Genomic DNA, 144,179 nt, shown 5'->3' with positions numbered 1-144,179 from the left:
TTCTTGGCAATTACCCATACTCTGGTGACCATATTGTAAGTCACCAAGGTTCATTTGTTTAGTTTTTAAATTTCCAAATGAAGAAAAAAGAAATTCAGAAATCCATCATATCTTTTGCAAATGAAAGTGGGCTAAAATACTTTTATTTCTCTTCATTAATCCCCATCTCCTTCATTTTGCTAGAGATTTGGGAGTTTTACAAGTAAGTAACCAGAGGCAATAGCTGCCTTTTTCGCCCTTAGGAATCCCTCAGAATAAGTGAGATATCATAATATTGTTTGGTTCTGAGAGATGGGGGATGGAAATTTAAATTGTGGTTGCAAAGCAATAAGAGGTAAGCCAGCAGGCATTTCATGGTGCCACCTATTCCCCCAATCCTTCCTCGCATTGGCTGACAATTGCCAACTTCAGCCCCACAGAGCCCCTCAAAAGAAGCCAAGGGATAGCCTAACATGTTCTGGAAGAACAAACTCTTGAGCTTGCCTAGAAGAATTTTTAGCCAGGTTCCTCCTACCTCCTACCACCTCATGTAAAACCATCTCTCTAGCAGTAGTTTATGGCCTGACACAGAAAAGCAAAAAGTAAATACATAAATAAGTAAGCAGATAACTGCGTAATAAGCAGGCAGCTAGGCACTCAGCCATCCCCTTTCTTCCTAGAATCAATTAATAGCCCAGAATGCCCAGCTCTAACATTTTAGATCCCAATCTAGTAAACATCCATCAGATTTATTGCTTAACTTCAGTTGACTATGAGGGTTTTTTTCCTTTTTCCCCCTGCCCCCACTTCTTTGCGGGAAGCATGCCCAAGATTTTATTTCTTTATTTATCTATTTGCCAATGTTTATATGCCACCACAGTTATATATCTCTAGGCAGTTGTACCTTTCTATTAGATAGATAAACAGGCCTTCCATGTTTCAATTAGTGCCATGTGGGGCAGGTCGGGGGGAGATCCAAAGGAGAAAATTATATATGGGCAATTTAAGGCCACATATTTCTGGTTCATTTTCCCATGCTTTTTCAGTGTAAAGGAGAGGGGGCTTGTCTCTTGTGTGTGGTGGGCAATCTGCACCTATTGATGCTACTTTTCATTAATGTGAGAACCAGCTCTTGTACTTATCTCCCCCTTCAAGTCCCATTCCTTCTCCCTCTGTGTCCTGCTTCACTTTCGCCTAGCAAAGGCCACCAGATGATCAAGATGTCTTTTCAGTGGTACCCAAGGAGGAGAGAGAGAAATTTCTCTTTCAGGAAGGTATCAACCTCAACGTAGCTGAAAATCTCAAGTTGTGAGAACCACGTGGATTTCAGAAAGTCATGGGTAAAAACATAATCTTGAAAACTGTAAGAGTAAATTCCCAGGCACACTCATAGCACATCAATTAAGACAGCATCTCCTTGGAACATTTCCTTCCCAGGAACCCATCTCTGGGCTGGGCAGCCACTTCTCACACCAACTGAACTCTTCCTCCCTTGCCTCCTGCTATCAGTAGCTGACAGTTTCAAGTTGTGAGAACCACATGCAGAACCACAACCTCTCATACTGAGGAGTTTCTGACAGTCCAATGTCCTAGCCAGATGGTTCTTCCAAGTCTGGGCCCCTCCTCACAGGGCTCAGTGTGGTGGAGGGAGAGTTTCCATGTCCGTTCTAGAATCAGTGGAAAGAATGTCCATTTCAGGTTCAACGTCATGCAGCCCCATGCAAATGACTAAGCATGGGCCTGAACTCTTAACTGATCAACAACTAAGCAGTGTCTCACAGTGGAAGCCCTACAAGGGATCAAGTGAACTACTTCCAAAAATAGATCTAGGACTACTGTACCAGTATAGTGCCCAGATCCTTAAACATGACAGGACTAAATTCAGGGGCACTTGTAGAAGAGGGTCAGAAAAGTTAAGCCTGTAGCTTTTGTTGTTGTTGTTGATTCGTTTAGTCGCTTCCGACTCTTCGTGACTTCATGGACCAGCCCACTTCCCCCCTCTTTTACTTGTGTCATATATGCAATGCATATAAAAAAGGACAGGGCTTTGGTAAATTGAGGAAATTGCTACTCTAGACCAGGGTTTCTCAGACAGGGTTCCCACCTTCTTCGACAAAGGTATCATTTCTTACAGAGGGAGTGAATATATTTTAAAACAGGGTTTCCCAAGCAGGATTCTGTGGCACTCTCAGGTTCCACAAGAGATCACTGGGGGTTCCCTGTGAGATCATGATTTATTAAAAAAATATATTTCAAATTCAGGCAACTTCCCATGAAAGAGGTAAGTTTCATTCTTTATTTTCAGCTTAAGAACACTGTTAATGCATATATACAGGCCTACCCATGAAACAAATATAATAATTTGGTAACTTCTGGTCTATATTTGAGCCTGAATGTGCAGGGGTTCCCTGAGGCCTGAAAAATATTTGAAGGGTTCCTCCAGGGTCAAAAGGTTGAGAAAGGCTGCTCTAGACCATCAAGAGGCTTCCAGATAGACATCTTCTTGTGCTTACATTCTCATGGAGAATGTCTGAATTTTAAGCATCTGCCTCATAATAGAGACCCAGAGACACTACTGGAGATTGGTAAGCTGATATTTACTAAGGCCTACAACACCCAGGCCATACACCATTCTTCCTTTTCTCAAAGGAAAAAACAATTCAAACATACACAAAGTAATTTTCATTTGGTATACCTAATTTCTTCTAAAGCTCACAAATTTGTTTTTTTACCTCATAAGTGCTTGGGAAAACGAACCATCCTGCAATTAATGTCTCTAACATCATCACATTTTTTTTTAAGTGGGTTGATGTCACTGTGCCTCCAGCCTCTTGACATCAACTACAATTGTCTGTCAGGTCATCTTGAATATTTCTTTTAATCCATGTCTTTCAAGCTTCATATGCTAACCATCTGTCTTTTAACTCACCAGAAGAGTTCTTTTGGTTTTATATTTTTAAAAGACCAATGATTTTTCTATCAGATGGGTCTTGCTAATCACTAACATCAAGAAAACGAAGAAACAAATTTAGCCTCAGGCATTACGCTACCTAGCAACGTTCATATTGGCCCTAGCAGAGTAGGTATGCTGACACCCAAAGTGCAATGTGTCCCAGGAAAGAGGACTAGTAAACGATTCAGCTCACAAAGTCAGGCAGCAATTTTTGTGCAAAGAATCAAGAAGGGGGTGGTGGTGACTCTGTTGAATTTGGGACATTATGGGGTAGGAATTACCAGTTTTTTACTTAATATGATGCTCTGAGGTAAATATGGAGATCTTGGGTTCTAGACAGGGATATCTTGCAAAAGGAAAAAAATGACATTATAGGAGGAATGGTGAAATATCTTGCACATTACTTATCATTTCCTTCTCTCAATATTTGACTATATTATGGATTATATTAACCATGTTAATTCCTATGTAACATCTGATCTATTTTTTCTAAAGAATTCTTGATTTGGTTTTGGTTTGGTGTTTCAGGCATATCTTTGAAAAATGGCTCCTTTTGGTGTTTTCATAATGACTTATGCTGTTCTTCAAACGATCCTGGACTGTCCAGCATAAAATAGTTTTCTAGCACTTATGTTCCACAATTGGCCATTACCACTTTGTGAAATGATAGCCATCGGCATGGCAATATAGCTATGTAGCAGACTTTATGAGCGTTACTCCTTGAACAAGGAGCTGATTTGTTTATTTATTGCTTCGTGATGGTTGCTAGATTGTCATATGAACATACAACAAAATGTTCTATAGATGGTCATGACAGAGCATGGTGACCAACTGACCAGGTGTCAGGATACAATCTCTGGCATTATCTTGGCATTCTAAAGCTGATTCCAGACAATGCTGGGGGCAATTGTGCAAAATACATGATTGACGAGAATAGTGTGAAAAGAGCAAGTGACAACACTTATTTAAGCTATTGGGTAATCTGAGAAAAGCCTGCAAGACAACTATTTTTAAAACATGCTGGAATACACACAGACACACACAATTTCCATGGAGAAATAAAAAATAAAAGGACATCAATACCAAAATCCTGACACAATGTTGCAGTGTTTTCTCATTCCAAAGTTGAAGACTTGGCTATGGTCACACAGTGAGACACACCTAATCTCAGATTTTCCACCTTCTTCCAGAGCTACTCCAGAAACTGCAATATCAGAATGGCCCAAAGAGGAGCAGGGTCAAGGTTGGACACAGAGCGTGTAGGAAGCAACTAGATCTGAAGGATCTAAATCTATTCTGTTCTCAGCATACATTCAAACCCAGTAATGGGAAATTAGGGGGAAACATGCAGGAAGGGCAATGAATTATTACTATTATTACTATTATTACTATTATTACTATTATTACTATTATTACTATTATTACTATTATTATTATTATATTTTGGAGTGTTTTTTATAGAGGTGAAAGCTGTGTTCCATATCTGGGCAGGAAGTGCCATCCCCAGATGCACATCCAAACTCATCTTTTAGCACAGAAATGCAAAAGGAGAGAAATATTAGAATTATAACATTTCAGATTTAGATGGGACTTGGACTCTTATCTAGTTCAATCCTCTGCTCAATACAGACTCCCCCATTATATGCCCTAGTGTCACTATGGTCTCTGCCAAGGAAAGAAGAACCACAAGGCAGCCACACAGAGACTCTTGGATGAGATATTTTAGCAAAACAAATTGTGATTGGAAATGCTTGTTGTGGTTCACTCTAATTGTTGGAGCTGGACACACAAAGGGAAGAATGTCTATCTCTTCAAATAAAATATGGGGAACTGCCCAGTGAAGCAAAGTGAGCAGGATGCTTCTAGTGCCACCTTCTTTGCCTTGAAAACTTGTTTAGCACTTTGATCCTTAGACCCTAGAAATAATTTGAACATAGTGTTGGAGGGTCAGGAAAAAGATGGGGGAGACCTGGAAAAGAGTAAGAGATGAGAAAAAAGGGAGAGCAAGCCATAAAGACAGGAAAAGCAATCATCTGCTGCTTGGAGAACTGGGAATGGGCTTGAGAGGTTTGGAAGTGGCTAGTCAATGTATCTGCTGCAGTTTTCTTTTACATTAAGAAAAGGATTTGCCAGCAAGAATATTCTTCATTGATTCCTTCCTTTCTCTGACTTTGAAAAAAACTATTTTAGAGGTTCAAGGGACCTCTGGGATAAGTTGAATGCTATTCATTTGCCACTGGTGTATTCCATAGTGGTCTCAGAGCCCAGGTTAACATGTGTAAGGTGTAGTTAACGACTGTGAAGTTTCATAGGAAAACATTGCTGATAGATCAGCAACAGCACTTCACAAACATAACCCTGTGTTTTTTTGCGTATCTTGTCTATGCATTTATCTCCTCACCGAGTTAAATGGAAGGTGGTGTTTTGCAAAGCTTCTCCTACTGCTGTAATTTGTTGTTGTCACCACTGACAAAAAAACGTAGCTCACTCTAGCCTTTATGGAATAGCTTTTGGCATAGCTTAATAAGCATAACTCAGTTTACCACTCTGGGCAAAGTACTTGATGTGGCAACTCAATCTCTTTGGAAAACAGTTTGCATTTTAATGCCCAATGTCTTTCAGCACTGATAAAATGACATTTCAAACAATTCAGTCATCTGCTGACTTGTTAAATACGGTGTATTTTGTTATTCCTTTTTATTAATGTCAGCTGCTAAGCCTTAATAATGAGCCCATTTAGTCAGGAGCAAATGATAATTTTGCAGTGGGATGCAGCCACCATTCTGTTCCTCAGCATTTATTATTGAAGCATCACTTTTATGAAGGCAAAGGAAGAGAAACCTTGTCATAAAAATTCTCAGCTTCCTCTGACCTCAATTTCCTGTTCCCAAAAGTGGAATTTGTACTGAGTCTCTAACGGACATTCCTGAGATATAAGATTTACAGGGTTTTTATTCCAAAAAAACAATGGATTGGAAAAATCACTCACTGCATCACCGTACGCTTTTCATGACAGCTGTAGGATTTACATGTTTAAAACTAGCCCTGCCAAGATCATAATATAAAGGAGGAAGGGCGCCATCTCCATTGTGCTGAAGAGAATATAGGTGAATGGCCAAGAAATTGTCTGCGGCTTAATTTTCCCCCCCATGTGGGATTCTTTTATTGTTGAGGTGAAAAACCAGAGGTGTACAAACAGAGAACTGGTAAAATCAACTGCCAGATAGGTGGTGGTGAGCAACTGATTGACAAGGCATCTGTTGCCTACTTCAGTTTCAGCTTTGCTCTGAAGGTATTAGCTGCACAGCTAGCAAAACATCCATGCATATTCATTGTCCTGGAAGTCATTTCATCAATCTGATACTACTTGTTTAATATCCATGCTTTACTTCTTATCTGCGAGGTATATCTGGCGATGCAATAATACCATTCGGAAGGAGGCCTGTTTTTAAATTTTTATTTTCAGGAAGGTTTTTGGGGAGGACCTTGAAGCTGCAAAATTTGGTGTGTTAAGCTCAATGCATGCCATTTTGACCTCTTTGGGAAAACAACTGCCTGAGCACATATTGACATTTTTCCCACTGGAATTTGGCAGCAGAATTGGGTGCTATGGGGTCTGCAAAATAGGAACTAGAGGAAAGCTACATGATAAGAGAGGCTGCTCACTCATATCTTATCCCATACTCTATGCTACAGTTTTCCAACTGTGGCGGTTTCCAGGGAGGTAGACTTCAAATCCCAGATTCCACAGCCAGCATGAGAATTCTGGGAGTTGGAGGCCACAGTTGGGAAATATTGTTCTGTGCAATCTCTTCTTAAAGCCTGGATTATCTCAGAGTTTAGGGAGAACAATTCTAAACAGAAGTCACTGGAATTAAACTTTTTGAAGCCAGGATAAGACCAATATTATACTTTTTACGGTCTTTTTTTTTTGTCTCAGGCCAATAAGACAATATTCTGCTTTGGTCCTTATAACAGCTGCTTCTGTTTCTGCTAGGGATTAAGAATCCTTCTCAGCCCCACATAAGAGAGTGAAAGTTTTTTAAAAATAAAAAATAGTGGTGGCAATTGGCCAGTGTGGTGTTTGAAAATATATTCAACTTTGTTTGAAAATGTGCTCAGACTCTAGCTGAGAGTACCCTGGGGACTGAACAAAAAAAAAATGTTTTCTGGAAAATAGTGTTATGTGACTGTCTGCATCAACCATGGCAACTATTTTGTGCGTAGGAAAACCCATAAAGGTTGTCTATAAAGGTTTTCTACCCCTGAGATAGATCTCAGAAGAGAAAAGAAAACTGCAGTTTGAGCATGGTGGCTTGTCCTAAAATTCTGGGCATGACTTTAAATGCCTGGATTTCTGATTCTTGCTCACAAAAGCAGGCAAGATGGAAGGTGTGTGTCAAATGGCACCTTTCGTTTTGTTTTCTCCCTGCTACCTAACATAATAATAGCAGTTTTTTCTAGGCTAAGGCCCCCATTCAGGTCAGATTCCTGTGCCATCATTTTTAGCCAGATTCACAGTTGGGTGTTGTAATCCAAGGCTGCATTAAGCCCCATGTTCAGAGTCCGTCTAATTCTGAATTCCAGATGTAGCAAAATAATATTAGAAAAATTATATTGGTCATGGCCTGCTGGTGAGCTTTCCTAACATATCTGGTTGGCTGTCACCATGATCCAACTGCTGTCCTAGAAAGTCTTCAATCTTTGCCATTCTTGCATTCTCCTTTGCTGTCTTTGCCTGTCTTTGTCCCACTGCTGTTTCTATCTTGCACTGCTATTGTAAGCTCTCCCCATTTTTATTATATAATGCTGTATATGAATGATCAGCTCCAGGTAGCATTGTCTAGTAACTCACCTCCAGCTACCTCTTACCTGTACCCTTCTCAGAATCTTTTCCATGGATCAAAATTTCCAGGAAGACTATCTAATGAAAAGAGGGTCAGTACAAACTTGTTTATTTTCATACCTGCCCATCTTGATGTGCTGTGTATGTTTATTCAATACTTATTTGCTCTGGCATCATTTAGCTCTAATATGTCACATTGCCCCTTTACTGCAGGCATTATTTCGTCTGTATGTCTACTTTGGAGATCTGCCTTAGAGTTCAATGAAAGAACTAGTGAATTTAAAATATTAATTTAAAAAAATAAGGACAATGGAATTCGCCTTTGTTGAGAAGTTGGAGAGACCACTCTGGGGTGCCTGCAGAATGTGGTCAAAAAAGTTCAATATGCATAATAAATAGGCAGACCTTCAATACATCAGCTTGGCTTCCATGTTTACTTAGTTGACCATACTCTGTGAACACTTCTGATCTATGATATGGGAATCCATAGAAATGATATTAATTCTACATGGTCTTTCTAGTTTATACTCAGAGGTTTTGATCAGTAGATAGTTTTCAAAGGTCCTAGCTTTGACATGTTCCATACTGTAATGTATGTATGTATATTTCATTTATTATTTCATGTGTGTGTGTGTGTTATATTAATTTGTTAAATTAAATATATATAGACAGCTATATCAAATTTCCACTGGGCTCCACTCGCACTTTAATCCCCTGTGGAACCTCCCCTTCCCCTCCTCCATATCCATAACTCTGTATGGTAGATAATTTTGGAAAGTGTTCTTGGGCACACAATGAGTTCAAACAAGCTCAAACAATGCACGAATTGATCCAACCTCTATACTCTTGTTATCCTCTGCAAATTGTGCGTGCTTAGCTACCATTGCACCTAGTAGTAAAAAGGGTTCAGGTTAGTGTTAGTGTTAACGTTAGCATTAGAGTTAGATCTAAATAGAGGCAAAACATCAAGAAAGAATATTGGCATGCAGAGATAGGCAAGTATTATTGTATTATTATTATATCCATCTTCCTGGCCATTTTAGTGACAATATTGCCAAACATGAAATACATCTGATTATCTCCTCTTACCATAGTGCTTCATTATTAGGATTTTTATTAAAAGCTCTTATAGTTAAGAGGAAGGCTATCTTCAAATTAGTCCCTGTTATTCTTCTGTTTTTATTCAAGGTCCAGATAGAAAAGACTTGGCTCTGTACACAATACCAGTATAGCCTTGGATTCTGAAATGAAACATGCAGTGAGGCAAAAGCTCAGAACTAAAGACTGAAGTTGATGGGTCCTTCATAAAAATGTTCTGCAAAGCTTATTTTATTGCCAAAAATATAGAAAAAAGTAGTGCTGCATTAAGAAACCATTTCCCCTGTGTTGTTTCCATTTTTTTTAATTCAGCAAACCAAAATTGCAGCTAAGATGTAACCCAGCTGAAGCATCAGAGATTCACCAAGATTACACTCCTACTCATCCAAATGGCTTGGGGAGCATCCAACCTGTTAGGCTAATCAAGAGATTGAATAAACAGGAGTGTTTGTTCATTCAAGGTTATGATGACATGGGTGCCCAGGCAGACATGTCATCCTTCAGCAGTGCCAAAAATCTCTGCAACTTTAAAAAAGTACACACTGAGAGGTGTGTGAAAGGGGACAAATGCCATACAGATCATTAATAGATGTATATATGTATATAGATCATTCTGTGATGGATCTCGGAGCTGAGGGAGGAGAGAGCACATTCCAGGGAGATAAACGTTCTCACGGTGTTGAGAGGATTGGAAGGCTGACAGAGAAAGTTAGGCTGGCCCCGTCTTAGAGTCCCAGGAGTATTTTAACCTTAGATCAGTTAAGGTACCTTTAGTCTGGCAAGATTCTGTATACAGTAGGAACAATAAAGAAAGAAGAATGCAACTTTGGCTCAGTGTGGTTCTTGCCAGTTCTCCTGACAATTCTAAGATGTATATATGCAAGGTAAATGATGTTAGTTAAATGCACATTTGGAAATAATTATTATCATTATCAATTGTGGCTGTAATTGTAGACCCACCAGGAAGAGACCAATCCACTTCCTCCTCTTTCTTTGCCTCCCAAGTAAGTCTTGGAAGAAACAGTGATGGTGAGGTACTTTTTCAAATTTTATTTTGAAATCTGTGAAAAGCCTTGAAAGTTTACAGGTGAACCAGAAGACAATCCATCGTCCCTTACTGAGAATCCTGGCATGTTCTGATCCTTATTTACTATGTTTTTCTATTGCCACACTCCCTAAAGACTCATGGCAGTGTATAATCAAACAATAATCAACAACACAAGAAATCAGCAACATAATACCAATATAATACATTCGTTAAAATTATCAATTCAATAATGACGACTCAGTTATAACATGTTGCTATTAATATTTTTGTTATAGCTAATATTGTTAGGCATTGATTGGTTAGATCTTAATCCTCAAATGCGCTTCCTTCCTTTTTCAATGTATATATTTATTTATTTATTTTTAATTAAGTAAATACAAAAAAACAAAGAAAAAGTATAGACATAAAAAAATAAGAAGAAGAAAACTGAAAAAAGGGGAGCAGAAACCTACAAAATGTTTATTTGCAGACATACATATATTGATAAATTGAAGCCATGATTCATTAAAGTCATCCATGGTTGTTCTATATTAATTAATTCTCCAAACCGTTAAACAGTTGGACCCATATATTTGTGTTTCGATTGCTGGACAATAAGTCTTTTGATTGTGTATTCATTTTATCTGTCCAAAAGTTGATTTCCATGTGATTGAGATAAATTTCAGGTTTAGTTAGTTAATACATGTAATTGCTTCTTACCAAAATAGAACAATATATTTAAATAAAGTGTTAGTTCCACTGCATCTCCAACAATATAAATGTAGTATGTTCATTTCTGAAATATTGTTCCTTGTTAAAATGGATGCAATCTAAAAATTTATTGGTTTTTTAAAATCTCTCTTCTTTTTTTATTGGTTAAATAAAAAATGAGAGCCAATTTGATGTAATGGTTAAGGCGCCAAGTTGGAAATGGGGAGACCAGGAGTTCTAATCCCACCTTGTGCACAAAACCAGCTGGGTGACCTTGGGCCAGTCACTCTCTCTCAGCCCTAGTAAGGACACAATGGCAAGCCACTTCTGAAATCTTGCCAAGAAAACTGCAGGAACTTGTCCAGGCAGTCTCCAGGAGTCACAACATTGACTTGAAGGCATGCCTCACCCCACAAAATATTCAAGCAAAAATTAAAAAGTAAAATAAAAAAGATACATACAACACACACAAACACACACACCCTTTAAGAAATTGAAGGGAAAAAATTAAAAAAAGCAAAGCAAACAAAATTAAAAATTAAAAAGTGGGGGAGAGAAAGAAAGAGATGGGGGGGGGGGGGCTACCATAATGCCCTTCCTTTCTGAAGCTGAGGAGCAATGGTGGGAGGCTGTTCTACAGGTTAGTTGCCACTACTGAAAATACAACAAACAAATGGAGACATGGTCTGGCTGCAATAAAAATTATCGTTTAAGCTAAAACAAAATTGAAAGTTACACAAATACTATAAAATCAGTATATTTTATTTTATATAATTTATTTATATCTTATTTATATAAGTATATCTTATTTATGTTTTTAAAGTGTGATTGAAGCTTAGATGTTTTTATTATTGCTTTTACTGTAAACCGCCCAGAGTCCCCCATCGGGTAAGATGGGCAGTAATATAAATTTAAATAAAATAAATAAATAAATAAATAAGCTATACAGTACTTGATATACTTGAATGCATCATGATATACTTATGATCATCAGAAAACTAATACTTATGCAAGTATAAAATCCTACATCCATAACCTGACACTTTGCTATCTGACTTTATTAATAAGATTTACAACAAAATAGCCTTACCATCTAATTTTATTGACTGCTGTTCTCAATATCTACTCACAACCATTCTACCAATCAGACTCAATTATTAAATACATTATTAAATATCAAATCTCTCTTAAATGCATCCAAAGATGTGTGGGACTAGAGTAGAAAATGAAGAGAATTCCATAACTGGGATCCAGTGCCTGAATCAGATGAAAACAGGATGGAGCAACATGGAAGGAAGCCCATTGTGTTCCATAAACAAGATTGTACCAAAACAGGAGCTAGGAGAGGCTGTGGGAAATGGCTACCTGCAGGGTCCTAAACACATCATGTGTCATGTTCACTGTTTCAATGTGCACTGTACATCGTAACGTTTCACATGCCATGGCGCTGATGCGCGTTTCTGTTTGGGAGGGAGCTGCTGTGAAACCTTGTACCAAGCTCTGTATCTATGTTCATTACAATGGAATGTGTTTGGGTTATGTGCTCTGCTCAAGGACTTTTCCCGCAGACCATCAGAAGCTGTTAGGAGCACCTGGGATTGTGAACTTGGGAAGATTCTACGGGGGGAGGGATCTCATTTGCACTGAGGGTTTTTAGTTTGCATTTGGCGCGCTGTTATCATTCTCAGCTTTCTTTGTGATCCTGCATACTATTCTTTAATAAATCAGATATCTTTGAATTCCTGCTCATGAGTTTGGTAGTGTTTTAGAATAGGCATTCATTACATAAAGCTGAGAATCACCAAAGTTGTACTGTTAACTCCTACCAAGATCAGTTTCTTGAGAGGGAAAATAGTTAACAATGGCCGAGTCCGAGCTCACAACCGGGGGATTTGAGGAGCCGGCTAGCTTGATGCCCGAGTCGACTGTCAAGAGCGGAGAACTGAGTCTCACCCCAAAACCTTCAGATTTCCGGCAGGATTCGACTTCCAGCCCTGAGGTGGAGGAATCTAATGATGGGGGAGAACCAGAGCAACCGGCACCCAGCGAATCGCCCGCAGAGTTGATCACCTGGGATGAAATGGGAGAACCCCAGCCAGGGACATCCCAGGCGTCCTGGAAGTATCGGTTCCCGCTGACCCCAGACGTAGAATCTACCACGGTATCAACGGAGAGACAGCCTACCACACGAGGGGGGGAGGAATCTCAAACCCCTGAAAGGCTTAGAGTGGTGGAGCCCAAAATAGATCATATACTTATGATCCTCCTTACTAGGGCTCGAGCTTAAATTCATCTCGAGCCCTAGTAAGGAGCTACTAATAAGTATAATGGGGGAAAGACAAATGGGAAAAAATAAGGGACTTGCTCATAGACTGTTGCAGTAGTCTATGGGACCTCAACTAATAAATGTACAGTGGCAGTGGACAATAGCTAGGGCCAGGTTATTTGCAGGACCACCTTTCCCCAGTCACATCCACCCGGCTCACCAGAGCAGGAAGGCAGGGCATGCTGCGGGTCCCTTCAGTTAGGGAGGTACATCTAGTGGGACCAAGGAAAAGGGCCTGCTCTGTAGTGGCTCCCTCCCTTTGGAATATCATTCCCCCAGAGATAAGATTGGCCCCCTCCTTGCTCCTGTTCCAGAAGGCCCTGAAGATGTGGTTCTGTCAACGGGCCTGGAGACCCCAAGCTGCTTCGGAGCCAATCAAGTGGCTGGTATGAATGTATTTGCTGCCACCGGGAGGTATCTATTGTGTTTTTATGGTTTTCAATTCTGTATGCTGCCTGGAGTCACCGTGTGTGAGTTGGGCGGCCTTATAAATCTGTTAAATAAATAAATAAACTACCCAATTCAAAGGATGGTCAATAAATGAAGATAATATATCTTTGCAGTTGCTAGTATAAAACGCTGAAGAGAAAGTACATCGTCCAACAAGATCCCTGAGATTCTTGGCTACTGACAGCAGAGCCAGCTCACAGTCCAGAAGGAGAAGGGGAGGAAAGCTTAAGGGAAGGAATAATTTGATTGAAATATCAAGATCTCAATCTTACCCATATTCAGTTTTAACTGATGTGCAGTCATCTATGACAAACTGTCTAAAAGGCATATTGATAGAGAGACCATACATTCTCATTTATCTCAGAAAAAAAATCTATCAACCTGCATCTCATCAGCATAAATATGGTATCTAAAACCAAATAGTGAAATCAAATAGTCGAGAGGAAAGATTTAGAAAGAAAAAAAGAATAGGATCTACAACAAAGCCTTGAGAGACACCCACTGAAAGAGGATATACCAGAGAACAACTTGAATTTAAAATAATTGAAAAAAGAGTTATGCCAGAGAGATGATTGAAACCAGGGTAAAGTATTGCCACTGATGTCAGGGACTGTGGCCTTCTCAACAGTATCTGGTGGTCCAGAGGATCAAATGTTGCAGATATATCTAATAGCATTAATAGTAAGAAAAGGTGCTGGTGCTTGGTCCCCAGAATGCAATTCAGTACTTGAGGAAGTGCCATCTCAGTTGAATGACCTTTCTGAAATCCTGACTGAAATGAATCAGCAAGATCATAGTTGGTTAGACGAACAGCAGATTGTGAGAAGGCAACTCTTCAAGGATTTTGGATAATAAAGGGAGGAGTAATAATGAATGAAAATGAGCACAGGGATCCAGGGACAATTTACTCAGCAATGGTTGAACATTTCAACATTTCTGGACAACTGCCCAAAGTTAAAGAATAGTCGACAAGGCGGGTCACACAAGGTAAGAAACGAGGAAGTAGGGAAGAGCAAAAGATATCAAGAATATCAATTGGGCAAGTAATAAAGGAAGGGAATCTGATCACCTTGGCAACTAAGTTCTTGAAAACCCAGGGAAAAACAAAAGGTAAAAGTTGCAAAACAAGAACAGAGGGATCAGGAGGAGAAACAATGGCTGAAAAACCCTCCAGGATGTTGACAGTTTTGGCATGGAAACGAAGGTCAGCATCCTCAGGTGTTATGCCACTGCCTTCCTGAGAAAGTGTTGAATCACTGAGTAAAAGCAAATGAGTAACGACTTGACGGCAACTAACAACAACTATGGTAAAGAGTTTCTTTGAGAAACAGGCCTGAGAAAAAAATAGCAGATTGGAAAAAAATTGCTTTCACTCATTCAGAAGATGATAATGATTAGAAAGCAAGGAAGATCATAAGAAAGTCCTTGCTTCTCCAAGATGCTTCCTCCATTTATGTTCAACTCAATGGACTTTTGACCTTGTTCCCTGAAACTCCCTGGAGAACCAGGGGTAGTGAGGATGAGAATGAATAACCTTTCATACTGATGGAGCAGCGATACTCACAACCCTCTGCATAGATGCTTTCAAAGAGCTATACCATATCGCCCGCTGAGTAATCATCCAGATTTGCTTCCTGCCCTTCTGTAGGAGCAAGTGGTGGGGAATTTTCAGCCAAGGCCTCAGCCAAGGTCACACGAAGAGAAAGTGGTGAAAAGTCTTGAATCATAACTCTCCACTGAGGGGGAGACAGATAAAGACAGAGGGAAAGTGAAAAACGATACAAAATAATGACAGTAACCTGATGGAGTTACAGAAATTAATGCTGACCTGATCTGCCATATGAGTGGAAGGTGTTTCATGACAAGAAAAGTTAGCCACTCTAAAAAAAGGATTGAAAATCTTACCACAGTGCTAGTAGGCTGTAAAGTTATTAAAATCAGCTGCAATAATTATAGAGCACTCACAATCAGATGTCCTATCTGACCAATCCAGCAAGTGCTAGATGAATGTGTTGTTAGTCCCAGGCTGTCTATAAACACATTTTAACTTCCATTTTGGAAGTTAAATTCAACTCCACAAATGTCAACAAGACCTGAATTTCTAGCCAGACTTGAGTCAATGGCTTTCCCCTTCAGAGAAAAATTATAGATCATAATTCTTTCAGACCCTCTAGCCATGTGATGGCATTTAAAACCAGCAGCATCTAGTGCTGCTGAAGCAACGTTTTCTTCATTCCTAAACTATAACTCTGTAATGACCACTGCTTTAGAATTAAAATCAAGCCTATGATTAATCAATACTTCAACCTCACGGACTAAAAAACAGGTATTCCAAATAAGTCACGTAATCAGAGTACCTTTCTAGAGCTCACAGTAGGAAGAATAGAAAGTGATGGGGTCTTGTATGACAGAGCAAAATTGGGCAAGATGTGATATGGGTAAGCAATGAAGGGGGGGAGAGAGAGAGAGAGCATGACAGCGCAAGTGATTGACCTATTCTGATCTAAGCCCATTCTCCACCAGATCTCCTGTAAGGGAGGAATCCTCAATATATCTATTTAGGATGATAGGTAGGATCCACTTGGGGCAGATGTTTTTGCAAGTAGCTTAGTGCCAAGCCTCATAGTGTTTTAGTGGTCAAACAGTGCATAGCTTGTTGTATGGATGGAGCTGGTCATGGTTCATTGTTATTAGCATCAACTTCACCAGAAATGGTGGCAACTGGCTCACTACCTAAAGCTGGGCAAAAGCCCCATAAGCCACAGCTTCCACCTTCTATTCAGTAGTTATTATGTGTCTTCCAAGACTCCAAGTTGCAGACCTGCTTTTTTGGGGGTAATTTTGCTCTAGCTGTAGTCAATACTGGAGTAAATAGAGTGCCCAGAGGTTTCTAGATAAATGGTAGCTCAGCCTTTCTGGGATTCAGTTTCAACCTGTTCCTTCCCTTCCAGATCCTTACTGCCTTCAGACCCTGAATTAGGACTCCCACCTCATCACTGTTCCACCCCAGGGTACAGAAGTACTATATATCTGGGTATCACCACTATAGTGATGATACCTCACCTCAGACCACTGGATAACCTCTCTTAGTGGCTTCATATAAGACAGAAAATCCTGTGACATCCCACACTGTGGCAGTTGAGGGGCCTCTCCTCCCCTACCACTGCCAATTAGAACTGCTCACTCAGGAAGGAGTCGAACCACTGTAGTACAGTGTTCCAATTCCTACCCTTGCAGTTGGCCTACCAGGATACCATGATCTATGGCATGAAATACCATCAAGAGATCTAAAAGGATAAAAAGGGACACACTCCCCTGTCCAAATACCAGTCATCCAACAGTGTGACTGGTGCAGTTTCTGTCCCATGCTCAGGTCTGAACCCTGTCTGGAAAGGAACCAAATAATCTGCTGCATCTAGGGTGCTTTGCAATTAAAGTTCATCATTTTCTCCACAATCTTCCCTGGAAAGGGAAGATTAGAAACTGGACAATAGTTATCTAGCAGGGACTCTTCAGGAAGGGGTGCATCACCACCTTTTTCAAGGCAGGTGACACTATCCCTCCCCAGTGAGATATTGATCAGTCACCACTTCACTTGTCTCCTGAAGGAGTCAATTCAGGCAGGGTCCAGATCATGAGTGGTGGAACTCATAAAGCCCAGCACCGTATCTGCTTCCTCAAGTTCTACGGGATAGAATGAATCCTGAATCACATTACAAGATGCTACTTCTGCCTATGTGGAGTTCAGATTTCAATTCATTGAGTGAGTTTATCATTAGATCTTGACTACTCTCATTCTCCCAAAGTGATAAGTCGCCCCGGACACATTCCACTGATACAGTGTGGTTGGAGAAATATAATTAGCTGCCTTCATCTCCATGGTATAGACTTGAACAAGAGCTTGTACTAATGTTTGGTCAAATGCTTCCTTGGAAATGCAAGTGAAAATTGAAAAACTACATTGAAAAATCAAAAAGCTAATGGACAATTATTAAATTAAATTATTAAAAACAATTATTAAAATGATAAAGGTACATATACATGCACCAAATACATGCATGTATTTATGTGTATACATACACACACACATGCATACATACATCAGCATCCCAATATGCTTTTTCTGCCTGTTAAGTTCTTACTGGCTTTCCTCCCATTCAGGGAGTGGCTCAGAAATTGATGAAGTTACAACATTCTCAGGACACTAAGAGTCCATCTTCAGCTTTAACAGCTAGGCTTGTATGGAACCTCTAAGTTTAAGGAAGAACAAAACAATGTTTAGGAAAAAATGCTGTAAATGGAGGCACCACACAGCCTTTTAAAGATTGATGTGTTCTTTGAAAATTCTGATTCAATGAACGCAGAATGCTGAGCCTTGGGCCAGGAATGGAAAAAGAACAACAGGGAGGGATAAAGCTGCACCCCTCAATATTTTTTACAGCTCCTACTTGCATGAACCCTTCCTTCCATTGTTTTATCCATTTTCATTGTGACCATGATTTTAAACAAGACTGAAAGTGATTTACCTACCTATCATCTATTGCATGCTTTGAAAATAATCTGAAGCACTTCCAGCCTTGTATGAGCCTAGTACCCATCTGCTAGTTAGTATAGCAAGCATGTCTTTTGCCTGGCTTCCAGCCAAATGTGCAAAAATTCAACTACTTAAAGTGTAAGATTAAGGAGGCACTGCTTTAATGAACTGATTCATTAAAGCAGAAGCATTCTTTTTCAGGTTCAAACGGAAGTAAAAAGGTAGGTGGTCTTTTGGTAGCTGAAGATGAGGATGCAAATGATCAGGGTTGTGGTTTCTTAATTCTGTTTTTTTGGTTTGGGTGAACAGTTTTAAGGTCTTTATTTTTTTAGGTTATGTTGCGCCTATGTCTGAACTTACACTACAGTTCTTTGCGCTCCTTGCTTTAAATTGGTAGCTAATTGCAATAGTAATATTTGGCAGTTGTGGTCAAAAAGAATTCAGGAGGCAGCAGAAAATGGTACTGTGGACACATCTGGCTCAGAAGGCACTGGCTATGAGAACCCAGCCAATTATTCAGTAAACCATACTTTCAAAAACATGGGAACATGTATAGCGTGTGAACTAATGTTTCTAAGGTATTATAATACTATTTTTTATCTATATCATGAAGCCTTCACCAGCTGGACTTCTACATTCTGTATTTCTTAAGAACAAGAGTCCTAACATGCATAACAAGGTGGCAAGCCATCATGTTAGCTATGTATGGCTAGGCAAGGTTTCTTTCCAAACTAGAATTGCCTGGAAAAGGCAGGCAGGCAAGCCACTAAGGGCAACAATGAAACAAGAAAAGCAACAATTTTTCCGTTGTGTACAAAATGATATCTAGGCCACGCTAAGTTAATGATGACCCATAAATAGTTTGCTGGTTGGCTGGAACAGCCTTCTGGAAACTGGGATGGTTTCCTGGTTTTGGGATGTGTGTGTGTGTGTGTATGTGTGGTATACCTGACAGCCAGGATGCCAGCTCCAAAACTGGGACTGTGCTGGCAAAACTGGGAGGTCTAATCACCCCATCTTCTGTCCAAGCCAGTGTAAGAAGCATTGCTCACTAGGCCATACATAAGTGACAATAACATAGGCTTACAAGAATAAGGGGCTTTGTAGTGAAAACTTTAAGAAGGGTGATTTATTATTTGAATTGCTATTAAAAGCAATAGAAAGAAAAGAGGAAAAAGAAAGAAAAGGGGCTCGATCCAATCAAAAATCCTCCAGCGTAACATTGTCTGCCCACAACAATTGTAAACCCAATACTGTTAAACTGGACAGAAATGGCAAAAACTGAGCTGTTTTTCAGATCACATCAGATCAACTGGAATTCAGTATGTCTGTGTGTTTGTGTCTCTGTGGGTGTGTATGGGGCATAATAGGTTGCTCTGCAGAGTTTAACCCATTCATTTCAGCCCAACTGCAAAAAGTAATAGGAGACTTTTGTCTCTTCCCATCCTGAAAGCCTTCTAAGCTTATTCTATCAGCGCTTCCTGGGATAATGGCTTGAATATGCTAGCCATGCGTTGAGTGCTATCTTCCTTCTATGTGGGTTCTTCCACCAATCAGCTTTATTTAATTATCCTTTCATATTATGAAAGAGGGTGGAAAATTTATCTCTCTCTGCCTACTTGCTCCATAACTACATCTGCGAATGAGAGGAATGGCCAAGCTAGATACGTATTTGCAATCTCCCTATCTATGAGCCTCCCATTTTATGTTTAAATTTTTAAATGCAGACACTCATTTCTGCATTTTAGTGTCTCCAGCACTGATTGCCTTGATTTTCAGCAATTCAAGTTGCACTAGCTTTACAGTACATGACAAACAGCCCGTTTTTGTTTCTCGTGGGCCTTGAGAATTCATCCTTGCTGCCTCATTTGCTGACCTTGTTGCTGCAAGTAGCAATGATTGGCTCAACTGTGCTGACATTTATGTTTCACTAACGTGGCTTCCTGATTGTCGTATTTAAACTGATAACTTCAGGGTTACGCTGGTAGACACCCCCACACGAGGTTTTCTTAAAAAACACACACACAGACTTCAATGATTTGCTGCAGCATTTGAAATGACATTTACTATTTGCTGGAGCACTTCTATCAGGATATATCTGGAAACACACAGAAATCTTTTCATATAAATACAGAGAGGTTGGGTTCAGGTATCAGGCTAAGCCAGGCTTCCTAACCTGGTCAGCCTTCTTAACAGTGGTCATATTAGTGGGGGAATTTTAGGAGTTGGTCTATGCATTGGGGAAAGGCTGTGATAAGCTTTAATGCTATTTGTTTAGCTTTGGCTTAATGGGTTGTGCGAAGCCAGCCCTTGCAGTTTATAACAGAATGCTGTGGGAACCCAGCCAATGTGTTCAACAAAACATGGTTTAAAAAACTATGACACATAGTTACTAAACACAGTAACTTAGATCATCAAGTTGCTATTCTTCATTATAGAAGGTAGCAATATTGAAGACAAACCTCCTTCAATACATCCATATTTTTTTATAGCAATAGTGCAGAAATGTTTTACTGCTGTGTTGTTCCAGTTTTTTTCATCTTCCCAGGCTAGCTTACAACCCTGGTATTTCTGCTGGCCTCCTATCCAATGCTAACATGCTAAAACACTGTTTAGCTTTTTAAAGATCAGTGAAGGGTGTTCAGATGCTGCCACCTAGCTGGGCAAAGCAATATTAATTTCTTGGCATAAAAGAAGAGTACCTTCCAATCTTACATTTCATCTATCTATATAGTATGTCTATTCTGTAAATAGTCCTTCTGGGTTCAGTGGGCCATCTTCCCAGACATGTAAAGCCCTGCGCTTTAAGGACTAGTGCTTTTGTCAAGGTATCTACAATTTAGGCTGGTATTGGGCTAAGCAATGTTTGTTTTAACCATAATTTGTTGAATAAACTACAATTGCTAGGTTCACATAACATGCTAAGCCAAAGTCAAACAAATCATATTGTTAGTTTGATGGGAGAATCCAGAATCTTGCAAAATAGTCTTCAGGTAACAAAAGCTTAAGACATCACACATTTGCCAGCTTTAAGATTTCCTAGCACTGTCATTTTCAAACCAGGAAAGATATTTAAGCAAAGAAGTACTGTCTAAGTTACTCCAGATTGTTTGTTTGTTTGTCTGTTTTCTATCCCACCTTTATTATTTTTATAAATAACTCAAGGCAGCAAACATACCTAATACTCCTTCCTCCTCCTGTTTTCCCCACAACAACAACTTGGTGAGGTGAGTTGGGCTGAGAGAGAGTGACCGGCCGAAGGTCACCCAGCCAGCTTTCATGCCTAAAGCGGGACTAGAACTCACAGTGTCCTGGTTTCTAGCCTGTAATAATATTTGTTTTGTGGCTATAACCTCTTTAAAAAAAAAAGCAAAGAGAAATATTCTTGTGAAGTCAGTAAGAAGAGTCTTCTGTCAGATTTGGTAGCTCCATCTACATTTGAGCACAAATTGCTGACACTTTTATTAAAGTGAAGCCAGGGATGTCTACACGTTGTAGGCAAAAAAGTCAAGATGGTGCAATTGAAGCTCCACTTGATTTTTGTTTGTGTCCCATGCAAGATGGAAGTGCCTAGCTGAGGTTTGTTAATTTCAAACAGACATTAGGGTCAGTTCTGGTTAGTACTTGAATGGCAGACCAGCAGTCTAAAGTGGGAAATTGAAGAATTATCCTGGATGGAGGCAACAGTGAAACAATTTCATGTTGTTGTCAAGAAAACTACAATTATATATTCATGAAATCATTGGCAGATGAATAAGATTTGGGATTTTTCCTTTACATTTTTACAGAAGTGAATAGTGAAGTTTAGCTGGGCAAGACACCCCCCACCCCCCATATAAACACACCCATACGCAGCATGCATGTGTTTTAATAGATTCAGGGCTAATACTACATTTACAATAATCCTGTGTTCCAACATTTTAAGCCATGATTCAGCACTGAATGCAGGCGGGTCTCTATCTAATGCTGCATTTTGTTACAGTATCCAAGCATTCTCTTTTCAACACTAGTTAACTTATATGCTTTTAAATGTAGTTTGGAAACTTTTTTTTATGTGGGTGTTCTTCTAATATAACAGCTCAGAAAGTAAATTAGTCTCTGTTGTTCTACGAGTTGCTGCCCATTTTTTCTGAATTACTTTAATTCAGGTTATTCCAAACTATCTTGACATGTAGCTTTTTTAATAAATAAAATCCAGACATCCTTTCTCTAAATTTCCTAAAATCCAAGACAGCTGAAGTTTTGCAAAATAATTTATGTTCCTGTTGGCCCAATGAAAGGATCCTATGCTTGTACTACCTATTATCATGATTCTAAGAAAATCCCACTTAACACATGCCTGAGAAAAGAAGGAAAACATCAAGGATTTGTCTCAAGATACTAATTAAAGGTTTAAAGAGAGGATCACACATTGTTTATCCATAAAAAACTGCAGATGTTTTCTTGTGAGAGGGGAAAAAAGTCACAATAGTTATTTAAAACATGGTGCAAATGCACCTGATTTTATTACTAATTTACCCATTAGAGCTATAAACTTTTTAGGACATGCTGTTCCATGTTTTTCATTTTGAAATCACCAGCAAGCCGAAGACTGCTTTCCTTGTAAATTCCTAATGAAAGATGTTTGTTTTATAAATTAATATATAGGAACAAAAGTCTGAGCCTTGGCCACTGAAAAAGTATTGCCTGGGTATGGATGATTCAGGTGCAGCATATGCATCTCAATGCATTTCTCCATCATTATTCTAAAGATAGCAAATTCTTGCTGTAGAATTAACCCTTTTTGTAAGATCCTAGAGTGTTTCAGAAATTCAGGCAAGCCATTACCAAAACTCAGTGGCTTAGTTTTCCACCTCTTTGAGACAAGGAAGGCACAGCAACTGTCATATCAACCCTAAAATGGATTTGGCATGGTTTAAAATACAAAGATGACCTGCTGCCACCCATTGGGATCTAAACTTACCCAGAAGATGGCAACCTGATTTTGCATCACTTTGTGTCATTGACCTCCTTAAGTGTTCCCAGCTTCCAAAAGATTGCACCCATAACATGCATTTCCCATTTCCCTATGATTTTTTCTTTCTTCAGCTCATATAATTTATTGCTGTAAGGAATGAAAGGTTGAGAAAACTTCCCATGAGGCCCAAGATAGTTTGCTGCCTGGGAAAGTCACTGTCCCTTCACCCCATGGATTTCCATATACAGAAGTCAACCAAACTGGCCTTTGCATTTTGACTGGTGAAGAAATGAATGCTGGAAATGCAAAAGACGTTTTTCTACTTTATCCTCAGAGTTGGATTAATGTGGGATAGATAACCTGTAGCACTTCAGATGTTGCTGAACTACAACTGGCCTTTAGTTGTGCCACGGTTGAGGGTTTAAGATAGTCAAGCAAACTAAATTCCAGGTAGCAGTTAAACTTGGGTGCACAAGGTGAGAAATGCTGGAGAATAGATTATCAAGCAACTTTTCATCTGGATGAGATTTTGACTTTGAAAGTTTTACCACTTTCATCGCAGCAGCTGAAGGAGCCAAACAGCCTCTGAACATTTAGAAGATCAAAGGAAACATTTTCTGCCTTTGGGAAAATAAAACCAAGCACTTTTACCATAACAAAGAGGATGGAACAAAGATGATTTTGAAGAACTATCTTTGTCAAGAGGACACCTCAGATCACTTACATTTCTCTTGACCAGCTTAATACAGTAGTAGGGATTGATTTGTTTGTGTGTGTGTGTGTGTGTGTGTGTGTGTGCACATGTGCATATCTATGTGATGAGTTAAGTAAAATGAAATATCATAAGGAGTTCAGCAGAGAAGCTGCTGTTCCATTGCCATCTTAGCTTCACCCCGTGTGATAAGTTCAAATAATTACATTTTGGGGGGAAAAGTTTATTTGACTTAAATATCTGTCTGAAGTTTCTGACTCTGCAGCAGATATTTCAGCCTTGGTGGGCACATAAGGTCCAAACTGTAATAAAATGCCCAGCATCCCTAGCAAGCATGGCCAGGGGTAAGGAATGCTAGGAATTTGAGATACAGTTTTGACTACCACTATCAAAGCTAGGTTTCCTATCTTTGGAGTAAGTGGCCTGTAAGTCCCCCTCCATCTCTGTGATTTAATGTTCTAGGATAGTATAACATCTACTTCAGTTTTCATTCCCCTGTGTCAAAATGATTCTCCATTTTCCAGATTTATTCTCCATTCTAAGGCACTTCATTTCAAAAAATTCATTGTCAAGCCAACACTTTCTCAGTGTTGGCCCAGAGAAACTGACTAGTTGATTCATAGCCTGATAATGCTAAAAGCATGTTTATTTGAAAATGCTTCTATTGTTTTTCTAGAGTTAGAGTAGCACATGATTTGCTCCATTGGTTGATGAATTTTGTGCCATCAAGTCACTGTCAACTATTAGCTACCATGTAGACCAGTGGCTAGCTGGGGAATTCTGGGAGTTGAAGTCCACATGTCTTAAAGTTGCCAAGGTTGAAAAACACAGACATAGACAGAGCTTCTCCTGTCTATGTGATAGCTCCCAACTGGCCCTTCAGGTCTTCCAGAGATGCACCCACTGCTATAATCAAGTCCATCCACCTTGCTTCTCGCTCTGGTTGTCTTCTCTTCTTTCCTCCTATCTTTCCCAGCACTGTGGACTTCTCAGGAGAGCTAGGTCTTCATGTAATGTGTCCACCATATGATAACATAAATCTGTTCATTTCTTCCTCAAATGAGAAGTCTGGATTGATTTGTTCTATACACATTTGGTTATTTTCTTGGCTATCCATGGTATTCTCAGGAGTCTTATCCAACACCAAAGTTCTAAAGCATCAATACTCTTTCTCTTCTTTTCTATCTTTTTTTCCCCAAGTTCATGGATTTCCATTAGTTCTCCCAATTTTCTGTACTTCTAAAAGTACATTCAAATGACTTCCCTCAACTGATTCTGTCCATCAGCAATTATGTCTCTTGTTCCCTGGCCTTTTCTAAAACCAGCTTGAACATCTGGCATTATTCACATTAGACATTTATCGTGGTGACAGATCTAGAGATTAAAAATTCATAGGGCCAGAAAATTATACTGTATTGGAGACAATGTTGCCAGGAGGTATGCCTCCCAGACCTTCCAGAGTCTTGTGTGTATATTATTTCTGAGTATTACAGGCTAATTTTATGAAACCAATAAAGGATTCATTTTTGTTCATGGTGACCATTAATCTGTGCTCAAACATTAGGGAAAGCAATCCCTCAAAAACACATTCCCCTGAGCATAGTGAGGTTGACACCTGTGAGCAATAATTTTCTTCTGCAGTAACAATCAAATGAAGGTTCATATTCATAGAATATTTCATAATGATGCAAAAGATCCTCTCTCTGGAATTTGTACAGCCTGACACTTGAGGAAATGGTAAACAGCATAGTCAACATCTGTGTCTTCCACATCTTAGCACTCTGCCCTTGTATTGGAGTACAGACTGGGCTGGATTAAGGCCCACTTAAGCACAGTCCAACAGTGGTGCCCCTCGACAGAAGGGAAACATGAGATGGAAACAAATGTGATACCTTCAAACCAAACTTTCAAACTTTAGTCACTCACCATGCAAAAGAAAATGTTCTTTTTTTTTTTTAACAAGGCACATTAAAGTTGAACATGGCAGATAAAGGCAATTACAAAAAATTCAATTCAACTAAAGTCTAGTGTGGCAGTGAAAGAGTTAAAGGCATGATAGCTAGGGGGAAACTCTGTGGTGCCTCCTTCCCTTGGTGCCCTAAGCAGGGGCTTATTTTGCTTAATGATTAATCCAGGGCTGATTAACTCAAATTGCTATGATGATGACTCGGGGTGCTTATCCCATGGAGGATGTCCAGTAAAGGAGAATGAAAAATCTTTTGTGGCCATTGCCCAGCACAGAAATGCTTGCCCAGTATGAACCCGATAATACGAACACTGTCAAGCTAGGGGAAGCCAAGTGGCCATGCTAATAGAACATGGTTGGAGTCCTGTAGGATCTTTCTCATTATCTATTATCTCCTCCTCCTCCTCCTCCTCTTCACAGGCCTTTTCATCTTCTCCCCTTTCATTTCCTTCTTTCCTACTTCTTTTTAACCTTATCTTTCTTCATTTCCTAGTCCTCCATCACTGGTGATTGCAGACAGAACCTGCAAACAATAAAACATAAAAGATCATGTACTATAATGGTAGAATATGTGGAGTAGAACGTACTAGTTTTTTATTTGTACAGCATGGGCTTGTCTATGTTTTATCGGTTTTGTAATCTGCTGCTACAGGGCCTTCACCTTCATTTTTATCTATATGCTGTTTTATTGCCATTTTTATTTTATTATTTAGTGATGAACTGGAAGTTTGTCAACAGCAGGAAAGGAACTGAGAATAAAGCTGCCCTTACAGAAATATCCTTATATGGTGAGACCATATTTGGAATGGTTTGTATGTGTCCGGTCAACTCCCCTCAAAAGGATAATGTAGAGTTGACAGACAAAATAATTAGGAGGCTACAGAATGTAGATGGAGGCTAGAGGAAAAACCATGGCGGTTAGGATTTTTTAAATTTGGAGGCAGATAAAGAGAGATAAGGTAGAGGTCTATAACATTATGTATGATGAAAATGTAGGTGTAGGAAAGCTTTTCTCCCATCTCACAATATTAAAACTTTGGATCAACTAAATGCAGAGGAATTGAGGACTGATAGAAGAAAATACTTCTTTACATAAGGCAAATTGTGGAATTCTTTGCCATCTAATATGGCAATGGCTACCCATTTAGACAGTTTTGAAGAGAGACTGGACAAATCCATGGAGAATCAGGCTATTGGGAGATACTAGTTTGATGGTTATTTTCAGCTTCTTGTATTACAGACAGCGTACATCACCAGTTGCTGAAGAGCAGTGATAAAAGAGGTCAATCCTTGTGGGGTTAACAACTGCAATAGATTTATTTATTTATTTATTTATTTATTTATTTATTTATTCAGTCAGTCAGTCAGTCAGTCAGTCAGTCAGTCATTCATTCATTCATTCATTCATTCATTCACTGGAGGCCAATATCTTTCTGGTCAAGCTTGTGAGGTTTCCAGAATGCTGGAGTTGGTGGATATTTGGCCCAAGCTGGCAGAATTTTTTTTTTTAATGTTCTTATCCATTTGTATTTTTAAAAAGATTGTTCTATGTCTGTTTGAGAAGCCAAAGTAGTAATAGGTAACTATGATGGACTACTCTTTTCTGTTTCTGCTACAGTAACTACATCTCACAGTTGGGTTGAAGGAAACGTTTTTATCAGAGATTTTCATCTTGATGATTTATTATCTTGTGAGCATGATACATCTCCTAATATGTATACAAGTCTTAATAAACAAAACACATCTCCTCTACAAAGTCTCAGGATCTTTTCTTAGACGTCAGCAGTACATTTTCATCATTTTTCCTGAAGTTGGACAATGCAGACTTCTGGAACAAAGAAGTTTGCCTAATACATGAGTAGAAAAGTGATTTTCAAAATAAAGGAAAGCTCCCAGAAATGTATAGGGAAAATAAGGACAGAAAGAAGACATTGGACCAGGTGTCAATATTCCCTGGCTGAAGAATGAATTATTGGACGTAATGAAATGTGAAATAAATAAATACTCTTGTTCATATACTTTACAACTGATCATCAAATGTTATGCATTGTGAGAGAAAGAAACTGTGTGTATAAACTACTGTTGCAATTGAAAGGATAGAATTAAAAGTTTAAGGTCGCAGTGGTCCTGGGAAAGTATTCCAGAAAGCATTGGGTATTTTAGAGTTCCCTCTCCAACGTCAGAAAAGTCTGTAGAAGATTTGATTTCAGAACCAACCTCCTGGCATGTATACAATCTTACAAAATCATTTTTCTCTAACCCAGGAGTTCAACAGGAAAAAAAAAAAGCACAGAGGAAGGGCTATAACTTTACTGAACAAAATATTTCCTAGTTTCTTGAACATGGCCCTAACAGATGCAGGATTTTATTAGGCTGGAGTTCATATTGCTCTATATGAACTTAATACTATCTTTAATCTTTAAAGTTACGATCCAGTGGTCTTTATGCATTTGGCTTTATATATATATTAGTTTTGGGAAAACTGAAAAAGGCCAGGAAAGGTAATGTTTCAGCAACATCAGTTCAGTGACTCATAGAGTCAAAGAGCAACTTCCAAAACATGAAGATGAAGCCCAAGATGTTTCTTGCAAAGGTGGATACCATCTGGAGAATCATGGCAACTAATTCACAAGGCAAGACTTACTGTATTCTAAATGACGGTGCTCTGGGTTCCTTCAATTAAACAATGCCATCTATTGATACCCTGGAAGTGTGCCTTCTCTGTAGCAGAGCCTGCCCTCTGGAAATTCAAATTCAGAGCCTGAAATTCGAATGGCTTCCACCCTACTGGTATTTCGAAGGGCCCTGAAGACATGGCTCTTCGCCCAGACCTTTGGCAAGGATGACTGATGCCCCTTTCTTCCTTTTTGTTCCCCTCTGGGTTTCTTTTCTTTGCCATTGCTGTTCTTTCGTTTTGTGCTGGTTTTGTATGTTTTAAATTGTTCTTTGTTTTAAAATGTTTTTAACAATTGTAAACCGCCCAGAGTTGCTGGGAGTCGGGCGGCATGTAAATTTAATATATTATGGTTGGTCACACAGTCAGCCAGATGTTTAGACTGGATTTGGCATTTTTGTCCACCTATCGAGTTCTTCCCAAGGACCTGGGATAGGCAGATGTTGTTGTTTAATAATATTGAAGGTATGATTGAAGGGACGTGGTGGCGCTGCGGGTTAAACCGCTGAGCTGCCGATTGGAAGGTCGGCGGTTTGAAACCGCGCGGCGGGGTGAGCTCCCGTTGCTCGTCCCAGCTCCTGCTCACCTAGCAGTTCGAAAACATGCAAATGTGAGTAGATCAATAGGTACTGCTTTGGCGGGAAGGTAACGGCGTTCCGTGTCGTCATGCTAGCCACATGACCCGGAAGTGTCTACGGACAACGCCGGCTCTAAGGCTTAGAAACAGAGATGAGCACCGCCCCCTAGAGTCGGACACGACTGGACTTTACGTCAAGGGAAACCTTTACCTTTACCTTTATGATTGCAGGATGTAAGCTGTTCCAAGTAAAGCTGCCTTTTGCAATTGACTGATGGTGATTTTGTCAATACTGATGATTTTCAAGTGGTGCTCCAGATGTTTTGGAATTGCACCCAAGGTGCCTATTACTGTTGGTACTATCTTTGCTTTCTTTTGCTACAGTCGTTCTACTTCTATTTGTGGCTCTTTATATTTTGTGATTTTCTCCAGTTCTTTCCCTTCTATTCTACTATCTCCAGGTATTGCAATATCCACTATCCAGTCTTATCAACAATTATCAAGTCTGGGATTTTGTGTGGCAGATGCTTTCTGTTTGAATTCGAAATTATAATAATAATAATAATAGTTCCAAATCCTATTTGTTGTTTATTCGTTTAGTCGCTTCCGACTCTTTGTGACTTCATGGACCAGCCCACGCCAGAGCTTCCTGTCAGTCATCAACACCCGCAGCTCCCCCAGGGACGAGTCCGTCACCTCTAGAATACCATCCATCCACCTTGCCCTTGGTCGACCCCTCTTCCTTTTGCCCTCCACTCTCCCTCGCATCAGCATCTTCTCCAGGGTGTCCTGTCTTCTCATTATGTGGCCAAAGTATTTCAGTTTTGCCTTTCATATCATTTCCCCAAGTGAGCAGTCTGGCTTTATTTCCTGGAGTATGGACTGGTTTGATCTTCTTGCAGTCCAAGGCACTCTCAGAATTTTACTCCAACACCACAGTTCAAAAGCATTGATCTTCCTTCTCTCAGCCTTCCTTATGGTCCAGCTCTCGCAGCCATATGTTACTACGGGGAACACCATTGCTTTAACTATGCGGACCTTTGTTGTCAGTGTGATGTCTCTGCTCTGAACTATTTTATTGAGATTTGTCATTGCTCTTCTCCCAAGGATGAAGTGTCTTCTGATTTCCTGACTGCAGTCAGCATCTGCAGTAATCTTCGCACCTAGAAATACAAAGTCTTTCACTGCTTCTACATTTTGTCCCTCTATTTGCCAGTTATCAATCAAGCTGGTTGCCATAATCTTGGTTTTTTTGAGGTTTAGCTGCAAGCCAGCTTTTGCACTTTCTTCTTTCACCTTCATCATAAGGCCATACAGTGAGCTGCCAAACAGCTGATCACCATGCTAGGCATTGGGGCTCAGTTCTGCTCTCAACCAGCTTGCAAAATTCCTGAAAATTCAACAACTGGCTCTCACCGACTTCAGCACACCACCATATACAAGGGTGCTTGACAAAATGAACTCTAATAACTTTGTATGATTCTTTCATTCCCAATGCTTTTATCTACTCATCCATCTGTGCAAGGAATAGTACTTGATTTCTAAATCCTGTATATGCCCAATAAACAATCTAACAAATAAACTGCAGTGGTTTAAACAAGCTTCTTTGCCTTCATATTTCATAATATGTTGAAAGAGTGTGACACAAATCACTGTCCCAGCCAAGTATTTCAACATACTGGCTACAGTCCATATTGGAGCAGAAAACAATGATCAGCCCTAAAAGTCTAATGGATAAAGTTGAATAAGTAAAGATCAGATTCCCTTCCCTGAGCTTTAGAAATAAAAACATTGAAACAATTCTGTTAGCTTTGAATAAAATGAAAATTCAGCTATTTTGTGTCTCTTTATGAATGTTCAAACAAGTGTGTAGCATTTTCTGGCTACTTTGGTAAGCATTGTTATTAAATACTTCTTGAGCACCTTATGATAGGAAAATATTTTTCAGAATAATTTTCTTGCACCCAACCCCGTGATAGACATTTGGCTTGGCCAATGTTAGAATATATTAAAGGCAACACACCTGAGCTCTGTGAACCATAAGGCACCTTGCTGATCCCAGGGATAATAAAATCACTAAAAATCCAATCTCCTTTATTGACAATTTCTGTAGAGAAGGATTTGCGTCCAACATTTTTCTTTGAGTCTTCTTTTTAAATTATATTTAAGTCTGCAATGTTTTATAACATACTAAGCACCTCTTTGTTATGCAAATGAATGTTCCTGCTTTCAGCATTTAACAGACTTTTTAAAATTAAATCCCTAAGCTCTTAAACAAAACAAAGCAAAACCAGAACTATCAATGTCTGAATTTAACTTTTAGTAATGTCTACTTTTATAAGACACTTTTTAAAAATTAATTTCTGATTGAGGAGACAAAGGTTAATAGACACTGATGTTAGATCTTTCAGAAAAACATGCACATTTGTTCCCAGTGAAACTTACTTTTTTTTTTTTACATTATCCACTGTTCCTTTCCTCCCACTTGTTCAATATTAGTGTGGTGTCTAGTTAGCACGGCTAAAATAATCTCTCTGGGTCTGTTCAATAATCTTCTTATCCCTATGAAACTATATGCATATAAAATTCAATTCTCCTAATCTGCACCACAAACTTTGTCAGAAGATATAATGAGATAGTTGTGCAGGATGTCATTCTTACCATTCGTGTGATAACAGCACAACACACACTTGATGTCATTTGCTCCCTTGCAGAAGCCCATGGTCTGCAACAGAAGATATTCTCCATACCATGAGCCATCTAATACGTTTATAAAAAATTAATACATTCTAATACATAGATCAACCTTTATAACTAGCCTTTTTGAACCTGTCACTTCTCATCTATGTTAGGTCTGCAACAACTAACCTTCACAAAACTGACACCACAAAACCACACTCTACTATACAGAGCTAGATCTATATAATATACTTACACATTAATGACTTAATAACATTAATAATACCTTCCCTGATACCTAGTTTGAGGCTGTTTGGTGTAGTGGTTAAGGTACCAGGCTAGAAACTGGGAGACCGTGAGTTCTAGTCCTATCTTAGGCATGAAGCCAGCTGGGGCACCCTTAGCCAGTCATTCTCTCTCAGCCCTAGGAAGGAGTCAATGGCAAACAACTTCTGAAATCTTGCTAAAAGAACTGTCCAGGCACTTGCCATGTGTCAACACTGTCTCTCCTCTCTCTCTCTCTCTCTCTCTCTCTCTCTCTCTCTCTCTCTCTCTCTCTCACACACACACACACACACACACACACACACACAAAGCCTCATGTAAGCAGCTTCCATGTGCCAGTCAAAAACCGGAACATTCTTATCTCTACACAAAGGCCAACTTTTGAAATAAATCTTAATATGAGTGAGAAAAAACCAAAACAGAATTCTACAAATGTTCACAATTAAGTAAGAGAAATTGTATGGTAAGAGACACTCAATAGCTATTGTGTGAAAGAAGGTTTTTAAAAAAAAAAATCAGATTAGACCCCCAAAATAATAATTTGCACAATATATGTTAGAAAATAGCTGATTTAAAATGCCAGGAATTGCATATAGAGATAAGACCTTTATGAACTGTTAAGTGAATGAATTAATTGAAATAATGAAAGGGTTATTACAGGGTCATTTACATTATATAATGGAGAATGCAAAGACCCAAACAACTTTGTAAATAATCTAGAGAGACCAGAGAACAACAGATTTTTGTTATTTTGATTCTGACATGCAGTGACTTTTGTAGGGTATTTATGCATTAGTAGAAAGCAAATGAATACTTTTTGTCTGAGAGTTATTAGAAATTAAATCTGTGCATCTAAGAGCCAAGGGGACACATGTCCCAGGAAAGTTTGCTCCTAAGTTGTAAACTCATGGCTTAATCAAAACAAAATCACATTAACAGCTTTATTTTGAATATGGAACAAATAGTTCTCCCTTGTTCCTTAATCAGAGTCCAGCTCACTGTCCTTGGAATGTAAATTCCCAGCTCTGATCAGCTCTGGCATTTTCTCTCTCTCATATGCTTCCAAATCAGAGAGATATTATCAATCAAAAGGGAAAAAAATGGAAGATAAGATCAAGAGATCATAAAAGAAGAGCTCACCCTTTTTAAATGATTATGTAACATTCAAAGAAACTCCTTGAACCTAACTGATTTCAACTTCCAAGAAGCCCATTTTCATTTTCAAAACTGACTTACTCAACTAGAAGGTGATGGCTCACTTTGAGGAATTTCTGAATGATGTCAATCCATTTCAGTTCAGCTTCCAACCTTGTTCTGAAATTTAATTTGCTATGTAGCCAATCTCCAGGTGACCCCTAAGTAGCCATCATACTCATTCTTTGATTTCCCCAATTTGATTTCCCCATCACCCAACAGAAGAGGAATAACCAGCAGCCAAGAGACACAATTACAGATTTTAGCTCAAAAAACATTGTCCATGTATATTGTTTTGAAAAAGAAACACTCCTACAAATTAAAAATCTATCACTTAAAGCAAGAAAATATTCAGTAAACATTAGATAAAAAGTTGTTTATATACGTTTCATTCGTGGAAAAGAATGGAATACCACTGTTGTAGATTGCTTTGTTTTCTTTTTCTTCAAAATGGGAACAAATGGTTTAATAACTATCTTGGGAAAGGGCATACACATATATTTGCATATCATAAACCCCAGTTGATGCTATGAACTTCACAATATAATTAACATTCTTCACTCTAATAGAAGAAAGTATAAATATACATAGAACGAACCTCTGGTGAACCATAAGATAAGAAAGGTATTGTTGCTTCTCAAGCCACTGCAGTGTGCAAATTGAAATTCTAACAGCTGTTAGAATCCTCTCAACAATGTCACTTGCTCTCATTGCTTCTGAAACATACAATGTGCTTGAAACTGTTAACCTGATAGTTTGCAACCAAGCCACCTACAATTTTCAAAGCTGCAAATGGCTCCTGCTTTCCAATGGGGGGGCAGGAATCTTTGCATTTCAGCAAGCGTTGCAAACAGTTTGGTTTCATCTGCTAAAGTGTTAGAATTCAGCAGACAGTAATCTATGTGGATAGAAGTTAAATGGTGCTTCACTCATTCTACGATTTGTATAGCCCTGTTTAATATGATTATGGAACATAGCTAGGTTGATGAGCTGGGTAATCTATTTCTGTTGTGGGTGGCTATGTTTTGAATGGGGATCTATTAACGTGGTTGTTCAGATGTTGCTGAATTAAAACCTCTCACAGCTTCACCAGCTGGCTAAGAATGCTGGGTACTGTAGTCCAGCAATCTTTGAAAAAAAACAGTTTCATACCCACGCTATTTGGAGCAAAAAGAGAAAAAGTTACAAAAGAAAAGTAGTGCGATAATTTATTCAGGTGGTAGTACAAACACATATCTATTCAGCAATGAGATTCCCTCTCAATGAAGCAACATCCTTTTTTTCCCATGCCTTTCCATAGGCTAGCTGATTATGGCTTCTATACACCAAACATTCTCTCTCATTTAGTCTAAAGTTCTTTCTCTTCTCCTACACTACCAGCCTTTGGACTCAGTCCAGATAATGTTTGGTCAGGTCTACCTCCCATTCAAATCAATAAAAATTTAGGCAGCTGCAAGTAAATTCCTCTATTGATTTCAGGGGGAGCTCCAATACCGTGAATTTGAAAAAATGGTTCTCAACTAAGAAATCTTTGCAGCAGTTAGTGCTGAATTTCACCCTGCCAGCATGCCATGCATTTTCTAAATCTGGAATTTGTTCTGTGGAATCTGGCAAGGCTTCACTCTTGGCATGCCAACAGGGTCAGATTCTTACGATGGGTAATTCTTATTATGAATAAAAACAGCTAAGTCATTGAAGCAAATTGCAATGGCTAAAGACTACCTACAGTAGCTTTCTTCCCAACTGTGATGCATGATATATCTGTGAGTTCCAGTGGTGGTGGAAAGAGGTAGCAGAATGTCTTTTTAAACCTGCCCTGCATCATTTCATTTCATTTCATTTCATTTCAATTTATTTATTTATTTATTTATTTATTTTCTATCCCGCCTTTATTATTTTTTTATAAATAACTCAAGGTGGTGAACATACCTAATACTCCTTCCCCCTCCTATTTTCCCCACAACAACAACCCTGTGAGGTGAGTTGAGCTGAGAGAGAGGGACTGGCCCAAGGTCACCCAGCTGGCTTTTTCATAACTAGTTCAAATATTCAGTGCCAATACTTGAGAACACCTGTTCAATTTTTCCAGCACTGAAAGACTAGATTAGGTGTGGGAAGCCCAAGAGTCTGCAAACCCCTTCAGCTCATATTTTCTGTGTCCTATGGAGCCTCTCTTACCAGAAAGTGTCCAAGCTGTGGAACACTTCCTGCCCCTGCACACACAATGGTAATGGAAGTCCTAAAACTCCAAACAAAACTAAATGAAGACGAAAAAAACAACTGACCTCAAGAAAGCAGGGAAATATAGAAAATCCAAATCCAGCCTCAATTATGCGATGTCTCTCCCTTTATATCATCACTACATCCAGTGCAGTCCTTGGCCATTCAAACTTTTTTCAGTCTAGCTTTGGCTACTGAAAGATTTTTCATCACAGAACTAAGTCGACGGAAAAGAGTGGAGGAATCTCATTTGATTTTCCACTAAAATCCTACTACTATCAATTTAGAATGTATAGATATTTTTTAGTTTCACTAAAAGATGGCAGTAAAAAATCAAGTATAGGAAAAAAAATATTGTGGGGTGCAGAAGATAGAGAAAACCACATGAATAACTTCAGGGGCTCTCATAATTCATCCTCTGCAGTTAAAAATGGGTTTTCCCTGTTCTTAGATGTCAGCAGAACAATATGTTAAAAGAAGACACGCTTTATTGTACATTATAATTTTGTTGCTCTTTCAAAATTGAGCTGTACAAAAACGCCCACTCTAAAATGCCAGCTGCTCCAGTTTTGGCTCAAGTTAGGTCAATTAGATCATGTTACCTATCTTTTGAAATCTGTCTCTAGGCAGTTTCTCATAAAGATTTGAAGCATACTCCTATTTGTGTCCAAAATCTTCCACTGTATCACTTTAGGGGAAATGCCATTACAGTGGGAGGAATAGAAGCTCTGTGTTGCAATAAAATCACCCAATGAAATAAATCATGCTTAAAAGTGTTTAACTTCGAATGGAGCTTTTTTTAAAAAAAATCTGTTCAGTTGTGTCTGATTCTCAGAGACTGCATGGAAAAGTCCCTGCAGTTTTCTTGAAAGGTTTTTCAGAAGCGGCTTGCCATTACCTCCTTCCTAGGGCTGAGAGAGAGGGACTGGCCCAGGGTCACCCAGCTGGCTTTGTGCCTAAGGCGGGACTAAAATTCCCAGTTTCTAGCCTGATGCCTTAACCACTACACCAAACTGGTTTTGAATGGATTATACTTGTGTATAAAACATGAGGAAGAAACCCAGATTAGGAGCAATATAAAATCAGTAGATGGGATCTCTTTTGTTACCCAATCTGTGCATGTTTACTATGAAATAAACCTCTGTTAGCACACACATGTAGTTTTAAGGCTCTGTTTTTTACAAGGATAGTTTTATACCAGTTTGATAGATGCATGTCCCCCTAAGAACTCTGGGAAATGTAGTTTCATAAGAATATTAAATACTCAGCTGCTTTGCTCATTTCATACATTAAAACACACTTTGTATATTTAGTATATCGGGATAACGTATGTACTTTAATTCACAGAATTCTCCAAATAAGTGTACAATAAAAACCAGAGGTTTTCCTTTTAGTTTTGATGGATAAACAGATTGAAAGAAAACATGGGACCTTGTTTCTATACATGATAACAGCAGCAAGACTTTTATACACACAGAGGTGGAAGGAGTTACAATACCTTCAATGGAAGAAGGGATGGTGAAGTTAGTGGAATTGGCTGAGATGTCAAAATTGACTACTTTGATTTAAAAAAAAAAGACTTTGTCTAGCTATGTTTCTACTTGGAAACCTCTTTGGGACTTTTTGCTTGAAACTGAAAGAAATGAAACTTTAATTTTGGGATTTGATGATTAGAACTGTTTATGATCATAGAAATATTGTCTACTATTGTTAAGTTTAGAGTAATAGATTAATGTATTTTATATGTCTATCTGTACCAAAGGAAGTTGGAAGCTATTCTTTTCCTACTCCTTCCTTTTTTCTTTTCTGCACTCTTAATTTTGCTCTTTTTCTGATCTTTTCTTCTTAACTCCTTTTTTCTGTTTCTTTATATTTTATCTCTTGTTGAAACTTAATAAAGTTTTATGAAAAAGAAGTCATTCTTCACAGGCCTTGTTTTCAAGAGCCTTCGGCCTTTTAATAGCTGTTCTCTGAACTTGCCCTAGTTTGTCACTGTCCTTTTTTAAACTGTGGTTCTCAGAACTGGACACAGTACTTCAATTTGGGTCTGACTAGGACAAAGTAGAGTGAAACTATTACTTCCTGTGATCTGGACCCTATGGTCCTGTTAATGCATTCCAATACAGCATTTGTCTTTTTAGCAGCTGCATCACACTGCTGGCTCATATTTAACTTCTGGCCAGCAAGAACACCATTATCCCTTTCTCATGCACTTCTGCCAAGCCAGATCTCCCCATCCTATACTTGTGCCTTATATTTTTCCTATCCAAATGCAAATTTTTACTTTTTCACCTGTTAAATTCCATCCTATTCATTTCACCCAACTGCCCAAGCCTGTTTAGATCATTTTGAATCTTTGAATCATCTGTAAACCTTATATGTGTACCTTCAAGTTCCTCATCCAAGCCATTGATAAAAAGGTTAACAAAACAATGCCTAGGGCAGACCCTTGTGGAACTTCTCTCAAATAAAGCACCCAAAATAGGTCCAGACACTGTATGCTTCTTTGCATACGTAAAATCCTGCATGCCATTTGACACAGGCCAAAAAAAAAAGATGCACAAAATCACACCCCATTTTGCATTTGTAAAATATATAAAATATGCATACGTAAAATCTCATTTGCCATTTTACACATGGGAAAATTGTGTAAAAACATAAAATACTGATTTTACAGAGGCATAACATCCCATCTGGACTTAACAGACGTTCTGCTTTAACAGATAACCCTTTCCCTCATTAGTCCATTAAATAAAGAGCTTTCTACTTCAATTTTACAAAATAAAGCAAGTGTAAAACTGGGATGGATGTAGATCTGGATTTCCAAATAGCCACATCTCTTGCAAAACAGGAGGCACAGGCTGCGTAAAGTTATGCAGTTATGCATACAAGAGCCGTACTGGAATTGCAAGACCCCTTATAGACTCAAAACTATTCCAGGAGGGAAATCGTACAAAACAGGGCTTTTGATTGCTCTTTGAAATAAGAGGATGATATATTGCCCCCTTGTGGCTTTTCTGGTTCACTTCTTTCCATTGAAACTTCCTTGAGATTTTTTTTTTTTTTTAAAGAAAGAGAACATTGAAAACGTTTCTATCTTATCCGGGTTTTATTCCAGTAACTAAAATGGCCCAAGGGGAATGCAGTATCTTGTCACTAGTAGTGATGCTGAGAGAACTGATTTGGCTACAGCCCAGAATAGATGGTTATTGGGTTGTTAACAATACACAAGACCTGAAGACCTTGTTTGGCATGACAGAACCACTTCACAGGACTGAGCTAATATTGCAAATCTTCAGTTTTATATTTACTAGCTTAGAGTTCCTGTAGGAGTAGAGTTACCAGAAGTTTGGCAAAAGGAGGACATGTCCTTCTTTTTGTCTTCATGTTCTCCATCTGGCCGGCATAGCCTTAACATCAAATATTATCCAGCTTTTGGAGTGTCTTGGTTTCTTTTTTTTTAAATTATGGATTGTTTTCACAATTGTAGTCATTCAAACATTCATGTATTGTGGCCATGTAAATTGTCTCCTTCTTTCCCTTGTCCATCAACAGACTTGATTTACATTATTTATTTCCTGATTCCAGCAATAGGCTTCAGTCCAGCCCCTTTTGTGCTCTGTGATCTCTGAAGTGTGTAGATCACATGATTCATCGTATGTTTCTATGGTGAAATTGAAAAGCGCATTGTTGGCGATTCTACACTATTGCTAGCATATGTTCTTGAAAAGAAATATTTCTTGGAAAAATATTGCCATTGATTTCCTTGGCATCCGCCAAGTCTCTCTGATGCTGGAAAAAGTAATTTTGTATACCTGTACATGTAAGCCTAAGTACTTTTTTTTTTTTTGTAATTTTTCACTGTAATTTTTGTCACGGATGCCAATCAAGTTGAACAGTGTTTCTTCCTTTTCCCGTTTGTCCTCCTTTCCAGCTGTCCATGTCCTCCTTTGCCTGTTCAGATATCTGGTAACCCTATGTAGGATCTATCTTCTCCTTCCTTGCAGTGCTGTTGGGGAAGGAATGGGTGTCCCATTGTCCTTTTGTACCATCCAACAGAATGCCCTTGAGGGACTTAAGCCCTTCATCACATTTTGGACCCTTCCTCTCTCCGTTATGGTAAGCCAGCCTTCCTCAACCTGTCAAGGTAAACACAGACAGAATTTGCTTTGTGATCAACAAGCGTCTCCCAGATGGAGTTCAGCAGCTGTAAGAATTCTGCACAAGCCATAAGATGTAGAAGTGAGGTAAAAATATGCAACTGTAGTCTCCTGGGAGTCAAGAGCAAAGAGTTAGAAGAGTTGGTGCAGGTGAGAAAAAAAACAGTTGAGAGGATTCACTAAGAGGGCTGCCAGACTTAGTCTAGTTAAATGGCATGAGCCTCTACAATGTTGTATCTTAAATTAACAGTTGGCTTACCAAGTTGGCCGCTTGCCCTTTTTGAAGGCTATTTTTTATATCCTGCCGGCATCTAACTGACTTGGAGTGATTTTGCAAAGTAAAACAGGCTCAGACCTGGTTAATACTTGGATGGAAGACCACCAGAAAACCCTAGGGTTGAAGCTGAGTCTGGGAAGTCCAAAAGTATCCTGGAAGAAGGCAGCAATGGCAAAGAAAACTACATGGACATGTGGAACAATATCCATGTTCCACGTGTGGAACAATGGTTGTGTTTGCACAATACTGGTTTAACAAGAGACACGGTCCCCTGACACTAACGTGTGTCTTCCAAACCTTCATCCAACCCACTCACTTCTGTGTCACCCTTTCCAGTGCTACAACATGCTGAGCAAAAGGTCTTAAGAGTCAGTCTCTGGCATTTGCAGATGAGGCTGAGAGAAAGTCTTACTTAAAACATCAGAGGCAATGGGTTGCCTTGGAAGAATGCAACTGTGTTTTAGTTCCAAGAAGAAAGTAGGCCATATACACTTTTAACAGTTATGCTGAAGAGGGCGTATTAACAATCTCTCTCTCTCTCTCTCTCTCTCTCAAGATCCTGCATGATCTGAAGGAATTGCCATGACTGAAAAGGGTGAAACTTCTGTTGCAGAAAACAGACTTTATATGATACAGTTGTTCCTGTTTTTTTGTTTCTGTCTGTAAAAGACCAGATTCCCCTATTTTGCTTTTGGGGGTTGAAGTACATCCTGTAAATAGGACCCAGAGCTAGAATTATCTATAATGAATAGTGTAAACTAGATTTAGATTTCATTTTCTTTTCTCTCTCTCCCTCTCTCCACAAGGTATCATACGATCACAAGCCCTTCCAGGAGTCAGTTTACTAATTTTTATACCAATTTTTAAGCTTTTAATGATCTCTTCCTGCCCTATTTACTTAATTAAGAGTGCCAAGGGTACAGATTCAGCCCAGTCACATTGGAAACCTATTTGCTTGCCTCACGGGTATTCTGGGAACCACTGCTTGACACGTATAGTTTTTTTTGTGGAGCCAAACACATCACATTCCTAGCCATGGTTAATTGAATAAACTGCAATTGTTGCATTCACATAACATCTACAGTGGCTGGGCTGTAAGAAGAACATCTGCAAAACAAACCCAGTTTAGGCTTACTAATAATTTTTTTCCAGCTGGTAAGTATATTTGTATTATAGAACTGAAATGAAATTGGGTGAGCACAGAGACTGGTGGGGACAAGGAACTTGGCACCACATTGGGAACCTAGGTTTTAATGGGATGTATATCAAAGTCCCTGTGACTCTTACCATCACAGGTCTCAACTGACTTATGAAATACCTCACTTTGTCTCCTTTCACCACCTCCTTTATCTTTTCTCTCAGCTTTGTTATGCTATGATAGTTAAGGTTTGATAGGAGAGGAAATGGTTCACTGTTTCTGAATTTTATTTTGGAGCTAAAGTTGATGAGCTTCCAAGTGAAACCTTTGTAGTTTCCTATTAATCCAACCTCAATCCAGAGTTCTCACTTGAGGCACAAATGACCAGGCTCAGATTATCCTACTTCAGACACATTATGCGAAGGCCTAGCTCTCTGGAAAAGGCTCTAATGGTGGGAATGGTGGAAGGAAAAAGAAGAAGAGGACAACCAGCAGCAATGTGGATGGATTCAGTTCCAGTGGCAATGACTGCACCTTTGGAAGACCCAAAAAACCAGGTTAGGGACAGATCATCATGGAGAAAATCTATCTATATGGTCTAAGAGTTGACAAGGACTTGGTGGCACATAATTCATTGGACCCAGGTAAAAATACCCACCTGGGTTTCATTTCTTTCTCTCTTTTCCTTTCTGTGGCATGATCCATCCAGTGCAGTACCGAAACCTGAGGATCTCTATTGCCCTTTGGCTACAGACGATCACACTGAGTACTCTTCACCTGTTTTTGGGTGAACCATATAACTTTATCTTAACAGGCTGGGTCACTATTAGTAACAGTCTGCTGATCCAGTGTTGGTAGCAGAAGAATGTCTAATTCTTTACTCCTTTCTATAAATACTTGTGGCAAAATACACATGCACTGTTTAACTCAACCTCAGGTCCTTCAGTCCTCCCCCTCCTCCCCCTCCTCCCCCCCCCCAATTTTGGCTTAGCAGAAAACATAATCTACCACACACGTCATGCTCTGCAAAGAGATATTGTTGGTCTTGTATTCCTCAAATGTAAGTGTTCAGACACGAGTTTGCCTATACTCGGTCAATACAGAGATAACACAACACTTCAGTACAACATTGAGTTATTTAAAAAAGTATCAGTTCTGATGCCTCTGCCAAGGACTTTGCCCCCACCAGCTTTGCCCCACCATTAAAATACATTGCAGGGTTAAATGCATTTAGAACTCTGTAAGAAAATATCTTTGCAAAAGGTCAGAGCTTAAAATATATAGCCAAATAATCTATCCCCTGCTTACTCTGAATGTGAGTCAAAGAGGATGACTCATACAAATAGAAAACAGCTGGTAGAGATGATGGAGATCAAAATCTATGCCACGGACTAGAACAGAGGGACTTTTCATCAGTTTTCTCTTGCCAGGTTTCCTACCTTCTTTTCAGACTGTTTTGATTTTATTGCAACCTCATTCCAACAGAAATTAAGCTAGTAGAGTTTATTCTGATACACGTATTAATTTGTTTTAATATGACAAATTAGAGTTAGTGGAGAGAACGGGGATATCTAACCCTTTTCTTGCTGGCCTATGGGCCTACATGATTATAAATAAATGGTTTTTACCATTTTTCTAGGTCTATCAGATCTGGTAGCCCTAAGTTACCTTTTGAGGAACCTCAATGATTGAAAGTGGATGCAGGAAACCACATGTTCTTTATCTGACATCTCTAGTTACAAAATACATTCAGAACAATTGTTGACAAAAGATGCTGCTTGAATTCTTGCAGATGGTTGAGTGGACAAACAATCCCACCTGGTATCTGCTTATGAAGATTTGCGAGGAGGAGCTAGGACTGCAAAAGAAATCTGCACACATCTGAATGAAAGCACGTGGACACAATGCCTTGAAGCAGTTTACTCTGAGGAGCGAAAAGGCTCTACTTGCTTTTGCATTCTCCACTCAGATGTTCACACCAAAAGACAAGGATGTGGGAAACTGGCATCCAAAACAGAGCACATATTTGGGGAAGTTGCCTACAAAAATATTAATCAGAAATATTTTTTTAAAAAAACCCTACATACGGGTTATTTGGATGTTTTTAAAAGCAAATATTAGAGGGATTGCATACTGAAGTAAGTATTTTAGTGTAACTGTGGATGACAACAAATGTTTATTTTCCAGTATTTCAATATTACCTAGAAAAAAATCCAACTGAAGGATTTAGACCTTCCACTCCACAGCACAAGATAGTAATGCTGAAATTCTAACTATTTAGAAGGCCAAGGAGAAGAGTGAGGCAGATGTATAATTACTCACATATAAAGACTCCCTACTCCCCTAAAGATGTATTTTATGGTTTTCAGTACCAACCATGTATTCCCCAATCATTCCTCCTTTTGAGCCTTAGCTGTTTATGGCTTCTGCACTGCATTTGTGTGACAGAATAAGCCTCAAGTTTCATACCTAGAAATTCATTTCTTCACTTTAATTTCAGTTTAATTAACAATTTAATTATATTTCCAAGACCCAGGGGGAAATGTGTTTCCCAATAATGAACAAATCCAGCTTATCACATCATGCAAACAGCTTCACACACTTTATATTAAACATACAAATATACTCCTGCCACAATTTATACATATAGATGATACATCCTTATTCAGCTTTTTTAAAAAAAACTTGGTAATATAAAACTTTTTGTGAGATGGTTATTGTAACTCTGTTCTGTTCCACATGCTGTGATTTAGTCCACTCTGCACAAAATGCTGCATATGGTAGTTTCCTGAGAGGGAGAACTGCGTCTCTTAAGACTTTTTCATTAGGCCAAGACAACTAAAGTACTATTGCAGAAATTCTTTGGAGAAATTACATCACAATGGTATGGTGATGCCTGCTTCTGGTGTTATAGTACAGTAATGCTGGAGTAGCATCACAATTCCCAGATGTACTCTATTGAACCTATCTTTCATCCACCCTAAGCCTTTACTGATCATGAAATTCATCTCTTTGGTTAATTAACAATTTAATTGCATTTCTATGTGTTTAGTTAAAGGAGGTTCAGTTCTCTTCTTTTTAAGACTGGAGCTCTGTTCCTACCTAATTTATTGCAACCACACTTGATTTTAATGGACTATAATTACAGATACATGTAGGATATAAGGTATGTGTGTTCGAAGGTATTGTATATGTGAAAAAGAACTTGATGTTAGCAGAACCCAGCAGTTAAAGTCATACAGTTTATGAAACCATGTTTTATGTCATCATTAATTTTAAGATTATTTTTGAAAGAGTCTTTTTTCCCCCTCTCCTTTGGTGCATGGGATTAAAACGCTGTTCTTTAAAGTGTCAATTAAGTTTGAAGAAGAGTAGAGGGGAGATGAAACTGGTAGGGTTTCCATTGGGTCTGCCAAGTTGGAGGGTTTCTGCTTTGTTTCCTTTTCAGAAAGAAGTTCATGTTATCTGTTGCTTTGTTCCTGCTTTGGATCAATAGACAGTTTCTCTCCAAGTTTTCTGATAAGTTCTGCCAGGTCTTCTGTGTTCTGTGATTTTTCTTCAAGGAGCTCATACCGAAGGCTTGAGATGTCCTGTTTAATTTCTTTCAGTTCACCTGTAAGAGGGAGAAGATCAAAGGCTCATGAGAAGGAAAGTAGGAATCAAGGGCCTATTTCCAGAGGGAACGCTAAATAAATAAAAGGCTAGCAATGAGGGTAATAAAACTTCTGTATTATTTTTATGTATAATAACAAATCTATTTTGTAAGAGGTGGGTTATTTTGTTTTCCTCAGAAATAGGGAATCTTTCCCAATATGAAAAATAAGGCTTGATGTTGGATCTCGAAGCAGAGCTAACTCTGCCACTATTCAGGACAGCTTCTCCATAAGCCTCAAGTTTCATACCTAGAAATTCATTTCTTCACTTTAATTTCAGTTTAATTAACAATTTAATTATATTTCCAAGACCCAGAGGGAAATGTGTGGAAACGTCCTCCAGGATTTGATAACTATCAGCTATATTGACATCAGAACCCTTGTCCTTCACATCTATATGGACAGGAACTATTTTTAACTTAATGGTGCTTTTTTTGGTTTGTTTTTAGCATCCAGCATCCAATATCATCTTTGTTTCCAAGAATGCCACCTGATCTGAGAGACATTCTAAGAATTTTCTTTTCTTAAATGGGAAGTTGTAGCCCTCTGCTTTGGTTTGTCATATTGCACAAGAAAAAGTCTGAGCCTTTATTTGTTGGTTTCTATTATGTGTTGCTTTTCATCCAAAATGCTCAGAGTGGTATACCTAGTTCTCCCCCTTATCCTCAACTTTCAGGGAAGAATTAGACTGGGAAACACATTTACACAGTTCAGAGAGGATGCTAACTGGCCTTGTTATTCCGACAACTTCACATCTTATCTTGCTTCTGGCATTAAAGCACAATTTAAGGCCTTGGGACAGACTAGCTGCTCAGCATGTAATTCCTTTTAAAAAATCAAGTCTGTCTGGAAACTTCCAACGTTTTTTTATGTCAGAGACCTGCTACTTTCTTTAGATTCTCAGTAAAAGGGGGAAATGCTGTTCTGTTCTCACCTACTCAAACTCACTTTGTGACTTGCAGATTGAGTATCCTGTTACAAATTACAAATTGCAGAGGTCAGGTTTCTGGATCCACTGCAGGCTCGAAAATATATAGATACATAAAAGTGCTGCCCTCCACAGTCAACCTTTACTGCACTTCTGTAATGAGGCTGCTGGTGGCGCTGCTTGCACAGCATATAACATGGTTGTTTTCAGGGCAGGATTGAATGATCCCAGCCATCGCTTCCCCTCCTAACCAACTATTGGCAGGAAAGCCAGGCACTATCCACTGTCCTGAATATGTGACGGTGGTCAGAATTCAGGCTTTCTCTTCTCCGGTATCTTTTTTGCAGATGGTTGGTTTCACTGCTACAGGTATCAATATTACTAGCACCAGTGCTAGCAATTCTACTAACACTTGGTTAAATATGAAGAGCAATTGCACAATTCCTCTTCCCTCCTGCCATCTCTCTCAAAACTGCTTTCCTGTAAGCTACTTTCCCTCTTATAAAGAGGGGGGTGGGGATAGAGACGCCTACCATCAGCTCAGCAATAGTCTATTAGTGGAGTTGGAATACCTTAGCCCTTGCTTCCTCCTCCCTCATCTGCTGTCCCTCTTATGCTTCAGCCAGTCAGTGGTAACGTTTCTTTTCCTGTTGTTGCCCAGGATCCCTATTTCTTTCTGCCCCAAAGCAAGCCTCACATTTTGTGCAGGGCTGGTCGCTCAGCATCCCCAAATGCCTCCCTTTAATTCTGAACCCTTTAAATCACGCAGTGGTTTTTAAAAGGTCTAGCCAAAGAAATACTGAGCTCTTGATATACCAGCAGATCAAACTTTTGAAAAATAAGTGAGATTTTCAGTGTCCTAAGAGGAGAAGAGTTAGCACTTGTTCAGGATGGGAAGATTTTGATTTCTGTTTCTTTATGTATGGGGGAGGTTATATTTACAGGTGCATTAAGCCTACCAAAGACTCAACATACCACACCTTGCTGTAATAATGGATTCCTGCATTGGGCAGGGAGGTTGGGATAGTTATCTCCAAGGTCTCATCAAACCCTTACGTTTTCTGCTTTCTGCAGATATGACTGAAAAACTGTGCTTGTTATTCATCAGTTTGCTAATGAATCTTTGACAACGTAATCCTTGAGGAGACACTTCTAGGACTGCACAAGGCTAGTATAGACCATATATTAAAAATAAATGTTTTCAAGCAAAGATACAACTAAAGTCTTGGTGATACAAGCAAACCAGCAACCTTTGTTGTAATTACAGCCATTCTACAATCTCACCTTCATTGACTTCATCACTCTCCTTGTCTACCTGAGCCTTCAGTACATATCGTTTAATAAGACGTTTCATAATCTTCTAGAAAAGAGAAGCATAAAAATGTTTTTAGTATTGATGAAAGCATCCCAGTCCTAGAAACTGACTAAGGCTTGGCTTGCTCCCAGGAACTATGCAGAGTCTTGCAAAGACCACGCTGATGTCAAGTACTACCATGCCATGTATATTAACTATATTAACTCAAAGTCCCAGTGAACTTAGTAGGATCTCCTGTATCATAACAATTTTCCTATATTTTTCCATGTGGATGTGATGCAGGAGATCCATATTCAAAACAACCAAATAAGGGATTCACTCAGAAGGCCAAATATGTTGTCTGCTATCCCAAGAGACAAGACATGGAATAATAGAGATTATACAGAGAGAGGTTGCAGCTTGAAAGTTAAAGTTAGGAAAAACTTCTTAACAGTAAGAGCAATTAGCCAGTGGAACCATTTGTTCAAAATGGTGGTGGGATCCCTTCACTGGATGCATTGACATGGAAACTTAGATAGCCATCTGTCTCAGATGCTTCAGTTTGGATTTCTGAAAAGAGCAGGCAATTGAACTCAGTGGCCTAGTAGAGATTTTATGTTTATTCATAAGCCACTGTGATTCAACAGGATCATGCAATTCCTGAGGGAAGGGTTCCTCTGTAGAATTTTCATAGTCAACCCTTCCCCCAAGTTACTTTATGACTTCTTCACATAAGACTGAATATGTCATATGCCTTGTATTGAAATTCTGCAGATTTTTGTCTGTTGAATTTCTTGGACAGTTCCTATTGGATGGATTGACACTAGATTTATAATTTACTGAATTAACCCATTTTTTTAGATCCATAACTAACCAAACAGGCTGGGTTATGAGATTTGGGCTGTAAAAACACAGAGGTATAGTGAAACCTAGCCCTTTGTTTCCATATAATGGTCAGCCTAAATTCTGCAACCCAGATCTGGTAGCCCTATGTGTCACACTAACTCACAAAAAAATAACCCAGGTTAAACCGAGCTAAGTTCTTGTGCAAATGCAACAGCCACGTCTTTAACTGATATAGTTAAGCATGACGTGCAAACCCGGGCAATCTGTTTCTATTCAGCTTCCAATTTCATGACAGCCATTCTTTCTTAAAATCTGGATCTTACCTGATACTTTTTCTGTGGGTTATTTGAGCTGTTTAAGTTGAGATCATCTGTGCTTCTTGTATTTGGTAGCTTATTTTGCTCCACCTGAAAAAGAGGAAATAATGGGAAGGTTTCTAGATAATTCCAACTTCTTTTTCTTACTTTTTTCTACCTGCTGCATTTTTCAAGAAGATATGGGACAGTAGGGAACCCCAAATATAAGCCAAGGCAGAATGGGTGAATCTTCTTATTTAGTCCAACTGACTCAAGTTGCACTATTTTATCCCTGTTAATTGCAACTAACAACTGGATTCTGCACAGATATATCATTCCCATTTATTTCCCTCTCATTTCATGGCCTTTTGTATCCAGTCTTTTGTATTATTTTCTAAGTACTTGATTATAGTACTTGATAGTCACTAAACTGACAAGGCTACATTCTCTTGAGCTACTCAGGCTGAGGACCATGATCCCACGGCCCAAAACATTTCCCAAAACTAATTACCTTTCATATGTGGTGGTGTGATTTCTTATTCCCCCAAATGACTAGAGCTTTAGTTACAAACATGATAGAGGAAGAGAAAGCTGTCATACTGAGACTAATAACTATTAGACGTGAGCTCCATAACACTGACCCTTTTATTTATTAATCCCTAAGAGCTTTAGAAGAGAAAAAACAAGCATCTCCCTCTTCATTCCTCTCTTTGCTCTGTATTCTCCTGATTCTCCTGACGACTGATACTCTTAAGAAGAAAATAATATTTCCTTTTTCCTTCTTATTTTCCTCACTTTAAGGACAGAAAGCTTAAAAGTGTAAGTTGTTTATTGGAGTATTCCTTAATAAACCTGACTTATCCCTTTGGATCTCCACCTACAGACCCTCTTAATGAGCTTAATTCTACTTGCATACAGATATCCTGCTAAATACAGGCTTTCAACCAGCATTGCCTTCCTTTTCCCCTACCACTACTGCATAATGACTACAATCCCATTTTAAGCATGTATATTTCATCCATGCAGCAAGTATGATGTATGTTCTGGTTTTTGTTTTAGCAATTCAGTTCTTGGAAGTACAGCTTTCAGGAAGCAAAATCTCACAGGAAGGACTATTTTTCATACCCAGGAACATCTTCTCACTAACACTCTCTCTAAACATGAACACATCTTTGGGAACAGTTATTTGTAGTGCTGTGTAGAAAAATTATCCTGTACTTTTTTTTTCATTTCTAATTCTCTTCCATGAAAGAGAATTTCCTTTCTAAATCTGTTTCAGAAAAGAAGTCTGGAGCATTTGCAGCTGTTGCAGTTCTAAGGCCAACAACACGTGTGTTAATTCCTATTTTTCACCATAAAATTATCTCTTCAGCAGTCTACAGTTCCCTTGATTTCTCATACTTCCATTAAATCCCAAAGAAAGTCATTAATAAGGGAACACCTTCCATGGAGATTTTTCTGATACAAAACGTCAGGAGGCTTCAAGGTGATGGAAAGATCAGAACCACCAGCAGTAGCAGGCCCGTCCTACAATACAGCTCAAAACCACTACTAAGAGAAAGTCAGAAATAATTCTCAGGCCCTCTGAAAGTAAGGCATAAAATCAGAAGGCAGATTTCATTAGGTAGCTGCACAGTTTCAACTTAATATCAAAAGACCGGCTCTTAAATTTTAACTGTGTAAGAAAAAAGGCCCAAATGCAAGTACTCTGCATTGCACTCTGTGAACACATGGTGGCAGGATGCACTCAGTTTGCACACCCTTTCTGGTTGTCTAATAGTCTGGAAGCTGACTTTAAATATTGCTAAACATTGCTACCTCATTTCCTGAGACAGTAGAGGAGCACTGCAATAGCCATTCATTTTATTTACTGAAAGCATACATCCTGAGGCAGCCATTGTATTGAATGGTGTAGGAATAGCACATAGGTCCTCCTCCAACTCACACTATCAAAAATATATAACTCTAGATATATCGCAGCTTGTTACCTGATTCATCTCAGCATCCTCCTGAAAACCTTTCTTATGGCAAAACAGTAATTTAAAAATCCACTTCTTTATTCTGAGTGAAAAGTAAAGCAGAGATTTGGGGCTAGGCACCAGATTGAAAGGTACAGGAAGTGTTCTGCCTTCCTCAAAATAAGAAAACCACAGCTTTGCTCTTGCGAACTTCCATTCTACATCAGCATCATCCTGGAAGGCAGAGAAAACAGTCTATCAATAATTACCTGAAACAGTGGAACACAGACCCAGAAGAGAACATACACTTGTTTAAAGAGTGGCAGATCTGTCTAAAGACATATAAATTCATACACATAGACACACATTATTTTTTAATATATGTATGCCATTCTTCAAAATCAACATTTTGTCAGGGTGACTTATATTAGATTTTGGAGCGCACTATAAATATTGTTAAATAAATAAAGTGCAAATAAATTTAAAATACATAATAAGTTAGAATAATTAAAATGCACAACAGTAAAACAGTAAAATAAAAGCAGCAGCCTGAACACAAATTTCTGAACAGCGAGATGTTAAAAATCAACTCACTGATTGATGCAAACAAAACATCCTTGCTTAGTGCTGGGAAATAAAAACTTTGCTTACTGCTGAAAATACCTCTTTGCCACAGTCTAATAGCTCATTTTGTCAGGCAATTCTTTCTAGCATTTAATCAAAATTCCTTTTTTATTTTATCCCACTCTTTTATGTCTTATCCTCTAGAACTATGTAGCTGTAGGTTCAGAAGATGGGTATCATACCATCTTTTAGTAGCCTCTTCCCCAGGCTAATCCCAGCGGAAGCTGGATCCTCGGGTACCTGGCTCAGGTCGACTCAGCCTTCCACCCTTCCGAGGTCAGTAAAATGAGTGCCCAGCTTGCTGGGGAATGTGACGACTGGGGAAGGCAATGGCAAACTATAGTTTGCCAAGAAAATGTCACGAAAGCGGCATCCCCCAAAGGGTCAGACATGACTCAGTGCTTGCACAGGGGACCTTTCACCTTCACCTCTCCAGGCTAACCTCCTTTACCTTTTCTTCACAGGCCTTAGTATGCATCATCTCTTTTGTCTTCTTCTGGACATGTTCTAGAGTGTCAACATCTTTCTTAAATTACAGTGTCTAAAACTAGGCAGAAAAGTATCAGAAAAGCCTTGCTGGATTTGGCCAGTCCATGATTCTGTTGCTCCAGAGAGCAACACCCAGAAGCATTCAGGAAGGTTACAAACATACAGTAGACCTGATGACAGTCTGCCGGAAGAGGCCTTGACCAAAACAGAATACTGATGCAAATATATAGCTTTATTGCTGAATACTCATATTTAACTATCAGCAGAGCAGTAAACCTAACTGTAATGAACAGTAATAATTTTAGTTTATAAGGAAAGCTCTGTTAGCTCAAAGGCTGCTTCTATGTTACAAGGTTTCCTGTGTCTGTTCACTGGCATGGTTGCAGTTCCTAATTAAAAATATGTGCAACATTTTACTATTTCTCAGGAAAGTCCATATCAGTTTAATCAGAGTATTACCTCAATTTCCTGGAAGGAACTATTAATCATTGCGATAAGCATATTCAACAAAACAATAACCATGGTGACATTATAAACACCATAAAGGACATAGCCAATATTTTCAATAAATTTGTGCTTATAATTTATGACAACAGATTTCACTTCAGAAAGTCCAAATATTGCCCAGAACAAAGTCTTGAAGCTTTCTTCCACTCTGGAAAAAAAAATACATAGAAGTATGAACAAGTCTTACAAAAGATCTAGAAAAACTGAATTGTGTTAACAGCAACCTGCCTATCTTTAATTAATAGTATTGAAAATATGATATGTCACCAGTGGTGTATGCAGGATACATGTCTATGTATTTGTGCGTCAAAATTGGAAGATGAAGGTGCATTGTCGCAACCCAAGACCCACCATTTTTGTACCTGCATCAACACCATACTAACATCCAAAAGGGGCATGGTTTGGCTTGTGACATCATACTTATCATCTTGCAAATTTTGACTCTCCTCTGTGAATATGCATACATGTTGCAATAATAATAATAATAATAATAACAACAATAATAATAATAAATTAAACTTGTATGCCACCCAACACTCAATGACTCTGGGCTCCTCACAACTATCAAATTACAATAACATAAACATTAGCAATTTTAAAATTTCAAGTGAGACATGATCAGCTGTTGCTTGAAAAAACATAGGAAAAAAACTGTAGTTACTTTGGCATGTCAAAAGTAGCAATGTTTCCAGTAATGTAGCACTATTCTGATCCAGTAATTTGTTTTCTTCTTTTAAATGTTATTGCCTTCCCTTTTTCTATATATTTACATTTACTTAGGATGTTTGAAAGAAATGATTATGTTCTGTAATGATCTAATTTGGACGTTTTATTAATATCTTTTTACATAACAGCAATCTCAATTTTTTCCGAGTGTTGGTCCCGATGAAACCACAATGATACTGTCCATGCACAAAAGACCAATACTGGATTGGGAAAACCCTAATGCTTACAAAAACACCAAAATGGGAGGGAAAGAATATAAAGAGAAAGCAAAATAGCACAATTAGAACTGAACTTCGTTAGCATAAAATGTTGGAGGGAAGGAGGGAAACAATATATCAGGGAAAAAGTTCCCACTTGGATTTTGTATTTATATTTATTATTTTAGTATCGTAGACGTTGATTTTGTAATTTTATGTGCTGAGGTTTTGAAAGGATAATTTTACTGTAAACTGCCCAGAGTCCCCCTCTTTGAGGGGGAGATGGGCGGTAATAGAAATTTGAATAATAAACAAACAAACAAATAAAAAGTGAGGACAAGAAAAACAAAATGTGCTAAAGGGCACAGATGGATAGCTGGCTGAAAACCTAAACTGGAACAACTTACAGTATGAATTTTGATACAGCCCTCTTTCAATTTATTTAATAATGTACAGTGCTAGATGACAGATTATAGGATTGTCTGTATACTCATAACAGATAAACTGACTGCATGCTCACGCATCTGTATAAGAATATTAAACTTTGCATGTATGCAAAGTGAATAATATGCAAAGTATCTATTTCATGAAATTTCCTCTGCATAGTATCTCCTCTCGTTAAAATATACAGGTACCATAGTTCTGCTCTCTCTAACAATCTTATCAATCCATCTACTGGCGTTCAAAAAAGATACAGTAGTATGAAATAATCACTACGATTAAAAGCAATAATCCCTCCTCAATTCATTCCTGAAAAGATTCCCCTAATCTGATTTCACAGACTTGAAGGTATCCTTATTAACAGCATAGAAAATGCTATAGCAAATAAATGTTTCGGGGTTAGTGACCATAGCTAACTAGAACAAACGAGTTAAATACATTCTACTCACACTAAGTACATTATAAAGGCTAAAAGGCTTAATCCAACTGAGTGCCTTCCAATACAATTATTAACTTACGTAGTGAATGCTTCATTTTGTTTTGCCCCCAAGTAGTAGGAGTAGAGATTAAACATTCCTATCATGAAGGCCACAAAAACCATGATAAATATGACCATGAACTTGAATATGTCTTTCACAGTTCTACCGAGTGATATCTGTAGGGGTCCAAAGCTTTCGTTGGCTGGCAAAATATACGCGATTCTTGAGAAACTTAAAACCACAGCAATTGCATATAGGCCTTCGGATATGATTTGAGGATCAGATGGATCCCAGTCTATTCTTGCTAAAAAGAAAGAAATACAAAAGTTTTAGTTTAATAGGTTGAGCTTCAGTCCTTCTACTTGCCTGCTCAAAAGGTCTGGTGAATCACAGCAACCTCAGTGTCATTTAAGCTTGTTGTGTGAAATATAGCACTTGGGGAAAAGAAAGGGGTCTTCCTTTGTTCTGGAACTGAGTTCATAGAACCATCTTCAGAAGTGTTTTCCTTTGGCTTCAGTACTGCTTACATTCAGGTTTGTGATGAACCCTTCACTTTTCCAGCAGACAATGGTTGATAAAATTAGTGAATAACTTATGGCTTCTAATAATAAGAGTTAAACCAAACTTTTATAACCTGGTGTTCTTTAATATAAATTGGGATTGTGGCTTTCTGCAACTCCTAGCCAGTGAAGGCCACGATGGCTAGAATTTTGAGGGTTGCTATCCCATCCCATCACATCTGGGAGGTGTCAAATTTGGAAAAAAATGTTTAAAAAATTGCTGTCTGTTTTCTGGAATTGGCTTGCTTACAATGTCTTGCTGATATTTTATTTAAAGCAGTTCAGTAATTATGCAGTAAATCTCTTTTACTTTAGAGAAAGAAAGACACATTTATGTGGAGTTATCCTGTTCCATTTCTAAGATAAGCCAATTTTGGTTAAAAAAATTGAGGGTCACCTTATCCGTGGATGGGCTTATATGTGAGTATATACAGTGTACTTCAGGACTGAATAATATAAATTCATATTTGAAAGGAATTAGAACGTTCGTTTAGCTCTACAATATAAATCTGAGCTGCTCACCCAAAGTGTAGTACTTTATCCTGGGATCCAATGTTGCAGTAGACAAGTCCTTCATCTCTGTATTAGCGTCAACAATATTCTGGGCTCTAGAAGCATGCCAAAATGCCATAAACCTTGCAATGAATGAAGCTGCAAAAATAGCTAACATACCAAAATCTAGCATATTCCACAACTCAAACAGGTATTCCTTGGGACCTTGGGACCAAATTTCTTTACATTCAGCCCATATCATACCTAAAATAAGAAAGAAAGAAAGAAAGAAAGAAAGAAAGAAAGAAAGAAAGAAAGAAAGAAAGAAAGAAAGAAAGAAAGAAAGAAGAAAGGACATTAGCTTTAAACTTCATGCCCCTCCTTATGTCAAAAAGAAAAAAGATGAAGACTTTGAACCTGCATTGTATATTTGCCCTTCTCAGCACGAAGTAAAGAGGCCGTGGCTTGTCTTGCATCCCTTCCATCATTGGTCTTTTTGTCAAACTTACTGTTTCATTTATTGAGAGCCAGTTTGGTGTAGTGGTTAAGGCATCAGGCTAGAAACTGGGAGGCCGTGAGTTCTAGTCCCGCCTTAGGCACAAAGCCAGCTGGGAGACCTTGGGCCAGCCACTCCCTCTCAGCCCCAGGAAGGAGGCAATGGCAAACCACTTCTGGAAAACCTTCCAAGAAAACTGCAGGGACTGATCCAGGCAGTCTCCAAGAATCGGACATGAGTGAACAGATAAAACAAACAAACAAACAAAAAATGTTTTATTGGATAGTGGCAGAAGGAGCCACAAGGAGCTCATCTGCCAAAAGTTCTGAAAGAGAGGAACAGAAAAAACTTGACCTTATAGAATTATAGAAACATCAGGTCCAACCCAGGAAGGAGTCCTCAGACTATCCCAAATAAATGGCTTTCCCACCTTTGCTTGAATCCCTCCAGTGATAAGCATTCATGACTCCAGGAAGTAAGCTATTCCACTGCTTAATACAGGTAGTCCTCGGGTAGTTGGGACTGAAATTTCCATTGCTAAGTGATGGGGCCGGAAAGCGTGATGTCACGTGACCACATTGCTTAGTGATGGCAATCCTGGCAGTCCCCATTGGCATCGTTAAGCAATTACCATGGGTTGTTAAACAAGGACCTCCCCATGACTTCCTGCCAGCTCACAGCAAGCAAAGTCAATGGGGAAGCTGGCAGAAAGTTGTGAGTCCTGGGCGACTCACAAGCAGGCCACCAGGTGGGAAAGTGGCTGCTGCAGTGTGGCGCAAGCACAACTGGGCTGGTGGTAGCTGCTGCCGTGGGCAGGAGGATGTGAAAGCTGCGGTGCGCTCCATCACTCCACTGCCCCCAACTGACCTTCGCCATCTTCCTCCTTCCCTGGCTGATGAGGGATTCATGAAGCGCCAGACCGGGCACGCCTCACCAGCAGGGGGAGGAAGGAGATGGCAAAAGTCATCTGTGGGTGGCAGAGGCAGTGGAGGGCAGGGTGGCAGAGTACAAGGTGGCAGAGACAACAGGATGCACGGTGGCCAAAAGGGCAGAGATGGGGGTGGGGAATAGGCAGGTGGGGGGGAACTTGAGGGCACCCTGAGGTCGTAAATGTGGGCAGGATGCCAAGCACTGAAATTTTGATCACCTGACTGCAGGGACGCTGCAGCAGCCATAACTTCAAGGACTGGGCGTAAGTGCCATTTGTTCAGCGACACTTTGAATGGTCACTGAACAAATGATCATTAAGCAATGACTACCTGTAATTCTCACAGTCAGGAAATCCCTCCTTATTTCAAATCTGAATCTCTCTGTAAAGTCTCCACCTGCTGGTTTCTGTCCTATCTCTGGGAGCTATGGAGAATAAATACCTGCTATCTGTGACAGTCCTTCAAGTATTCGAAGGCTGTTATCATCTCTCACCTTAACCTGCTCTTCCTTATTCCAAACATATTTCGTTCGTTTCCTCACTTTTCACAGACGCCTTGCCATGTTCATTGCTCTTCTCTGCAGTCTTTCCGGTTCCTCAAATTCCAGTTCTTTCTTGAATTGTGGTGACCAAAACTGGACACAGAGGTGGTCTGACCAGTTCAGCATAGAGAAGAACGATCACTTCCATTTATGTCAACATTGTACTCTGTTGATGCAACTCAAAGTTGCATTAACTCCTTTGGCAGCCAGGGCACACTGCTGCCTCATGCTTAACCCGTGGTCTACCAGGATGCCCATATCTTTCTCACAAGTACTGTTCCTGAGACAGACATTATCTATTTTGTACCTGTGCATCAGGTTTTTCCTATATAAGTGCAGAACGCTACATTTTTATAGGGGCCAATGGTTAAATCTATCAAGATTCTTTTGAAACCTGAGTCTGTCTTCTGATGTGTTAGTGTTCTCTCACAGCTTTGTGCCATGTGCAGATTCGATGGGCATCCCATCTATCCTCTTATTTAGGTAAAGGTAAAGGTTTCCCTTGATGTAAAGTCCAGTCGAGTCCGACTCTAGGGGGCGGTGCTCATCTCCGTTTCTAAGCCTTGGAGCCGGCGTTGTCCATAGGACACTTCCGGGTCATGTGGCCAGCATGACGACACGGAACGCCGTTACCTTCCCACCGAAGCGGTACCTATTGATCTACTCACATTTGCATGTTTTCGAACTGCTAGGTAAGCAGGAGCTGGGATTAACAACAGGAGCTCACCCCGCCGCGCGGTTTCGAACCGCCGACCTTCCAATCGACAGCTCAGCGGTTTAACCCGCAGCACCACCGCGTCCCATCCTCTTATTTAAGTCATTTATTAAAGCTTTACCTGAGGTACCCCACTGGATACCTCCCTCCACGTTTATAAAGAACCTTACGGTCCACATGTTCAGTAGGATTGTTCCACCAGCTGTGAATGGGACCATCCATCACACATTGTTCCATTTTATCAAGGAGAAGACTAGGATCAACTTTACCAAATACCTTACTGAAGTGTAAAGTCCACAGCATTCCCTTCGTCCACTAATCTAGACACTTTGCAAAACCCGAAAGCAGTAAAATTAGTATGGCATGGTTTATATTTTTAACAAGCCTATACCGGCAAAAGGAAGAGGGGCCGACCAAGGGCAAGATGGATGGATGATATTCTAGAGGTGACGGACTTGACCTTGAGAACAGCCAAACATAGTTGAGTTGTAATGTAGGGGGAAAAAAACAGGTGGTGGTGGGGTGAGACAGAGAACAGACTGAATAGATCAAGTCCTGAATTTCAGTTCTATCTTTTTATAAAAGTTGCAAACTTTCTCTTTTCAGTACAGCTGAGATTTATTTGACCTGAATATTTAATCTAATATAGAATTACTCTGAGCTGGGTCCTTGTGGGACCATTATGATTTGCTGCCAACAAAGAAAAGAAAGGAATTGACAAAAGGAAGGAACAGATGAAGGACAAGCCACGTCTCAGCTTTTCCTGCCCTTGGAAACATTAAAGTGCAGCTGTTACTTGGTACTTTGAGTTTAGGTTGGCATTTTCAATGAACATATATTATTGTATAAGAAATGTATTATTCCATGGGTCTATGTATGCTTTGAAAATTATTCAGAAGAAGTTCTCTAGACCTCAAGCAAGCAGAGTACTTTTCTGCTATTCTTTCAAGCAACCCCACCTTTTTCAAGCTTCTGTTTGAGTTCATTCAGGTCAACTCCTTAAAGCAGCTACATCATTTTTCAGGGTCATACAGGGGCCTGAAGAAAGCAGTCTTCTTTAATGAATAGCAGAGAGCATTGCTGTGCTTATGTGACATCTGAAGCTCTTTAGGATAAAACGTGCACAGTCTTTTTTCTATATAAAAATATTAATTATGAAGTAAAAAAACAATTCTAGGGGATCCACTCATTCATTTACACCATAGGTATTCCATTTCTTTATTTCTTCAAAGGAGTCCCTCCTTTGGGGGGGAGATGGGCAGTGATAAAATTTGATAAATAAATAAAATAAAAATAAAAATTATATTTAATATTTGTTAATATTTAATATGATTATATTCAGTTCTCAAGAATAGCCCTTAATTATTTAGAATACCAAGTCTTACCAAGTTGACTCTCTCTGGTATTACATACTACTTCTTTCTAGTGTTCACTAACAATATTTCATATGCTTATTAATGTCACGTCAAATCTGTAACTGACAAATTCTTTTTTTAAAAAATGCCTCCAAAAATCTATATTTATATAGATAATACAGCCAGAAATGAAATAACATTGTTTTCAGTTGATGCATGTTGTTAATTCCACAGACTAACAGTTCTGTAATGCTTTCATGATAATTTTTGACCTTGTTTTTCACAACCTAAGTCTAAAGTAGAAAAAGCAGATGGTCAGGGAGTGCATTGAAACTTGAATTCTTTCTCCCAAGACTGTGAATTGTAAATTGCAACTGAATTAATAACATGTCACCAGAGTCACTTGTTGAGATGGGTGGCTATAGAAATCAAATAAATAAATAAATAAAATAAAATAAATAAATCTCAGTTGCAAGCTATTTTTGTAATGTGACTATGAAATGTATTATCTGGGATGAATGTATAACCTATGGACATTGAGATCAGGTTAACTGGTCCAGCCCTAATGAATCCAACTCCAAAAATGGTACTTGTATGAATAAGCAATGCATTCTGTAAATGGACTCGTTCCTGGTTTGGGGCTTTAATACATAACTGTTAATTCCTTCACTTTGTGTCTCAGTACTATGATACTCTGTACTATGTCCTTGTTTAACAACCTCTCATTCAGCAACTGTTCAAACTTGAGACAGTGCTGAACGAGTGGTAGTTATGACTGGTCCTCGAAGTTCCAGCCAGCATAGCACCCCCAGAGTCACGTGACTGCGATCTGGGTGCTCGGCAACTGGACCGGATTTCTGACCATCACAGCGTCCTGCAGTCATGTAATTGCGATTTACGACCTTCCCTGCTGGCTTCCCACAAGCGAAGTCAGTGGGCAAGCTGCCAGGAAGTCCGAAGCCATGATCATGTGAGGTCCTCGCTTAACAACCCGCTCAGTCCTTGCTTAATGTAACGGGACTGCCAGAACTGCCATCGCTAAGCGGTGTGGTCATGTGGCATTGCGCTTTACGACTGCATTGCTTAGCAACAGAAATACCAGTCCCAACTACTGTTGTTAACCGAGGACTACCTGTAATGCATCCTTAAACATCTGTAACCTCTGCTATGACTGAAAAACAGAACTTTAAGGAATATTTTTACCTATTACCCATGAGATAATCAGCATTTCCATCCAGGAGAAGCAAGATGTTTTCATTCGGAACAGCTGTTTTGCACTATCTGTTACAGTTTCATTAGGCTTTAGTTTGATGCCATCAAACCTGTCTGCTGCATTCATGACTAGGAGCCCAAGAAAAATAGTGAAAGAGGCTGCATGTGCCACAAATTTCATAAAAGGTCCACGCATTATTCTACCTAGCTGCAAAACAGGTCAAAAAAGAAAAAAAAATATTTCAGAGCAAGTTTAGAGGAAAAACACAGCAAAAAAAGTAACAGAAACAAGTGAATGCAAATGATAAGGACAGTACTGGTCAGTTTGGGCACATTTTGGCCAGCCTACCACAAGTGCACTCAAAGCCCACTTCCTCCCAAAAGCTGAAGCTATTCTATGCAAGCTGGGATCACTGATCTAGAGGTTACCTGGCAAGCTGACACATTTTTGCCTGCATTTCCCTAACTAGGAGGTACATGTGGTGAACTTACATACCTAGGATGAATGCAGAGTGAATGTAAAAGTGGGAGACCAGTGCAAAATAAGTACCCTGAAATGGTTTGGCCATAAAGAAGGAATGACTGAGGACAGACACACAAAATAAATATATGAAGGAAGAGTGGAGAGGAACGGGAAGATTAAGGAAGTTATGGCTGTATGGAGTTCCTGAGATCCTCAAAAAGAAATCCTGAGGAAGAGAGAAAAACACAAAGGTAATGTATGAGTTGGTGTACAGACATGCTGGAAGCAAGGAGAGTAGGCTTACTATTTCTTACTATTTCTTACTGTTCCCAAAAGGGAACAGCATGATGAGAGTGTGTGTGTGTGTGTGTATACATTAATGTATTATGAAGAAGAATGCAAGTGTGTGTGACTTTTGTATTGCAACTGATCACCTGCCAAATAAATGCCTGTCTGTTTATATCCATTCTTTCCCATATTCAAACCCCTATGCAAACAAAGTCCAAAAGTTATTACGAAGTCAGGCCCATCTCTGTACCAACTCGTACCTTACTACACGGAGCAATCCAATAAGCCACTGACAGGAAGGGTAATCCAACGGCTACAGCAAGAACCACTAAAAACTTTACCGCCATGGTCTGTTGTCGTAAACCTGACAGATTCTCGTACCAGATTGAGAGAAGCTGCTGCTGGCAGTTTGGATGTGCAACAAACTGCAGAGAAAGGAAGTGCAAAGGAGCATTAGCCATAATCTGTCCCTCACTTCAAAAGTAGCCTGTTAAAAATATATATAATTTATCTATCTATCTATCTATCTATCTATCTATCTATCTATCTATCTACCTATCTACCTATCTATCTAATGTGTCCCTGCCCATCTAATTTTCACACCACAGTCACAAAGGAAGTACAAAAATAAAGGTTGGGCGGGGGAGGGGGGCTCTCTATGCGCATTAGGTCTTTTTCTAAGGTAGAGAATTTTGATTACTTAACCAGAAGATACCCTGAATTTAGTTTTCAGCAATATCGTTTTTAAAAAGATTTTCCTTCCAGCAAATGTCCCCAGAGGACTGCTATTACAGATAAGAGCATAAGAAGTGCTAGACTGAGTCAAGCAAATGGTACAGTATATTTCACTGTGTCCTGTTTAGATATTACTTCAATAATACCTTGGGGATTTTTGCAACATAAATATGATGGCAGAAACGGTTCCCTTTTATGATATTACAGCATCTCATAAAAGCAATAGAGAAACTATTGCTTTCAAAAATGAAAAATGTACTTTTGGATATTTTAATTGCCATGTTTAAATACGATCTCTACAGCAGGTATCCAGGAACATGAGAGAGCTTTAATTCTCTTTTAATTTCTCTGCTTACGTGCAGTTGGAGCTAAAACATACAATGTTTATAAGGCTGCAGGGGGAGGGAGGTGCTTTTTAAAAAAAACAAAACATTTGTTTGTTTTAGAGTTTTGGAAGTGTTAGTAAAACATATGCATTAAGTTCTACTAGAGTTTTAAAACGCTAACACATACATTAAAACAATCATCCTGGTTTTTTTCTGCTGAATTTCAACAGCTGATCTTGGTAACCAGAGGGCTGCATATAATTTGCAGTCTGTGGTTGCTCACATCTAGTTAAGTTTGCATTGACTTATTTATTTATTTAACACATGTATACATCCACCCATGTATCAATGGAACTCTAGGTGGTAAACAAGAATGAAAACATAATACTATTATCAATACTGATTTAAAGGAGGAAAAAAGACAAATGAGAGGACCCAATAAAAATTTCATAGCCACAGATCATGAGCAACCAATTGTGGATTTGCAAGTGAAGAGAATCCACAATTGCTATCATTTATCGTTTGTAGTATATTCTTACATTTTTGGAATTGAGAGCGTGGTTTAGTATGTTTACATTTGAAGCAAAGATGGACACAACTCATTCTATTAGTTTTCTGAAGAAAGACAATGGCAGAAAATTATATATCTGTTTTTTCGTAATTGGCCACCAAGATTTGGCGGCACGATTTTCGAAGGCTGTCAAAAAGGGGGACTTGTTGATAATATGTGATCAAAGAGCTGTGGGTAATTTACTGACTTGAAAGCATGGAAATATCATCAAGTTAACAAGGGCTGATCAGCTTACAGGCTGATCAGCACCAGTCATGCTCCAGGGTATATGAATATCAAAAATTTAAATCCTCCATAAAGATCTGTGTTTGCTTTCTGATACCTTGGACAAGGATATCACATTACATCCTATTTTCGGTGTTCCATGCAAGCAGTATTGAATAATTGTGACGGACTTAACTGAAACCCCCTCAGCCCGTCTGCTAATAATGTCAGAACTCACTTTTTTGACTTCATATTTTATAGCAAGTTTTAAGCGGCTCAGGCTTGGACGTCCGTGCTCTCCGTGGTTCAGTTCAACATCTCCATTGAGGATAGCTTCCACTTCTTCTGTGTTTCTGCACAAATCAAGAAGTCCAACCACAAAGTCCTTGCACTGCATTGACAATTTTTTGTAATCGTTCTTTGAAGGAAAAGAAGTTGATGAGTAAGTCAACAGTCTCTCCCATTCCTGGTAACACAGAGTACAGAGGAACTCTTATGGTAGGCTGTTGGAATTAGGAAGTGGGGGAAAGCTTTACTAGGGAGTATGTTCTACTTTTGGCCTAACTGTGGGATTTTCTGGTCCCCAAGGGGTTTAGATTGGTGAATGCTGTGGTGGGATACCAGTGAGTGATGGGACACTGGATTCCAGAAATTAGAGAGGACTGTGAGATAATGGAGCGGAGTATTAGGCATACAGCATTAAATATAGTAATGCAATTCTTAGGGATCATATATCAGCCCTTTTGTATAAGTCCTACATGACATGGGACTGCTTCTCCCCAATGGTTTCTGCCCATCGCATCAGATTGGGCACAGTGGCATACTCCAGGTGCCATTGGTGAAGCAATGTTACTTGGTGGGAGCAAGACAGCATGCCTTCTCTGTCATTTGTCTATCTTGGGGAACAGTCTCTCCCAACGTACAGACAGCTCTACTCCTATTAGCCTTCTGGAAGGCTGTGAAGACTTGGCTCTTCCCCCAGGCACGGAGGCCAGTATGTTAATAGAATTTGGGCATGGGTATGGCTGTATTGACATGTTAGTCATGAGATTGGGGTGGGGGCTCATTGTAGAGTTGTTGTTTTTTTATTTTAATGGTTTTGTAAATTCTAGTTTATATTTTTATCTCTGTTGCCACCCAGAGTTCCTCTGGTAAATGGGTGGATATATGGATGGATGGATATATGGATATATGGATGGATGGATGGATGGATGGATGGATGGATGGATGGGTGGATATATGGATGGATGGATATATGGATATATGGATGGATGGATGGATGGATGGATGGATGGATGGATGGAGATGGAGATGGAGATGGAGATGGAGATGGAGATGGAGATGGAGATGGAGATGGAGATATAGATATAGATATAGATATATAAATGTGCCATGAAGTTGCACACATGTACAGAAGGTGTGGAGCTTGCAGCATGGTACTGTGACACCGCTTTTGTCATTTTGATTAAAGCCTTGGACCCTGAAGATACAATACATTCAGTGTGTTATCACTTACTCTGTATGAACTGTAAGACTGATAAAAATATTTAACTAATGCTTTTAAGCAAAAGGCCAAAAATCAGCATACAGAACTAACTAACAGGTAATTGTCAGGCAAAACTAGTGTTAAGCCTCAGCTAGTTGGCAAGACCAAGGAAGCAAGAACGGCTAAGATTTCAGGAAGGTATATTTGATGCTAGTCTGGGGTAAATGCGGAACCTTGAAAACTGTGAGACGAATCTCTCAGCCCCATTTCCAGTATAGTGAGTTAATTAAGGTAGAGTCTCTTTGAAATGCTTTTTGTCATTTCTCTCAGCAGATAGGCTGAGATGCCTCTTCTGAGATGAACCTTCAAACACCTCATCTCTGCTTTCCCAATCTCACACAACTAGTAGTCCATCACAGAAATGGCATAGAAGGGAAAGTACTGAAGATCCTTGATCAATAACAGCTCAAAATTGCTTTACTTTTGGCCTTCAAACTGCATTTGCTATATTGAACAACTTGAAATAATGTAGGACAGAGGTCAAGATAACAAACCATAGGTTCATTTTGAACAATTCTGGCTACATAAAAAAAAGTGTATGTGAATGTATTTACGTGGTTAAGTAGATAGGTAGTTGCAGGACGTATAGGCTGATCTGATCAACTGAGTGGTATACAACTCATGTCCAGAATTTGGGATTCAAATCAGATAGAAAAATAATCAAATTTTAAAACTAAACCATACCTTGTAAACAACCATATAAAAGCCAGGAATCAGCCTTCTAATTATAATAAGGCAAATCCATCATCTAGATGGATAGTCACAGCAACCCTGCCCCCAAGGCTTGATGATGACAAATTCTCCATTGACCCTCTGAAAACCAGAAGGAGGGAATGGCAGGCTGCTGCAGAATCTTCCAGGAAATTTGGTGATGTTACTACATTTGTAGGCCAGATGGAATACAATAAAAACTAATACGGCTAATGCATAATTGTTTGATCAGGTGATGAACAATCAAGGAACAGAAGCCCTGACTTTCATGGCCAATTAAAAACTTATTAAGGGAAGTAAGTTATAGGTGATATATAAATAGGAAACCCAACACAGGAATATGGTTGTGCAGCTCTGGCCTTCCCTCCCCTGCCTAGAAACCCCGGAGAATAGGAAAGGTCACTCTTACCAACAGTCTTGTTTGGATCATATCCAGATTTTTTTTTGTAATGCTATTATCAAATTTTAACTTGCAGAAAAAAAAAACTGTAAGCTACTATAAACATGCTTTTCTTTTGAGCTCCTGTTTTGTGAATACAGTTGTTTTTGCTTAAATTGAGATTCTTCCATTTCATACAGAAGGCAGATGGAGCACACAGAAGTGAATTCAACACCTTTTAATTTCTGGGATAGCAACAATGAGAGCGTTTTAGTCTAAACAGACTAAAAAATTCACCATTCCAAAATTCCTCCCTTGTAAGCATGTTTCTCTAAGAATAGAAATGGAAGGAGGAGGAAGCTCAAATTCTATGATAAAACCAATAAAGTGAGGTCAGAGAGCCTCTGATTCCTTTACTGTTTTAACATAACAGATTTTTATATTAAAATTGTTACTAGCCACAGAGATGGTAGTAATAACACTATTGAGGACATTATCCATTACTTACTTTTCTTAGTTATAAGTTTATTTCACTCTAATATCAGAGTAGTTTGCAATGTTTAAATATAAAATGTTAAAAAATATAATACACATAACACTCATTGGTGCAAGCATTTTACCCTACAGTACTGTAATGCATTTTGTTATTTTGGATAGAAAATTCTCTTGCAAAATTTGGTAGAATGCCTATATTAGTTTTAGGTCTGCAAACTGTTTTGGTATGCGTGACTCTTAGAATGCAAAATATGGAGGTCAAAGCTTCAAAGTCTACTCTTATACTTTCTTAAAATAGTTGGTTATAGACAACCATTTCAGATTTTTACTCTGATCCAAGAGGGATTATGTAACAACAATTCATGTTGATGAATCCATTGATTAAAATCTTACCTTGAATTCTTTTTCAATGTTAGCAAGCACAGCCAGCTCATTGCTGAGTTCTAAGGCAGTCATAACTGGGTCCTCACTTGACAAAGACAGATAAGCTGGACTTGCTAGACCTTTGTAAGCATTGATCCTAGATCTAGAATGGCTGAAAGAGTCATGTTTTTGCTTTTTATTGCATTCACTGCATTTGCAAAAATAATCATGAGGCCTCTCAATCCGAGCTCCTTTCCTCAGTAGGATATGCACAATTTCATACTCATGGCAGTGAGCAGCTAGGATAATTGGGGTCACATCATGAGAGAAGCGAGTTCCATCCTCATCGTAGGCATAAAAGTCATCATGCTGCAACTCTGATTGACTAGGGCTTGTGGCCAGCCTCTTGCCTTCTGCAAATGCTGGGTGATTCAAAATGGCTTCAACTATTCGGATATAACCTTTGCTAATGGCTAAGAGTAGTGCATCTCCAACACGTGACAGGTTTTCCTTCTTAAGTAAAAGTTCTGTGATTTCCAGATGTTCATTTGCCACAGCCAGTTGTAAGGCATTCTGGCCCATGTAATCCACACAGTTCACGTTGAGTGAAGTACATTCCTCCAGCATTTTACGGACAACAGGAATGTTACCATATTCCGCTGCTTCCAAAAAGCGCTCTTCTTCAATAGAAAGGCTGGTTGAATGATCATTAAACATATATGCCGGGCCTCGAATAGCAAATCTCCTGCCTTTCTCTCTAGCTACAGTCTGTTGACGAAAGCCGTGCCGATTCTCAGCACCTCTACTAAAAAGAAAGAGAGAATTAATGCCATGGCCAATTTTTTTAAGAATACATTTTAGCACCATCTGAGCAATGGTACTTCAGGCTCTGTGCAATGTTAAGCTAGGTCTTCAGCGAGGTTTCTTGCAACTTCTTTATAGGCCAACAAAATCAAATTAATATACCTAAATTAATATATGAAAAAGATGCACATCCTATAGTCCTTGCACCTTCTACTTAATTATATTTAATCCTTTTTAATGTTATATTCATATCTAATCCAATTTATTTTTTGTCTTCCCAATGCCCAGTTCTTTATTTTAACCTATACAGTTTTTGGCATATAGCCCCCCCCCCCCCATCATACTATATGTGGGCCTCCATCTATTACAGGTAAACAAGCTCAGAAAAGGACGCAAATAGCATTACAAGATTTAAGCCTTTATGTATTGAATGCTTTCCTCTAATAACCAATAAAGATGACTGAATGTATCTTCAGTTCACATTACCTTCACATTTTTTTTTCACTTTTGATATTATACGATTTTTACACTAATCTATTTTCAAACTGAGTATTTATGCAACTTATTGCATGTCTGAATTTTTAAATGCCTAGTTTCGTCACATTTTGCCCGTTGAGAGCAGTATTGCAACATTGGGACCAAAATGAATTCTGTCAGTTTAAGCGCTAACAGGCACATCAGTCTAAGTAATGTGTGCTAGATCAGTGCCTACAGGAATTTGCCTGCATTTGAGTGTTAATTTTCTAAATTCAGTAGAACTGAAAGAATACCTTCAAGAAGAGGGAAAGAGAACTGTTGAAAATAATCTCTGCTACTGATTCATCCTATGTACTCATTTGCATTTAATTTCCACTGAAATCAATGTCATCATAATTACCTCTTCACATGATTACAATTACACCATTTTTCTTTCAAAATTATTTTCCCCAGACATTTAAAGAATGTATGGTGGGTCAACAGGATAATGGTCCTACCTCAGATCAGCACCCGGGGTTTAGATGAAAATTAGAAAGTCTTTCTGAATTGTTTAGCTCTTTGAAGAAAAAAGGGTTGTCAGATATGGACATTTTGCTGATAAATTAAAGGTCATGAAATGTTGGGTTAGCTCTATATTTAAACTGCCTATTAATCATTACAGTAATTTTGATTACAGCTGATGAAGATTTGCTTATGGTATCTGCAATAGCCTCAGTATCAATTTACTTTACTCAATTTACTTTACCCCAGAACTTTTTAGTATCATAATATATGCAGTGTGAAGTATACTTGCAAGACAATCTTTTCAAACAAACAAAAAAATCGGAAGAACATTTTTTCGAGTCAAGTTATTAAACTGAACTATTTCACTTGCTTTGAAATAAAACCTGAAAAACTAGAATTGTAGAGATTTTCCTGCAAAAAAAACGGCAGCCTAAGAGGCCCAATTCCCCACATAAAAGAGAGAATTCACTTCCTATCCACACCTACAAAGCAAATATAGTGAAGTCTGAAGCAGACAAATTTATGGAAATTTAACAAATAAAGCACATCAACCACATGCTTTTGATTTATTCATTCGTGGGCAAGAGGACCTCTTTGGAATGCAAAAAACCTGAAGATAGTGGTAGGGGGTCATTTATTTATTTATCAAATTTGTCACCGCCCATCTCCTCTGACCGGAGGGACTCTGTGCGGTTTACAAAACAGAACAATAAATATACAATAAAATTCTAATAAAATCCCTCTAAAACAATTTATTAAATACCCCAGCTCATAAAATCCAGTCATTACTGAAACACTGCAACCATGTGGAAATAGAGTAATTGGCATGCTCATTCAATTTTGTTAAAATGTGTGTCTTGTTAGAAAAAATAGCTCTAATTTGATGTGCACTTATTACAACATTTGTAAAAATAGAAGAGTAATCAGCATCCAAGTAAAATGAAACTAACATGAATACTAGGATGATAAACATAGATAAATAGATTATTTATTTATTTATTTAATTTTTATCCCACCTTAATTATTTTTATAAATAACTCAAGGCGGTAAACATACCTAATACTCCTTCCTCCTTATATTTTCCCCACAACAACAACCCTGTGAGGTGAGTTTGGCTGAGAGAGAGGGACCGGCCCAAAGTCATCCAGCCGGCTTTCATGCCTGAGGCGGGACTAGAACTCTCCTACTATGCCTGATTGGCTCTTGGGCTGAGAGAGAGTGACTGGTCCAAAGTCACCCAGCCAGCTTTCATGCCTAAGGCGGGACTAGAACTCACAGTCTCCTGGTTTCTAGCCCAGCACCTTAACCACTAGACCAAACTGGCTATTTTAAATTAAGAATATAATATTTTAAATTAAGAATATATTAAGAATATAAGAAGACTATAAGATATATAATACATTAAGAATATAAGAAGAGCCAATGTTCCATCTAGTCCAGGATTCTTTGTCAGACAGTGGGCAGCTAGAGGCACTCAGGAAGCTCATAAGCATGGACAGTCGTCTAATACCATCACTCTCTAGCAACTAGCATTTAAAGCATGAACCCTGTGATTCAGGAGATTGTATATACAGTAGTTGTCCAGATCAGTAACCAGTGAGTCTAATCAAATGCAACTATTATAACAGAATCTTAAGTAGTTGAGACTCTGTTATTACGATGCCTTCTTTCTACCCATGCCTATCATTACTTATCATATACATAATCCATGATTAGTAGTTGTAAATGAAAGATACCCCAAATTTGGGCTGCACATGGGAGATGTTAATATTATATCTCCTCTAATGTTAGTTTTCCCTATTAAACAACCTTAACATTTGTTTTAAATATCTAAGGTGCAGTTTTTATTATGCAGTTAGAATGTTTCTTTCACTATTATCTTATAACTTAGTATTGTGCTTTACTTCTTGTTTTATAAACTGCACATGGAATATATGCTAGATGGAAGCCAAAACCTCTCTGAAAGAAGAAGAGCCTGGACAGCCACTTCTAAAGAATGGTTTAATTGCTTTTCCTGCACTTTACAGAGGGTTGGACTAGATAAATGATCCTCGTGGTATTTTCCAATTTCAGAATTCTGATTCTGTGGATAGCAGTTCTGGAAATAGCAGCTCCAAAATATTTTGAGGGCATTAGATTAGGATAGCCTATTTTACTTGATTAATCGATCAACAAGTTATGTTGATTCAAGTCTGAAGCTATAGGTCTATATTTCTCATATTCAGTTGACTACATATGTCACCACGAATCTCATCTATTCTGAATTACATGCACAGTGGCCTGGGAGTGGAGCAAGGTAACTTCTCATTTGTGTAGAATACGGATTAGATTTTAAAAAGTGGGTCCATACTGAAGTGAAAAAGGATTTACATGGAGGTAGTCTATGATTTATTTTTTTTTAAGCAGCTGTAAGATGATGACATCAAGAGGGATAGTTTATTATGATTTATGTGACCTAACCAGTTGACCTAACCCTACCTATTCAACTTGTATGCAGAACACATCATGCGACATGCTGGGCTTGAGGAATTCAAGGCTGGAGTTAAAATTGCTGGAAGAAACATTAACAATCTCAGATATGCAGATGATACCACTTTGATGGCTGAAAGTGAAGAGGAACTGAGGAGCCTTATGATGAAGGTGAAAGAAGAAAGTGCAAAAGCTGGCTTGCAGCTAAACCTCAAAAAAACCAAGATTATGGCAACCAGCTTGATTGGTAACTGGCAAATAGAGGGAGAAAATGTAGAAGCAGTGAAAGACTTTCTATTTCTAGGTGCAAAGATTACTGCAGATGCTGACTGCAGTCAGGAAATCAGAAGACGCTTCATCCTTGGGAGAAGAGCAATGACAAATCTCAATAAAATAGTTAAGAGCAGAGACATCACTCTGACAACAAAGGTCCACATCGTTAAGGCAATGGTGTTCCCCGTAGTAACATATGGCTGCGAGAGCTGGACCATAAGGAAGGCTGAGAGAAGGAAGATCGATGCTTTTGAACTGTGGTGTTGGAGGAAAATTCTGAGAGTGCCTTGGACTGCAAGAAGATCCAACCAGTCCATCCTCCAGGAAATAAAGCCAGACTGCTCACTTGAGGGAATGATATTAAAGGCAAAACTGAAATACTTTGGCCACATAATGAGAAGACAGGACACCCTGGAGAAGATGCTGATGCAAGGGAGAGTGGAAGGCAAAAGGAAGAGGGGCCGACCAAGGGCAAGATGGATGGATGATATTCTAGAGGTGATGGATTTGTCCCTGGGGGAGCTGGGGGTGTTGACGGCCGACAGGAAGCTCTGGCGTGGGCTGGTCCATGAAGTCACAAAGAGTCGGAAGCGACTAAACGAATAAACAACAACCAGTTGACAATTAAAAAAACCAAGTTAAGTAGAGCCTACTATTATAAAAATACAGATAATTATTAAAAATTATTATGAAAAATTATTCAAAACATTTAAAATGTAAGAGATGTGTCTTGACATCTTTTCAGAAAACCCAGAGAGTGAGGTTCAATCATAATTCCCAAGGAAGTTTGTTCCACAGTTTGAGAACGATAAAGTGGAATGCTTTTTTCTTGCATGCCTGACTTGAATAATCTTTCAAAACGGCCTTACTTCCAGATCTTAAAATCTGTCAGGTTCATGATCAGATAGACGGCCTTCTACTAGGCAAGGCCTAAATGGTTTATGTCTTTAAAGGTTTATTTTATTTAATTTTGTCCGAAAGCATTTCTAGCCTGCCCCAGTTCTGAAGGATTCCAGGAGATGAAAAGCAAAAACAGAATTTAAATCTCAATGTCCTTTAATCAATACAATAAGATAATGGATAATCAAAACTCATAATCAGGAAACACTATTTGTGGTACTCCTAATCATTTTGGGCCAAACTCTCATTGGAAAAGGATCCTTCTGACTTGCTTTCAAAACACAAGGAGGGTAGGGACTGCCCACACTTCCAGGGGGAGTGGCTTCTATAAAGTGGGGGCCATTACTGAGAAGAATATCGCAGAGCCAAGAGTCTGTTAAAGAACTGGATTCAATGGTCATCCCTAATCTATCCTACTAACTTCAGTGGCTTTCAAAGCAGATGTGGGGGGGAGAGAATATAAGAAATCAGTTGGTATTGATCATGATTTATTTGTTTGTCTGTTTATTATATTGATTTATATACAGTAGTGCTTAAGTTTGTGAACTCTCTTGAATTTTCAATATTTCTGCATAAATATGACCTAAATATGATCTGTTTTCCACACAAATCCTAAAACTAATAAATAAAGAGAACTCAATTAAACAAATGAGTCAAAAACATTATACTTCTTCATTTATTCACTGAGAAAAATAATCCAAAGCTGACCATCTTACAGCTGCAGCTCTCTTTTTTATATATTCTATCCACTCTCAAAGGCAGTGAGTGAGTGGAAAGGGATTATTGCATATGATCGGCTATTGTGGAGACCTAGATGCACACTAGACTGGCCTTCATCTAAATTAGAAGTTTGTGTAATTATTTAAATTACTTTATCCTTCATCAGAATTGTTTCTAAAATGGCTTAAAGATACATGGGAGAGAATATTAAGTAAAACAGTAATAAAGAATCATTTTAAAAACCCTAAAAATGCAACACACAAAATCCAGCTTGAAATGATAAAAGATACAAAATTGGGAGAAGGTACATGTTCCAGAATCCCAGAATGAAAAACTCTTACTTCTGAAGAAAATGGTATCTGGAAATCAGACAATCTCAACAAATGTTTGCTTTTTAAGATGAATAAGAACAGATGGAAGGAGAAGGGAGGGTATGAGCCCAAATCCAACTATAGCAATAGAAATGGTAGAGTAAATCCTTTTCCTATGCACACAGAAACCAGGCCCTCAAGGCTACCATTAAACTTTTGCAAATACAGGTAATCCTTGATTAATGACTGCCCTGTTTAGTAACCATCTGAAGTTACAACAGTGCTGAAAAAGTAACATTATGACCGGTCCTTGCACTTATGACCATTGCAGCATCCCCACAATCCCATGATTGAGATTAAGGCTCTTTGAAACTGGCAGGCATCCCATGGTCATGTGATCGCCATTTGTACACTTCACGGCTGGCTTCCAACAAACAGAGTCAACATAGAAGCCAGTAGTAAAATCACAAGTCACAGTCAGGTGATGTCTCACTTAATGACCATGGGTGATTCACTTTATGACCATGGTGGAAGTGAGCTTGTAAGCCCATCACAGTCAAATGATGTCTCACTTAATGACTGTGTTGCTTAGCAGCAGCATTGCCAGTCCCAACTGTGGTAGTTAAACGAGGACTACCTGTAATCTAGAATTTCTGTATTATTTGTCAACATCCCAAACCAGTTCAAATCAGCCATTATTTTTTTTAAAAAGAATAATCCCATTTCATAACATCATATACAAACAGAATGGTGTTTTTCTTTCCCCAAGAAGAGTCCATTCTGCACTGAGTATCTTTAAAAACTGTTTCACTGAGCTTATTTTAGTTTATTTTTCACTCCTGATGAACCAGTGCAGTCCTGACACTGCACAGCGAAATACACAAGGTAGTATCAAATGAATACTGTGGTGTTGGAGGAAAATTCTGAGAGTGCCTTGGACTGCAAGAAGATCAAACCAGTCCATCCTCCAGGAAATAAAGCCAGACTGCTCACTTGAGGGAATGATATTAAAGGCAAAACTGAAATACTTTGGCCACATAATGAGAAGACAGGACACCCTGGAGAAGATGCTGATGCTAGGGAGAGTGGAGGGCAAAAGGAAGAGGGGCCGACTAAGGGCAAGGTGGATGGATGATATTCTAGAGGTGACGGACTCCTCCCTGGGGGAGCTGGGGGTGTTGACGACCTACAGGAAGCTCTGGCGTGGGCTGGTCCATGAAGTCATGAAGAGTCTAAACTGACTGAACGAATAAACGAGAACAAAAAGTATCAAATGAAACCATCTATCTATGTTTGAAATGTCAATGATAAAATGTACTGTTTGATTAGAATAAGCTTCATGTTCTTTTAGCACACAAAAAGCATATCAGCAGCTGAGATTCTCTTAAAATGAATGTGCTTCTAAAACATGTTAACAGACAAGAGGTATATAAACAAATTCCAGCCAATAAATTTTCAAACTGTGATTTTCATTTGGAATTACAAAACTATACTTTGTTGAATTATAAAGGGATTGCTGTGTAGCGATAGAGAAAGGACTAAGTATACTAAACCACCTTATTTCAGGAGGCTCAAATGAATTGTGGTCACAGAGCAGATTCAGCTGGACAGTTTCCTATACAGTTGTGTTCTAATTTGTTCTAAATATTCTGCATTTTTTCTAAAAGCTTCCCAGTTCAGCATTATCTGTCAATGCGTAAAACTGTGCAAAAATTTATAAGTGCAATGTAATTTGCTTTCTAGAAATTATGTGTGCATTTTAATACAGGTAGTTTACTTAGAGTTGCTGCTAAGTAGTCACTAAGCAAGGACTATCTGTACACAGGCGGACACACCTAACACCAATATTCTATTCAGCTCTGTCCAATGCTCTGAAACTTTATTTATTATTTATTTAATTTTTTATCCCGCCTTTATTATTTTTATAAATAACTCCAGGCAGCGAACATACCTAATACTCCTTCCTCCTCCTATTTTCCCCACAACAGCAACCCTGTGAGGTGAATTGGGCTGAGAGAGAATAACTGACCCAAGGTCACCCAGCCGGCTTTCATGCCTAAGGTGGGACTAGAACTCACAGACTCCTGGTTTCTAGCCCAGCACCTTAACCACTAGACCAACTTTAGCATCATCATCAACAACAAAAAACTAAACAGCCTTATGCAAGGAAAATCATAGGTTTCCAGTTGCTCCTGTCAATTCCCCCATAGTGCCTTCCAGTTGTGCTGGATTTCAACTTTTAAAATTTGTGGCCAGAATTTTTTTTACCCCTCTGGCTGGGAATTCTGGCAGAATACATGTGGAAGGCACCAGGTTGGGGAAGGTCATTCTACACAATATGAAGAGCTCAGCTAGATCAAGTCAAAATTCCATCTTCTACATCCTTCTGCTTTGTATGGGAGCCATCCAGGAACTACTGGTAAATCCACAAAGCAATTGATCCCTAGCCGTACTCTGCATGCATTTGTCTAGTCCTTTTCAAAAACCACCTAAACTAGTAGCCATCAATACATCTTCTGGAAGTAAATGAAGTCTGTGCTTTATAAAGATGTGTTTTATTTTTATTTTTTATTTTATCTTATCCAAACCAGCATACTAAATTTGTAATCCAAGGTATTAAGGGGGAAAAACAATCCTGTTGCTCATTTCAGACACTGAGCTTTTTCTTTATAGAAATAGCCCTTCCTCACCACAGTCGTGTTTCTGAGTGAATGTCTTTTCTTTCCCCAGATATATGAATGGCTATCATTTGTCTGAGGAAAAGCAGAGGCAAAATGTGCTCTTTACTCATGATCTACCAGAAGCGTTATGTTGCACTGATGCTTATTTTTAAAAAACTTTTTTAATTCTCAAAACAGAACATATCAAAATATTTGTAATGGTAGAAACAAATACCAAGTAATGGAGTGTTTCCACTAAGTATTTATTGGATAGGAGATACTTAGCTTAGAATTATTCAAGTCCCTATATTGATTGTGGTTTCTATATTCGGCAGGGGGGAAAGCACAGTGCTAGCATCAGTTTGTCAAAGGATCACATACACAAATGCAAACAGCACTTCCTATTCCATTTGTCCTTCAGACAAGACAGTGACATAAACACACTGCCAAAAAGACATCAGCGCTGAAGAAATGTTGAGTGTAATCCATTTAGGGGTCTGGTAATAATGATGGTAATAATGACTTTGGCTGCTTCCAGCAGCAGTTGACTACACTGATATTATTAAGGGACAGGATAAGCACAAGTGTTTTTCAAAAGAGAGGACAGAAGATGCAGAGTAACAGGAGTCCAAGTAGCAATAGACCTGAGAAATCAGGGATAGGAAAATAACTTGGGCAACACAATTTAAGATAAGAATCTTGAGAAATGGAAGTTTAGATACAGAATGTAAAACTAAACATGATGTCAGGAGTTTCACACATTTTGTCCCACAGATAAAAACAATCCTTGGGGAGGAGGACCTATTTTGGACTGAAACTACAGAAAGAGGGCAAGAAAGCCAGTATGGTGTAGTGGTCAAGTACTGGACTATGACTGAGGAGATCCAGGTTCTAGTCCTTCCTTAGGCACAGAAGCCAGCTGGATGACCTTGGGTCACTCACCCCCTCTCAGCCCGTGAGGTTCTGCAAATAGCTGGCTGAAAAACAAACCCTCATGACATCATGGCTTGGTGTCTTTGTTGTGTGAACTGGCAACTACAAGTGGACTGTGCAACCAAGTGGGACTAACACTAAAAACAATGATGGCAGCTCCATGTTTAAGTGGAGCTCTCAGCAGCTACATTAAGCCAATTAAAAAAGGCTTCTAAGCATTATGACAGAATTCCACTGTTTTCTTGAAATAAACAACGTAAGTTATACTTTTTGTTACAGTTTAATAGACTTATTCAAATACATCTATTTTGTAAATAAGCCCTACCGATTTTGCTAAGAAGTTCCACTTATTCCAAGATTATAATAAAAACTTTAGCGGTCAGTTCTAAATGGTCTGAAATGCCTATTTATTATTTCACATGGAGTTATCACTTAAATCTATACCAAAATGTGTAGAAGAGTGGTAGTTTAATAGTATCCAACTAAAAAAAAATCCTGCAGTTTTCAGTTATGAAAATTATTGCTATCACATTAAAAACAAGCAACCAGTACCTAGAACAATACTCAGATCTAGAAACTGACATAACTTTAAGAAATGAACTTTGTAGATTAATAAGGTTGACTAAAGATCAGCACCCTTCTTTTTTCTCATTGTACTTATAGCAGCATATATAGTGACAGAATCACATGGAGATCTCCTAAGGCAATGATTCCCAACCTTTTCCTTTATATGGACCACAACATTACCACTGAAAGTTCAAAAACCATAAACTACTGTCAGCAGTGTACATGTGCCCCCTCCCAGATGTCTATGGGACATAAACATTAAGTGAAAATGTGTGTAATTTTAACAAAATAAATAAATATCATAGCTAAAATCTCAGGAAATCACTGAATCTCATGATATTTTGGTGTTTCTGTCTAAAATTTAGCAAGGCTTTAGATGAGAATCCTAAAATCCCATGAGATGTTGAATGAGATTGCGCAACACTTACAAGACTTCCTGAGATTTAATCATTAAAAAAAAAAACAATTTTGCCACCTGCATCAGTGGTCCCTTGTAGAATAGGGAAGACTACCTTGATAGAGATATGCAGAAGCTGTTGCCTAGGCAAAAAGGGATAAAACATTAGGAAAGGGCTCAGATAACATTAGGAAGGGGCTCAGACAGACACCTCCCTAATTCACAGGGGTATAAAAACAGGGAGAATGTACAACACAATCAGACTTGCAAGATTCTGTTATTAAAGCCAATCTCAATAAAAAATAGTTTTAGCCTTCCTGGGGAGCTGATTTCTTGGTATGGTCTACCTAGTGGGGCTGACATCCCTAGACCAAGACTGGAAATTACTGTCCTAAGATACTACCCCTGCTCAGAAAGAAGTTATCTTTCTGACATGGTGTTTTAGGTGATTTCATCCTGTATATGTTAGCATGCTAAAGGAAAGCAATGCTTACAAAATGTACCAATCAAATCCTTATCCTTGGCTGGGTCATCTCTTGCAGAGATGGGCAAAAGGGAAACCTGGATCTTTACACGTCAGCTGTATATACCATTCTGATACACGTTCTGGAACATATTCTCTGAGTTCAGGCTTTTCTATAAGACCTGTCTCTTTCTTTTAGCTAAATTCCAGTATTGCAAGTTCAGTAAAACAATGATATACTGATAAATAAACATAAGAAATTATATAAAAATAAACATTTTAACCAACCTTCTCCACAGTTCGTGGAACACAGAAATGCCATCTTCCCTATTTTATAGGCAGTACTGTGAGCTATTTATTTAAAAATTGTCCAGGAGTTAAATGAAAATTATTTCTTGTACTGCTTTGTTATGCACAGCTATGAAAAACTTAACAACTCTATTTGGGTGTGTCATTCTACACATTTATTTATACAAGCAGTAAAGGGAGAACTGGACACACAAGCTTTAATTCAGCGGAACTTACTTCTGGGTAGACATGCATAGGACTGTAATATTAATTTTGTTATTCCCCAAACAATGTATGCCAAGAAGTAATAATGTTGTCTCAAGCAACTTGCCACTGATTTCAGCTGCACCAAGATTTCACTCCTAGAATAGAAAAGAACTATTACACTTCCTTTAGCATCAAGTTGATGTCTACTCTAAATATTGTACCATCTTCTATAAATCAGATCACAACTTAGAACTCAAAGAAGGCACAGAGGCATAAAGTTCATTGCTATACAGGGCTTTTAATTGCTGAGATTCCCATGGTAGTATTTGTAATTATTCTTCCAAGACAGAGATCCAGGAGCAGAATATCTTGTTTGGTTTCTAGAGACTAATATCTTGCTTGATTCCAAAGGCTTGTAAAAGGTACCCATACTAAAAGACTAAAAAGATCTCTGTTGGTTATATTATATAAAAATAAAGACATATGTTATTATGAATGTCAACTTGCTTAGGTGAACATTGACAATCCAAGGCAAACAAACAAGACCTCACAGAGATTTATAACATCCACTGATGCAAAGAGATACCAGGAAAGGGGGGGGGGTGATATGGTCCTGCCGCTGCTTAGTCTTCCTTGAGAACTTTCTTACAATCTACTTTATAAAAATGCACACTAAGTGATTGCATGTAATTAACATCATATATTTGGTCATACCAGCCCACTTTTCCAGTTAAACCTTAACATTTCTAAGCTATTCATTAGTAATGCTTCATTCTTTCCTTCAGGGTTCAGCAAAGCAGGTTGGTTTATTAAAATTAAGCATAAAGCTATTAATCTATTGAGCTATTTCTTCAACTAGCCTATTATTGTCTGCCTGGACTGGCAGCCTCTCTCCATGACTTTGCTTAGCTTTTCTCAACCATCTTTAACCAGCAATGCCAAGGACTGAACCCAACAGGTTCTGAACAAAGACATGCACTTCACCATCATCCTATAGACCCTCCCATCAAGATAATTTTTAAAAGCCTAAGGAATCGTCTCTCTTGTTCATGGGAGCTACTTCTCAACAGAAAGGTAGGGCAGTAGAGCATACCTTTAGTCTCAAAATGAATGGAGTTTAGTTATTTGCAGTATGAAGACGTGAGGAGATAATCCAAGGATTAGAAACTGAAGGCAGAGCATCAATATCAACGGCTATAAAGCTGGCCTCTGAGCAGAGATATTCTTAAACATTGCTTCCGCATAGTCAGTAGCTCTTATGAAGGACCACCACAAGAGGATGTGGTATCCATCTTCCCTCCCTGGAAGACGGCAGTCCAATTAAAGGAGTGGTGAATGATGCACTATATCTGATGTTGATAAGTGTATCAACAGATGCTGCTGCCAGTGGGAATAGCAACACAATAAATACAAGATGCTAAGAGCTAAGGCAGTCCTTGGAGAACAGCAACCAATACCTGATCATGTCAGAAGAAATGCTTATCTAAGTGCATTTCGTTATGTTCAGTACCACAGGGCTAATTGGCTGCCTGATGATCTTCTATAACACACAATGCTTTTTTAAAAACAATTTATCTGTATCTACAATCTACAATTCTGCGTGGACTGCAATATTGATTCTGTATTAACAGAAGTTTTAGTACAGGAATCCTTGGATCCAGTTTTCATTTTGATTTTAAAACATTCTCAGTGAAATCAAAAGACGTACAGCATAGACTAATACAATATTTAATTGTATTCAATATTTAACACAATTTAAGATGTCAATATTCATTTTAAGGTGAGATAGTGGCTGAATCCATGCACATGCTAAACAAGAAGCATTAATATATTGGGATGCTAAATGAATGATTCCTCCAAGTTAACCACATAAGCCATATTGTGGTCTGCTTGCTTTGGCTTAGCATGCTCCGAATATTAACACTGTGGTTTGTTACCATCTGTGTGATACAGCTGTACAGCTTTTCATGTCTTACATAACTTTTTCTTCTTGGACCATTTACTCAGAATTTGTGAAGAACCAGTTTATATTTGTGCTTTGACACATTTGTTATTTTTATTTATTAATGTCTGAAAACAATTTATCTTACTAAGCTTGTTTGCTCTGCATTTAACATCTCTGAAAAATCGAACACATTATTTTGAGGAAACAAGCCATTTCTTGGGGCCCTTTCTGACATTTCTAACATAGGTAAACCAGCTATTTTCCTAACATCTATATATTGGTAATTGTTGGAAAATTACTAAGCATAATTTCAAGCACACATGCCGCTCAGTTCAGCCCACAAAATTGCAGCTGATGTTTGTTTATTAAAACATCAACAAACATCAAAAAACATTTAACTGGCAAAATGGGACAAAAGGAAGGCAAAGCAGGGAGAAAGAGACATAAACAGTTACCAGATAAAAAGGATAGAGGCTTAATATCAACACTCTACGTTATCAATATCTTTCTATATCTAAAGGCATAGAACTATCCAGACAGATTTGGAGACAATATTATGAGTAATTAGCATGGACAAACCCAAAGGGAGAGGGCTTTGATTATTCCAGTTTAATCCATTTATGTACCCCTAGCAGCAGAATAGAGATGGAACATAGGACACCAAGTGATCCCTCCTCTGTTCTGCACCATGAAGGAAGCAATTTGGTGGATGGGATGATGTATCCAACAGTAATAAAACACCTGGGTCTCTGTTGCTGCTGAGCTCCTACATCTATGGAAATCTTTGCATAAGTGGGTTTCCCTGTTATTTCTTTCTATTACAACCTAGAACCTAGTGTTTCTCAACCTTGGCTACTTTAAGATGTGTGGACTTCAACTCCCAGAATTCCCCAGCCAGCATGCTAGCTAGGGAATTCTGGGAGTTGAAATCTATTCATCTTAAAGTTGTTCAGGTTGAAAAACACTGACCTAGAGAGTAATTCTCAAGATTTTGGTTCCTTTGTTCCCAATAATTTCATGAATGAGCTCAACTTTTATAACACTTTTTTAGGCTCCCACCCTTTTAGCCTTCCAGAAGGACATCAAGACCTGGCTTTTTACCCAGGCACTAGTGCAGAGTGAGGATGTTTTGGGTGGTTCTTGGAGCATCCCAAGGGGACGACTGAGGTGCTGGGTTTGGGTTGTTTTTTTATGACTTTACATGTTATGGTTTTTATAGTTCAAAGTTTTACTGTTGTTGTGAGCTGCCTAGAGTTGTATTTTATAATGGGCAGCCATATAAATCTTACAAATAAATAAATGCCCTATGATCAGAGCATAAACATTTGCAGTTTCTTTTAAAATTGGCAAAAAATGGACACTATCTTCCGATTTGGAAGTTTAAAAATGTATTTTAATTACAGCAAACTGGAATTTCCCCCCCTCCCCCTCCGCAAATAATGTCAGGATGCAGACTGTCCCTGTGCAGATTGGTGGGTGCATTTCACTTTATGCTATTTGAAATGAGATTCCTATCTGACAATGAAGGTCAAACACTGCCGTTTATTCAAACTTAGATCCTAGAAGTATTATGCTTTATAATTTATAAAGTTTATCTGATTTCCTTGATGGAAAAGGAAGTCAAAGGTAGCAAATAAGCAGAAATGGTTTTGTACTTGGTCCATTAGCAGCCATATATGTGTTAAAAGACTATCTCTTAACAAGCTCCCTAGTGGCTGGCATCCATAGAAACAAATGGTCATTTATATTTTTTTCACTTAAAAACATTATTAATGGCACAGAAATTATTTACATAGTACCGCTATGGCGGAACTGAATGTGGAGAAAATCTACGCTAAAAGCCTTTATTTTACTGACTTTTCTTTCAAACGTTAATAAACCCAGGGAGGAATGTTGATGGATATGCCACAAAACACAATGTGAAATGCAGAATGAACTTCTATAACATCCTTATTTATGTATCTTATCATAAGTAACATTTCAGCAATTATCTAGCACTTTTAGTAAAGTTTTTTAGCTGACAGCAAAGAAAAATATAGAGATTGGCTGGGTGATTACTTACATTAGATCACTGCAAATTACTGTAATGCTTTTGTTTCTTTGATGTGGAAAAGCCCAGGAGACGTGTCACATGCATGAATGTCAGCAAAGATGTCTGACTTGTACAACATATTGCTCGGCATTAACGTGTTAAGATCTTCACTACAAATGGTGGCCCAGTCACTGAGGCCAACTAGACTATGGATTCAACTTGGGGTGTCCCAACAAGGGTACCCTTGTAATCAAGAGCCCCAAGTTCCTCAGACCAGGAACTAAGTCCAGGTGATAAAACTTACTCTTTACAGCTCTGCACTATTTACCCACTGTAGAAGTATCAATAATTCTAGAGGTTATTCAAAGTTTCAGATAGAATTACAAAGTAAGAACTACCTGAAATTATCTGAAGGATTCTTGTTCTCTTGATCCATGCTGCCTATAATGATGGAACATGTATACCTTGCCCCTGCAAAGACTGCCCACTGACATCAGCAAAAGTCTGCTTTCTGCATTTCTTGCCATCCAACCTAAGATTGTATAAGGATAGATATACAAAATATATTACATTGCTGGGTTTACTGGCATATGAACTGGAATAAAATTGGAATATTGAAACTTTTACAGAAAGATTTTGAAATTAATTATAAAGAGCCAACAACTTTTCGTGGGAAATAGATCTTGTTTTGCTTTTTATAAGACATAACAAAGATAAGCAATTTTATTATTTAAAAAACTGGATACTAGAGAGTACTAAAGATTTTAGGTAGAGAAAAGATTTACAAGCCTATAAAATGTTGCAAAACGTTGTAACAATAAAAATACTGAAGGAGACTTGTTGAAGAAATGACTGATGTAGAACAAATTTTATCTGACAAAATAGAGACATTATCAAAAGTAGATTTTCAACTGAAGAGAATGACTTAGTAAAGGATGTTTCACTGGATCTACAAAAGAAACTGGCTGAGGTTTAAAATGTAAAAGGGAAATGCAAATTATAAACCAAGAGAGTGACCTGGATTATTTCTTCCTACTGGATTTACAAAAGAGGCTTGTTAAAGCCTTGAAGATGTCTGTGCAATGGGACAAAGATGAAACGAAGTGAAATCAAATCCTACAATATTTGAATGAACTAAAGATTAAGACTGTTAGAAGTAAAAGGAAGGAATATAAAGTTGGTTATTTGATCAAGATTAAAACAAAATATGTTGTTACCTCTGGCAACACTTTATGGACTTTCTGCTGACACCAGGGCTGAAAAGATGTTTTATGGATTTGTTTATATGTAAGAAATGGGATATGGGGTGAAGAGATAAATGTTTGTAACCTTAGAAGGGGTGAAGAGTCACTAAATTTGTTTATACTTGTTGTGATGAAGGTCGGAAGTCCCTTCTTCATATATTTTTTTCTCTTTATTATATTTTACTTTTCTCTTTCTTCTCTCTCTTCATTTTCCTTGCACTTCTTACTCCTTTCTATTCTCTTTTCTTTCTTTAAGTTTAAATGTGTATTAGATTTACTGTTATAATCAAAATTCTTAATAAAATTATATATATACACACACTGACAACAAAGGCCCGCATAGTTAAAGCAATGGTGTTCCCCGTAGTAACATATGGCTGCGAGAGCTGGACCATAAGGAAGGCTGAGAGAAGGAAAACAGATGCTTTGGAACTGTGGTGCTGGAGGAAAATTCTGAGAGTGCCTTGGACTGCAAGAAGATCCAACCAGTCCATCCTCCAGGAAATAAAGCCAGACTGCTCACTTGAGGGAATGATATTCAAGGCCAAACTGAAATACTTTGGCCACATAATGAGAAGACAGGACACCCTGGAGAAGATGATGCTAGGGAGAGTGGAAGGCAAAAGGAAGAGGGGCCGACCAAGGGCAAGGTGGATGGATGACATTCTAGAGGTGACGGACTCGTCCCTGGGGGAGCTGGGGATGTTGACGACCGACAGGAAGCTTTGGCGTGGGCTGGTCCATGAAGTCACGAAGAGTCGGAAGTGACTAAACGAATAAACAACAAAACACACACACACACGTGTGTCTGTACATATATGTATATGTATATGTGTGTGTGTGTGTATACACATACATATACAGTGTGTGTGTGTGTATATGTGTGTGTATGTATGTATGTGTGTATAGGTATGTATGTATGTATATATGTCTGTATGTGTGTGTGTGTGTGTATGTATATGCATATATGAGAAAATTGATTGGGGAGGGAGAGAGGGAGAGGAAGTGGAGAACATTTTTCCGGTGATTCACTGGTATTAGCTGAGTAGTACATTAAATAACTGACTTCTGCTGAAAAGTTGATATTATTGTTTTCTTCTAAGATTGATGTGATATCAAACCATGTTTAGGGATTCTCAGGCTACAGATCAAGTGAGAAAGAATGTGCAAGTTGAGCCTCCTCATGTTTGTTCTCTTATTAACAAACCGTAGTATTGCCATTTTGTCTGTATGGTCAAACAATGGTTTGTGGTTGCCAGGCAAAGGGGAGGAAAGAACATCCTCTGGGTCTAGGCGTGACATTAAGCTTGGTGCAATGCTGGGGAGCACCTAGGAGAAAAACAAGGTTGCAAATTCTGGCATTTTGGACTTGGCAAAAATACTTAAATCCTAAGGTAGGTGGGAAGTTCTCTCTGACATTGTACAGTGTTTTGGAGGCAGTCAGAAGCAGCAAGAATCTCATGGTTTCTAAGCGCCTTCAAATCCTGCTTTAATACGTTACATAAAATCTAGCTAGCAGGGGATGACCTGAAGGTCTGCTCAATCTCGGTGAGAGCTAACAACACATTATGGGATGCCAAAATTCTTCATTATCTCCTAGCACAATACCTCCACACCCTGTATTTCAAACCTCTGTTTTCCTCTTTAAAAGTTTCACTTTCCTTTGTTTAAAATTATTGCCATTCATCTTTTTGAATGTTACGTATAGTTTGCACTGCTAGCTGCAGGAAAGATGAAAACAAGAACGAGATGAAAGGTGCAGTAAGTTAAAAAGCTCGAAAGCAAGCAAAGCTAAAGCTTTTGAAATAACTGGCCAAATACTTGGCTATGGGCCTTTGAATTCCATTTCATGCATTCCCCCATGCTTCTTAACTGTGCCAAGTGTAGGCACAAAAACCACAAGAACTTTGATTTTCTCTTCTTTCTGATATAGACCTGTATCTGTTTTGATTTTATGGAATCACAGATAGGTATTAGAACGATGCCTACATTTAGAGCGCAGAAAATACGTTGTCTGTGTGGCAAGAAAGAGAAGACCTAGCAAAGTTACCAGAGGGAACTGGCTAACTCCCAGTGAAGTAAGGAAAAGCCATAGAAGGAAATCTTTCTACAGAAACAAAGCTGGATTGTAGCAGACATGAAAGTATCTGGGATTAAATGGACTGCACTGCACCTCTGGACTATTTTACAACTGCTCAAACTGCAGAAAGTATGCAGAGAGTAAAAGCTTTAACAGGACAGATAGACACAAATGTAGAGTTAAAAAAGGGGAATAGCTTTGCATTTTGCATGACTCGAATAGGGAAAACGTACAGAAGTTGGCTTGGAGAAAAGGACCTCCAATACCACCTCCTAGCTTTTAAAAACAGATTTGTAGAGTAGTTTTGGTTTAATATTAAATGTATATATTTATTCCAGGCAATCTCTCCTTTATTTTATTGGTATCTGAATACTTTAGGCATTAGTGTTGACTCCTGGCCTGGACAAGTCCCTGCAGTTTTCTTGGCAAGATTTTGGAAGGGGTTGCCATTGCCTGCTTTCAAGGGCTGAGAGAGAGTGATGGGCTCAGGGCGCTCAGCTGGCTTCATGCCTGGGGGGACTAGAATTCATGGTCTCCTGGTTTCTAGCCTGGTGCCTTAACTACTACACCAAACTAGCTCTCTTAAGCATGCAAGACATGTGTTGTATATGCAATATACATGCATACATACATGTGTGTGTGTGTTTGTGTGTAATATTAATGAATTTGTGTGTGTGATATATATACATACATACCTCTCTCTCAGCCCAACTCACCTCACAGGGTTGTTGTTGTGAGGAAAATAGGAGAAGGAAGGAGTATTAAGTATGTTTGCCGCCTTGAGTTATTTATAAAAATAATAAAGGCGGGATAGAAAATAAATAAACTAATTAATAATAACAATAACAATAACAATAATTTTCTGGGCAACAGGTTTCCCACTGCCTTCTTTTAGAATGTGGTTTCAATTTCTCAGTGTAGCCTACAATCTTTGTATCACACTCCCAGAAGATGGTCCAGATATCCCATCTATTGATACTGTGACCCATCCTCTATTCCCATGATGAAAGAAACAAATTATTTATTTGAATTTATTACCTGCCCAATTCCAATGGACTCTGTTGGTGGATGAGGGTGATGAATCTAAACACCCAAGGTGACATTGCATTATCAACACATTTCTTGGCTTTTGCAAGCTTCCGAGCTTAACATTTTATTTACTTATATAGGTTTAATGTTAAAAAAAATGAAAACCAAGTAGAATGGCAACCATTTTGTGGGAGTGATCACAGCTTACTCTCAAAATTCCCATATATGGCCACTAATCTAAAAAGATGGGTACCTGCACAAAGTCATAATGAGAGGGTATCTTTAATTACATTAAGTCAAACAATTCAAATTAGGGTTTAACATTACAGGTGTACCAGGCCACAGCAAGGATGTGGGCGACTAAGTAGGTTTGTTTAATAAAGGACATTAGTAATGCCTGAAAGATCACACAACACTATTCACCCAAATTCATTGACTGATGATGTGCCACTATCAGTGTTGACTCTTACCCCAACACAGGTAGATCTTCTCCAGGAGGATCTGTCCCAAATCTACTGTACTTCTTCCAAGAAAACCATTGCCTGAATGATTTTGATCTTTGTAGGTACTGACACCTCCCAGCATTTGAATATCTTTTCCAAATTCACCCAAATACTCTATTATTTTCCCTTTTATACTACTTCCATAAAAATTCAGAGCACCCCCAATAGTTAATAATTTTTTACTCTTAAAAATTAATTAATTTATAAAAGAAATTAGGAGAAAAGATCCTGAAGTAATTGGTCACCCTTCCCCAACCTGTTAACTTCTGGATGTACTGTATTGGATTTTAACTATCAGAATTCCTAGCCTGTGTGATTGTAAAGATTACTGATGTAATCAATGATCATGGTGGCTGAGAATTCAGGGCACCAAGTTGAGGACAAAGCAATGTTTGTATAGGCAAATGTTGGGCAAACTTTATTTTGGATCCATGCACTGAACAGGGATCAGACTCAGTGTCCTAAATAGCCTCTTCCAACTCTACAATTCTATGAGATTTAGCCTCAAGATGGGAAACAAATGAAGCTCATTAACTGCTATGTCTTGTTTTTCTGTCGCCAGACGAATGCAGTTAATGTATTTTAAAAAGCCCAGAACTTTATAAATGTAGAGACAAAAATGAACATTATTAGGTCAAGTAATATGGTTCTAATGCACACATTACATTATAAGATAGGGCTTATTTTCAAAACAACCCAAGCAGTTTTATGCAAGTAGCATAAAAACCAATTTTTATGGGATAAATATTAGTATCATGATACAAGATTACAATGTAAAAGTTTGTTTTTATATTTCTACTCCGTAAATGCACTCTCATCATGTATAGGACTTGCAGTGTGATGACAACATTGAGAAATATTTATTTATTCATTTATTCATTCATTTCTATTTTTTATTTTCTATCCTACCTTTATCTCAACACAAGAACTTTCACCTGCCAAAATTCTCTGATCTGCATAGTGATTAAAACCATGGTAACAATGGTATAATTCTGAATGCCTAATGTTGAACTAGATAGGAGGGAAAGATTCCTATCTTGTCTCTTACAAATAGAATTTTGGTCTGGGCCAACCTAGCCAATTACAAAACAAATGCCAAGAAGAAATATCAGGATAGATATATCACAAGAAATAATTACAATGGCCTGATCCATACATCATACTAAGTTACCCTGTGGCTTGCTTGGTATTGGCTTAGTGTAATGCATGATCTTAACCTTGTGATTTGCACACCATGATTTATGATTTAGCATTACATGCTAAGTTGAGCCATTGTGGTTTCTACAACAAAACATGGTTAAATCAATCAATCAATCAATTTTATTTCAGTCATAGACCAGCATAATGGTTAAAACAAATTAGGACTTAGAGTTATGTGTAAACCATGGATGGATGGATGGATGGATGGGCAGACGGTCAGACAGACAGACAGCCCCAATCTTCCTCCAACTTGAGGTTATATAGAGACTGTATCTTTCAGAATTTCCTAATAGGATAATAGAAGTGTAAGAATTCTGAAAACTTCAGTCCAGATATATGTGGAGGATGCCAAACTGGAATGGGGATGTTGTCTGATGCATGATTTGTATGTTTTTAATTAATATGGAATACCTGCTTATGTTTTGCATACTGTAACTTCCATTGTAAATCATTTAAACACTGTTCAAATGTATATGGCCTGAAAAACCCCAGGTTACTGCGTGATGAAAAATAAGGAAGACATTATTTACTAGGTAAAACAATACAAGTTCATGATTACATCAATAAATATATTAAATATCTTTAGGATTGGTGAACAAGGATGGTAATCTGTGATTCTGGAATGCTAGTACTGCATTTAGCTTTCTACACAAAGCTGAGATTTATTTACTAAAATATAAAAAAATAAATAAGATGTTCCTTCTAAATCAGCACCTGTGCTCCCAAACTTCTTCACTAAGTTGTATCTTAGAGGGAGGAACTCACTGATTGTAACTGGTTGCTTCATAATAATAAAACAGGTAAAACTTTGCAGATCTTAACTCTGTTGTTCAAGCCACTTTGAAATGAATAGGAATTGTACATTATTATAGGCTGGACTGAAATATCAAATAGTAAAACAAATAGATATGGGCCATTCACTCTGTAATATCAGAGAAGAAGCCATACTGATCGTATTTTCTGAACAAACTAATTGCTTTTTCGGTTCAAAGCTGATTCATTATTTTAACAGTTATGAAAAAATAAAAACCAGCCATGCAAAAATATGGCTACACTTTAACAGTTGCTGCAGACAAGTTTCTCAAGTTCTGTTAGAACCCATTTATGCATTAAGCTTTCAGAGTTAAGAGTGTATTATTTAGGGAGGAGAACTCCAAATTAGTCATGTAATTGCAAAAGTCAAGTATTGCAGCATGTTTCACTTACTACTGATTTTCTTATGGTAGAATTTATAATTGAGATTTGTTTTAGAGTAGAGTTAGGAATGGTCCTCTTGCAAGATGATGCTGTCAAGGTAATGCATGCTATATGCCAGCAAATTTGGAAAACACAAGAATGGCCATCAGACTGGAAAAAATCAACTTATATCCCCATACCAAAAAAGGGAAACACTAAAGAATGTTCAAACTATCGAACAGTGGGACTCACTTCACATGCCAGTAAGGTAATGCTCAAGATCCTGCAAGGTAGACTTCAGCAATTCATAGAGCGAGAATTGCCAGATGTACAAGCTGGGTTTAGAAAAGGCAGAGGAACTACGGACCAAATTGCCAATATCCGCTGGATAATGGAAAAAGCCAGGGAGTTTCAGAAAAACATCTCTGTCTGTTTTATTGACTATTCTAAAGCCTTTGACTGTGTGGACCATAACAAATTGTGGCAAGTTCTTAGTGGCATGGGGATACCAAGTCATCTTGTCTGCCTCCTGAGGAATCTGTATAACGACCAAGTAGCAACAGTAAGAACAGATCACGGAACAACGGGCTGGTTTAAGATTGGGAAAGTCGTACGGCAGGGCTGTATACTCTCACCCTACCTATTCAACTTGTACGCAGAACACATCATGCGACAAGCTGGGCTTGAGGAATCCAAGGCTGGAGTTAAAATCGCTGGAAGAAACATTGACAATCTCAGATATGCAGATGATACCACTTTGATGGCTGAAAGTGAAGAGGAACTGAGGAGTCTTATGATGAAGGTGAAAGAAGAAAGTGCAAAAGCTGGCTTGCAGCTAAACCTCAAAAAAACCAAGATTATGGCAACCAGCTTGATTGAGAACTGGCAAATAGAGGGAGAAAATGTAGAAGCCGTGAAAGACTTCGTATTTCTAGGTGCAAAGATTACTGCAGATGCTGACTGCAGTCAGGAAATCAGAAGACGCTTCATCCTTGGGAGAAGAGCAATGACAAATCTCGATAAAATAGTTAAGAGCAGAGACATCACTCTGACAACAAAGGTCCGCATAGCTAAAGCAATGGTGTTCCCCATAGTAACATATGGCTGCGAGAGCTGGACCATAAGGAAGGCTGAGAGAAGGAAGATCGATGCTTTTGAACTGTGGTGTTGGAGGAAAATTCTGAGAGTGCCTTGGACTGCAAGAAGATCAAACCAGTCCATCCTCCAGGAAATCAAGCCAGACTGCTCACTTGAGGGAATGATATTAAAGGCAAAACTGAAATACTTTGGCCACATAATGAGAAGACAGGACACCCTGGAGAAGATGCTGATGCTAGGGAAAGTGGAAGGCAAAAGGAAGAGGGGACGACCAAGGGCAAGGTGGATGGATGACATTCTAGAGGTGGCGGACTCGTCCCTGGGGGAGCTGGGGGTGTTGACGACCGACAGGAAGCTCTGGCATGGGCTGGTCCATGAAGTCACGTAGAGTCGGAAGCAACTAAATGAATAAACAAGAACAAGGAATGGTCCCTTCTCTTGGGATTGTATATGGAGATTTCAGCTTAATCTCCATGTTGAGGAATGAAATGACTCTTTATAAAAGATTAAAATGAATAGATTGATATATTCAAACTCCTTCATTTCTTATTAATGATCTCCATACTAATGATATCCACTTTCTATTAGCCCTGTGTAACCACAGTAGTATCACTAGTAACAGAGCACTACAGGTAGTCCTCACTTAACAACCATTTGTTTAGTGATGGTTCAGACTTACAATGGTGTTGAAAAAAACAACTTATGACCAGTTCTCACACTTATGACTGTTGCAGTGTCCCCACAGTCACATGATCACAATTTGGGTGCTTGGCAACCAGTTTGCATTGATGACTGTCGCAGCATCACATGGTCCTGCGATCGCCATTTTCAACCTTCCTGGCTGGCTTCTGGCAAGCAAAATCAATGGGGAACTGTGTGATTTGCTTAGTGACCAAGTGGTGCCCTTAACGCCCACGGTGATTCACTTAATGAACGCTGCAAAAACACTGTGAAATCAGGTCAGATTCGCTTAATGATCACTTCGCTTAGCAACCGAAATTCCGGTCCCAATTGTGGTCATTAAGCAAGGATTACCTGTATAACCCACGGTGGATAGGAATCTTGGAGAACTGGAAAGGCTGCTAAAGCTTCTTTCCCTGATCTATCTATTGGTTTCAGTAGTATAGCAAGGTAATTTTAGACTGTAAATATAATGATCTTAGGGAACCTCTTTTTAAATGGCAATGAAACTGTATTTCTCTTCAGATTGCAATAAGCCAGCCTTATTCCATGAAGAAAATACTTCACTCTTTCTAACCCTGGATTTCTGCCTCAAAGATCTGCTCTAACAGTACCACTAGTTGGCAGTTATGGAGATACGATATGAAGCTGCCTTATGGTGAAACAACTATCCATATGTCTAGACCAGTACTTCCCACTGTAAGAGGTGGGCTCTCAGGCAGTATTATGCAAACAACCTGATGCAGACATCTCCATTATCAGTGAACAGAGAACACCTTGTACACCATAAGGCTGTGAGACAAAGGTCAGAAAATCTGCAAAAGTACATCGGTATATGGAGTCTAAATTGAAAATTAAGTGCACTTGCTGAAAATCTTATAGCAATACTCTTTTTCATTCTAATAAAGCCTGCTAAAAGAATGCTGTGAGATTTGTGCTTAGGAAGAAAAAAATATCAGTCTCAGTTCAGGAAGCTACCCCAAGACCTGAAACCTACTCTGTCTCCCAGCTGGTCACCAAGCATTAAGGTAGCAGTCTTCACCTAGAGATATTACAAAGTGGACCTCTAATCTTCTGTATGGAAAACATGACCTCTGTCACTGTCCCCCCCAAACTACAGACATCACACTACACATAAGAGGATACTGGGGAAGAGAGAATAGGTTTAACAGTGCTAAGCATAGCTATGCATGTATACAAAACTGCACATGGTGTGTGGGATGAATGGGATTCCAGCTGCATTAATCTCTGGGTACATTCAAGCAAGCCATTGGCTTTAAGCCTCAGTCCCAGCTGTACAATGAGAATAATATCACACATACCCAATGGGATTGTAAGAATGAATAACCTACATAACAGCTTCCTACATGCTGGGGAGAATTTAAGTGTGATTCGTACATTTGAAACATATTATGTAAGTATGCAAAATATTTATCACCATTACTATAATGATCATCTGGAAAGATACAAAAAAAACCCAAAAGAACCAAGTATATATCTCTTTGTAAATAACACTAGAATAAACAAACATAAAAAGTAACGGTTACCTGAAAAATTATGGTAACTATTTCGTTTAAAGGCATTAATTCCATTAATGTAAAGAAGAGGAGTGTACAGGTCCTTTATTAAATTTAACAACCTCATTAGTTCAGTAATAAAGATAACAACTGGAACAATCCATTCAAGGTATTTAAAAATCAATCATTCACTATAACATTTTAACTACCACTTTCCTCAGTGGATGTAGATATTTTTTAAACAGATATTTAAGCCATTCCCTACTGAAGCTAATTATTGACTATTCTAAAGCCTTTGACTGTGTGGACCATAACAAATTGTGGCAAGTTCTTAGCGGTATGGGGATACCAAGTCATCTTGTCTGCCTCCTGAAGAATCTGTATAACGACCAAGTAGCAATGGGGACGCGGTGGCGCTGCGGGTTAAACCGCTGAGCTGCCGATCGGAAGGTCGGCGGTTCGAAACCGCGCGGCGGGGTGAGCTCCCGTTGCTCGTCCCAGCTCCTGCTCACCAAGCAGTTCGAAAACATGCAAATGTGAGTAGATGAATTGGTACCGCTTCGGCGGGAAGGTAACGGCGTTCCGAGTCGTCATGCTGGCCACATGACCCGGAAGTGTCCCTAGGGACAACGCCGACTCCAAGGCTTAGAAACGGAGATGAGCACCGCCCCCTAGAGTCGGATTCGACTGGACTTTACGTCAAGGGAAACCTTTACCTTTTTAGCAATGGTAAGAACAGATCACGGAACAATGGACTAGTTTAAGATTGGGAAAGTCGTATGGCAGGGCCGTATACTCTCACCCTACCTATTCAACTTGTATGCAGAACACATCATGCAACATGCTGGGCTTGAGGAATCCAAGGCTGGAGTTAAAATCGCTGGAAGAAACATTGACAATCTCAGATATGCAGATGATACCACTTTGATGGCTGAAAGTGAAGAGGAACTGAGGAGCCTTATGATGAAGGTGAAAGAAGAAAGTGGAAAAGCTGGCTTGCAGCTAAACCTCAAAAAAACCAAGATTATGGCAACCAGCTTGATTGATAACTGGCAAATAGAGGGAGAAAATGTAGAAGCAGTGAAAGACTTTGTATTTCTAGGTGCAAAGATTACTGCAGATGCTGACTGCAGTCAGGAAATCAGAAGACGCTTAATCCTTGGGCGAAGAGCAATGACAAATCTCGATAAAATAGTTAAGAGCAGAGACATCACACTGACAACAAAGGTCCGCATAGCTAAAGCAATGGTGTTCCCCGTAGTAACATATGGCTGCGAGAGCTGGACCATAAGGAAGGCTGAGAGAAGGAAGATCGATGCTTTTGAACTGTGGTGTTGGAGGAAAATTCTGAGAGTGCCTTGGACTGCAAGAAGATCAAACCAGTCCATCCTCCAGGAAATCAAGCCAGACTGCTCAGTTGAGGGAATGATATTAAAGGCAAAACTGAAATACTTTGGCCACATAATGAGAAGACAGGACACCCTGGAGAAGATGCTGATGCTAGGGAGAGTGGAGGGCAAAAGGAAGAGGGGACGACCAAGGGCAAGATGGATGGATGATATTCTAGAGGTGGTGGACTCGTCCCTGGGGGAGCTGGGGGTGTTGACGACTGACAGGAAGCTCTGGCGTGGGCTGGTCCATGAAGTCACAAAGAGTCGGAAGCGACTAAACAAATAAACAACAAACTGAAGCTAAACCATAGTTTCGGTTACTAAGGAAGCATCTCATGGTAGACAACCAGTAACCAGTGTTCCATGAGAACACCAGCAATTTACACGAGGAAAAAAATTATTTGGGAGCATATGTTTAAATCGTTGGCAGATGATTTTCATCCATGAAATAAATGCTAAATAGTTTGTATCTTTGCATTATGTTTATAAAGACATTTTTATCACTTTTACTCTCAACATTTTTTTAAAATCCCACCAGTGTTATTGTGAAAAGTGGAAGCCAAGATGTTTAAATGAAGTCTTACACTGTCATTATTTGAAGCCAAAATGAAAAAGTCATGGTGGTAGGCGCACCAATCATGACATTTTTCTATAAAATAATAAGCTAACTTGTGTTTTCATTGGAAAATTGCAATGGGGTGTGACATATAATATATGATATACCCCATTTTGTTACACGTATTAATTTATATCAAGTTCAGATGGTGTAATGGAACTGCATACAGTACTTAAATTCTTCCAGTGAAATAAAAGGAATTGTAAACATTGTTTTTAAAAACCTAAGCAGGACCGTATCTTGTATTACTTGTTTCTTATTGCAGTAAATATCCAGGACTTCTCATGTTATTAAGTATGCTGTGCCCAGAAAACTGTGAGAGGCATCCTCTGAGTTTCTCATATTCTAATCAGCAGTTTAAGAAAATAATATAAAAACTGCCATGCTGGGTCAAATCAAAAACCTATCTAGTTCAACATTTCCCTCCAAAATGGCCAGCCAGAGTTCATGAACATGGGAAGGAAGAGGAATTATCCTTGAGTTAAAGGGAGGAAGGGAGAAGCACATTCAGACTTGCAAAATCTGTTCCTATAACTGTTACAATACAAGTAATATTGACCTATATTGCATTAGTATCTTACTCTGGTCTAACTGGTAGGGCTGACATCACTCTTGCAGGTCTAAATATGCTTGCCCCTCCCTCCCTTCATCTCTGTGTGAACTAGGGAGGGGCTCATCTGAGATGTTTTCTCAAGTTACTTCCTTGACCTGGGCTCAGGCCCCTTTTATCTGACCATTGCCTTGGTAGCCATTCTTCCTCCTGTCCTTCAAGGCCATTCCTTCTGCCCACTACAGCAGCCCATTTCAGACTTTTCAACTTAGGCACTCCAACATTTAAGTCTGTAGCCTTTTAAACCAGCAGATTCATAAGATTTTTTAAAACGTAATAAGAAAGAGGTAAGAAGTTATGTCACCTTTACGGATGCTCAGGAGGTAGGAAGAATACATCAAAATGGCCCTTCATATACGTGTCACAAGCACTGTAAATTAAGTGTCAGAGAAACCTAAAATTTGTTTTACTTTAGATTAGCTTGCTTGCTTTTCATGTGTTGATAATGGCAACTGGGACCAGAATTTCCATAGCTAAGCAATGCAGCCATAAAGTGCAATATCACGTGACCACGTGGTTTAGGGATGCAAGTTCCAGCACTTCCGGTTGCCATTGTTAAGCGAATCCTGCACTGTCATTAAGCCAATGACATCACATGTCGGCCATTTGTGACCTCCTGCCAGCTTCCCCACTGACTTTGCTTGTAGGAAGCCAGCAAAGAAGGTCGCACATGGCAACCACATGACGCTGCAACACTGTAATCATGAGCTGAATGCCCGAATCATGATCATGTGACTGCAGGGATACTGCGATGGCTGGAACTTTGAGGACTGGTCATAAGTACCACTCGTTCAGCACCACACAAGTTCGAACAGTCGCTGAACAAGTGGTTGTTAAGCAAAGGCCACCTGTAAAATGCTAAATGTTCTATACCCACTGTACCATGAACCTTTATTATAACTTTTTGATTACATGCCATTAAGATTCTGCATCTATAAAATTACAAGTCATATCTTTCTTTCACTCTGAAGATAATTTGATAGGAATATAATCCTTACCAACAGTTAATCATTGCCTCTGATGTCCAGGCTTTGGACAAATGGAAGGAAAAACTATTTTATTTTAGTTGTTCTTCTTTACTATAGACATTCTTTAAGAAGACATAAGAATGTAAGAATTCTGTCTGATCAGACAAAAGATCCAGCTAACCCAGTATATCGTTTCCAAACCAGATGCCACTAGGAGTCGGATAGGTAAAGGTAAAGGTTTCCCTTGACGTAAAGTCCAGTCGTGTCCGACCCTAGGGGGCGGTGCTCATCTCCGTTTCTAAGCCTTGGAGCCGGCGTTGTCATAGACACTTCCGGGTCATGTGGCCGGCATGACGACACAGAATGCCGTTACCTTCCCGCCGAAGCGGTACCTATTGATCTACTCACATTTGCATGTCGTGTTCTCCAGCAACTGATATTCAGCGGCATATAGTGCTTCTGATATTGGAGCTAATGTGTGTCATCTCAACTATCCTCTTACCTTGTTTACTCACCTTCCCACTTGTCACATCTACAGAGTATTTGGAATATCTCTGTTCAAACCATCTGGCTCATTGCTATAAGCATTCCTCCTCCTCCTCAGGTTTATTTCTTTAGTATCTTGCTCTAATTATATGTAATTTTTTTCACCTCTAGCATATCTATCTTCTTTCCATCCCACTTTATCTCACTTTTTTAGATTTTCTCCATTTCAGAATTTCATCTGCGCTAGTTGTATCTCCTCCTCCACTTTAGCCTTCCCCACTCCTCTCACACACTTTTGCTATCCTATTTCTGTCCCTGATATTATCATCTCCTTCTAAATTTCCAGTACAGATCTTTGTAGGATCCTAATGGCTTGCTTATTTGTTTGTTAAAATATCCACTGATTTCACTTTAGACTTCCTGAATTAGATTCTGACATAGTCATCCTTGCAACAGACCCATTGAAATCAACGGAACAAGTTAGCAATGACTCAATCTGGATCCAATGCGCTGTTTCAATCAATTACAACCCCAGCCCAAAGATTTCCACTTTTATCTATTATTTCTTTATTTTTATTCAGTACATTTATATTCTGCTTTTACTAATGGATCTGATAACAGCACCCATGTGCTCATTTTATTTATTTATTTAGTAGATTTGGTACACTGTCCGATGTAAATACAATTGTAAAAATACAAAGAACAAGAAATGGCAAAAAGAAAAAGGCAGCAACAAAACACTCACTCCTTGCAAAGGGTTATACCCATTTTAACCAAAGGTCTGGGCAAAGAGTCAGGTCTTCAACAGCCAGGTCTCCAAAACACCAGCAAGGTGAGGCCACCTGGATCTCAGAGGGAACCTCATTCCAGAACACAGATGCTGCAACAGAGAAGGTGTGTTTCTGGGGTTCCTGCATTGTTTAATCAAACAAATCCAGAGCACATTAACCCTGCAGGCATGCCCACTGCTGTCCATGCCACTGCATTCTGGACCAGTTGAAGCTTCTGGGTAGTCTTCAAGGGCATGTAGGGTGCAATGTAGGGTTTGTTGCAGTAGTCAAGCAAAATGTTTTCCCTGCATTTTTCCATTATGAACAGACAATAATCAGTGGAGCTGAAGCACGTGAGTAAAAAATGTTTTATCAAGTTTGCTTACTTTCATAGTCCAGGATGCCTTATCTCTGTGGTTTTGGGCTAGAAATGTGATTTTGGAGCAGGGAACTTAACTTCAGATCTAAAATTGTCTTATCCATTAAAGAAAATATATACCATTTTTATTAGTAGTAGTAGTAGTAGAGCAGCAGAAGTGATTTTTACTTGTTCATATTGCTGTCCTTTTCACACTGATTGACTTTCACAGTTTTTTTTTATTACTGATACCAGAGATAAGATAGGAAAGTCACAAAAGGTTAATTTAACACATCACATAAAACCATAATGCTTTTGTTTAGGCTTTGGGTTTATTATGTCGTGCGAATCCCACCAACAGCAGATTATCCATGTTTAAATGAGTAGCTTAACATGATGTGCTAAATACTAAGCAGCCAAAGTGCCTGTTTTATAACTGTACTACAATCCTTCCATTAGTTTTTCCATGCAACCATATCCAATGAGACTTTTGGGGAAGTATGAATGTGGCAGACCTCAAAATGCAAGGCAGAGCTGGATCTGGTTAGTTCTGGTATGAGGAATCCCAGGACTACAGATTATGCTGTGAAAATCGGAAAAAAATCTCAGAACAGTGGCAAACCATATCCACACTATTGCAAAAATAAAGAAAAACTGTATGACTCAAGCTTGACTCAGAGGACACTTTATTAACTTTTTTACTACACACACACACACACACACACACAGACAAAATAAAATATATAGTAAATCCACAAAGAACTTTTTTTAAAGCACTTGAGATAAAAGAGACATGAACTGCCCAGAAAAACCCTTGCAAAAATAGAAAAGGTTTCCTAGTGTGAGGGGGGGGTGAAGAGCATCCCCTGAAGGTGCCTCAAACTCATGAGAGAAGAAAAAGGGAGTTAGCTACAGGTGGGTGACCGGACCCTGAACCCGTGGGGCTGAGGATATGCGTGTTAGATAGAGCCGTTTAGGTTAGGAATTTATAGCTGATTGTGTAGAGTAGCTGGCGTCTATAAAGAGGTGTTTGAGTGGGATTAGCCTTTGAAAGGAGGAAGAGATAAGGATGGCAGAATCATCCCGGACACATAAACACATAAACTTAGTAACTAACTCAAGAATGCTTGGGAAACAAGAAGATTGTGAGCTGAGCCCTCAACAAGAGGGGGAGGACAGATTAGGGTATAAAAAGTTGGTGTTAACCTTGTTCTTGGTTCTTTCCTGCACCTGCATGGAGGGAACCCGCCTTTGCAAATGCGTTACAAATAAACTCTTTTCTCTGTATCATCGAACCTTGTGAATTGGAATTCTTTTGGGAGGTTTTCCCGCTGACAATTTGGCGAGCCAGCCAGGAGCCTGAGGTTCAGGACCGATCCAGAGGGGTTGCAGTGAGAGGGTAAGTGGCCACCGCTTCCCATTGTTGAAGTGTCCCTATTCGAGACCCCTCAGGACCGCCTGCCCAGGTCCCTATACAGAGCGACGATCCAGAGAAAAGAAGCGAAGCCCAGCTGGCGGAGCAGCGGGTGGAGAAGACCAACCGGTTGGAGGCCAACTGATCGAGGAGGATCAGTTGAGCGTTGTCCAGTCGTAGGCTCTGACGAGAGCTGGAATAGGTGAGTTGTAAGGCTTGTGGGAGGACGTGACTGACCAAGGGACCCTTTGTGTGGGTGGTTAAACAGTCGCAGTTCCTGCAGGTAGCCGTGAGAGTCCGGTGCCTCAGGTCGGCTGTAGTGCTCCATCGGGGGTGGGTGTTGAAGGAGTCAGACTTTAAAAATAGCCAGCGTCTGCTGGGAGTCTGATAAGATCTTGCCGAAAAGGAGAGGGCTTATAATTCGCATCCAGCGTGTGCTGGAGTCCTCGGGGCGAGATCAGTGAGAAGAACGGTCAGTCATGGGGAAAGAACAGAGCAAACTGCCTAGGAGACTGGAGGCTGGCAATCGAGTAGGATCCAGCAGAGGGCCAGATCCGGATGTGCCCTTAGGACTGGTTATAAACCAGTGGAGCATGCCATGGCTGAAAAAGGTATACCAGAGGATTAGAGAAGGTGATGATGATTAAGCTGTGCACAAAACAGTGGCCAAAATACCCATTGGTCGATCCCGAATGTCCCTATTTTTGGGATCCCAATGAGATGTCCGATGGGTATTGGATCACTCAATTAAAGAACTATATTGTGGAACATGGTCTCACGGACCAGGTGCCTCATGTAGAAGTCTGGTAACGTGTCTTGGGAAGGGCCAGACCCGCCCACAGGCATTTTTGTAAGTAAAGAGGACAGCAGCGATGAGGAATGCCTTTTTAAACTCGTCTCGATGCCATAGGTTGAGGTCGGACTTTAAAACTAGCCAGCGCTTGCTGGGAGGCCGGCCCGGTTTTGCCCCCGACAGTCAGAGGCTTAAAATTGCTGGAAAGCAAATCCAGCGTGGGCTGGAGTACTCTACCTTGGGTGTAAAACAATCAGAGGGTCGAGAGGGGCTAGTGCTGATCAAGGATCAGGGTGAGAGAAGGCAGTAAGCAAGATGGGCTGAGGAGAGTATAGAGGATTTCTTAAAAGAAATAGAGAAAAACGTAAGCAGAAGGACAGGATCATGGTAGCAACAATAAGGGAGGTTATGGAACAAAGGGAACACAGCAGGACGCCGCCACTCAGAGATGAGGAAAGTATCTGTGTGGAAATGGCGGGGAAGAAGAGAACTGGTAGAAATCAATCCTGGGAGTCCTTCAGGACTGTCAGAATTTGTATGAGTATGTGAAAATGTTTTCCGTTTGTAGGTAGTTGCCTGTGTATTGGTATGTATATTTGTTGAGGGAAATGGTGCAGAGAGTGTGTGTGTGTGCTCATGTGTGTGTGTGGCATGGGCATCTGTCCTGAGCTGAGGAGAGAAAGTCTGAAGAGGGAAGGAAGGGAGAAAAAAGCTATGTGAGCTTGTCCCTTAAGGAGTTAAACGTGAGCCTGTCCCTTTAGAGGAACTGAACTCCTCCACAGTAGAAGGGGGAATGCTTCAGGTTTTTGGAAATCCATAGCCCTGGCCAGGCTGTGGGTCTTCCAAATTTTTGGCTTTGCTGTGAATGGAGGGACATGGGATTTGATTGTGCCATGTGTTCAGTGCTGTGAGTAGGTGACCAATTTAATTTGTGTGGAAGGGAATTGGGTAAAAGTGAATTAAATAAAGTGAAGGAGAAATAAGAATGAACTTGTGATGTTGAGATGACTTGAGAGAAAGAATGCCTATGGGGTGGTACACAATTTTGGAAAAATATGGTTAGAAGGGGACAAAAGGGAAAAAAGTTTTTCCCTGTAATAACACCACAATTAAGCACCGGAGAAAGATGGTTTGTGGATGGGTCAAGCAAAGTAGAAGAGGGAAAGAGGAAGTCGGGTTTTGCGATTGTTGAAGGGAATGGGGAAGTGATAGAGAGGGAGCTTTGCCTCCGAGTTGGTCGGCGCAGCGATATACCAGCTCATCAGAGCGGCCATAGCCCAGAGGTGGTGGGAAATCGGTGGGCAGATAATGGGCAAAGGAGGCCGCTGGCCAATTGGAATTACAAATGGTGGCGGTGCCAATTTCGGACCCTCCAGAGAGCCCGGTCTGGAAACCCACTGAGCAAGGAAAGAAAAAGTTAAGAGAGGAGGGTTGCAGAGAAACAGAGAAAGGATGGCAAACGGAAGGAGGGGTAGAAGTAGTATCTCCCGAGGTTATGAGGGGAATTCTGGAAAAAGTGCATGAAGGAGGGCATTGGGGAACCGATGCTTTGGTAGATGCAGTGAAAGGAAGGTTTTGGTGCTTAACTATGTGGACCATAGCCCATAGTGTGTGCTGGAAATGCTTCATTTGCTTAAAAGTCAACAAAAAGGCAGCTAGAAAGAAAGAGAGGCGGGGGGGGGCGACCGTTAGCCTCCTGGCCGTTTCAAAGGGCACAGGTAGACTATACTGAGCTGCCAGAAAAAGGGGGGTGCTGGCGGAGCTCATAAATAAACAGGGTGTTTACAGGGCAACCCCAGGAAGAAAGAAAGAAAGAAAGAAAAAGAAAGATGACATGCCTTGTTTGTAGCTCAAGGTTTGCGGCCCCAAAGAGGGGGAGGCAGGGGGAGTCCTCGGAAGATTGGGTCGAGGAGGTATTCCGTGGAATGGAGGGCTCGGGAAACAGACAGGCGCGGAAAGGACCTGGAGAGGCGCAGGCTCTCTGGGGAGGGGAGTTGAGTTGAATCACAATAGGGCAGTTGAGTGTGGATTGTCTCCAATAGGCCTGGGAGCGGCTAAATTCATCTTGATGGGAGCTATCGCCCTTTTAATAAAGCATTCCTTTCTCCTGGCTGAGAGGCAGGGAGGAAGAGTTTCTGTGTTCCTGCAGGGCTGTGATGGATTGCATGTGGCAACAGCCTGTTGAGGCATTGGTGTGCAGTTTTCTTTTTGAGAGCATTTGTTTGTCTGAATGTGCGCGTACATGTAAGGTTGAGAAACTGTTTTGAGTTGTGAAAGGAGAGTTGAGAGATTGTGTGAGTCTATTCTTTAGGTTTTGTGTGTGTGTGTGTTGTGATTTACGTAATTTGAATGCATATGATGGGAAAGTTGAAAGGTTTTTGTCAATCCTTTCCCATTTGTTTTGTTTGTTTTTTAATTGTTTGAGGAGTATGTGTGTTTCATTATTTGCCCAGTCTCACCCAAACTCCCCCCTTCAGTCTGCCTCTTGCCTGCTTGTTACAGGCTTGAGGATCCAGATGAGGGGACAGAAGGGTGACAGAGGGGAGGGGCAATGCTTTTATAGAAGATCCTTTACTTCCCCATCTTTTTAGGATTCTTCCTTTTGCAGTGCCTTTACACACATCAGAGACAATCTTTTAAGTTTCAGAGATTTCTCGTTCTGCTGTAGAAGGAAATGATTACTCCTCTTGTGAGGGGGGGAATGTGGGCAGTTTCAGAGAAGCAATGACTCAGAGTGAGGGGGGGGGCACCCCTTTGCTCTCACAGCTTCACTCTGCTCTGCCCCTGGCATTCCAGTTTTAGAAAAGTGTGTGTGTTTTTTATAAATTTTATATGGCTTAAATTTTAATCACTCCTCAACATAGCACATGATGATAAAAACAGGAGAGAGAGAGAGGGAAAATTTTGGACAATGTATGGTTTTAAGTAGAGCTTCCATGGACTGGTATGATCTATCTGAATTTTTGTTTTTGTTTTTGTTTTGACAATTTTGGTTATGGAAACAGTCCAAACACTAGATAAACTCTTATGTCAATGCTTTCTTTTTGTGGTGATTGTTTTATAAGTTTTGATTTTAAGGAAGTTATTGGCAAGAAAGTTAGTTTTATCCAAAGTAGTGCTTAGATATATCCAAAACTACACCTACCAATCTGGTCACATGGGACAAACGCTTTGGGGGATTGTGTGACTAGAACATGGACACAGGCCTTTGTGGTAACAATACTAAGTCTCTGGATTGCTCCTAAGAAAAGACAAGGAGTCAATCCATTTGAGATGGGTGACTCTATCTTGGAATTCTTAGTGGAGAAGTAGGAGACATGCATGCCATGGGGAGGAAATTTGTCTGCAAGTATTTGAAACAGTTATCTGCGCAAGTCTTGTCCTTGTCTCCCTATCTACAGGAACACAGAGCCCTCCTGTTGGAATAGCAGACGCATCCTTTTAAGTCTGGAAATCGAGTTAAACCAGACAGAGGGGAGTCGGCAACTGAGTTGGGAGAAACCCTAAAGAAGACACTGGTGTTGCCAAATACTGCTGGACACTGGACTGTGCGGAAAAAGAAAAATGCGCCTGAACTTTTGTCTAATACCTTGTAGTTTTGATGACCATACGGGTCCCTGAACCTGGAAAAGAGAGTCACAGGGTTCAAGGGAAGCTTTGAAAACTCAATTTAGCACAATAGGGAATTTCTATTTCCATATGAAAAGGGATTAGGATACAGTTCTGAAATCCAGCCTACCTGTAGTATGGAACTACGGTTAATCCACTTGTATGGATTTGTTAGCCTTATGGGCTGGTGCCTATAACTCACACCATCCAAGAGGTGGAAGCTTCAGTTAAACGGCATTATCAACAATGGGGAAATGAAAACCTGGGAGAAGATGATGATTGGAGCTGGCTATGGGACTGGTTACCAGGGTTTGGGTGGATAAAACAGCTTTGCTTTGTGATTATAGCTGTAGTTTGCTTATGCATATTAATATGCTGTTGTATTCAATGTGCCCCTGCATGTATTCAGATGAGGAAAGGACTGTGTGACAGCTTGAAGTGGAGGACGGAGCATCAGATGTTGCTTGAGTTTGAGGCAGTAAGGAAGTAAGAGAAAAAGGGGGGAGTTGTGAGGGGGGGGTGAAGAGCATCCCCTGAAGGTGCCTCAAACTCATGAGAGAAGAAAAAGGGAGTTAGCTACAGGTGGGTGACCGGACCCTGAACCCGTGGGGCTGAGGATATGCGTGTTAGATAGAGCCGTTTAGGTTAGGAATTTATAGCTGATTGTGTAGAGTAGCTGGCGTCTATAAAGAGGTGTTTGAGTGGGATTAGCCTTTGAAAGGAGGAAGAGATAAGGATGGCAGAATCATCCCGGACACATAAACACATAAACTTAGTAACTAACTCAAGAATGCTTGGGAAACAAGAAGATTGTGAGCTGAGCCCTCAACAAGAGGGGGAGGACAGATTAGGGTATAAAAAGTTGGTGTTAACCTTGTTCTTGGTTCTTTCCTGCACCTGCATGGAGGGAACCCGCCTTTGCAAATGCGTTACAAATAAACTCTTTTCTCTGTATCATCGAACCTTGTGAATTGGAATTCTTTTGGGAGGTTTTCCCGCTGACACTAGGGTTTGCAAAGCTTTTCAAACAGTCACCAAGTAAGCTTTCTACAGAGAACATTCTAAGAGCAGGAAGCAATTTCAAAAAAGCCTTTTCCATTCCCTCCCTTAGTGTACTGTGATAGCTGTCTGTAACCGTTTCCCCAAACAGATTGCCTTCCAGATATATTGGATTACAACTCCCATCACTCCCAGCTAACATCTGATACGCTGTTGGGTATTGCAGTCCAGTGCACCAAGAATGAGCCAAAATGGAAAACGTTGGTAGCCAACCATAGTGACATTCATCCAGTCTCTTACCTAATCCCAACTCACCTAGTTTATCTTCATCTTTTCCAGTCTACCTCAATTCCTTATAATGAACTGAACCAGTAAAATTATTATTTTTGTCACTGTTCTTAAACCCATAGGCATTAGTAGTTATTCTTCAGATGCTCCCAAACTTAAAGTCTTTCAGATAACATTACAACACTTGCTTAATAATATTTAACAGAATTAAATGAGAGTTCATATTTCTTTGGAGAGGGATTCTGTTGTGTTGGGGGCCTGTTTCCCTGAGATATGTTCAGCTGGTTAGACAGACCAGGCCAGACAGATATTGCTATGTGATGGCTTGATCTGAAATCCTGTACTAAGCAGGGGGTTGAATTCAGTGACCTCTTCCAACACTGTTATTCTGAGTATCTGCCCTTAGAGCCCTAAACTTCATCATCAAAATCTGCTGCTTCCTCACACCAGCACTCCAAAACTGTGCTAGGTTATATTCATATATTCTGGCAAGTTCAGCTTGTATAAATCAGAGGAGGTGGATAACAAAATGACTCACATTTAGTAGTTAAAATACAAAGACAGACTATTAGTGAGATAGAAAGCATGTCTCCTACAGCCATCTCTGAAAATTCTAGATTCTTGCCATACTTTATGGTATAATTACTTCTTGTTCTCTAGGGAAGATTATTATATGTAAGACATTGTGACTAAATTAAGAAATTGGAAGCCATGTGTTTTATACTGGTCATATTGAAAATCCATATAATTCAGAGGTGCATAGCATCAGATCTGAAGGCCACACATGACCTTCCAAATTGCCAACAAATTTAATGTGACTGGAGGGAAGAATTAATAAATACATGGGGAATGATCATATTAATTTAGTTAATCAATTTAATATATTTAAATGTTAGTTTTTGATCTGATGTCATCTCTTCTTGACCCTGGTTCTACCAACTTTGTAAACTGTGGCTTCCTAAGCACAACCAAAGGCCAAAGGCATCTCTCAGCTTAAAAAAAATGTTGTACATCCTTTCATCAAATTTCTCTGAATCTTTGTTCCTAAAATCCATTTTTTTTCAAGAACTATTTTTCTGGGCTACCCTATTCTAAAAATTGTTTATGCCAGGAATCCTATCCTACAGATTCCAATTTAGGTGAGGTTCTTCAACATATTTCTAATTTATTATATGGGATGACACCACCACTTGTTTTCAGCTTTATTCAAGACAGTCTAAAACAGAACTGATAAAAGGTTAAATCTGAGTATACTGTATTCTTGATAATACAGAAGAGACCTAGTTTGGCAGTGAAATAGAGGGGAATGTGAGATATTGTGCCAAGGTTGTTGTTGTTTTTTTAACATGAAAAGTACTGAGATTATGGTGACCTACATCCCAAACTAAGCATCAACATTTTGCACCTTGTACTGCAGACAGTGGAAGCTAGACATAGAGGCAAAGTTTATTACAGTGTAAATGCCAAAACTAAGTTTTACTTTACCACTGGAAGACAGTTCAAACCATCTGCATTTTCTGTTAAATCTTTACACGTGAGTTGGAGATTGAGCTATGAAGAACAGCCAAGATGAAATCATTACAGTTACATTACATACATTAACCCATCTACCCTTACTCTGATACACATAGGTATACTGCAGATGTACTGTAACTGTTATAGATATCTGACTGCAATCTCAGTATGGTTTAACATTGTGATGTGGCTACAAAAAGACAAATGCAGTTTTGGGCTGCATAGTTTGCAATTCACAAGGAGTAACCATTGCACTGTATTGGGCAGATTCCACTTAAAGAATTATATCCAGTTTGGGGCATCACACTATGAAAAGTATTTAGATAAGCTAGATTCAAAGAAGGGCACTGAAGATGATCAGGGGACTAAAAAATACGAACAGAAATTGATGGAGATGGATGTATTTATCTGAAGAAAAGGAGACAGGGGAATATGGTAACATTCTTTAAATAGAGAAAGTGTGTCACACAGAAGGTTCAGACCTGTTCTCTGTGGTTCTAGAGTACAGAACAGGAAGATAGATTCCAGCCAAATGCTAGAGTTAAAAACAAATTTAAAACTGTCCCACAGTAGAACCTGTTGGTATACTGTTTTCTGCTACAGAAATTAAGGTTACTATGGTAACAAATCATTCTGGCCAGGTGAAGAGGCTGAATTTAATTGTCCTCTATTTAGGTGTTAATAGCTACATTGCCTGGGGGAGGAACCTTGCCTGGACTTGTTTTAGTTTCAGTTTTCTTTCAGCCTTACAGCCAGTAACTAGCTCTTTGAGAGAGCTTTCTCCTCTCTGAGAGCGTGTGTGAATGCAGAAGCCTGTAAATATGTTTTTGTGCTTTCTGTAAATAAATTTATTTTTATAGAAATGCCTGGTGTGTGATTTTTCTGATCTCTCTGGGCCAAATGCTTTCCAGCACTCTGCAAAAGGTTATGGGCCCGGTAAACCCAGTAAGAAACCCAGTAAAACCCCAGAGAGAGCAGAGAGATCAGCTCCACACCTCATGCACAATTTAAAGGCAGGTAGGAAAGACCTGTGAAGATTTTTCTTTGCAGCCGCCTGGAGATTTTCCAGCAACTGCTGGTCTACAGGACAAAGAAGCCAGCTGAGGTGACTTGCAAAAGAAGGAAGAAGCCATGGCTACCTCCCAGCCCTCAGTGATGCTTCTGGAGTGCCTATCAGAGACCAACTATTTGAATTGGGCCCTGAAGATGGAGATGTATCTTCGCAGAGAGAATCTTTGGCTGCCAATTGGTGAGCAAGCCCCCCAAAATCCCAGTGCTGAATGGCTGAGACAGGATGAGCGGGCTAGAGCCACCATTATCCTGGGAGTTGAGGGCAATCAGCTAGTGCACGTGCGAGGCATGCAGTCTGCAAAGCAAATCTGGGACGCTTTGAGAGACGTTTATGTAAAGGCAACAGCAGGGAATAAAGTTACCCTGACAAAAAAGCTGTACAAAGCCTACCTAGCAGAAGGAGATAGCCTTCCTGAGCACCTGCATTATATTCAGCAGCTGTCTGTTGAGTTGCAGGAGAGAGGAATGGAATTTACCCCTCTCACAAAATCCTATATCCTGCTGTCCTCACTGAATGAAACGTGGGACACGCTGATTTGTACCCTGGAGGCTATGCCTGAAGCAGACCTCACTCCATTGTATGTTACACAGTGCTTACTCGCTGAATGGGAGAAGAGAGAGGAAAGATCCCCCCCATCTCTTCTGGAAAGCTGCAGCATCAGAAAACAAGGGAAAAGAAGGGAAAAGAAGCTGAGGCTACAGCGCTAGCCAGCCAGCAATGCTTCACTTGTGGTTCAGCTGGACATTTGCAGAAAGACTGTGCCTTGAGACCCAAGAGTAGAAGGACAGAGAAGAAGAACACAAGGGCAACACGGAAGAAGGCTCTTCAGACAACCCAAATTGCACAGGTTGCTGAGAAGGGTAATTCTGATGTATGGGTGTTAGATTCTGGGGCCAATTGTCATTTATGTAATTGTAAAAGCTCTTTTGTGTCACTGTCTAAAACTGAAAGACAAAGTGTGTCTTTGGCTGATGGGTCTGTGACCAAAATTATGGGACAAGGTGACTTGTATTTATCCTGCTTAGGAGAAACTGTAAAAGGTGTGCTGTATGTTCCAAATTTAATATCAAACCTTTTATCTGTGGCACAATTGGCTGCAACAGCGTATGTCATAACATTTAAGAAAAATGGTTGTGAGATATGTAAAAATGGGAAATTGTGTGCTACTGGTATGTTAAAAGACTCCTCGTACATTGTGCAAAATGCAAGGAAGCCAAGCTGCAAGGCTGCAGTTGGCAACACTCCATATCATGACCAATGTGTACACCTGATGCACAGGAGATTTGGTCATGCTAATTTCAAGTATATAGCACAAATGCCACAGCTGTGTGCTGACCTAAGGATAAAACCCTGTGATAAATACTTAGATTGTGTAGTTTGCAAAGAATGCAAAACACTAAAAGCTCCTGTGAGTAAGCACAGTGACAGAGTTACAACTAGACCTTTGGAAATTGTACACTCTGACATTATTGGTCCTTTTGCTCCAAGTCTTGGACAAGCAAGGTATGCAATGACCATCATTGATGATTTCTCAGGATACACATTTATCTACATTTTAAAACACAAAGATGAGGCATTTGAGAAATTTAAAGGTTTTGTGACATGGGCAAATGGAAAATTCCCTGGGCCTGTATCTGCACTCCAATGTGATAGAGGAGGAGAGTACCTTTCTCACAAATTCAAAAGGTTCCTAGCAGAAAAGGGGATAGAACAAATTTTTTCTAACCCTAACACCCCTCAGCAAAATGGTGTTGCTGAAAGAAAGGGCAGAACCTTGCAAAATGTGATGGAATGCATGCTTAAAGATTCACATTTATCTTTTAAGTATTGGGCAGAATCAATATCTACTGCCTGTTATGTACAAAACAGATTGTATAACTCTGTGATTCAGGACACTCCATTCCATTTGTTTTATGGTGTGAAACCAAAGGTAAACCATCTTAGAGTGTTTGGTAGCACTGCTTGGGTTCATATTCCAAAACAATAGAGAAGGAAAAGAGGCCCCACAACAGAGAAAGCCATCTTTGTTGGCTATGAACAAAGCCAAAGGAGCTACAGATTCATAGTAGGAGAGAAATTAATAATTAGCAAAAGCGCTTCGTTTGCTGAACAAAACTGGGGGAGATTAAATTCTAGCTCTCCAGTTGATCTATCTACAACAGAACAGCAAGGACTTGATGATAGTGATCTTTTGCCTGATAAAGACAAAGCAAACTGAAGATCTGTCTGATGAGACAGATGCTTCTCAGGAAAGTGATAGGAGTCAAAATTTAAGCCCTGTATTACCTCGCAGATCTCAGAGGAGTAATAAAGGCATTCCTCCTTCATGTTTTCAGGCTGAAACAGTAAATGCTTTTCACATATTCACAGAACCTGAGTCTTTAGAGCAAGTGAATGCTTTACCACCCGAGACTGCACAAAATTGGCATTCTGCCATGCAACAAGAATTAGCATCCTTGGAAGAAAATAAAACATGGAAACTGGTAAATCTACCTGCCAATGAACGCTGTTTAGGTTGTAGGTGGGTTTTCAAACTGAAAAGGGATGCTGATGGCAAAATCGAAAAATATAAAGCAAGGTTAGTTGCAAAAGGGTTCACTCAAAGGAAAGATTTAGACTTTGACAAGTCTTTTGCACCAGTTACTAAAGGTGAATCAATTAGATTACTGTTAAAAGTTGCTGCACTGAAAGGAATGTCAGTTCACCACTATGACATTCAAGCTGCATTTCTCTATGGTGATTTAGACCACAAATTATACATGCAGCAACCTCCTGGCTATGAAAAAGGGGAGAATCTGGTCTGTGAACTGCAGAAGTCAATCTATGGGTTAAAACAGGCTGCTAGATCCTGGAACCAAAAATTAGATGAAAAACTGCAGAATTTTGGTTTTGTAAAAGGAAAAGCAGATTCATGTGTATATCTGAAGAAAGACAAACAAGACTGTATGTATCTGTGATGATTTGCTGCTGTTCACATCAACAGAAAAACAAAGGCTTGATTTTGAAGCCTGCATGAAAAGCCATTTCACATTAAAAAGCCTTGGAACTGTAACAAATTACCTAGGCTTGGAAATACACAGGGAGAAGGATGGTAGCTTTCTGTTAAGCCAACATAGTAAGATTCAAAAGCTCCTAGAGGATTTTAATATGCAAGACTGTAAACCAGTCTCTACTCCTATGATAACAGATTTTCAGAAAGATATAGGAGAAACTCAATTAACTGAGGCAGAGAAATATAGATCTGCAATTGGAAGTTTACTGTACATTGCAAATCACTCTCGCCCAGATATCTCAAATTCTGTGGCCATTTTAAGTAGACAGGTAGAGAAGCCTACATCTACTGAAAAAGCAGCATTGAAGAGGATAATAAGGTATTTGCAAGGAACAAATTATTGCCTGAAGCTAAATGCCTGTGGAACAGAGAAATTGCAGGCTTTTGCTGATTCTGACTGGGGAGCAGATGTCAGTGACAGGAAATCCACTTCTGGGACTTTAATTCAATTTGCTGAGTCAAGCTTAGGCTGGCATTCTAGAAAGCAAACACTTGTTGCTCTTTCCACTGCAGAAGCAGAGTTTTATTCTCTAGCACAAACCTGTAATGAGGTTATATGGTTTAAACAGTTGTTAAAAGACATAGGCATGGAAGTGAACCAGCCTATAACTGTTTATGAGGATAATCAAGCTTGCATTGCAATGGCAAAATCTGAAGCCTGCAAGAATAGGACAAAACATATATCAAAGACATGATAGCCAAAGGGGAAATAATGTTAAAATATTGTTAATTAAAAGACATGATTGCTGATATTTTAACCAAACCTCTTGCTCTACCAAGACATACAGAGTTGACAAAGAAAATTGGTCTGCATCTCATTCCATAGCATAAAAAGGGGAGTGGTATATTGTTTTCTGCTACAGAAATTAAGGTTACTATGGTAACAAATCATTCTGGCCCGGCGAAGAGGTCGAATTTAATTGTCCTCTATTTAGGTGTTAATAGCTACATTGCCTGGGGGAGGAACCTTGCCTGGACTTGTTTTAGTTTCAGTTTTATTTTAGCCTTGCAGTCAGTAACCAGCTCTCTGAGAGAGCTCTCTCCTCTCTGAGAGCGTGTGTGAATGCAGAAGCTTTCTGTAAATAAATTTATTTTTATAGAAATGCCTGGTGTGTGATTTTTCTGATCTCTCTGGGCCAAATGCTTTCCAGCACTCTGCAAGAGAACCAATTACCCAGGAAGTGGTGGGCACTCCACACTAGGTGTATTCAAATAATGACTGGCTAGACACCTATCTGTCAGGAATGCTTTAATTTGGATTTCTTCACTGGGCTGGGAGTAGAATCAGTCCCTTTTAACCCCGATTCCTTGATTCTAGATTTAGAAGCAATATTTCCTTTGTTCCACAATAGCAAATGAATCTTAACCTGATTCTGTATGCATTTCTCCCTTTCCTGTATTTACGATACTTTAGCATTGAAGAAAGCAGCGTTAATTCACTGCAACTGGGTTTTATTAGTTTTTTTAAATTTCCAAATATGCCCATAACCATATTTTTACACTGAATATATGCCATATCTGTGATTAATATAACAAAATATGTATTCACTAATGCTACAAATATCATCTTTCTCATCCCACAGACCATAATTAGAAAGGAGTCAAGCAACAGGGTGCTACGTCCCGTGCACACTTGTTATCACTTCCCAGAAATATATTTTCCAGATTTTCCTCCTGCTTTCCCAGTCTACATTCTTGTTGAATGCTTATGTTAATTTTTGTTTTTTTTTCTTCTGACTGTGTGTTTTTCATAGTGAACTATTATTATAAATAGATTTATAAGCTGTAATACTTCTGACCGGACCTCGGTTTTCAGCAATTTTAAAAACATAGTAAGCATGATCACTTTGTTACAGTATCTACCATCTCTATAACGCTAGGCAAGATAATTACTTCCACAAAGGAAAGGAGCATGCCAAAGAGGTAAGTTCTTGCCTAGAACTTTTGGACCTCAATATTTCTACACGGAGGATCATTTTGATACAGAACTATGTTCAGTTCCCACCATCACATGTGACTCTTGTTAAGTCCACCAAAAAAGTAATCTCCTTCAAGTCAAGCTTGTAGTGATTTCATGCACATATCCTTACAATATTCTTGGCAATAATATAGAAGTGTTTGCCATTACCTTCTTCTGAGATTTTTTAAAACTTCCCGCTCTAGCTTGCAGCCCTGGTATTCTCTGGAGGTCTCCTATCCAAGTACCAACCAGGCCCAACCCTGTTTGGCTTCTGAGCTCAGACAAGGTTGGCCAGATGCTAACACCTTAGAACTAAACACAATTTGCATCCACTTAAGGTATACTTTTACAACTGTTCAAACACTCAAGTCCATTTTGTCCCATAGGATTTATTTTCAGAACTGAGCTCAAATATCATGCTTATATATCAAGAAGTATCTTCTCTTCCTCTTCCACATCCCCATTTTTCTTTCCTCATCTTGGATAATTTGAGAAATAGAAATGTAGCAAGTACAGGTAGTCCTTGTTTAGTGACTGCCCTGTTTAGCAACCGCTCACAGTTACAATGGTGATGAAAAAGTAACTTTATGACCAATCCTCACATTTACGACCTTCGCAGGTCTGTAAAAGAAAGGAAAGCTGAAATAAGATCATAAGCACAGTCACGGTTTCATTTAGCGACTGCTTTGCTTACCAGCTGAGTTGCTGGTTCTAATTGTGGTCACTAAATGAGGACCTGTAAATAAATAGCATCATGAAAGTATTGACCTATAAAATTAGTGTTGACCCAATCAACTCTAGGAATCGCTGTATCCTGATCAGCAAATGTTGTGAGGATATATTGGATGACAGACAGACAATGTGAGATGGGGAAAGGGCATCTGAATCAGAACTGTGCTGATCCAAATAGCCCCCTACCACATGATGCCTTCAGTCAGAGACAGTCTCCTTCTAGTAGCATAACGAGAATGGTTTCTCAACATAAAGCTAGCAGAAAGAAACCCCTGTGCCAAATCCCTCTAGCACACCTCCAGGTCTTGCCCCCTTGCAGTCTTGCCCCAAATCTTCCAGGTTGTTAAGGTCGTACCTTTCCAACCAATGTACCTGTAACCATTTGTGATTATTAAGATTCTCACTCCTCATATCCAAGTGCTATGTGAGAATGATAAAAATTCGCCTTTTCCTTTCTATTTTAACTACCTCAATTAAGAAGTAATCTATTGTACGTATAATTCCCATGGCATTGTTTTTCAAATGCAAAGGTTCAGAAATTTGGTACCATATCATGTAGATTAGAATTTGCAGCTTCCCTAGCCATCATTCCATGTCAGATACAGACTCTTTTACTGTATTGGTCCCCCCATATTATACTCATTCTTTTTCAACAACCTGCTGCAGTTTTGTCAGCAAGCACATAACACTGCTTTTGTCCCACAGGTTATTCACCTCTATTATGTCCCCTGATCTACAATCAGGGACAAAGCACTTTTACAGAGATTCTCTCTACTTCACATTCTGTTGTTCCATTACCACACATATAAATACTGTTTTCAGATAAAGCGTCTTATAACAGATTCACCCAAAGCACATGTATGCCATCCTGGGCAGAAATGGGTGCATCAACCACTCTGCCCTAACATTAGTATAATATTAGTATAATAGTGAAACGAACTCCAGCATTGTGGGATGGCTTTGCAGCCAATTCAGCAATAGAAGCGGGCAGAACAACACCTTTATTTACTTGCAGAATCATCTGGTCCTTTCCTGGGATCAGAGCACAGCTAAGTAATTTTGAAGCCTGGATTTAATGTTCTTATTTGCAGTGGCATTTAGTCGGTGATATGTCTTACCTGGGAATAAGCACAATGGGCCATAAGAAGAAAAGTGTTATGTCAAATGGTATCAGCAACTGTAGGACTTCGTATGATGCTGGCCCTACATTTGCCTCCCTGAGTCCAGATCTAATTTCATCCTTGCCATGGAGAGCTAGACGTTATTTGTTGTTAGTGCCATGAAGGTAAGAGGTTGGCAACTGCTGCTCCACTGATGGCCCCATTCTTTCCACACCCCTAGAGAGCTGTGCAGAGGCCACTTCTGCCCCACACCCTTAGGACGGAACATGAACCACTCTCACCACCAGCCCTTGTCACAAACAAACACTGCTATAGAAAGGAGTGCCACTTCTTTGCCTCATTACGCAGGGCTTTTTGCTGGGGGACAATCACAGAGGGACCATCCATAATACTGCATACTTCAGTGTTTTACGCCTTGATAGGCAGTAAAACTAATCAGACAAAACATAATCTCAAGAGTTATTTCAGTGTCTCTCAGGTTTCCCCATATGCTCCTATTTCCTGCACCATTGACTTTAACGGACGAGAATAACTGAGGGGAAAATGTAGAAATAGGATGAAGAGAGAAGAAAACTGAAGGGGGGGGGGGAATGAGCATTCTGCTCCCCACCAGGGCCCTCAAGTCTCTTTAAAAGGCTTGGGCAGCACACATACACACTCACAAACACACACACAAGCCTAGTCCCATCCTTCCTATCACCCATACCTCCCCCCCCCCACACCCCCGTATTCAATTAGTAATCATCCATAGGTCCTTTCAGGCTTCGACTTTTCTTTGCAGAAATCACTTCTCGTGTCTAAGTTTTCTATAATTTCTCCAACTGCCGACAAAGCCACTTTTTTTTAAGGGGTGGAAATGCAACAGGTGCCCCTCGGAAATGAGCTTCACCGCCACTTCTGCCCCCCACGCAGTTGTCAGAAGCAGAGACTCACTGCGGGGAGCACAGAAGGGCAAGTCCATTCCTATACCCGCCAGCGCTCTCCCCCGACCCCAATGAACCACCCTTCCCTTTCCAGAAAGAGCGGCTCGCTTAAACTCTGGCACGTTCCCACGACGCTTTGCCGGTGTGAGGTGTGCTTGCCAACACTCCTAAGAGCTTGTGATTGCGTTCACACGGCTCCCTTGGCCTTTAGCCGCTGCACTTGCGTAACAGGCTCGGCTGGCAGTGTTCCGGGGGCGGGGGAAGGGGTTAAGGTGCTGTGTGAATCCAGGCCGTTTAAGTAGTAGTAGGCAAAGTATTCTGCAAAATGTAGAAGACGAGTTACTTTAGTAGCTAGGTTAAGCACGTGGCGGCTACGCAGCCTGTACCTGGACCGTCCCCACAACCGACCCAGCTCACCCCACGCCCCAGGATCTGCCCCACGCACCCCCCACTTCCTTAGCGGGAAACGCACTCACACGGGGTAGTAAGCATAAGGTGCCATGCAGTTCTCCTCGCACGCCTCGGAATCCATCAGCAAATAGTCCTGGCTGTAGTTCCTGGGGGCCCCGCCGACCGGCGAGCTGGTCCCCCGAGGCGCGTAGAGCTGGCTGTGACTCATGACGCTTCCTCTTGGGGGGGATCCCGAGAAAGCCCCTCTTCTTCAGCCCCGGAGCCCAAACGGGGCACACTTGGGGAACCCCTCGCTCACGCAAACCCAGGCGCGCGCGCGCCGCCCAGACACACGCGCGAGCTTGGCTGGCGTTCTTCAAAAGCAGTGTGTTTTTTATTTAAATAAATGGCTCGAAGGGTCCTTCTCCTGAGGAGACAAATCGTCCGGGCTCGCGGCGATACTCGCCTCCTGTTCCTCCGGCTACCTGTGGCGCAGCGTCCCCATTTTCAAAGAGGGCTGGAGAAGGTCGCTTCTGGATCGGGAGGACCAAAGATCCGGCCGCAACGGCCCTCGCGAATCTCTTCCTCGCCGGGGTCGCTTCCCGCCCCCACCTCAGCCCGGTCCAAGCAGGCAGCTCCGCCACCGCCGCAGCGCCGAGCCTCCCGAGAGCCACCGAGGGAGGAAAAAGGAGAGTTACTATGTCAACCAGCCCTGTCCCCCTCTCTGAAAGCCGCCCGTGCCCGAGGACACCCAACCAGCGTGGCAAAACAAAAAAGGAAAGGCGGGCGGGCGGGCGAGGGGGGCTTAAAAAGTTTACGCGACTGCCGCCGGCCAGAAAGAAAATGTGGGCGGTGGGCAGCGCGGAGGGCCACAGGTCCAATGGCGAAACGCCGGATAAACCAGCTCGGCGTCACACCCTCAACCCTTCCCACCGATTTTCATCTGCCCCTTCGGATCTTCATGTCATCTTGAGTTCCCTGCGATCATGTTAATAGGCATTCTGAAGCAGCATCTTGTTGGCAAACTGTCTCTGAAGAACAGTTTGATGAAGATTCTCTGTGTAACTTCATCTAATGCTGCCTTTGGCTTAGTTTCTCATTGAAGGTCTTGGCATCAGCCTTCTAATTCAGTGTAACCCAGCTCAGCCATGCTCCTAGTTTTGAATAAGGAAGGCTAGATGAAGTCCCTGTCTGTCTCTCTCAATTCATTTGCTCTGGGGGCATACTCTCAGGGCTGGGTAACACGTTATAAAACATACTTGATATGTCTGCTTCATTTATATTTAATGGTTAAGAAAATCTTAATGCTCTCTGGTTTAAAAGAAAAAGCACTGCAACAGGGATTTGTTACTGTAAACAGAATGGACTTCTGTAATGAAAATTTATTACAATCTCCTTTTTAAAAAAATCATATGGCATAGCAGTTCGGTATTCATGCTGCTTTTCTTGCTGGGAAATCCTTGTGAAGCCCAGCAGCCAGATGTGTAGACTATTAGCCTGGGGTGCAGCAGGAGGAAGCTACTCTGGGCTGAGAGAAACTGGCCCAAAGTCACCCAGCTGGCTTTCATGCCTAAGGCGGGACTAGAACTCACAGACTCCTGGTTTCTAGCCCAGCACCTTAACCACTAGGCCATACTGGCTCTCATTACAATCTCCAGGGAATGGGTAACTAGAAATGGTATATTTGACCTGATTCATCATGCTGGATGAATTGGAGTTGTCTATGTTCTTCCTTTAGGCATCTGGCTAAACTTCTCATCCACAGATTTTACCTGCAAACATACTTGGTTCAATTATTTTAAAGCCTTGCAATATCTTTGTGTGGAAAGTTTGCATAAGGTCAGGTCATCCTAAATGTCCATAAGATGAGGAAGAATATTATCGAAAGAGACCAGCTCTCAATTGTCTGTCAGGCTAAACTCAATGCCAGAAGCTGAGGCGAGAAAAAGAATGATTTCTGCTCCTTGTCCAGTACAGCTCTTCATTAAAGGTGCGTTTGCAATTCACAAAGAATTAAAATCACCCCATCCTCAGATCTATTCCAAAGAAATATTTTTTAAAAAAAGATGTTTGCACATTTATAGTTGTCTTCCTTATTTTCACATTCCATTATTTCATATGATCTTTTTTGAAAATGTTGAAAGGATTTTTCTATTCTTTTTGCTAGGACATTATAGAATTAGAACTTCTAGAGTGATATACTTCAGCAAAGGATCGTTACCTTGTTGTGGTGCTGGAGCTTGAGCACCTCAATGATGCCATGAGCTAAACCGTGAAGGGCCACCCAAGACGGGAAGGTCATGACAGAGAGGTCAGACTAAATGCGATCCCTGGGGAAGGTAATGGCAACCCACCCCAGTATTCTTGCCGTGAAAACTAAATGGATCAGTACAACCAGAGATATGTCGGTATACCATCGGAAGGTGAGACCCCCAGGTCGGAAGATGGTCAAAATGCTACTGGGGAGGAACAGAGGATGAGCTCAACTAGCCCCAGACGTGATGACGCAGCTAGCTCAAAGCCGAAAGGACGGCTAGCGGCCGACGGTGCTGGTGGTGAACGGCGAATCCGATGTTCTAAGGATCAACACACCATTGGAACCTGGAATGTAAGATCTATGAGCCAGGGCAAATTGGATGTGGTTATTGGTGAGATGTCAAGATTAAAGATAGACATTCTGGGCATCAGTGAACTGAAATGGACTGGAATGGGCCACTTCACATCAAATGACCACCAGATCTACTACTGTGGACAAGAGGACCACAGAAGAAATGGAGTAGCCTTCATAATTAATAGTAAAGTGGCTAAAGCAGTGCTTGGATACAACCCAAAAAATGACAGAATGATCTCAATTCGAATTCAGGGCAAGCCATCTAACATCACAGTGATCCAAATATACGCCCCAACCACAAATGCTGAAGAAGCTGAAGTAGAGCAGTTCTATGAGGATCTGCAGCACCTACTGGACAACACGCCTAAAAGAGATGTTATTTTCATCACAGGAGACTGGAATGCTAAGGTGGGCAGTCAAATGACACCTCGAATTACAGGTAAGTATGGCCTGGGAGAACAAAATGAAGCAGGACATAGGCTGATAGAATTTTGCCAAGACAATTCACTCTGCATAACAAACACTCTCTTCCAACAACCTAAGAGACGGCTTTATACATGGACTTCACCAGATGGACAACACCGAAATCAGATTGATTACATCCTTTGCAGCCAAAGGTGGCGGACATCTGTACAGTCGGTAAAAACAAGGCCTGGAGCTGACTGTAGTTCAGATCATGAACTTCTTCTTGCACAATTTAGGATCAGACTAAAGAGATTAGGGAAGACCCACAGATCAGCTAGATATGAGCTCACTAATATCCCTAAGGAATATGCAGTGGAGGTGAAGAATAGATTTAAGGGACTGGACTTAGTAGATAGGGTCCCGGAAGAACTCTGGACAGAAGTTGGCAGCATTGTTCAGGAGGCAGCAACAAAATACATCCCAAAGAAAGAGAAAACCAAGAAGGCAAAATGGCTGTCTGCTGAGACACTAGAAGTAGCCCAAGAAAGAAGGAAAGCAAAAGGCAACAGTGATAGGGGGAGATATGCCCAATTAAATGCAAAATTCCAGAGGTTAGCCAGAAGAGATAAGGAATTATTTTTAAACAAGCAATGCGCGGAAGTGGAAGAAGACAATAGAATAGGAAGGACAAGAGACCTCTTCCAGAAAATTAGAAACATCGGAGGTAAATTCCAGGCAAAAATGGGTATGATCAAAAACAAAGATGGCAAGGACCTAACAGAAGAAGAAGAGATCAAGAAAAGGTGGCAAGAATATACAGAAGACCTGTATAGGAAGGATAACAATATCGGGGATAGCTTTGACGGTGTGGTCAGTGAGCTAGAGCCAGACATCCTGAAGAGTGAGGTTGAATGGGCCTTAAGAAGCATTGCTAATAACAAGGCAACAGGAGACGACGGCATCCCAGCTGAACTGTTCAAAATCTTGCAAGATGATGCTGTCAAGGTAATGCATGCTATATGCCAGCAAATTTGGAAAACACAAGAATGGCCATCAGACTGGAAAAAATCAACTTATATCCCCATACCAAAAAAGGGAAACACTAAAGAATGTTCAAACTATCGAACAGTGGCACTCATTTCACATGCCAGTAAGGTAATGCTCAAGATCCTGCAAGGTAGACTTCAGCAGTTCATGGAGCGAGAATTGCCAGATGTACAAGCTGGGTTTAGAAAAGGCAGAGGAACTAGAGACCAAATTGCCAATATCCGCTGGATAATGGAAAAAGCCAGGGAGTTTCAGAAAAACATCTATTTCTGTTTTATTGACTATTCTAAAGCCTTTGACTGTGTGGACCATAACAAATTGTGGCAAGTTCTTAGTGGTATGGGGATACCAAGTCATCTTGTCTGCCTCCTGAAGAATCTGTATAACGACCAAGTAGCAACAGTAAGAACAGACCACGGAACAACAGACTGGTTTAAGATTGGGAAAGGAGTACGGCAGGGCTGTATCCTCTCACCCTACCTATTCAACTTGTACGCAGAACACATCATGCGACAAGCTGGCCTTGAGGAATCCAAGGCTGGAGTTAAAATCTCTGGAAGAAACATTAACAATCTCAGATATGCAGATGATACCACTTTGATGGCTGAAAGCGAAGAGGAACTGAGGAGCCTTATGATGAAGGTGAAAGAAGAAAGTGCAAAAGCTGGTTTGCAGCTAAACCTCAAAAAAACCAAGATTATGGCAACCAGCTTGATTGATAACTGGCAAATAGAGGGAGAAAATGTAGAAGCAGTGAAAGACTTTGTATTCCTAGGTGCGAAGATTACTGCAGATGCTGACTGCAGTCAGGAAATCAGAAGACGCTTAATCCTTGGAAGAAGAGCAATGACAAATCTCGATAAAATAGTTAAGAGCAGAGACATCACACTGACAACAAAGGTCCGCATAGTTAAAGCAATGGTGTTCCCCGTAGTAACATATGGCTGCGAGAGCTGGACCATAAGGAAGGCTGAGCGAAGGAAGATAGATGCTTTTGAACTGTGGTGTTGGAGGAAAATTCTGAGAGTGCCTTGGACTGCAAGAAGATCAAACCAGTCCATCCTCCAGGAAATAAAGCCAGACTGCTCACTTGAGGGAATGATATTAAAGGCCAAACTGAAATACTTTGGCCACATAATGAGAAGACAGGACACGCTGGAGAAGATGCTGATGCTAGGGAGAGTGGAAGGCAAAAGGAAGAGGGGCCGACCAAGGGCAAGGTGGATGGATGATATTCTAGAGGTGACGGAATCGTCCCTGAGGGAGCTGGGGGTGTTGACGACCGACAGGAAGCTCTGGCGTGGGCTGGTCCATGAAGTCACGAAGAGTCGGAAGCGACTAAACGAATAAACAACAACAGAGTGATATAAAGTACAGTTGTATTTCCTTGTTTTGGGGGCACTATGTACTAGGACATTGACACAAGAAAAAAGAGCATGGAATTTAAACATTCAAAGCAAATATCTATTGTTTTCCCTTGAATTATTGCAAATGATTGTGTTAGGAGAATTTCTATCAGCTGTAGGTACTGTAATATATTGTGTATATCTGGGTTGCTTTTAATTTCTCCACAGTTCAAAATAAGGTGCTTTGTCTTTCATGTAGAAAGTTGTTTTCCCCCCCTAATTGTTGAACATCCTGCTACAGTCTTTATGACATGCTCAGAACCTGTGAAATTTTTCCCTCTCCTTGAGAGTAAGGAAGAAAAAACTGAATTCATTTTTCATTGCAAAATGACAGTACACTCAAATATAATAAAGAATCCATGCAAAGCTCTCAAACATTTCAACTTTGTGGCATAATGTTTTATTGCAATAATATATTGCCAATGCATAGAAAGCAGAGTTTTTGTCAAAATTTGTTAATGATTGTTTGCTAGGAGGGGATTTCAGAAAAAAAGCATTCTGTAGTACCAATAATAGTATCTTTCTATAGTGATAAATTTAATGTGATCAAGAGAAAGCAAATACATGCAATACAAGATTGGAAACCTGTATTTACTATCTTTTAATAAGCCTGTTTCATAGTAGCCCTGCACAACCAAACCCAATTCTTAAAGAAATAGAAAACTTTTTATCCTGTGTTTTATTCATCACAGCAATAGCTTTAACAAGTGGAGAGTTTGGCTTCCTGGTGATTTAGCCTGTCAGTTTCTATTTCTGGTCTTCTTTAGGACAGACTCAGGTAGCAGCACTTAATTAGCTTTGGCTGATCATCTCAAAAACACCTAAGCAGGGTTGGAAATGGTTAGCACTTCAGTAGGAGACCACCCCCCTATTGTTCAAAAAGAAGACAAGTGCACAGTCACCAGTAGTTGAGCTTAGCTTGACAAAGTCTACACTTCTTCCCCCAACCCATTTCTGGAATGGCACAAGCATCTTGACTAGACAAATCAAGGAGACTAGGGTAGACAGCTGATGGATTTGCTTTCCAAAAGCAGCATCCTGGTTTCTATCACAGCATGACTTCTACTGTCACCGTATTTGCCAAGAACTGAGCTTGGTGTGGTCTAGGGCAGATTTCTCAAACTTTCTACACCTTTTCACTTGAAACTTTAGTGAGACTAACTATTCACAAAATGATAGCAATGCAGTTGGAAGAATAATTATCATTGATAATAACAAGAAAGATAATCAGACTCATAGAGTTAGAATAGACCATCTAGGCCATCAAGTCTTCTGTTCAGTGCAGGAATCCAAGTTATAACATCCCAAACAGATAGTTTTCTAATCTCCATTTGACCATATTCAGTGATGAGGGGCCAAATTATTTTCTGGGAATTGGTTCCACAGATTGGGTTCACTCTGCTCTTATTATTAGAAAGTATTCTCCCAACATTCAACTGGAATCTGCCTTCCTATAACTTGTATCCATTATTTCACATACTCTGTAATAATGGATAGGTGGTCTTGACCTTCTCTGTGACATTCTTTTTGGTATTTGAAGAACGCTATCATAATTCTGCTCAATATTCTCAAGACTACACATTCTTAGTTCTATCTCCATTCTTAGGACTTAATTTCTATCATACTTTTCTAAACCTATTCTAGTTTCTCTGATTCCTTCTTAAAGTGTAGTGCTCAGAACTGTACTATGGAAGCAGCCTAAAATTGCAAATGCCTTTCTTGTAGCCACATCACACTACTAATTCATATTCCAGTTGCAATCAACTACTAATCCAATATTGTAATTAACATTATCCATTATAAACCAGTACTATGTTGTGTTATGAATAGTATCAAACTTTTATTCTCTTTCTTATCTCTTCAATTAATCTTCTTGTTTTCATATTTTTTTCTCTCAACCAATTGGAAGCAAGTTATGGAGAGCAAGGAGGATCTGAGACCCACCTAGAACTATTGTGACATCTAGCACTTGACCCACATTTTGTTCAATAGCTTGAGCCATTGGCAAATGTTCTAGTCCCAGGTTACATTTGCTTATATTCCAATTTTGCTGTTCATAAGGCAGCAAAAATATTTGGCATAATATGGCTGTACCAGAAAAAAAATAGAAATTCTGTAAGAGCAATTTTAAAGGGGGAAGAGGCAGAAACTAGTAAAAAATAATTTTTGGGTGGAATCATTGATTTCTTGAACAGAATGCCGAATTTCCCATTGAGATTCATAATGTAAGATCTAATAAGGCAAATATTATTGATAGCTTTGTTTTGGAAGGATCTTGGTTTATTAAAATGATAGGTTTCAGTAGCTACAATCATGATTACAGTTAGATTTGTACAAACACACTTGGACATTACTGCTTACAAGCTTTACTTCATGTTAGACATTTTGGAATGTAGTCAGTGTTCATCATCGTCATAACTTATAAATATTTGGTCATTTATGAGAAATTATTCTGTAGTTGAAGAAAACAGGAAGCTTGTTGGTAAACTATTGCAACATCTTACTGGAATGAGAACTGTAAATAGATGCAGTTACCAATTAAAAACAGGGTACACAAGCATGGAGTGTTGAGAATGATCATATCCATCAAGAAATGCCACCTACTGCTTTTTGATGAGTAATATTAAAAATTTCATCATAGTATATGTTGGAATGTATGTACATGTGTACCATGTATGCAAAAATAGGAAATTAAATATAAAATCATACTTAATTGCAATTTAAATATTTATTTTCTGTAACTTATAGCTATCGTTTTAAGTGCAATGATAGAAAGTTATCATGACTTGGGAGGTTGCATACCACAATTAATACAGAGAGCCAGTTTGGTCTAGTGGCTAAGGTTCTGAGCTAGAAACCAGGAGTCTGTGAGTTCTAGTCACAGACTAGAGGCATGAAAGCCTTAGGCATGAAAGCCAGCTGGGTGACCTTGGGCCAGTCACTTTCTCTCAGCCCAACTCAGTGCAATGTAGACTAAGCCTCCTCGAAGTGCACCCCAGACAACGTGACTTGTCTACACGTCGGGCTGCTGGACCTCACAAGAATTTCCTAGCAAGAAAAAGCAGCATGAACACTGAACTGCTCTGCCATATGATTAAAAAAAAAATACACAAAAATATAGAAGGAAATTAAAATAGTATTAGAAGAATTGTGGTGAACATGGCAAGCTCATTCAGCACTAGGCTATGCTGATCAAGATGGAATCTTGTTCCAAGCCCCCTCAATAAAACATGATGATGCTTTTTTTGTGAAAAAGCGAAAATATCACCAATGTGATATTTGGAGCCAGGTTGACTTTTGAAGGCACTATCAGATCTTATACAAAGTGCAAGCAAAGTGTGGTACTTAGATTCAGATTTTACTGAATTTACTGGATTTGTTTGACTGTGACCATGAGTTTCCATTAATTAGTCTATGTAAAAATTATGTGTAAGCTGTCTAATAGGCATATGTAAAACCTTTTTATAAATCTAACTGTTCTTGGTATTAAGTCTTACAGCATTGCCAGATGAAAGAATTTTCTTCAGAAGGGGACAATACCTAAATGAAGTGAAATCCACTCACATGAAGAAAAGCTTTTCTTTAGGTGTGGAGAAAAAGTCTTTATGTACTTAAATATTATTATTATTATTACTATTGTTTTAGCATTGCATGACAGCGGCTGGGAAATAAGACGCTAAATTAACTGCTTGTTTAATTAATTAAATTTGTTTTATTAATTAAGCAGAACAGAAAAAAGAAGATGATAGAAAAAAGGTAAAGGAGAAAAAAGTCAAAACAACAAATATATATATCTATATATCTATATATATCTATATAGATAGATAGGCTGATAGATAGAAAGATAAATAAATATATAGTTTTACATAATATTTTAATAGAGGATGAGCATATTTCATTGCAATAGTCCATCCATAATCTATTTCTATAAGCAAATCATTCTTAAGTCACAAGTAACATAAGATCTTCAATCCATTGAGTAATTTGAGCCATAAATTTATCTTTCCAATGTTGAAAAGTTAATCTATTAAAATTATGAAGTCCAGGCATCAATTTCCATGTGATAGGTATGTAATTCAAAAGAATATGGATGTCTGAAAATACCGAAACCTGTTTCAAAATCAAATTAATATGTGTGAGCATTTCTTCTTGAAACATACAGCTTTAAGACATCACAAAAGCAAGTTTTAATGAAGCTTTCCTCTCACTGCATCTCCAACAACACAATAATTTATTCATTCCTTTTCTGAACAAATGCAATGGGTTCCAATGTCCAAAATGCTATTCTTATTGAATAAGCTGTAGTCTAAAATCTATTAAAAATTTTGATAAGAAATGTTAAGACAGCTTTTCATTGTTTAAAGAAAATGGGGATCTCGAGTTCCTTATTCCACTCAGTGTTTAAAATTTGCATGTCAAATTGATTTAGCAAAAACAAATCAATAGATTCTTATTTAATTGCTTCAGCCTGGAGATGACTTATAAAATGTCAGATTCCCTACCACCATAACCTCATCTTGAGTAAAGAAAGTAAAAAGAACTTAAATCAACACAGGAAAGGACAAGGCATATTAAAATGAGATTCTAAGATTTCTCACCTGGAAAAAAATATCTGTTAAATTTGGTCGATGTTATTCCAAGTGAACTTTTCTTCTTATGGGAAAAGGAAGAAAATTCAAGATCAGAATCGTAAATGTAGCAGGTGAGTTGTATAGATTTGTACCTGCATCTACATACAAACATGTGGAAGCTAAATGTGGAGGCTGAATTAAAAACAGTGACTTAGAGGTGAACTTTAGCCATAGAAAAGTGCTTCAGTTATAATATAAAAGATTGGCTTTTCCAGTTTGCCTGACTGCCATGATTAGCTTAGAGCTGGTTGCTGTGGAAAAAACCATGGAAGTCAGGGCTGGTGACAACAGAATCTGTGGTGGACATTGTTCAGGAGAGAGTTGGGAAGATGGCTAAGTAGATTAGCAATACCAGTAGAGGAACTGCCATTCCAGAGTAAGGTGGGGAAGTAGTTTCTCCAAGTCCTCCAGAATCTTCTTCAGAGAAGTTCTTTTTGTCAATATTACCTTCTACTGAACATTTACATTTCAGGCTTTAGTTAGAGGGACAAAGAATTTGGAGGCAGTTGATGACTAAGGTGCTGAGTAAGTGTGATGCAGCAGAGGATGGGAGCAGTCTGGAGTGAGGGGAAAAGCCGTTAGCCTGGCCACTGGAGGTCTTCTGTATTCTATTGCCAAGCTCTGAGCATTGAAGCAGAGAGACCATGGCTGACCAGAACCTGCAGGTTGTTTCCTTGGTGTTGCTGCATGAAAACAGCACTGCTGGGAGGCTCCCCACAGGCTAGAGACTGACCAGCATGGGATGTGGGATTGCCAGGTGGCAAAAAACATTTGGAGGCTTCCCACAGAATAATGAGACTGTGGCATCTGGCATCAAGTGGATGGAGTGTGGGTGGAGGGCCCAGGTAAAGCCATGGATACAGAAGGTGAAGAAGACTGGATGGTGGCTTGAGCAAGAGGGCTGCTCCTGAATTTATAGGATTACAGGTATGAGAGGAGCCACAAAACAAAGGCTCAAAATTGTCTTGGGGCAAGTTTATGTTATAAATATTGTAATTGAGGGTGGGTGAGTTTTAAGGAGCATCTTTTGTATCAGTATTTTTAATTTGTGTTGTATCATTGGTGAGGTATGATCTGTAATGGGTACTCATAATTTGGGGGTTGTATTAATATTTGGAGTTGCATTAGTATTTGTCTTGCTGTTTTTTAAATTTATCTTCAGTAATTACTAAAGTCAAATTAAAAACAATGGTTCAAATACTAATTGTCCTAACAGTCAGGAACCACGCTGAGACAAGGAATAGGTCTCTAGGGTTTATTACTGCTACATTAGACAGAAAATCCTAACAAACTGAAGAAGCGTGGGAAAAACCCAGATAGATTGTCCTAACAGTCAGAAATCACGCTGAGACGAGGAGTAAGTCTCTAGTGTTTATTACCGCTACATAAAACAGAATCCTAACAAACTGAAGAAGTGTGGGAAAAACTCAGAAAGATAAACTCCAAAGTCAAGGCAGGTCTGATCTGTGTCTCTTTGACTGGCTGCTTAACTCCTCAGTACTACGCATGCATGTTCCCCCCTGGATAGGGGCCCCCTCCTGCTCACCATCAGTACTCATGACACTAATACAACCCCAAATATTAATACAACTGGTAATTTGGTAACTTGTATATTGTAATTAGGAACATGTGATTTAACTATTCATTGTTTGTTAGATTTATATCCTGCCTTTCCTTCAGGAGTACAAGGAAGCGTATACTGAATTCCCTTTTCCCATTTTTTCCCCACAAGAACAACCCAGGGAGGGAGGGCTGTGTATGACTGGCACAAAATCACCCAATGAGCTTCCATGGCTGAGGGTGGAACAAGCATGTTGCCAGTTCAGCTCTTTAACCGTTACATATGACAACCGTCTCATTTGATCTTCCATTTAAGTTACTCATTAGTTATTTTTTAATTTGTTAGAGGTATTTGGTGTTTTGTCATTGTTAATTTGTAATTGTTACAAATGTAGTTTGTATTTTATAATTAGATTTACAGAGTATAAATCAAAATCCCAACACATTACTACTTGCAAATCCCAATTATTAATTGCGGATCCTAATACTAGTACCTATACAAAACAAATTATTCTGTTACTAGTTTGTTGTTTGTTGTTTATTCGTTCAGTCGCTTCCGACTCTTCGTGACTTCATGGACCAGCCCATGCCAGAGCTTCCTGTCGGTCGTCAACACCCCCAGCTCCCCCAGGGACGAGTCCGTCACCTCTAGAATATCATCTATCCATCTTGCCCTTGGTCGGCCCCTCTTCCTTTTGCCTTCCACTCTCCCCAGCATCAGCATCTTCTCCAGGGTATCCTGTCTTCTCATTATTTTGCCAAAGTATTTCGGTTTTGCCTTTAATATCATTCCCTCAAGTGAGCAGTCTGGCTTTATTTCCTGGAGGATGGACTGGTTGGATCTTCTTGCAGTCCAAGGCACTCTCAGAATTTTCCTCCAACACCACAGTTCAAAAGCATCGATCTTCCTTCTCTCAGCCTTCCTTATGGTCCAGCTCTCACAGCCATATGTTACTACTGGGAATACTATTGCCTTAACTATGTGGACCTTTGTTGTCAGTGTGATGTCTCTGCTCTTAACTATTTCATCGAGATTTGTCATTGCTCTTCTCCCAAGGATTAAACGTCTTCTGATTTCCTGACTGCAATCAGCATCTGCAGTAATCTTTGCACCTAGAAATACAAAGTCTTTCACTGCCTCTACGTTTTCTCCCTCTATTTGCCAGTTATCAATCAAGCTGGTTGCCATAATCTTGGTTTTTTTGAGGTTTAGCTGCAAGCCAGCTTTTGCACTTTCTTCTTTCACCTTCATCATAAGGCTCCTCAGTTCCTCTTTGCTTTCAGCCATCGAAGTGGTATCATCTGCATATCTGAGATTGTTAATGTTTCTTCCCTGTTACTAATTACAATTTACAAAATGCCAATTACAAAATACAAACCATAGTTGTAACAGTTGCAGATTAACCATACACACACAGACACACACCTACAAATATATCTCCAGACCCTAACTCTAACCCCTGGTAGTCTGAACTTCGGGAGGAAGGAAAGAAAAGCTTTCTTAGTACTGCCTGGTATTTTCATTTAAATTGTTTATTTAACCAGGCGGATAAATCTAACTGGAGATATACAAGCACCACAGAAATGATATTCAAGGTTGCAATCCTACATTATGTATCAGGGGTTATAAATACATCTCAGTAACACCTACAGGTAGGGGATCAGATTGACATCAGCAGTGTTGTGACATCGTGATGCAAGCCTCAATCTTTTTCTATGTGCATTTCAGTGTCACAGACAGACCAGAAAGGACAATGCTGCTTTCATTCTTCTGATGTTGCTGATCCTGTTCAAATCATAGTTCAAATCCTTCTCCATGAGTAATGGAGCAACCTGTGTAGTTTCAAAACCAAGACTGACAAATTTATGAAAATGTGCTATAAATGTTTGTTTGCAAGTAGATAAAGTATATTGGGTCAGAAAAAGATTTTATTCATACAGTATTGCAAAGCTCTTCGGCTACTTTACTCTTAGTTTGGACCAACATTTTGTTTTGTTGTGACAGAGCAGTAGAATTATCTTTGTAAGATACAGTTGTTCTGACCCATAAGACCCTTTCATACAGAGTAGCCTTTCTCAACCTTTTGGCCCTGGAGGAACCCTTGAAATATTTTTCAGGCCTTGGGAAACCCCTGTGCATTCAGGCTCAAAGATAGGCCAGAAGTTACAAAATTATTATATATTTTTTTCATGTGTAGGCCTGTATATATGCATTAACAGTGTTTTTAAACTAAAAATAAGGAATGAAACTTACCTCTTTAATGTGAATTTGCCTGAATTAGAAATAACTTTTTAAATAAATTGTGATCTTCCAGGGAGCCCCTAGTGACCTCTTTCAGAATCCTAGGGTTTCAGGGAACCCTGGTTGAAAAGCCCTGATATAGAGGTGGGTTCACTCATTTTACTAAACCGCAATGGCTTGTATTGGACTCAGTGTGTTCTATGAACCCATCCATTGTGGTTTTGTAGATTGTGGTTTAGGGCTTAATATATTATGCAAGCCCAGACAGATATGATGTCTTTAGAGAAGATATATAGTTCAGTGGCAAAGGTGCCATATCTTCATGGATAATTGTTCACATGTCCAGTGAAGACAAATTCTTTTGCATTTTTTCCTACCAGTTCTTGAATTTGTTGAGAGAGAAATTGCTTTCAAAAGTTCTTTCAAAAGAGTAGCGAATCTCAGTGTATTTCTCATGCGTAAAGTAGGGCATTCTTGCACTTACATAGTTTCGAGGTGACCATGAGCATATGAATCACCTGTCTTCGATAGTGCAGTCATCTCACCAGCACTATCTGCAACTTTCCTGGCTTGTTACATGTTCACTGAATATTTTTTAAATCAGGAAGTGGGAGTTGCCAGGGAAGCTTCGGAGAGATGGAAAGATAAAACAACAGCAGTTGTAGAACCTTCAAGCAATAAAGGTTGTTTAAAAATACCAAGAGAAATTAGGGGGAAAATTATAACTACCCTGAGAATAAGGTAGAAAAACAGAAATCTCATTCAAGGGAGAAGAAGACTTTCAACTCAAAGCTAGTTGTCTGTAGGCCTGCCAAATGAGATGTGTCAGATGTTTCACACCCACTTAGTGGCCCTGGCCAGTTAGACCTACAATGAACTCTTTCCACATATTTTCAACTTTCAAAGAATTTTTGCAATAAAGTGGGATTGCACATTTGTGAAGTAGCCCCAAAAAGTAACAGATCACAGAATGGGACTATAAGGAGAGAAAACGCACGTAACAATCATACTGAACGTTTAAATGCCTTCTGAAGTAAAGGAGAAGAAACCTAGCTGAAGAAAGAAGAGAAGCAGTGCAAGGGGAACTTCAGGGTGATCAAGGGAGCCACAAAGTTTTCTTCGAATTGCATGGATCAGACTGAACCTTGTGTGCTGCATCACTTCAGGGAAGGAAAGTAGGAAAAAAAATAGGAGCAGCCAAATAAATCTAGTGCCAAGTCCTACATGGCCAAGGAACTAAAGAGACAGATGCCGAGAGACCGGTATAGCAGGGTAGTGAGGGAAAAAACCCTCTCATTGTTTCAAAAATTTAAAGGATGTAGGGGTAGAAGAAACTCTCATGCTCTATAGTATCATTGGTTCTTTATTAAACCATGCCCAGTTAGACTGTTGTTGTTGTTCAGTCATTCAGTCGTGTCTGACCCAGACTTAATTGTGGTTTGTCAAATAAGCCACAATTGATAGGTTCACACATCTTAAAAAGTCATAAATCATGGCTTTTAAATCTTAGTGGCTAAATTCATACCACACACTACATCAAAACCTAACAAACCACATTATAACTTAGCACATCATGAGAACCCAGACCAGGTGATACTAGAGGGGTCTTCACTGATTTTGTTTCAGCAAGCTAACACAATTATTCTTTTGGAATTATTGGAAATTGTTCAGAATTATAACTTATCAACTCAGATGTTTGGAATAAAGATAGTATCAGATAATTCCATAATGATTGTATCTGTTTCTCAAGTGTTTCTGAGCGTGAGAAATATATTGTTAGAAAACTAATGCAATGTGTTTGTCTGTGATGGTCTTCATATTCTTGTTTAATTGCATTCTCAAAATAAATTAGCATGTTAGTTTCTTGCCTTATAACTCTATTCAGTTCAAAGTTTTCTTTTCATCATCAGCTGAGATACAACAACATCTACTGAACTGGAAAACAGAACTGAACAGATTCCCAAGACTTTAGCGTGGTCCTGAGAACAGGCTTCTGATTGGAAAGTGCAGGCTTTTCTTTACAATGTCACTGTACATATAAAATATAAATTGGATACATGCTGAATTAGATTGCTTTTCCTTCCCTATAAGCTTACAGCTCCACAACATGTTCCTACTAGACAAGACAGCTTGTCACAAATTGAAATACAATAGCCCATTTATAAATAAATCTTGAAGAAACTTGTACTCTTTTTTCCCTTGGTCTTCTCTGAATTTTCTCTTAATGGTCTTTCTGTAAGATCATCCCTGATGCGTGTTGCAATAATGAACAGCTATGATTATATACTGGCCCAGCAAAGTCCATATTTATATTGAACTTGTACATGTGTTTCAAAGCCTCCAACATCTTACATCAATACAAAGAGATGTCATCACTGTATGAACCACTTTTGGATTTATAATATAAAGGTATTTCCTGTAGTAGTATATTTCAGTCGGTACATGCTTTTTTTGGCTGCTGCCTATCATTACGACTGTAACACCAACTCTGGACTAACCTACAATCCATGATCCAAACGTGATCATAAACTTGTCTGTCAAACTCAGAGTTTGTTTGTGGAATTATCACACAACCTACCCCAATTTGGTGTTCTCTAGATGTTGGAGGACCATAACTTAGCTTAGTTGTTGACCAAATCAGCGGGAAATTCTGGTACTTTTTATCTCAGCACATGTAGAGGGCACAAAATTGGAGAAGATTGCTAAAATATTATTGCTAAACAGGAAATTATCCTAGCTGTGCGAATGCGGTGAGCATTGATTGGTTGGGGATTTTTTTAAATAGAAGGAGTAATTATGGAAAAGGTCAAGCTGAACTTTTGAGGTGGGGGAAGGACAATGCTCTTCAAAATGACCAGAGCGAGCAACAGAGTTCTACATCCCCTCTCAACCACTTTCAGTTCTGCCTGGGCAATATTGCCAGCTGTTGTTTACACTTTAAATAGAATTATATATAAATATAATCTGTCTATTTATCTATCTATCTATCTAACAAATTTCTACACTGTCATAATCAAATAACTCTCAGTGGCTTACATAGAAAATAAAACACTGACTTGACACCAAAATCAATGCAGGACATTCGGTATCACCCTAAGATCTCTTAGATACTTTTAATTCAGCAGTTTTTTTCTCTATAAATTGTTGGAGAAAAGCTACTTTTCTTCCCCCATTCTTTGTTCCAGTATTTATTTCCACCATGTAGATTTGGTATTCTTTCTCTTTGAGAAAACGATCTGCTGCTTTTTACAAATTAATGGTTACTGTTACTAGTTTGGTCATTAGAATTATTATTCAGATTTCTGAATATGTCTTTGAGTTATTCTGCAGCATCGTTTTAAGAGGGTCAGCAAAGATTATGCTCTCTGTGTGTGTGCATGTGTGTGTGTTTGTGAAATTGTTTGATATGAAGATTTTGTGATTAAAAGCAACAACAAGAACAGAAGTACCACAAAGCATGTTCTTGTGTTAGGCACAATTTCTTCTGAATCTGAGGGCCTGCAGGATCTCATTAGGCTATGATTCTTTCAAGCAGAGATTACTCTATAGTTCTCAAGAGGGGGGGTGAATCTAAAGATTTTTTTTCAACAGGGGGCTTTCTTTAAGCAGGCAGGATCATTCCCCATGTAAGAGAGACATTAGCAATAGAACATAATACCTCTTTTAGTAAATCTCTCTCAGCCAGTACTAGCCAAGAGAGGGTGAGTTCTAACAAATAAATGGTAAGTTCGACTCATCTAAATATCTTGTCCACATCTTCAAGTTAATTAAGCATAAATTGATCCAGTAAAATTGGACAGACAGAAACATTGGCCTCTTTCCTATTATCTTCACTTTGATCTCCCTACAGATATGAGCAAATTTAGCTGAGAAAAAAAATAAAATTAATTAATAAAGCCTCACAGTATACTTCCAAGATTACAAGGAAGCCTTCTACAACATTTACGGGCTGTGTCAGCATCTGCACCATCCAGAACAGCTCCCTCAGGTGATTTTCTTCAGATGCAACCATGGAGAAGAAAAACTACTTTTTCTTCCCCCTTAGAGTTCCTGTCGTTCCAATGCATTCTAAGTTTGTTTTATTTATTTGTTTGTTTGTTTTGCCACTTTTATGTCACTTCAGTGATTTGACACCAAGTGACTCAATCCTATTCACTTTTAGATTATCATCACCTGCACTCTATCTGTCTGCCGGTCCAGTTCATTGCCTGCATCTCTTCAGAAACCTAGGGACTTTTACAAGCTCAGTAGGTAGTCAGAGAATGCTTAGATGCTAAATAGCTGGTCATTCTAGGCCATCACCAGATTTTGACTGAAAGGTTAAGGTTAGGGTTAGGGTCCCATGGCAAACTAGAGTTCCAATAAATCTAGAAGCAATTTTAGAGGTAGGGGCTCCAAAACACACCAGATTCCTGTGGGAGAAAGAGGGAGCCATCCAACACACCCTTGCCAGGTGGCAATTTGTCCATAACAAAAGAGTAATCTCTGACTCCCCCATATATGGAAGACCATCCTCAGTGTTGGTCCAGTGTGTGTCCTGCCTGATGAATGGTGGCACATATCAATCGCAACGGACCTGTGGAAATTATGGGAGCCATGAATTCCTGAGCCATTACTGAGAGACAGGCCTTAGTATGAATGTTAAAGTGCCCAAAGACTGTCAGCCTAGGAACTCTCAATATTAAACCCAACACCAGCTTTACACTTCAGGTAAGGAACTTGTTGGGTAGTAGAATGCCTTGTACACCAGCAAGACTCCCCAATTTGTTATACTCACCCAGTTCCAATTAAATACACTCTGATCTCTCCCTGCGTTTGGAAAAGGGATAGAATCCTTTGAAACCACTTTCGCTCCCAGCCAGGGCTGCAACTAGGGGGGCGCAACCAGGGCATGTGCCCCAGGCGCTGTGCTGGTGGGGAGCCAAAATGAGCGCTGGGGGGTGCCAAAATGAGTGCAGAGGGGCGCCAAAATGGGTGCGGAATCCATGTTTGCCCCGGGTGACACAGACCCTAGTTGCAGCCCTGCTCCCAGCTCACTCATGTCTCTGTTCCAGAACACAGAAACCCGGTGGGAGAATTTGAGGTCAGATGGCAATCCTCACCTTGCCCAGCCAGATCTCTGTAACACATACCAGGTTGGCATTATCATCCTGGATCAGGCCCTCCAGGGTCTTATTCACCATTAGCCTAGCATTAACAGAACAAGGGAGAGAATGGGGAAATTAGTGGGGCAGTAACTGAAGTCTGCAAGGACCAAACCATAATATATTTTATCTATGGCTGTGATTAGACATCACAGTAAGACATCATACTTACTGACACCTGATCCCATACAGCTGGGATCAGACATCACAATAAATCCAAATTGTATCTGTACAGTGTGAGAAGCCTGCCCTAATAGCATTGAACACTCCCCAGGAGGGAATCAAGGCTTTTTAATTCACGTATCTAGATAGAAGAATTTTATCTGGAAGAAACTGCCCCAAACAGCCCCTTTTCTATGTACCTAAATTATGTAACACTGCAAAATGATATCCAACTGATAATTTATAAATATCAATAAGCTATGTTCACATATAAGCTTAAACTTGCTTCATTTTCTCATTGCTCAATATCTAGAGCAGATGTTTAAAAATGATGAAAAATTTCAGATAAAGCATTTGTGAGCTATGGATTTTTTGAAAGAAGATGGATTTCCATTTCATGCATGAGGAATTACCAATGAAAGATATGAATAAAATAGAATTTCATGAGGGAAAAATACCCCCATCTCTATAAAAGCCAAAGACATTTTTTAAAAAAAAGTTTGAAAGTTATCCTTAATATTTTACAATATATTCTATTTATTTATGCATTCTGGGGTCTATTTCTTTGGAAGAGGTCAAGGAGAAAAAGAAAGCAGTCATACCTATATAACAAGGCCATCTAAAGAGGTCCTGATACAGCAGTAATCAAACTTGGTGGCTGAGGGGAACATTTAACATTCTGGAGAGAGAGGAAGGGCCAAAGTGGGTTGGGCAAAGATGCGAATGGGTGGGGTTGGCTCACACAATGATCAAGAGTATTTTTTTTTCTCTTTTCCTGGGTTTCAGAGAGAGAGAATTTGGGCTCCCCCACCCCCTACCTCCCACCCCCATTTTGGCCTTTTAACTACAATGAGATTCTTTCACTGGTATGCAATAATAGTTTTCTTTATTTCCTGCCTCAAACTGGCTGGAAACCGTACTGCTGAACTTTTTGGCAAATGTGGTGGAAAGGGGGCTTTGGAGATTGCCAAAGATTGCATCAATACTCTTCCTATCCTGCTTCTTCAAAGTCCAACTTTTGCTTCCATAGAGTGCCACAGGGAATACCATTACTTGTACAATTCTGATCTTTGTAGGCATAGACACATCACGGCAACTGAGTTTTACAGTTCTTCCGATCACTTGGGCTAGAAGGGGAAATTTGGCAGAACTCTTGCCAATTTATATTCATTTAAAACAAAATCAAAAAGTAAGGCATGGATAGTATTTCACTATTCCACTACTAAACCTTCTTTTTTTTTAAGTCCAGTCTTTCATGGCAAGCAAGTCAATTTGACATAGCCATCAATTGCAGAGAGATGGACTGGCTGGGTGGTATATCTGCCAGACCACATAACAGTGAATTGCAATGGGCATGTTTGTAGAAGACAGACTGTAGCATAGCAGGCAATCCAGACTGCCCTGCTTAACACCAGTAGAAGGTGAAAAACACTGCTTTGGATGCAGAGCAAGAAAACTCAGGTCATTGACCTGGAAGCTAGGGGAGGGCTGAGGATGATGTCCTCCATTCCTGCCCTCCCAAAATGGCCAGTCGTCCATCCTTGTGCTGGGACAAGCAGGAAGTTTGCATCCACTTTAGTTTTCTGGTCTACTTTTGTCTAGTTCTCTACCTCCACTGGTCAGTTTCACCTCTATTGATGTGAGAGACTGTGGAAACCAGGCAGAGGTGGAATTCGGTGGGTATGAGGAGTCCAGCCCAGAGGTGGGAGCTGTAGGAAGGAAACACTTCAGAGAGACCCACCTTAATTGGCTTGCTCTAAATCTGCCTGGAAATTGATTCTTCCATTTTTTAAGATTATGTTTTTATCCTGACTAGCTTTAAAGTTGCGTCCTTGAAATCCTTGAGTTTGCCAGTTACGTGAGGTGTGAGAATTGATTCGGCAAAGAGGGAGGGAGACAGAGAAAGCAATTTTCAAAGAGGGATCAAAGGTGTCAAAAAGGAGTGAGTAGCCCCACCCATTTTAGTTTTGCCCACCACTTCCTTCAGCCCACTTGTTGCTCGGGTTCCCCTCAACAGATTATTCCTTAGAGCAGCCGTTCCCAACCTGTGTGCCCTCTTGTCAGCACTTTGAGGTAGTCCATAAAAAAAACCCACAGACCAAGTAAGGGCAGATCAAATTCAGCCCATAAAGGGGTAAGGCTGGTCCCTGCAAGGAACTAACCAGCCCCAAGAATGGCTCTTCCTCTCCCCACTCCAAGCATGGTGAGAAAACCAGGTTTTCAGCTGTGTTCTGAAGTCCAGAAAAGAGGGGTCTAACCTCACTTCCGGGGGAAGGGTGTTCCAAAGGGCAGGAGCTGCTGCAGAGAAGGCCCGCCTCCTGGACCCCGCGAGATGGAATTCTCTTGCAGACGGGCATGCCCTCTCTGCATGACCAGGTGGCACTTTGCATTACCGCTTCCCCCACTGTGGATCCTCCCTTCATTCCAGAACATTACTCCCCATTGCTCTAAGGAGTGCTTGCATTTCCTTTTCAAAAATTACTATAGGCTGAAATTAGCAAAAGTTGGAATTATATATAAATGTGCTCCACTTAGTGCATATGATATGCCAATTTTTGTAAATTAGAAAATGCTGTCCCGAAAGGAAGGGCAGTAGCATTGATATTTCTCTAAGCATTATATAATGAACAAAACATCTAACATCTCTGACTTCCTTTGAGTCACAGATATATAATCTAGAATCATGGGAGTTCTTGGCATCTCATTTCCTAAATGTTTAGCCCCCCTTTTGTTACCACTTCTTTATTGTACCACTTGTATTTTTTCTGCCTTTCTATCTGAAGTGCACATCTTATCACATAAACTGTTAAATGAAGATCAGCTTTTATGCAGCTGCTACAGGCTCTCAGCAGAACGATTTTCACAGATTTCACTTCAGAATTCATCTGTTTTGTTACCTGTATTTTATAATGTGTATCTTAATATATTGTTTCCCACACTGACCCAAAAACTTGAGCTATTTGGTTTGCCTTGAGCTACCTTTCCACAGCTTGCCCTAAAAAGAAAAAAGAAAAGAAAGAAAAATCAATTCTGAACAAGCTTTTTGCAAAATGTGATAATGCTGCTAAAAACCTTTTATGGTCTCTTGGAAAAAGAGTAGAACTTGATCTTCTGATTAAAAGGTCACAGAAATGTCCAAGCACCATAAGCCAATAACTATCCTAGGGAACATACACAATGAAAACAGTCATTTTTTTTCATTTATATATTTAGAATTATAGCATGTACCATGCCAAAACTTTAGGATATAAGAGAGTTTATGGAAATTAATATATATTTTCTGTAATGCTGCCCTTAGGACAAAGTATGCCAAGAATTGATTATGTGCCATCAAGTCGGTGTTGACTCGTAATGACCACGTAGACAGATTTTCTCCATCATGATCTGTCCCTAACCTGGTCCTTCAGATCTTCCAATGGGGCACATCATCACTTAACTGCTGGGTCTTCGCTTAATATGTCTGAAGTAGGATAATCTGAGCCTGGTCATTTTTGCCTCAAGTGAGAACTCCGGATTGATTTGTTCAATGATCCATTTGTTTGTTTTGTTTCTTGGCTGTTCATGATATTCAAAAGTGTCAATACTCTGTTCTATCCTGCTTCTTCAAAATCCAACTTTTGCTTCCATAGAATGTCACAGGAAGTACTGTTTCTTGCCAAACTCTGATCTTTGTAAGTCATACAGCATTTTAAACCATGCTCACCTTCTTCCAATCCAGGTTCCCTTAATATATATATATTTGCATATAGGTTGAATTGCATATAGGTTGAATAGGTTAGGGAAGAGTATACAGCCTTGCCTCACTCCTTTGCCAACCTGAAGCCAGTCTATTTTGCCATGTTCTGTTCATATTGTGGCTTCCTGACTTATGAATAGGTTTTGCATGAGGATAATGAGATGTTCTGGGATTCCCATTTTTCTGAGCACAGTCCATAGTTTGAGATGATTGACACAATTGAAGGCCTTTCTATAATCGGTATGATTTCTTTTTTATATTCTTTGGCTTTTTCAATTATCCAACACGCATCAGCAATAATGTCTCATGTTTCTCAGCCTTTTCTAAAGTCAGCTTGAACATCTGGCATCTCTTTTTCCATGTATGGCTCTGATCTGTGTTGGATGATCCTAACCTTTATTTTGCTAGCATGTGATTTAAAAGATATTGTATGATAGTTTGCACACTCTGTTCAAACTTTCCTACATTCATAAAATATTTCCCATATCATGAAATTAAACAGTGCTTAAATGGAAGATGCCTTCAGGTAGACGACTTTCTTCTGTAAAATAAGCCACATGGTCAACTTGTTGCCAGTACTTCTGCAACCATCAGACAGTTGAACTTAATAATTTATGGTTTTACTGTTAGCACATCACCACAACATCAATGCTCTTAGTTCAGAGCAATACGCATGGCCACTTAATCCAGCTAAAATACTGTGCTTGCTTCTTATATATATTCAGTTTTTAAATGTGTAAAGTCAGTTATATATATTCAATTCTAAAATTTGTGAAGTATTGATTCATTCATGTAGGTGTTGGCAGTGGGGTGCTTCTACTTTGTCAGATGGCATCTGTGGAACTCCCAAATCATTTTTTTAAAGTTAAAAATAACTGAAATCTCACTAGGTTGCTGAATTTTGTGATACTTTGGTGTTCTCATATGAAATTTTGTGACATTTCAGATTAGGATGTCCACCTCTGGTAAAACCTTAGTGTCACTGAGTGAGGTTGCAAGAGAGCATAGCTGTACCTCTATGTCCCATAAGTCTCTCATAAGTCTCAGAATTATGTTTTATATAAGATATTAGCTCTAGACAGACATTCTTTTTAGGCTGGATTTTTTCATCATGCTTAATCTATTCACACAATTAACACACAATACATTGGATCATAAACTACCCAAACAGACTGAGTTTATATGAGATACTAAGCTCCCTTCAAATAAACCTCTAGCCAAGATTAACACTAACTAAGCAATATTTGCCTCCAATTTACACAGCTAGCAATACAGGACTATATTTGGAAAGGAACTCTCTACCTCTGGTGATGTTCTTTGCTCATAATTTAAGTTACAAGTATTCTGCACTTACCTTATATTGCACTGATTATTCTCCTCACCTCATATATGCTTAAGGGCATGCACATTTGATGTTTTCAAAACCGAGTCATGCAAAATCATTGTGTGATGTGGAAAATGGATGGAGGAACAACACACCAACCAGTTAATGTGTGGTGGTCTTCTCAAATGTTATGTTTGAAGCATCACTTTCTACAATCACCAATAAAATAACTCATGCTCAGCTGAGAACTCACATTGTCATTTATTAGCAAAGAGTTTCTAAATAATCACACTAAACCCAGTGAGTTAAATACTTGTCTTTTCTTCTTCTTCTTCAGTTTAGAAGTAGAGAGGCTGGAAATATCTACAGCACTGGGATGAAAAACAGATCAGGACCAGCTTGGGAGAAATAAACATCAAGATAGGGTAGTATATAAAGCATGCAATTGTATTTTCCAGGTATGTTTGGCCAACATCTCCTAGAATCCCCATGCTGGTTTCAAAGGTGTGCACTATACCCTTAACTATTCCTCAGATGATAAATCCATGATTTGATCCAAATTGCCCAAAGCATCCTGTTAGGGAGAAATAAGTCCTCTCCTACTCAGTGGCATATCTCAATTTGGTACAGTGTTAATGTGTTGGACTAAGACAGGAGAAGGCCCAGTTTCAAATCTTTGCCATGAAGCTCAATTGATAATTTTGGAACTGTCATGATCTCTGAGCCCAATCTACTTTACAGAGTGAGTTTGTGGGGATTGCATGAATACAAATCCTTATGTAGGTTGCCATATGGGGAAGCACAATATAAATGGATTTAAATAACACCACCATTATGATGAGCACCTTCATTCCACTGCTCATGAAGTGCCTGAGAACGGAAAGAGAACAAAATGTTTGTGAGTAGGGAGAACATTGGTCATAGAACAAGAAATCAGGGAAAGAGGCTAGTCTGGGCATATGACACTGGAACCTCTCAAATCTGTTCAAGCCACTCTCTAAATCCTTAAGTGGAAATTCCTAGGGAAGAGGCGAGAAACCTCATTTCCTTAATGAAATCCTATTCGTGAAAGTTAAGACGCAGTTCATGATTTTTGTAACTGACAAAGAGCAGATACAGAAAGCTGGAGAGGGGCCTAAATCCATGAACTGACTTCTCTCTTTTGCTAATTAGCTCCAGTTCCTCTGGAGTTCTGGGGAATTCTGGGAGTTGAAGTCCTCACATCTTAAAGTGACCAAGGTTGAGAAACACTGTTGTAGAAGCTCAAGAGGACATACTGTACATATTTCAGTGTTCCACCCATAAGAACAGTCCTGTGAGATTAGGTGGGCTGGGAGATAGTTATTAATCAACCAGTAAGCTTCCAGTCTGAAGTAGACTTGAATCTAAGTCTCTTACACCCAAAACTTAACTACTCTTTGCATTGATATAAAACCCTTCTACCTTTGAGAAGTCAATGACAACAAGCACAGAGGCCACAATTATTCAGCAGATGTAGCACTGGCCACCATGGTAGCAGAAGCAGAACATCAGAACATGAGAGGTATAATGGATTTTCAGCCATTAAAATATTTTGGGTAGGGCTGAATTAGGATTGCCAGATGGGATCCTTTCATGTGGGGGAAAAATGCTTAACGTTTTTTCCCACGTATTATTCATAACTTTTTCACAGTTGGGAATTTACTTGGCAAAAAACAATAAGGCCTATTTAAAAATACTTATTCACAGATCTGGAAAAATAAAATGACAGATGTTAACTAAGGCATCTTTAATAACCTCCATCTAGAAGTTATAGACCAAGCTGATCAAGGATCTAGGAGACAATTGATAGAATGTACTGCTCCAAGCACCTTGGCCATGTCCTTGAGTATCACAAATTGAAATTGGCCCAGTTTAATTATACAAGAGGAGTTACCAAATACTAAATACTTTGACTCTACATCAAAGGTGGCACCCAGATCAGCCTGAATATGAGAGATTTCACCTGCAAAAAACTAATTCAAAGCATTATAACAAGCCTCTGAGGGTTCTGTAGCAAAAAATGAAGAGAAAGCTGCCCCTTCACAACTGAAAACATTTCAGCCAACTGTGAAATGACAAATGCCATATATGAAAAAAAAAAAATCCAAACACCACAAGCTGTTTCTTTGCTGCAGGTCCTGACACAGCAGAGGCCTTCAAACGGATTATGTGCTGTGCCTTATCAAGATTCCTCCACCTGGATTCTAGTCATCTACTTTGCCTCTTCAGTTCCCACAGTCAATTCACCACAAGGCCATCTTTAAAGCAGGTTGGAGAGGCCACTTGGAAGCAATTGCATTAACCACCCTAGCACCCTCCCTGTTGTAGGGGTCAACCAAAGCAGCAGTAGAATCACTGGCAGAACCAGCCCCAAACCATTTCGAATCCTCTTGGAATCCATCTGGATCCAAAAACTTTAACTGTTCAACCTTTTAGAATGGACATCATCCTAAATCCACTATCGCTACAGAGATGAGATGTAACCACTAATCCAAGCTTAACTGCCATTCTACCCATGCCAGTGGGGAAACCTAAGGTGACCTCATCCATGGAACATCTCCCTGCTCTGAACAAAATACCAAACCAAGTAGTGACCTGCATCACGTGCTGACTCTGTGATCAGCTGGGAATGGGCTATAGGTTTTATGGCTGCTACAAACTCATGGACCCTTCTTGACAAACCAACTCCAAAATGGATATTGAGATCTCCCAGTGGGTATCTAATGCACACCAATCTGAGATCAGGAAGGCCATTAGACAGTGGGTCAAGTAGCACACTTACAGAAGTCCCTAGCCTCTCCCAGCCAGGTGTCTGCTACAGAAGCCAAGTCATCCTTTGCTTTTAAGCAACCTCGTCCTGGTTTACTGTTTATTTAGTATATAGTATAATAGTGCTTTTGAGTAGGTCTTGACTCCTGGTGACTGCCTGGAAAAGTCCCTGCAGTTTTCTTGTCAAAGTTTTCAGAAGTGGCTTCCTTTTGTCTCCTTCCAAGGGCTGAGAGAGTGAGAGACTGGCTCAAACTCACCCTGTTGGCTTTGTGTGTTCTTTGTTTTGATTTTAACACAACTTTGCACAATAACAACATTTTGCCAAGCCATTTTCACTAAACTGTGTCCCAATATTTCTGAGCTCCTGTACATGCATTGGCAAGCTGACAGCCGAGAATGCAAAGACAGCCAAAATGTTCCTGTGCTGTGATGTGTGAGACAGTTTCTTTCTCAGTTTGGGCAATGTGAAGATTTTACTGATGACTGTATTTTGTTTTTGGTGCATCTTCTTGCCCTTTCCTTGAGTCTGCAAAATATCTTGAGCTGACTCTTCTCTCAAAATGAGTTACCTGAATCTGGATACTTTTCCCATCCATTCTTGAATAAACTTAGGGGCTACTTAAAATTCCTCTAACTCTCTTTTCTCTTTTCTGTCCTGTTAGCCACATCATTTTATAATTCCATGTTCCTGCTGGGTTAATGGAGTTAAATAAGATCCTTTTTTTCCCCCTCTATTGTTGATCGAAGGTGTTGGAAATGCACATCTTGCCTCTCAAAGCAAAAGGAGTAACATGATCAGCAAAGAGACTCTTTTGGAAATCTGTCCAGTGAAATGGAGCATTCGGTGTTAAAGCACAGAAAAGGGAATTTTGTGCAGATTCTATTAACAGTGGAATACTAAATCTTAAGATCTGCTTGTGATGTATTTGGAGTTGATTTTTTTAACGATTTGTCTTGTCTTGTCATTTTACAGATGTAATTCATCAAGAAACAGAATGAAGGCAATGACTGCAAATACCAGACCATACTTTCAGCACACATACATAACGGAACAGTGAATTTATCTGAATTCAGTGAATTAAGTAATTCCTTATCATTTCTTCTGGAACCATTTAACAGTAGTATTTTCCATCTTATCATCTTTATCTGTGTTTCATCTTATGTTTTCAAAGGGTTGTTTCCTATTCTAATGAGGTAATACAGGGAAATATAAATTCGTTTAATAATATAAATAAATAAATAAATCTATGAGGAAATTATACCAAGTCAGGGTTACTCCCTTTCTTTTTAAAGAAAAATATCCCTCCTTCCCTCTCTCCCTCCCTTCCTCTCTCTCAACACAAAAAACCTTACACATGATGGGTTCTTATCCTGTAACTGACTGTACCGAAATTATGAATAATAATGATTTTTTTTTTTGGTATAAGCTTATTTTCTGGATTCTGCCAGTTTCCAGTAAATGTTAATTTTACAGGCAATGCTACTTCTTTTATTCTGGGGTCCTCCATGGACACCAGGTTTATCTCTGGGTGGGCAAACTCCACCTGTAAAGAAGAAGGTTCATGATTTGGGAGTCCTTCTGGATTTATGGCCCCTGTTCAAACAACAGGTGAAAACTGTGCCTTTGGCTGGCACACTACATCTGGTCTTATCTTGTGTAAGAAGACCTGGTTAAAATAACTCATGCCCTCATTATCACCTGGATAGACTACTGCAATGCGCTTTACATGGGACGGCCTTTAAGGACTACTCAGAAATTACAGCTGGTCCAGAACCCAGTCACCTGTGTGTTAACAAGTTCCTGGTGCTAGGAGCCTGCAGCATGAGCATTGCAAGTCCTCCCTTGTAACCGATTCAGTTCTGGGTACAATTTAAAGTGACATTTTTAACCTATAAACTGTCCTTTATTGGTTGGTACCCGCAGAACCGCCTTCTTCAACTTTCAGACTTGCAAGATTCTGTTTCTGTAACCTTATAATAAAGTAGAATTAGCT

The 144,179-nt window shown here is 39.5% G+C and overlaps 1 protein-coding gene across 1 annotated transcript; it reads right to left on the bottom strand.

Annotated features, from left to right (window-relative positions):
* Positions 1-43,444: 43,444 nt before the first annotated feature.
* Positions 43,445-115,506, bottom strand: TRPC6 (transient receptor potential cation channel subfamily C member 6). The gene is made up of 12 exons (XM_063305861.1): positions 115,214-115,506; positions 65,613-66,387; positions 62,327-62,506; positions 60,513-60,677; positions 59,493-59,709; positions 54,284-54,517; positions 53,241-53,505; positions 51,311-51,506; positions 49,769-49,972; positions 47,808-47,891; positions 46,629-46,704; positions 43,445-44,376 (listed from the first exon to the last, which is right to left on the bottom strand). Exons 1-12 carry the CDS (start codon positions 115,354-115,356, stop codon positions 44,225-44,227), a joined length of 2,691 nt encoding a protein of 896 aa, XP_063161931.1. The 5' UTR covers positions 115,357-115,506; the 3' UTR covers positions 43,445-44,224.
* Between the last annotated feature and the right edge of the window lie 28,673 nt (positions 115,507-144,179).

The sequence above is a fragment of the Candoia aspera genome, chromosome 5 (assembly GCF_035149785.1).
Source record: "Candoia aspera isolate rCanAsp1 chromosome 5, rCanAsp1.hap2, whole genome shotgun sequence".
NCBI classification, from domain to species: domain Eukaryota; kingdom Metazoa; phylum Chordata; class Lepidosauria; order Squamata; family Boidae; genus Candoia; species Candoia aspera.
Note: the sequence above shows the minus strand (reverse complement) of the source record. Positions and strands in the feature narration are given on the sequence as shown.

Excerpts from the sequence above, each read along its gene's own strand:
- TRPC6 (XM_063305861.1), bottom strand. The coding sequence starts at position 115,356 with ATGAGTCACAGCCAGCTCTACGCGCCTCGGGGGACCAGCTCGCCGGTC. Across the intron at positions 62,507-65,612 it reads ACATTGAAAAAGAATTCAAG|AACGATTACAAAAAATTGTC; the intron begins GTAAGATTTTAA and ends TTTCCTTCAAAG. Across the intron at positions 53,506-54,283 it reads GATAAAGTACTACACTTTGG|CAAGAATAGACTGGGATCCA; the intron begins GTGAGCAGCTCA and ends CTTTCTTTTTAG.